Here is a 140,605-nt window from a genome sequence, read left to right as displayed (position 1 = left end):
ATTTAGCTACAAAAACTTAATTTGAGGTGACTTGACATTGATTCATTTCTGTTTAACCAGGTCAACTTAAAGTCTCCGAACGTCCTCTTGACGTTACCCCTCTACATAGGAAATGTCTCTTTGGACAAGAAGTATCACCCATCCAAAAATGAAGCTCGTCTCCCTTCTACCGACGTTGAAGTGACATCATCTGCCTCACCTTCTGTTACTACATTGTTTGCACCGCTTCTTGCCCCAAAACCAACTCCTCGTCCTGCTCCTCGGTCCAGAATTTCGTATGCCAATACTCCAACTGCTGCCCCGACTGAATGTCACCAAGGCGCTGAAGGTGGTACACCTATGAGGGGCAGCTTCACAAACCAGCGACACTCCCAACTTGTGTCACCAAGTGGATTTAGTTATGCTCCTGGCCTCTCTTTCTCTGACAGTCATCAGAACCCGGCAAGCACAGACCCTGAAGGAATTCTAATCAGTGGTTCCACCAGGACCCCAGCTCGTCCGTTTAATGAGAACACTATTAGCCCAGCATTAACGGCTGTTCGCCTGCCCCCCGACTACAGGAGCTCAGCCTACCCACAAGGTTAGTTTTTTATTTTTTAGGCTGTGCACACAGGAGTAAGTGAAGTGGTTGGTTGAATTTAGATCCTTATTAGGTTTTACATTAAAATAACAATGCAGATACAAAACATGTCTTAATACGTTGTGACTGTGCAGTAGTTGTTAATTTTCCAGGACGTGATGAACGCAGCAGTGTACCCACGCCAGCGTAATGACACCATGCACTATGCAGCCCATCACAAACACTGAAATTACATTTCCAAGTCTGGAAGCAAGCCAAACAAATAGATTTTATGAATTAGATTATAGCATGTTTCCGTCGAGCGGAGGACCCCCCCATTGCCGTTGCTCACCTCCACCCAGCGGCAACATGCCAAAATCAAATTATGACCGAAGGTGTGCGGCTTCACCATCGCTACTATATCCCTGTATATACTGTACATTGTGTTGTAGAGCAATACTTAGCAGCAAAACTGCGAAAGCTTATGAACAAAATATGGCAAGCAGCATTCGGTACATTCAAATGCTGAATTTGATCCCAATTACTCTTTGTTCTCATCCATGTCATCTTGTCATTTTCACTTCCACCTACCGTATTTTTCGGACTAAAAGTCGCTCCGGAATATACGTCGCATTAGCCATAAAATGCACAATAAAGTGAAAAAAAAACATATATAAGCCGCTCCGGAGTATGAGTCGCATTTTGGGGGAAATTTATTCGACAAAATCCAACTCCAAGAACAGACATGAACGAACAACAACAGGCTAAACGATAGGTATGCTAACGTGACATAAACACAAACGAAGAGCTGAGAACGGGCCTGATGTAACATTCAGAGTTATTTAAAGAATTATTACATAAATAACATGTTTATAAAACCATCTGTGTCACTCCAATTCATTAAATCCATCGATCGTCCTTTATGTAAACGATGCCGCGTATGCGCCGCGCCGCTGACGTCGGACTCGTCGTGAGTTGCAGTTCTAAATATTCCACACACCCATATAACGATATATAAAGTATATATCAAATAACTATCATATAAACAACAATATTATCAAACCGTCTGTGTCACTCCAAATCATTAAATCCATCGATCAAATTCCTCGTCCTTTGTCAACAACGCGGCACGTGCGCCGCTAACGTCAGCCTCGTTATTCCACATATCTAGTATATAACTATATTGTAGCGTTAACAAAGTACCAGGAAAGACGTGGGTTTGGTAAACGGCTCTTTATTTAACAAAACATATACAAGTTGCTACACGAAATAAAATATATCAAATAACTATAACATAAATAGTTCACCGCCACATGGCCCCAAGCACCGGCGTTGACTTCCAGGCGTGTGGTGGCGTGGACTTCCATTCCCGGAGGTGGCACTTCCAGCCACGGAGGTGGCTGGGACCTCCGTAGAGTAGGACCAGGCGTGCGTAGGAGCAGTGACCGACCCCCATCCACCGTCCCCGGACAGCCAGCTGCCGAGCGCTGGCCCCTGACTTCCAGCCACGGAGGTGGAAGAGAGCTCCGTAGAATAAGACCGGGCGTGCGTAAAAGCCATGTCCGAGCCCCATCCACTGTCCCCGGACAGCCACCCAGCCGAGCGCCGGCCCCCTACTTCCATCCACGGAGGTGAAAGAGAGCTCTGTTGAGTAGGACCGGGCGTGCGTAAAAGCCATAATAGATTTTCAAACCTTCTGTGTCACTCCAAATCATTAAATCCTTCAAACGCTTCGTCCTCCGTGTCACGTACAAACAAAGCCGCTAATGATGCTGGTAGTACGTGGGGCCTGTCAGGTATTTTCTCTGACTGAATATCTGTATAAAAGAAAAGGATCAGCATACAAAACAAGTGAGGCAGAATATTGAGTTTTTTCTCGCGAGGAGTGCATCCAGATTTACAGCAATCTGACTACACTAAAAATCTGTTTGCACTCTTCGCTCTTTTTATTTGGAATGCCCTACCCACAATGTGAGACTAGCCCCTAATAGGTGGGGAGAAGGCGTGGGCTTTGTCTCATTAGAGAAGAAACGAGATTCTATGTGAACCAAGAAGTCGCAGACAAGATGTCATGAGAAACAAAAAGAGTGCAAGGACAAAATGCTATGTGAAACAAGAAGTCTCAGACAAGACGTCATGAGAAACAAAAAGAGTGCAAGGACAAATGCTATGTGACACAAGAAGTCACAGACAAGACGTCATGAGAAAAGAGGACAAAATGCCACGTGCAGACATCAACAAAATAGATTGAGCTATCAACAACAGGAAGCTCCAGACAGCATCGTTTGACTTGTTGTTGACTGGTGGACGTCTGCAAGGCGAAACAGCAAGCATTCTGTGCAATAATCTTATTAATAAGTACTCTTTAGGGAACGCATGATAACATATATATACAATTTATCTAACAGGGCCATTCGTCATCTTCGTCATCCCGTGATCCAATCCTTTGTCCTTTATGTAAACAACCGCCGCGCCGCTGACGTCACTTGCAGTTCAAATTACAGTGATCCCTTGCAACATCGCGGTTTGTTTATCACGGTTTCACTTTTTTTTTGGGGGGGGGGAATTTTGAAAATTTGTGAAAAAATTCACATGTAAGTCGCTCCTCAGTATAAGTCGCCCCCCACCCAAACTATGAACAAAATGCAACTTATAGTCCGAAAAATACGGTATATATTTGACAGAGAAATTGTGCCTGATCAATAAACAACTAATTCACCATCACCAGTTGGTGGAAGCATGCTAATGGCAGCAGGAGCAGAGAAGAGTCATTCTGAATGTGAGTGTGGGGGTGTCACCCCCCTGTGTGTGTGCGTGTTTATACAGTTCTGTGTGTTGTATTCGTGTTCTGATTGAACAGTTATGTTTATATAAAATAATGAGAAGATTTGCACACATATGAACATTAAAACTTTTGTCTAAACTAACAGAATATGTGCACATTGCTGTTGCTCTCTCTTTAATAGGAAAATTAAAATAATAATAAATTAAAGGTAGGTTGATATTGCAAATGAGACTCTATTGTCAATTGTATTACCAGGATATCTGAAGATTAAAATAATAATAAATTAAACACAAATGAACGTTTTATGCAAGTTGAATGATTTTTTTTATTACATGTATTGAGTTTGTTTTATAATTGTATTAACAAGAAGGTTAATATTGGTGTTTTGACTGCAGTAAACAAGCCAGATCATGCCAAATTAAATCATTCTCCATTTTATCTTTTTTATTTTAACTTCATACACAACAAAATACTTTATAATCACAAAATAATAATCCATAGTCTTCTTGTTGTTTGCAATGACTGTGAGTGGGCAGCGTGGATGCACAGTAGTGTTTGTAGAGTTAGTAGTATATGTAGACCGAGCTCTCACCAGTAGTCTGTGGGTTATTTTGCGTTTCCCTGTGTAGCATCACTGGCAGCGTCTCCGATCTTAGCGTCGCTTTAGTCTTTGGTGTGCAGATATTTGAATGAGAAAGTGTCTGTGTCACATGATATAGCAAACGGACACCTGTGTGTGCGTGAACTGGGAAGGGATAGAGAGGAACGCGCTCACACCGATCATGAACGCTCACTCATGTGCGCGTTCCCTTTCGTACGTGTTTCATTACTGTGGCTCGCTCTGGGGTGTGCGGGTCCCCGCGACAGTGCCAGCGGGCCACATTATTGATTTTATGACACGATGCTTCGGGCCCAGGGCCGGATTGGGAGATTTTTTCAGGCCAGGAGTCAGTTACCCCTTCTTCCAAATGCGCTCTGTGTGTTTGATACGGACTGTGGGGGCGGGTGTTAATTGATATATAAACCAATCGTCTTTCCCTCCTCACATGCTCCTGGCCTGAGTGGCCTGGCCTGTCTGTCACCACTCTGACAGGCTCGCCGCCGCATCGGCAGACTTGGAGAAAAACAAAAAAAGAAAAGAGAGACGTAGGCCAGCAGGCCAATCCTAGGCCGGCACTTCGGGAATACTCCCGGTTCTCCCGATGGTCAGTTCGGGCGTGTTCGGGCTGGTCTAATTTAAGACACGGGCCGAATTTAGCCCACGACCGGACTTTGGACATGTCTGGTTTAGTTGAATTTATGTCAAGTCAAGTTTGTTTATATAGTCCTAAATCACAGGCAAGTCTCAAAGGGCTGCTTGGCTAAATTTAGCTCAATGCTGCATTCTGGTGAACGATGTCTGCAAGAGTCTACCACATTGAGAAATAGTTCATATGATTTTTATTTTGAAGACTGATAATAGCACATTTAAACCAACTACAAAGCATGTGTGTATGGTAGATAGAGAGTAAATCAGGGTATCAAAATCCATATGATCAATTGTGATCCAGCTTTGGGGGAATACAAAGTAATACTGTAAAATTTCGACCCAGCTTTGGGGGGATACAAACTAATACAATGAGATGTTTAAAAGTAACTGTATTTCGATGACTGATAAGTAATTACTGAAACTCATTGTCAGGTCTAAATACCATCAGACATTATTTTACACACTAAAACAAAGAGAAGAAGACAACCAGTGTTCGTTTTACTCGCGAGGAGAATTACGTAGAAGGCCCAGTTACAGTCCTCCACCAATTCTGAGCTCCTCTTCCGCTATCTCCTCTTTTTATTTTGTGTTGCCCTGGTTACAAAAGTGGGGGAAGATGCCGGTCCGACCTGGCAGACCCAAACGCTCTGTGAGGGTCTGCTGGGAACGTCTGGCAGAATCTCCTGTCAGGAAGAGCTTCAACTCCCACCTCCGGCAGAGCTTTTCCCACGTCCCGGGGGAGGCGGGGGACATTGAGTCTGAGTGGACCATGTTCCGCGCCTCCATTGTTGAGGCGGCCGACCGGAGCTGTGGCCGTAAGGTCGTTGGTGCCTGTCGTGGCGGCAACCCCCGAACCCGCTGGTGGACACCGGCGGTAAGGGATGCCGTCAAGCTGAAGAAGGAGTCCTATCGGGCCGTTTTGGCCTGCGGGACTCCGGAGGCAGCTGACAGGTACCGGATGGCCAAGCGGAACGCGGCTTCGGCGGTTGCTGAGGCAAAAACCCGGGCGTGGGAGGAGTTCGGTGAGGCCATGGAGAATGACTTTTGGACGGCTTCGAGGAAATTCTGGTCCACCATCCGGCGTCTCAGGAGGGGGAAGCAGTGCAACGTCAACACTGTTTACAGTGGGGATGGCGTGCTGCTGACCTCGACTCGGGACGTCGTGAGTCGGTGGGGAGAATACTTCGAAGACCTCCTCAATTCCACCTACACGCCTTCCATTGAGGAAGCAGGGCCTGGAGACTCTGAGGCGGATTCTCCAATCTCTGGGGTCGAAGTCACTGAGGTAGTTAAAAAACTCCTCGGTGGCAAGGCCCCGGGGGTGGATGAGATCCGCCCAGAGTTCTTAAAGGCTCTGGATGTTGTGGGGCTGTCATGGCTGACACGCCTCTACAACGTTGCGTGGACATCGGGGACAGTGCCTCTGGATTGGCAGACTGGGGTGGTGGTTCCCCTCTTTAAGAAGGGGGACCGGAGGGTGTGTTCCAATTACAGGGGAATCACACTCCTCAGCCTCCCTGGTAAGGTCTATTCAGGGGTGCTGGAGAGGAGGGTCCGTCGGGAGGTCGAACCTCGGATTCAGGAGGAGCAGTGTGGCTTTCGTCCTGGCCGTGGAACAGTGGACCAGCTCTACACCCTCGGCAGGATCCTCGAGGGTGCATGGGAGTTCGCCCAACCAGTCCACATGTGTTTTGTGGACTTGGAGAAGGCGTTCGACCGTGTCCCTCGGGAGGTTCTGTGGAGGGTGCTTCGGGAGTACGGGGTGCCGAGCCAACTGATAAGGGCGGTTCGGTCCCTGTATCACCGATGCCAGAGTCTGGTCCGCATTTCCGGCAGTAAGTCGGATTCGTTCCCAGTGAGGGTTGGACTCCGCCAAGGCTGCCCTTTGTCACCGATTCTGTTCATAATTTTTATGGACAGAATTTCTAGGCGCAGCCGAGGCGTTGAGGGGGTCCGGTTTGGGGACCTCAGCATCGCGTCTCTGCTTTTTGCAGATGACGTGGTGCTGTTGGCTTCTTCAGGCCGTGATCTCCAGCTCTCGCTGGAACGGTTCGCAGCCGAGTGTGAAGCGGTCGGGATGAGGGTCAGCACCTCCAAATCCGAGTCCATGGTCCTCGATCGGAAAAGGGTGGAATGCCCTCGGGGATGAGATCCTGCCCCAAGTGGAGGAGTTCAAGTATCTTGGAGTCTTGTTCACGAGTGAGGGGAGGATGGAGCGTGAGATCGACAGGCGGATCGGTGCAGCGTCGGCAGTAATGCGGACCCTGTACCGGTCCGTTGTGGTGAAGAGAGAGCTGAGCCAAAAGGCAAAGCTCTCAATTTACCGGTCGATTTACGCTCCTACCCTCACCTATGGTCACGAGCTATGGGTCGTGACCGAAAGAACGAGATCTCGGATACAAGCGGCCGAAATGAGTTTTCTCCGCAGGATGTCCGGGCTCTCCCTTAGAGATAGGGTGAGAAGCTCGGTCATCCGGGAGAGACTCGGAGTAGAGTCGCTACTCCTCCACGTTGAGAGGAGCCAGATGAGGTGGCTCGGGCATCTTATCAGGATGCCTCCTGGACGCCTCCCTGGGGAGGTGTTCCGGGCATGTCCCACCGGTAGGAGACCCCGGGGACGACCCAGGACGCGCTGGAGAGACTATGTCTCTCAGCTGGCCTGGGAACGCCTTGGGATCCCCCGGGATGAGCTGGATGAAGTGGCTGGGGAGAGGGAAGTCTGGGAGTCCCTCCTAAAGCTGCTGCCCCCGCGACCCGACCCCGGATAAGCGGAAGAAGATGGATGGATGGATGGATGGTTACAAAAGGCGGTGCTACACTAAAGGGAGGGGAGTTATCGCTGTAGCAACGCAGCCTAACTAGTAAAGTGGCCTGATGGAACCTTGGCCTTTCCGCGACCCCAGCAGTGCAGAGTTTCTTCTTAGTTGATTGGCAGCCTCGTCCTAGACTGCAATTAGATACCTCCAAACGTGCTGAGTGCCGTGTCCCTGTAAAACAATGCACTAGACTTTCTTGCTAGGTTTCACACAATAATAATAATAACTAGAAAATGCAATTTCTGGAGAAATTGCGTGTAAAGGCAAAGACTTTGAATAACTTCTTGGGGAATGATGCCGAATGATGTTGAAATGAGTTGAATTACATGAGAAATGTGGAAAATAGAAGTGTAAAACGAAATTTTGGAGAATTTGTTTGAATTTCAAATTCGGAATTTTTGGTAAATGGGAAGTTGGGGAATAGGTAGGCAAAAGATGAAAAGTTGAAAGTTGAAATGGGTTGAATCGGTTGAAAAATGTAGAAATAAGAGTAGAAAAATGAAATGTTGGAGAATTTGGTTGAATTTCAAATTTGGAAGTTGAAAGAAAAAAAATATGAACAGTTGAAAGTTGGAATGGTTGAATCGGTTGAAAAATTTAGAAATTAGAGTAGAAAAACGAAATTTTGGAGAATTTGGTTGAATTTCAAATTTGAAAATTTGGAATTTTATATAAGTGGGAAGTTGTGGAATAGGTAGAAAAAAGATGAAAGATGAACAGTTGAAAGTTGGAATGGTTCAATCGGTTGAAAAATGTAGAAATTAGAGTAGAAAAACGAAATTTTGGAGAATTTGGTTGAATTTCAAATTTGAAAGTTTGGAATTTTTGGTAAGTGGAAAGTTGTGGAATAGGTAGGCAAAAGATGAATAGTTGAAAGTTGGAATGGCTTGAATCGGTAGAGAATTGTAGAAATGAGAGCAGAAAAACGACATTTTGGAAAATTTGGTTGAATTTCAAATTTAGAATTTTTGGTAAGTGGGAAGTTGTAGAATAGGTAGGCAAGAGATGAACAATTGAAAGTTGGAATGGGTTAAATCGGTTGAAAAATGTAGAAGTTACAGCAGAAAAATGAAATTTTGGAGACTTTGGTTGAATTTCAAATTTGAAATTTCTGAATTTTTGGTAAGTGGGAAGTTGTGGAATAGGTAGGCAAAAGATGAACAGTTGAAAGTTAAAATGGGTTGAATCAGTTGAAAAATGTAGAAATTAGAGTAGAAAAACGAAATTTTGGAGAATTTGGTTGAATTTCAAATTTTGAATTTTTGGTAAGTGGGAAGTTGTGTAATAGGCAGGCAAAAGATGAACAGTTGAAAGTTAGAAAGGGTTTAATCGACTGAACAATAAAGAAACTAGAGTAGAAAAACAAAATGTTGGAGAATCTGGTTGAATTTCAAATTTGGAATTTTTGGTAAGTGGGAAGTTGTGGAATAGATAGGCAAAAGATGAAGAGTTGAAAGTTGGAATGGGTTGAATCGGTTGAACAATGTAGAAATTAGAGTAGAAAAATGAAATTTTGGAGAATTTGGTTGAATTTCAAATTTGAAAGTTTGGAATTTTTGGTAAGTGGAAAGTTGTGTAATAGGTAGAAAAAAGATGAACAGTTGAGGGTTGGAATGGGTTGAATCGGTTGAAAAATGTAGAAATTAGAGTAGAAAAACGAAATTTTGGAGAATTTGGTTGAATTTAAAATTTTGAATTTTTGGTAAGTGGGAAGTTGTGGAATAGGTACGAAAAAGATGAACAGTTGAAAGTTGAAATGGGTTGAATCAGTTGAAAAATGTAGAAATTGGAGTAGAAAAACGGAATTTTGGAGAATTTGGTTGAATTTCAAATTTGAAAGTTTAGAATTTTTGGTAAGTGGGAAGTTGTGGAATAGCTAGGCAAAAGATGAAGAGTGGAAAGTTGGAATGGGTTAAATCGGTTGAAAAATGTAGAAATTAGAGTAGAAAAACGCAATTTAGTACAAAAACGACATTTTGGAGAATTTGGTTGAATTTCAAATTTGGAATTTTTGATAAGTGGGAAGTTGTGGAATAGGTAGGCAAAAGATGAACAGTTGAAAGTTGGAATGGGTTAAATCGGTTGAAAAATGTAGAAATTAGAGTAGAAAAACGCAATTTAGGAGAATTTGGTTGATTTTCAAATTTGAAAAAGTGGAATTTTTGCTAAGTGGGAAGGTGTGGAATAGCTAGGCAAAAGATGAACAGTTGAAAGTTGGAACCAGTTGAATCGGTGGAAAAATGTAGGAATTAGAAGTAAAAAACTAAATTTAGTGAAATTTTGCGCACATTTTAAAACTAAAAACGTGAAAGTTTTGAATTTGGCAAGTTTGGGAATGTCCTCAATGTGATTTGAATGTGTTAAAATAAGTGAAGTGTTAAAATAGGTCTTCACCTTCTCACAATAATAATAACTAGAATTGCAATTTCTGGAGAAATTCGCCTTCACACAATAAAGTAGAATAACAATGTGTGAAGGCCTTCGCCTTCAGACAATAACAAAGTAGAATAACAATGTGTGATGGCTTTCGCCTTCACACAATATTAATAATAATAATAAAATAGAATAACAATGTGTGAAGGCCTTCGCCTTCACACAATAACAATAATAATAAAGTAGAATAACAATGTGTGAAGGCCTTCGCCTTCACACAATAATAGTAATAATAAAGGACAGTAATAACAATAGTGTGAAGGTGTTCACCTTCACACTAATAATAATAAAGGACAGCAATAACAATAGTGTGAAGGTCTTCACCTTCACACTAATAATAATAAAGTACAGCAATAACAATAGTGTGAAGGTCTTCACCTTCACACTAATAATAATAATAATTAAGGACAGCAATAACAATAGTGTGAAGGTCTTCACCTTCACACTAATAATAAAAGACAGCAATAACAATAGTGTGAAGGTCTTCACCTTCACACTAATAATAATAAAGGACACCAATAACAATAGTGTGAAGGTCTTCACCTTCACACTAATAATAATAAAGGACAGCAATAACAATAGTGTGAAGGTCTTCACCTTCACACTAATAATAAAGTGAATGGAGTAGAATAACATATGTGTGAAGGCCATCGCCTTCACACAATAATAATAATAATAATAGAGAATGGTGTAGAATAACATTTGTGTGAAGGCCATCGCCTTCACACAATGAGTAAATAATCGGATACCTCTCGTGCAAACACTCTAACAAACATTAAGTACATTTGAGATACGTAACTTGAATGAAGTCTACTTGAACAAACATTGAGTAAATATGGGATCACCAAATGATCCCCGAGCGCGGTACCTCTGCTCACTGTTCCCGTTGGGGATGGGTTAAATGCAGAGGACAAATCTCCCACACCCAGATGTGTGTGTGACAATCATTGGGTCTTTACCTTTATAACTTATGTGCAGCTACTTCAACATGCATGTATTTTCTCTTACACTTTATATCAAAGAAAAACAGTCCCGGTCAACAACAGTTGACTACAAGATTTATTAAAAGAGAAAGAACTTCTTTCGAACTAAAACAAAGAACAAAGCTGTTCTATTCATAACTGGTGAGGGCCTCTCACAGGCACATACAAAAAGATAAGAAAGGAAAGGAGTCTAAGAACTCTCTGGAATTAGACAGAGATCTTTGTTTAAGCCAAGATATGCGGCCTCCGGTCAGGCCGACCAGTGCTTCTCCATACAATTATTCTAACACTCATAACAATTGGGCAACATGGTGGAGCCCTGGTTATCATGTCTACCAACATGTGTATCTACAGTTCAGAGGTGGAGGGTTCAATTCTGGCTCCAACCTTCCTGTGCGGAGTTTGCATGTTTTCCACATGCCTGCGTGTTTTTTCTCCGGGTATTCCGGTTTCAATTGACCACTCCAAATTGCCCGTAGATGCGAGTGTGAGTGCAAATGGTTGTTTGTGTATGTGTACGTTTAGAGAAGAAAGGGCACAGATTTTAATGTGAAGAGCCTGTGCCCAACTGTTAAGCATGGGGTTGGATCGATCATGTTTTGGGATTGTATGGGCAGCCAGTGGCACAAGAAACATTTTATAAGGAGAAAAGAAAATTGATTGAATTGATTCCCTCAATAGTAGCCATCATTTTATCTAATCCATCTAATATTGGGCTGCACAAGAATGTTTTTCATAAATTAACGGCCTATGTCATGTTTTGTTTTTCAGACGCTCCTCCTTCCTATGACGAAAGTTGTAACACCTAAACTGAGTGGAGGAACAGGAACCGCGCTACCGTGACTACATCAACTGATAGATGTATTGGGAATACTTTTTTTTTCTTCAAAGGCAAAGTCTGCTTTATTGTCAATTTCTTCACGTCAAGACACACAGAGATCGAAATTGCGTTTCCTACTATCCCACGGTGACAAGACATATATTATATTATATTATATATATATTATATTATATTATATTGACAAACAAACATTCAAGTAAACAATACAAAAAGTAAAAACAAGAAGGCACATACGATGAATAAATAAGAGCAATGAATAAATAATAAATAAATAAGAGCAACATGGTCGAAATGGAGCAATTGTGCATACAACAGACAGTCAGAATATAGCGGAAATGTACGGGAGGAGTAGTGCAAGGCAGCCAACGTGGCCCAAGGCCAGGACGTTATGCAGCCGAGGGTGGAGGGGGGAGAGAGTTCAGGATACTAACAGCCTGGACTATGAAGTTGTTGAAGAGCCTGGTGGTGTGGGAGCGCAGGCTTCTGTACCTCTTCCCAGAGGGCAGTGGATCAAACAAAGTGTTAGCGGGGTGACTCACATCACTCACAATCATGGTCGCCTAGCGTGCTAGATGGGACGTGTAAATGTCCTTCAGGGAGGGGAATGAAGCACCAATAATCCTAATACATGCTTACAGTTGGATCAGGTTTGTTTTCTGATAAAAGAAATTGGTATTTTTAATGTCAAAGTCAAAGTCTCCTTCTTTGTCAATTCCTCCGCATGTCAAGACACACAAAGAGATCGAAATTACGTTTCTCACTATCCCAGGGTGACAAGACAGAGTTCACAACGCACATACAAGTAAACAACACAGGAAAAATAACATAAGAAGTCAACATCAATGAACAATAAGCGTGATAGCACGCTAGCCGCTCCCGATGCACAGCAGAGTCCGGTAAGATGACAGTCAACCAGGCCACTGTGAACACGAGCACACAGCAGGCACGCACTGTCCGGTTCGTGGATCCTATCAGGCGAACGCAACCCATCTTGTCGTCCCGCGAATGAACGTACGCCAGGAGAATGGAAGGCACGGATGGGCGAGCTGGGTTGGCCGCAAGCCTGGCCCGACGTCTCCGCGCTGGCCCCTCTTCCGCTGCCTCGCAGACCCGCTGCCGACGCATCCCAACAATGCTCCAGGACGGAGCAGTCCAAGCTCAGGACGCAGTCCAACCGGGGGAGGAAGAGCAGGCCAGTCCGGCGTCGCTCCATGACGAAGCAGTCCGCGCGCCCTTAATCTCTCCGCGCCAAAGTCCAGAACGCCATAAAACCCACTTCCGCCGATGTTGAGCAGAACATGCCCGCCGCACTAGTAGCATGACGTATCACACGAGACGAATACACACAAAACTGCCAGACAAACACTCAGTAAACACTCACAAAACACCGAATGGGACAGAGAGTGGCCGCTGCGTGTGCACGCGCCGCCATCTTGAATGTACTTATGTGCTTTTTTCCCCCCTTCTAATACATACATACATTTTAAACTAGAACAGGTCAGCACACATTTAATTTATTTTTAAATTGGAATAAAAGTCTATAAGGTCAGATGATTGTTTGTATGTGGTGCCCTTGTTCAATGTCTTGGAAAATTCATCTTAGCCAATTTTAATTGTTGTGAACTAATAAATACTCAATATAGGAAAGTTGATTCATAGGAGAGCATAATCTTTAACAGTTAAATCATGAAGTGAAATAAAATTGTTTTCACTTAGAATTGAAAAACTCAATAAAATATTCTTCCACAAACACTGTCACCTATTTTACTCATGATTCATGATTAACATCTCTTCAATGTATTTCACCACAGAAACAGATTATGTTTCCATGAACAAAGGATTGGCTTGATCTGTGACACGAATCAACTCAGTGTGGATGTTTTGCACTGTTGACAAAACCAAATGTATTTGTTTTTTTCTCGGGGACTCTATCTAAAAATAACTATTCTTAGCAGCTTGTTAGCAAATTAAGGCACATAGGGTAACTTTGTGAAAAATGTAAATTTGGAAGAACAATAAAATGACTTAAATACACACTATGCAAACAGTGCAGAAATGGTAACTGAAGTATATATTTAATTATTGCAGCATTTTTCATTTGCACTGTTCTTTAAAATATTATATTTGACGACTTGCTTTAAAATTTCCAAGTAAAGCTATGAAGGCTCAAAAGAAGACTACACGCCATGGCAGAAACGTTCATTTAGTAATTTGCCAAATTGGTAGTAATATAAAAGTTATGGACTTAAAAATGATGTCCGCATTAAAAAATTAACTATGATGGGAGAAAACAATACGAGCCATGAGGTAAAGCCACAGACAGAAAGAAAAACAGAAGCTGTGGCAGGTGTGGCGCTCAGTGCCAGAAAAGGGGTAAATGTCCTGCTTACAAAAGTACATGTAAAAAGTGTAACAAAAGAGGACATTAGGCACGAGTGTGTCATACTAAAGCAGTGAATGAAGTCACTGAGAACGAGGGACAGTTTCTGGGCGAAGTCAATAAGCAGGCCAATTCGTATAATTGGACTGTTACACTTGAAATAGAGAAGGTGCCACTCACATTTAAAATTGATACAGGGGCTTATGTGGCTGTTATAAATGAAATAACTTTCAAGAGGCTCTCTACATCCCATAAATTAAGTAAAGTAAAATGTCCCTTTGTCGGTTCAGGGGGGTAGCTCAGATGTATACAGAGTAAAGAATACAATATTCCTGTGTATGTAATGGAGGGTGTTAGATAAATTGTATATATATGTTATCATGCGTTCCCTATTGAGTACTTATTAATAAAGTTATTGCGCAGAATGCTTGCTGTTTCTTCTTGCAGACATCCCCCAGTCCACAGCAAGTCAAACGATGCTGTCTGGAGCTTCCTGACTTTCTACACATCTGGGAATCCAAGAAAGTTGTTGATGTCTGCACATGTCATTTTGTCTATGCACTCTTTTCTCATGACTACTTTGTTTCCCATAACATTCACTTTTCGGTTCTCATGGGATCCTGTCCGCGACTTCTAGTTTCACATAGAATCTCGTTTCTTCACTCTTGAGACTAGCCCACGCTTTCCCCCCCACCTATCAGGGGCTAGTCTCACATTGTAGGTAGGGCATTCCTTAATAAAAAGAGAGGAGTGTAACCAAGACCTTTAGTGTATTTTGGATTGCTGTAAGTCTGGATGCACTCCTCGCGAGAAAAGATCAACATTCTGTCTCACTGGTTTTGTCTGCTGATCCTTTTGCTGAATCTGAACCTAACAGAGGGTAACTGCAGTTGTCTGCTCAGCTGACCAAAAACTGTGAAAATGGGTCTTGTCCAGAGATTAGACCAAGTAAAGGCAGTTTTTGGAACAAGTGGTCTTTTAAAGATAGAACCTGTCAAAATCATTCTAAACGAGAATACCCAGCCATATGCGGTCCCCTGTGCTAGAAGAGTACCACTGCCACTAGTACTAGTGAAGAAGGAGCTGATGCAACTCGAAATAGAAGGCATCATAGAGAAGGTAACACAGCCAACAGAGTGGTGTGCTGCCATGGTTGAAGTCCTAAAGCCAAACAATAAAGAGGTTCGATGTTACACAGACTTAAGAAGATTGAATAGAGCTGTAAAACGTGAAAAGTGCGTATTGCCAATAGTCGAGGAAATTATGCCAAGGTTCTCGGGTTCAAAAGTATTCTCATCATTGGATGCAGCAAGTGGATTTTATCAGATCCCATTTAACGAAGAAAGCTGCAAACTGACCACCTTCATTACCCCTTTTTGGAGGTATGCATTTGGGATAACAACTGCTCCCGAAATTTTCTAAAGGAAAATGGCAGAGACCCTTGACTTGAGGGCTAGAGCAGGGGTGTCAAACTCATTTTTGTCACGGGCCACATCATAGTTTCCTTCAGAGGGCCATTATGACCGTCAACAAACTGATAAATAACTAAGCTTGAAACCGGAGACTAATAAAAACTGTTCACATATTTTTAAAAGATCAATGGTAACAAAAAATTGCAAGCAATATCTGTATTTTTTAAAAGTGAAGACAATTTGTAACTTTAGTATTGACGAAGTTGATGCACAATTTGTCTTCAGGGACACATAAAATGATGTGTATCTGCCCCCAGGCCTTGACTTTGACACCTATGGACTAGAGGGAACCGAAGTCTACATGGATGACATCCTTGTTCATGGCAAAACTGAAGAGACATGCCTGGAGAAGGTTCTGAAAGTGATTCAAGCATCAGGTCTAAAATTAAACAAAACCAAATGTAAATTTAAACAACGGCAAATTTGTTTCCTGGGACATGTTCTTGAATAAGAATGGCGTCAGACCTGATGAAAAGAGGGTAGCTGGCATAAATGACTTTCCACAACCTCAAAATGTATCTGAATTCAGGAGGTTCTTTGGAATGGTGAACTATGCACATGACCAAGTTTCTCTCAGACTTATCCACCAAAGGCCAGCCTATGAGCTCCTAAAAGGGACAGTGGAATGGCAATGGGGACCTGCACAAGTCAGCATTACAGAGATTGAAGATGGCTTTTGTTAGAGTTGTGCTCACTCCAACTTATTTTGCAAGAACCACATGGGAGACAAGCAAGTCCTTTTAGACACCTGCAGGTGGAGAGTCCATTCGTTGCTGTGCATACAGCGATGATTGAATGAAGTCTGACTCTCCCTCCCGCATGAGCATAATTATTAAGAAAAACAGAGTGGGGGTAAGAGTGGACTGGATAGGGTTGAAGCCCTTGACCTCTCGTCAAAGCATATCAGGGGGTGTTTTACGACGTTGTGTAGGATGGGACAAGCTAGGTTATTTATTACCGGTTACATTCCACTATAAGCATAAAACTAATCTAACCATGTTATTTATTGCAGGTTGCATTCCAACATAATCATATGATAAGGATAATCTGGAAAACCCTGACAGCTTTAATGTCATCACCTGTACTTACCTTGTACAATGCAACCAGACTGGCAGTGGTGTCTGTCAATACCAGCAGTTATAGGGAGGATTAGATAGCTGTTGCATATTGTTCCAGGACGCTCAAAGGTGCTGAAAAACGATCCACGCAAATAGAAAAAGAATGCCTTGCCAGTGTTTGGGCATGCGAAAACTTTGAAAAATTCTAGCTTGGATTGGAACATTTCAAGCTTCTCACAGACCACAAGCCCTCAGTACCACTGATGAACAACAAGGACTTGGATAATGTTCCCATAAGATGCCAGAGACTTCTCATGATTTTCATGCGATTTAACACGGAGGCTGTATATTCTCCCGGAAAGACACTAGCTGTGGCAGATGCTCTTTCCAGAGGTCCTACTCAAGGGGTGTGGGATGACATGTACAGTAATAATGTCGCTGCACACATCAACTCCATCTTGAGGCATTTCCCAGCTACCCCGCAAAGAATCGAAAAGATAAAGGAACACACTGCAGAGGACCCCAAGCTTCAGTTAGTGAGGGAGTTTATTCAGTCAGGATAGCCTGAGTATGAAAAACAGATACTGTTAGGGTTTTCAGGTTAATTTGATCCTATGATTATGTTGGAATGTAGACTGTGATAATTGAATCAACCACGTCTGGCCCTCACAATGTGATAATTGAATCAACCACGTCTGGCCCTCACAATGCAGAGTCTGTTTCCCACTATAGTGTAAAACACCCCCTGCTCTGATCTTATCAGAGGCCGGGGGTTCACCAAACCTGTCCACTCCCACCCCCACTCTGTTCCTCCTAATAAATATGCCCTTGCAGGGAGGAGACTTTTAGACTTCATTCCTTCAACGAGTGAACTCTCCACCTGCAGGTGTCTAAAAGAACTTGCCTTGTCTTCCGTGTGGTTCTTGCAAAATAAGTTGGAGTGAGCAAATCTCTAACATTTTGGTGCCGAAACCCGGGATCCTCATACCCATCATCTGGCTGACGGAGGACGACGCGCTGTACACCGTCGACGGGCCAGCGTCCACTAGCCGGACCTGGTAAAGAAAGACCTGGGAAGGAAATTCTTCGCTGGGCCAGCATCTTAGGTCTGCCTTCGTCTGACAGAGGTGGATTGACGGGACCCGGCAGTGCAACGAACCAGGGGACAAGTAAGTTCTTGAAATTGTGTTGTGTTGTTAAACGCGTAACACATAGAGGTGCACGGGAGATAGCTTGGGTTCAAGTCCCAGTGGAAGAAACAGGCTAAGAAAGGCAGAGCTTCTTTTTCGTTCATCGAAGAAGTGTGTAGACTCTTCTTTGTCTGTTTTTCCGAGCTGAGGGATCTGGCTTGGGTTAAAGTCCCAGTGGAAGGAACGTGCTAAGAAACACGGAGCTTCTTTTTTGTTAATCAAAGAAGGGCGTAGATTTTTCTTTGTATGTTTTTCCAAGCCAAAGAATAGCTTGGGTTCAAGTCCCAGTGGAAGAAACGGGCTAAGAAAAACAGAGCTTCTTTTTCTTAATTGAAGAAGGGCGTAGATTTTTTCTTTTGTCCGTTTTTCCAAAGCTGTTTGGGAGGGTTTTACACCCATCCCTGGATAGGCCTAAAAAAGCGCTGGAGTTTGTGTGATTGAGTGTGTGACTGGTAGGATAAGTTGACTAAGAAGCAGTTCTAGCATTGATCCACGGCAATAATACAGGCTAGTGATTTGTTGAAAGGTCAATTTAAACCTGCATTGAGGATCCTCAAAGAAAAAAAAATTGAAAAAAAATTGTAAAACCTTAAGCTACTAAAATTAAGATGGGAAATAAAAACGGTAAATCTCTGCCTCTTGACGGAGATGAGAAGTACATGGCGAGTAGATTTCTTAATTGTATGCAATACATGCCAAAGTGGAAGAAAAAGTATGGTGTAGAAGGGAAGTTGAAAGTTGAAGTGTGGAAGATAGTGGTTGAAGTTTTGGAGGACAGTGTGGCTAGGAAGATAGGACTGAAAAAGAAAAGAAAAGAGAGTGAATTGGATTGTGCTAAAATGTGGTTGAAAGCTTCACAAGAAAGAAGAGAACAAATCCAAAAGACAAAAGATAGAAAGTTGAAAAGTGATGAGGCCGCCATTCAATTGAGATTTGAAATGCAATGGGCCAGACATGCTGAAAAGGTGATCAAAAAAGGCAAAAGTTCTGATGTATTTCATCTAGATAATGATGATGATGAACTAGATGAAGATACAACAGTCTTCTTCCAAGGGTCCCAGCTAGGCAGAGGGAGAGGTAGAGGCCAACAAGGTCGCAGGCCGCCATATAATTCAAAACCCCCGCGAGATTCTGACAACTGTTGGAACTGTGGGAAACGAGGACACTTAGCAAGAGTGTGTCGTTTTGCAAAACAATATCAATCAAAGGGTGGAGGAAGGAAAAGAGGAAAAGCCTCATTTTTAGCATGACAAGCTTCCTCCTCTTTGACCGCTTATGCTCATACAGAGAAAGAAAGAATAGATGCCCATATGACAGCAAAACATGTCATTGTCAGATTATTAGAATTTTTTTTTTAGATTATTAGAAATCCTGTTCACACAAGAAGTATGACAATGCTGTTTGTAGGCCCAATTACAAATGAATAGGGATCAAATTGTGTTACAATGAAGTTAAAATATGCAAATCAAGTGGTAAAGAAATGCAACTTGCTTCTAGAAGATAAATAAATAAAATTAGAATGTGCTGTCCTCGTGTGCATGGGAGGGACCAGCTCATGATCGACCACAGGAAATGGCCAGCCTGTGACGAATCATTGTTGCTGGGAACTACCTTTTGCATGCGAGAGCTGTGCATGTGTGTGCGTATATGTTAAAATGATGAACATTGGCTAAAGTTTTAGTATAAAAAAAATTTGCTAGACTGTGGTCTATCCAATTTGCACCGCAGAACAGAAATGATTTTGAAAGATAAAAATGAGAGGAAAAAGAGAGAAATCTGTTTGCGAGCAGAAACTAATCCACACTAGTGCATGTTAGTGTCAAGCCCTCATGAGAAATTCGGAGTTAACAAAACAACAGAACATGCTTTCAGGAATTGGAAGAAGCTAAGTTGTGAATTTAAGATTTTGCAATGCTAAGATTATGCAAAATTCTAAATGCAAGCTAAATCTGAGAGATTGAGTTCTTCAAATTTAAAAACAAAGAAAAAAATTCAGATTAATTTGCCAGTTTGTTTTAGTTAAGTTTTTTTGAATTGGTGGATTGTTCTACCAGGAAACCTGAGTTGGAAATGATATATGAATGTTGTGTGGTGAGCTTGGATGAATTGGGACCAATGTGATAGAAAGACTCCTTTTTGGAGACTGCGTGTGAGATGCAAATGAACATTGATGAATGATAGCCTGAATGAAAAGAAATTACAGGTTGAATGGTTGAAGTTGTTGGCGACTACTATGGAAAATTAGTAGAGCGACTTTGATGAAAGAACGATTTTGAGCAGGTTGAATGTTAGAAAGAAACACGTAGCTTTTGGATTGATAATTAACTAAAAAAAAAAAAAAAAAAAAAAACCAAAAAAAACTGGAGAACCAGTAACGCATGTAGAAGATGTGTGAACTGAGAAATTGAGAAGCGTTTCGGAAAGAAAGTCAAATTAAATGATGATGGAATCGTATGTAGTAAAGAACGCATTCTCCCAAAAGGTTTGTCAAGGTGTGAGGCATGGGCGTTGCCAAGCCTCAAAAGGGGGGGAGTGAGTAGGACAGATAGTGGAAGATAGTAATAATACAACACTTTATGACAATGAATTTTCGAATACATTTGGTGTTATATTGTGGTAAATTTTTTGTTCTGGTGTAGATAGTTTAGCAACACGAGAGATTTAGAGGTTCAAAAGAAAGACAGTTAAAAGAAAACATTTTTGATTTGGACAATTGCAGGCTAACAGGAACATGAGAAAGATAAGAACTACGAGGGGAGATCCAATTTCATTGGGGAGATTGAGAATTCACAGCACCATACTCCAAGTCACATTTTTGAGCAAGCATGACAATAACATGTGATAGGTCAAGACATACAGATCAGGGCTTGATGTGGAAAGCAGACCTCGATGAGTTGGTTTTCAATAATGATACTGAAGACAACATACTGTCCGATTAAATTGGAACTATAGATAAAATGTAGCTCAAAAATAGGATGAGTTGCAGGATTTACGATATAAAAACGAGACCGCTGTTATTAGAAGAATTTGAAGTTTGGTAAACAAACATTACCAGCAAATTGATGGAAGCAGCTACATTTGGAGATAGTCTTACAAGTGTTCAAACCAGCCTGTCATTCTCAGTGTCAGGGCCCCTGAAACCCAATCCGAGTCTTCGCCTGCAGCCGTGAACAACCACAAAATGGTGCCTGGCTCTGAAGCACCTTTGACCTTTGGCGAAGGACAAGAAAAGACTGCTGTTGTGCTTGGAGGAGGACAAGTACACTCCAGAGGAAATACAACATCCTCGGGGACGAGAAAAGACAGTGGAAAGCGGAGGAACTCACAATGATGAAAATTGACTCATTTGAACAATGGACTCATTCAAGAGTGATGGATGGGGTCGCTCTGAAGCAACAACAAAAGAACACCAACTTGATAGGGTGAAGTGCGGCAAAAAGATATGGACTTGGAGTGTCTGACAACCAAATCGCACTCCTTGCTACGGCGTTCCCAAATTTGGTGGAGCTTGGTTCAAAGTGGAAGGGAGGTTCATTGTGCACTGAGTTTGACAGAACTGAGGAGATTTGATAAATAAATAAATAAAAATTTGAAAAATACGTAGGGCTACAGATTATAATCAGAGATTGAACGGATTTGGATAAAACAAATAGGCTAAAACGGTAGGAAACAAGAGCAAGATCTTATATTTTGGCTCATCAAGCTTAAGACGTAGAGGTCGAGTTATATAAATTTTAGAACAGGACATTTGGCAGTCAGGAGGAAGCTAGGTTGCTCGATGTACCTACTCAATACAATAGTAAGTTTTTTTTATACCACAGTGGAGGTTGGATGGTCAGAAAGTTAGGTACGTTCAATTTTTGACATTCACACAGTCATGCATAGGAGTCACAAGGCGACAGTTAACAAGACAATGACTGCAATAGGGGCCACCTACGACTGCACCGACATGAAAAAGTAGAAGTGAGAGAGCAGAGTATGGGATTATATGCTAAAACGTCTGCTATACATTTACCAATAGGAGATTCTATCAAGAGAAGCTACATGAGAGATGGATTAGAATCTCTTTGTCTGCGTGGGTGCGTGTGTGTGTGTGTGTGTGTGTGTGTGTGTGTGTGTGTGTGTGTGTGTGTGTGTGTGTGTGTGTGTGTGTGTGTGTGTGTGTGTGTGTGTGTGTGTGTTCACACCCTGTGTGGGTGCGAGCGTGTGAGGACAAAGAAGGCATGGATAAGACAATCTCTTTTAAACCAGGAGGCAATAAATGGGAACGCCCCTGTCATAAATAGTTTTTGGTTAAAGGGAATCATTAGGAAGTGTTCAAACTCTTCCCGCAAACATTCCTATTTGCCAGTTAAATGGGCACTACAATTGACTACGAGAGTTGCAAACAACAGATGAAGAGCAGTCCTTGGCAGATTATATGAACAGGACGCTCAAACTGTGTCAAAGACAAATTTACTGCCGCTTGATCTTTCCTCCTCACAGGTCGACAACCCCATAAATCCAGTAGACTGGGTCTACATCGAGGTCATCAAAGGAAAGAACTGGGCCAGCCACGACGGGAGGGACCATTCCAAGTCTTGCTGACTACACATGTTGCACCCAAGGTTGCAGGACCCACAAATGCATTAACGACGACTGCTCTCCAGGAGGAAACTGGATGGGAGCTTTGGACATCACCGCTGTGTGCCAGGATGAGAGAGCCGTTTTCAAGGTGTAAGGGCTCTACTACCAACATGGCTGCACCATCGGACGGGACCTACTTCAGCCAGAAGTTCAGAGGCACTGCCCCACCTGCATCCTATGAGTGCACGTGCCTGTTCAGTACGGATCATGGTTTTGTGGTCACAGGAGTTGTCCGATGCTGCCTGCCAACTGGACACGAGTGTGTGCGCCAGTGTGTGTGACAGACCTCACCTACAGACTAGAACATCATCAGCTGACGAAAACACGAGCACATATACAACTTCTTAGACGTGACAGTTGTGATAATGATAATGAGACGTGGATTGCGTAGATGCTGTTCTGTTGAGCATGTATTACGGAAACTTGATGATTTGACCATCGAAAATGCTTCGCAAGTGATGGATACAATGATGTACTGTTTCTATGTTTTTCTTTTTATTTTTTGTTATTCATAGCATTCTGGCCGCCTGTGGCAACGGGGCCGTGTAAGAATTTTCCTGCTAATAACATCTGGCCAGCAGGTTTTTCGCTTACACAATAAGTTTGATCTGGGGTGTTGAGGTAATGCCTCAGCTTCACTGGAAAGTGTTGCTATCATTGTTTGTTGTTTTTATTTTTACCATTCTACTTTCTTCATTATACATATATATGTTTTTTTCTTGCTTATCGTTGTTGTTTGGGGTGGCATAATCATATGATAAAACAGGAGGGAGATGTTAGGGTTTTCAGGTTAATTTGATCCTATGATTATGTTGGAATGTAGACTGTGATAATTGAATCAACCACGTCTGGCCCTCACAATGTGATAATTGAATCAACCACGTCTGGCCCTCACAATGCAGAGTCTGTTTCCCACTATAGTGTAAAACACCCCCTGCTCTGATCTTATCAGAGGCCGGGGGTTCACCAAACCTGTCCACTCCCACCCCCACTCTGTTCCTCCTAATAAATATGCCCTTGCAGGGAGGAGACTTTTAGACTTCATTCCTTCAACGAGTGAACTCTCCACCTGCAGGTGTCTAAAAGAACTTGCCTTGTCTTCCGTGTGGTTCTTGCAAAATAAGTTGGAGTGAGCAAATCTCTAACAGATACCTATGTCAATTAAATACTTTTACCAAGTGAAAGGAGAGCTGCCATTGGTAAAGGGGTTGATTACCAGAGGTAATCATATTGCTATTCCTAGTTGAACGAAAAAAGAGATCATAGACAAGATTCATGATGGGCACCAAGGGTTGGTCAAATATAGAGAGGAAGAGGGCAGCCCGAGATTGTCTGAGTTAATCACTTTCTGCATCGCTGTTCTGTTCACGACAGTGTGCCCATCGTACCACACCATGATGTGGTACGCTAGGATGCTCTTGATGGTTGTTCGGTAAAAGGTTGCGAGCAGCTGCTTCTCAAGATGTTTTTTACTGACCATTCTCAGGAACTGGAGTTGCTGTTGTGGTTTCTTGACGACCGTCGTCGTGTTGACAGTCCAGGAGATTTGCACGCCCAGGAGGTTGAATGAGTGGACCCTTTTAACACAGGTGCCGTTGATAATGAGTGGGGCCATGTCTGTGCTGTGTTGGGGAAGCCCAGGATGAGTTATTTTGTGTTTGTGGTGTTCAGAGTAAGTCAAAGTCAAAGTCAAAGTCAGCTTTATTGTCAATTTCTCCACATGCCAAAGACACACAAAGAAACCGAAATTTCGTTCCCCCCTATCCCACGGTGACAAGACATGGCTCACAACAGACAACAAGTAAACAAGTATAACAAAAGCGTGCTGAATAAATAATGAATAAATAACACAACAACAACAATAATAAACAACAATAAATAAATAGGAGGAGCAGAAAAAAAAAGGAGCAAGTGCGCGTACAGCAGACATTCCCGAAAGTAGCGCACGCTACGCAGAAGGGGGTAGCGAGTTCAGGGCCCTAACAGCCTGGAGAAAGAAGCTGTTTGCGAGTCTGGTGGTGCGGGAGCGCAGGCTCCTGTACCTCTTCCCAGAGGGCAGAAGGTCAAACAAAGAGTGAGCCGGGTGACTCACATCTCTGGCAATCGAGGTTGCCTTGCGGGCGACATGGGAGGTGTAAATGTCCTTCAGGGAGGGTAGCGAAGCACCAATAATCTTACCAGCCGTATTCACAATGCGCTGCAGGGCCTTCAAGTTCTGTTCAGTGCAGTTACCACCCCAGACAGCGATGCAACTGGTGAGGACGCTCTCAATGGTGCCACGGTAAAATGTAGACAGGACTGCCTGAGGAGCACATGCACGCCTGAGCTTCCGCAGGAAGTACAAGCGGCGCTGAGCTTTCTTTGCCAGTGACGAGGTGTTTTCGGACCAGGAGAGGTCCTCACTGATGTGCACCCCCAGGAACTTGGTGCAGCTCACCCTCTCCACCACAGCACCGTCGATGATCAGCGGCAGGTGTGTTGTGTGACCCTTCCGGAAGCGGTATGAAGGAGATCAGTAACCTGTACATCATTACTTAGAACCTCATGTTGTGATACTTTTATATCATGGAAGGTAAATAACCTGGTGAACTTATCAACCTATCATGAACAGTACTGACAAATGCCTTTCCTTTCCAACTGGTCTGTTTAACAAACAAGCACTAATAGCTGAAAATGAAGAACTTGATTTGAAAACATTTGATTACACTGATCATAAGGGATTTGATATAAAGAACAATATTGATCCTGTGAATAACTTCTTTATCAACTACAATCAAACGAACTGTAAATACTATACTGTAGAGCAATTTAGCGAGAATGTAGCAACAAATAGGGCAATGTCAATTATACATTTTAATAGTAGGAGCTTGAAAGCAAACATCTCTAAGATCAAACAATGTTTAAAAGATATGAATAATCCGTTTACTGTTATTGCAATATCTGAAACCTGGTTAAAGGAAGATCAGGCTGAAAAGATTGACATAGAGGGGTATGAGAGTTATACATTAAATAGGATGGGAAAAAGATGCGGAGGGGTTGCTCTATTCATAGACAAAAACTGTAAGTGTAAGATAGTAAGAAATATGTCTCAAGCAATAGATAATCTCATGGAATGTATTACTGTTGAAATAGAAATGGAATCATCAAAAAACATTTTGGTAAGCTGTGTATACAGATGTCCAGGTTCAAGTATTGAGGCATTTAGTGAACTATTATCAAGAATGTATGAAAGAAAAATCAATACGAAAATGGTCTATGTCTGTGGTGATTATAATATAGATCTACTGAACCCACTTCAGCTGACTCCAATAACAGAATTCATTAACTTAATGTACAGTATGAGTCTTTACCCTGCAATAACTCGTCCGACTAGAATCACATCTCACAGTGCCACTATAATTGATAATATATTTACAAATGTGATTGAAAAGAAAGTAAAAACTGGACTGATAATAAATGATTCAAGTGACCATCTGCCAGTGTTTGCGGTGATCCAGAACTGTACAAGGGAAAAAAAGGATGCTATAGCTTTTAAAATGTGTAGAATGAACTCTGGTAATTCAATTAACTCATTCAAAAATGATCTTCTAAAACAAGACTGGAAAAAGGTATATGTGGGTGATGTAAATGAAGCCTACAACACATTCATGGCCATTATATCTGAACTTTATGATAAAAACTGTCCTCTTGTAAGGAAAGCGGTCAAACACAACTCAGTGGAAAAACCATGGCTGACAAAGGGAATCTTAAACGCCTGCAAGAAAAAAAACCTGTTATACAAAGATTTCCTAAAGATAAGAACAAAAGAAGCTGAATTGAAATATAAGACCTATAAAAACAAATTGATCAAAATAATGAGAAACAGTAAAAGGAACTACTATAGCAAGAAACTGGAGGAAAACAAGAGTAACACAATAACAACATGGAAAGTGTTAAATGAAATTATTAAAAACAGAACTGGAAAGCCAGGATATCCTTCTTACTTTGTAAACAGTAACAATATAACTATAAATGAACTTGCAATGATTGCAGAGGAGTTTAATGATTACTATGTTGGTATTGGGCCTACTTTGGCGGAAGAAGTACCAAAAAAAGGGAGTACAAGTGACCTAATTAAGGATGTACCCATAGCCAAAAGTATGGTTCTAAGGGGAACGGATGAGACGGAAATAATAGAAATCGTTAGAGGATTTAAAGGTAAAAAGTCAACTGATTGTAATGGAATAGATATGTTGCTTGTTAAAAATATTATTGAAAGTGTGGTGAAACCCCTAACACATATTTGCAACCAATCACTGACAAATGGTGTTTTTCCGAGTTAAATGAAAACAGCTAAAATTATTCCGATATATAAAGCTGGGGACAAACACATATTCTCAAATTACAGGCCAATATCTTTACTCCCACAATTCTCCAAAATACTAGAAAAAATATTTTATAAAAGGCTTGATGATTTCATCACAAAACAAAATATTCTGTGTGACCAACAGTATGGATTTCGGAAAAATAGAACCACCACAATGGCTTTGTTAGATTTCGTAGCTGAAATAACAACAGCTATTGAAAATAAACGATATGCTGTAGGTGTCTTCTTAGATCTTAAGAAAGCTTTTGATACTGTAAATCATAAAATACTGTTAACAAAACTTGAGAGATATGGCATACAAGGTATGCCACTCACTTGGTTAAACAGTTATTTATCAAACAGGAATCAATATGTGCAATTAATGGACTTCAAATCAAAGTTAAAGCAGGTAAAGTGTGGGGTTCCTCAGGGCTCAATATTAGGCCCCTTGTTATTTATTTTGTATGTTAATGATATGTGCAAGGTCTCCAGATTACTCAAGGCCGTAGTTTTTGCAGATGACACGAATCTGCTCTGTAGTGGGGACGACCTGGACCAACTACTGGATATTGTGGGTATTGAAATGGAAAAATTACAGAGTTGGTTTGACACAAATAAACTTACATTGAATTTAAGTAAAACAAGGTATATTATATTTGGAAACCGTCCGACAAACACAGACAAAATTCTTACAATAAATAATATAGAAATAGAAAGAGTGAATGAAGTAAAATTTCTTGGAGTGCTAATAGATAAAAAATTAAGTTGGAAACCACATATAACGTATATCAAATCAAAGATCTCAAAATCACTGGCAGTATTGTATAAAGTAAAAGATCTTATAAACCAAACATCATTATATTCCTTGTACTGCTCCTTCATACTCCCATACATTATGTACTGTGTGGAGGTGTGGGGCAACACATACAAAACAAACACAGATCCAATCTACATTCTACAAAAAAAAGCTATACGACTTGTAAATAATGTTGATTACAGAGAACCATCTAACCCTCTTTTTGTAAAACTGAATGCACTGAAATACAATGATCTAGTCGATTTTAAAACCATCCAACTCATGTACAAAATAAAAAATAATCAATTACCAAACAGTATCCAGAGGTTGTTTGAGTGGAGGGAAAGTACCTATGATTTAAGAGGAACACTTATGTTTAAAAGAGATTTGGTGAGAACAACTTTAAAGTTGCATTGTATAACAGTTAAAGGTGTGGAATTATGGAACGCCAGCAGTGACGAACTAAAGAATTGTAGTTCATTACCTCAGTTTAAAAAAATGTATAAAGGCAAAATACTGATGGGATACCGTAGCATGCTGTGAGGTGTTTAAACTGCTTTTGTATTTATTTAAAGGAGGTGTATGTATGTATAGGTGTGTGTATGTATAATATCTATATGTATGTATGTATGTGTATATGTATACATATATATGTATATCTTTAACAAATCTGAAAATGGACAAATCTTGACGGAATCAAGCAAACGTGGTTACAAGGGGTAGAGCTAGATAAGCCTAGGCTTCCTTCTACTCCCTTTTGAACAAATAAGATTTTTTTATGATAAAGTGAAAATTTATAACGCAATGTTTTTTTTTTTTCTTTTCTTTCTTCTCTATTGTACTATGGAGTTATTATTTTCAGTATTGTTACTTTCTTTCTTGTATTTCTTTAAATGTTCGAAATAAATAAACAAACAAACAAAAAAAAAAAACTCCTACCATGGTGGCAATCCCCGAACCCGCTGGTGGACACCGGCGGTAAGGGATGCCGTCAAGCTGAAGAGGGAGTCCTATTGGGCCGTTTTGGCTTGCGGGATTCCAGAGCCAGCCGACAGGTACCGGATGGCCAAGCGGAACGCGGCTTCGGCGGTTGCTGAGGCAAAAATCCGGGCATGGGAGGAGTTTGGCGAGGCCATGGAGAACGACTTCCGGACGGCTTCGAGGAAATTCTGGTCCACCATCTGGCGTCTCAGGAAGGGGAAGTCATCACTGTTTACAGTGGAGATGGCGTGCTGCTGACCTCGACTCGGGACGTCGTGCGTCGGTGGGGAGAATATTTCGAAGATCTCAATTCCACCGACATGCCCTCCATTGTGGAAGAAGGGCCCGGAGACTCTGAGGCGGACTCTCCAATCTCTGTGGCCGAAGTCACTGAGGTAGTTAAAAAACTCCTCTGAGGCAAGGCCCCAGGGGTGGATGAGACCCACCTGGAGTTTTTAAAGGCTCTGGATGTTATGGGGCTACATGGCTGACACACCTCTACAACATTGCGTGGACATCGAGGACGGTGCCTCTGGAGTGGTGGTTCCCCTCTTTAAGAAGAGGGACCGGAGGGTGTGTTCCAATTACAGGGTAATCACACTCCTCAGCCTCCCTGGTAAGGTCTATTCAGGGGTGCTGGAGAGGAGGGTCCGTCGGGACGTCGAACCTCAGATTCAGGAGGAGCAGCGTAGCTTTTGTCCTGGCCATGGAACAGTGGACCAGCTCTACACCCTCGGCAGGATCCTCAAGGGGGCATGGAAATTCGCTCAACCAGTCCACTTGTATTTTGTGGACTTGGAGAAGGTATTCGACCGTGTCCCCTCGGGAAGTTCTGTGGACGGTGCTTCGGGAGTACGGGGTGCCGAGCCAACTGATAAGGGCGGTTCGGTCCCTGTATCACCGATGCCAGAGTTTGGTCCACATTTCCGGCAGTAAGTCGGATTCGTTGCCAGTGATGGTTGGACTCCGCCAAGGCTGCCCTTTGTCACCGATTCTGTTCATAATTTTTATGGACAGAATTTCCAGGCGCAGCCGAGGCGTTGAAGGTGTCTGGTTTGGGGACCTCAGCATTGCGTCTCTGCTTTTTGCAGACAACATGGTGCTGTTGGCTTCTTCAAGCTGGGATCTCCCGTTCTCACTGGAGTGGGATGAGGGCCAGCACCTCCGAATCTGAGTCCATGGTCCTCTGTCGGAAAAGGGTAGAATGCCCTCCCTGGATCAAGGATGAGATCCTGCTCCAAGTGCAGTTCAAGTATCTTGGGGTCTTGTTCACGAGTGAGGGCAGGATGTGATCGACAGGGGGATCGGTGCAGCGTCGGCAGTAATGCGGACTCTGTACCGGTCTGTCGTGGTGAAGTGAGAACTGAGCCAAAAGGCAAAGCTCTCAATTTACTGGTTGATCTACGCTCCTACCCTAATGAGGATGACAATTTCATTTTTTGTCTTTTTTATTTTTTACTGGAACCGAGGCGGTCCATCGTGGCTGTTTTTTTTTTTTTTCAAATTTTTCGGTTACGGGCTATGGGTCGTGACCGAAAGAACGAGATCCCGGATACAAGCGGCCGAAATGAGTTTCCTCCGCAGGGTGTCCGGGCTCTCCCTTAGAGATATGGTGAGAAGAGACTCGGAGTAGAGCCGCTGCTCCTCCACGTTGAGAGGAGTCAGATGAGGTGGGGAGGTGTTCCGGGCATGTCCCACCGGTAGGAGACCCCGTGGACGACCCAGGACGCGCTGAAGAGACTATGTCTCTCAGCTGGCCTGGGAACGCCTTGGGATCCCCCGGGATGAGCTGGATGACGTGGCTGGGGAGAAGGTCTGGGTGTCCCTCCTAAAGCTGCTGCCCCGCGACCCGACCCTGGATCAGTGGAAGAAGATGGATGGATGGATGGGTCATTAGCCAAATAGTATTTTTTATTTATTCATTTTACTTTATTCATTTGTATTTGTGACATAGGATTTGTGTAAATTACATTGGTGTTTACACACTGTATTTCATTTATTTATTTTGTTTTCTCTCTGTTTTTCTGTTGTTGTTTGTTGTTCATCCATCCATCCATCCATCTTCTTCCGCTTATCCGGGGTCGGGTCGCGGGGGCAGCAGCTTTAGGAGGGACTCCCAGACTTCCCTCTCCCCAGCCACTTCATCCAGCTCATCCCGGGGGATCCCAAGGCGTTCCCAGGCCAGCTGAGAGACATGGTCTCTCCAGCGCGTCCTGGGTCGTCCCCGGGGTCTCCTACCGGTAGGACATGCCTGGAAAACCTCCCCAGGGAGGCGTCTAGGAGGCATCCTGATAAGATGCCCGAGCCACCTCATCTGGCTCCTCTCAACGTGGAGGAGTAGCGACTCTACTCCGAGTCTCTCTCGGATGACCGAGCTTCTCACCCTATCTCTAAGGGAGAGCCCGGACATCCTGCGGAGAAAACTTATTTCAGCTGATTGTATCTGGGATCTCGTTCTTTCGGTCACGACCCATAGCTCGTGACCATGGGTGAGGGTAGGAGCATAAATTGACCAGTAAATTGAGAGCTTTGCCTTTTGGCTCAGCTCTCTCTTCACCACAACGGACCGGTACAGGGTCCACATTACTGCCGACACTGCACCGATCCGCCTGTCGATCTCGCGCTCCATTCTCCCCTCACTCGTGAACAAGACTCCAAGATACTTGAACTCCTCCACTTGGGGCAGGATCTCATCCCCGATCCGGAGAGGGCATTCCACCCTTTTCCGATCGAGGACCATGGACTCGGATTTGGAGGTGCAGACCCTCATCCCGACCGCTTCACACTCGGCTGCGAACCGTTCCAGCGAGAGCTGGAGATCACGGCCTGAAGAAGCCAACAGCACCACGTCATCTGCAAAAAGCAAAGACGCGATGCTGAGGTCCCCAAACCGGACCCCCTCAATGCCTTGGCTGCGCCTAGAAATTCTGTCCATAAAAATTATGAACAGAATCGGTGACAAAGGGCAGCCTTGGCGGAGTCCAACCCTCACTGGGAACGAATCCGACTTACTGCCGGAAATGCGGACCAGACTCTGGCATCGGTGATACAGGGACCGAACCGCCCTTATCAGTTGGCTAGGCACCCTGTACTCCCGAAGCACCCTCCACAGAACCTCCCGAGGGACACAGTCGAACGCCTTCTCCAAGTCCACAAAACACATGTGGACTGGTTGGGCGAACTCCAATGCACCCTCGAGGATCCTGCCGAGAGCTGGTCCACTGTTCCACGGCCAGGACGAAAGCCACACTGCTCCTCCTGAATCCGAGGTTCAACCTCCCGACGCACCCTCCTCTCCAGTACCCCTGAATAGACCTTACCGGGAAGGCTGAGGAGTGTGATTCCCCTGTAATTGGAACACACAATCCGGTCCCCATTCTTAAAGAGGGGGACCGCCACCCCAGTCTGCCAATTCAGAGGCACTGTCCCCGATGTCCACGCAATGTTGTAGATGCGTGTCAGCCATGAAAGCCCCACAACATCCAGACCCTTTAACAACTCCGGGCGGATCTCATCCACCCCTGGGGCCTTGCCACCGAGGAATTTTTTTAACTACTTCAGTGACTTCGACCCCAGAGATTTGAGAATCCACCTCACGGTCTCCAGTCCCTGCTTCCTCAATAGAAGGCGTGTAGGTGGAATTGAGGAGGTCTTCGAAGTATTCTCCCCACCGACTCACGACGTCCCGAGTCGAGGTCAGCAGCACGCCATCCCCACTGTAAACAGTGTTGACGGTGCACTGCTTCCCCTTCCTGAGACGCCGGATGGTGGACCAGAATTTCCTCGAAGCCGTCCGGAAGTCATTCTCCATGGCCTCAACAAACTCCTCCCACGCCCGGGTTTTGCCTCAGCAACCGCCGAAGCTGCTTTCCGCTTGGCCATCCGATACCTGTCAGCTGCCTCCGGAGTCCCGCAGGCCAAAACGGCCCGATAGGACTCCTTCTTCAGCTTGACGGCATCCCTTACCGCCGGTGTCCACCAGCGGGTTCGGGGATTGCCACCACGACAGGCACCAACGACCTTAGGGCCATAGCTCAAGTCGGCCGCCTTAACAATGGAGGCGCGGAACATGGTCCACTCGGACTCAATGTCCCCCGTCGAGTTGAAGCTCTTCCTGACAGGAGATTCTGCCAGACGTTCCCAGCAGACCCTCACAGAGCGTTTGGGTCTGCCAGGTCGGACCGGCATCTTCCCCCACCATCGGAGCCAACCCACCACCAGGTGGTGATCAGTTGACAGCTCCGCCCCTCTCTTCACCCGAGTGTCCAAAACATGCGGCCTAGGGTGTCCTGGTGCCAAGTGCACACATGGACACCCTTACGTATGTTTGAACATGGGTTCAGATCGGGGGGGGGGGGGGGGGGCGTTCCTCCCAATCACGCCCTTCCAGGTCTCACTGTCATTGCCCACATGAGCATTGAAGTCACCCAGTAGAACGATGGAGTCCCCAGAAGGAGCGCTCTTAAGCACCTCCTCCAGGGACCTCAAGAAGGGTGGGCACTCTGAGCTGCCGTTTGGTGCATAGACACAAACAACAGTCAGGACCCGTCCCCCCACCTGAAGGCGGAGGGAGGCTACCCTCTCGTTCACCGGGGTGAACCCCAATGTGCAGGCCCCCAGCTGGGGGCCAATAAGTATACCCACACCTGCTCGACGCCTCTCACCGTGGGAAACTCCAGAGTGGAAGAGAGTCCAGCCCCTCTCGAGAGGGTTTGTACCGGAACCCAAACTGTGCGTGGAGGCTAGTCCGACTATATCTAGTCGGAATTTTTCTGCCTCGCACACCAGCTTGGGCTCCTTTCCATCCAGAGAGGTGACATTCCATGTCCCAAGAGCCAGCTTCTGCAGCCGGGGATCAGACCGCCAAGGTCCCTGCCTTTGGTCGCTGCCCCGCTCACACTGCACCCGACCCCTTTGGCCCCTCCCACAGGTGGTGAGCCCATGGGAAGGGGGACCCACCTTTCCTTTTCGGGCTGTGCTCGGCCGGGCCCCATGGGTGAAGGCCCGGCCACCAGACGCTCGCCTTCGAGCCCCGCCTCCAGGCCTGGCTCCAGAGGGGGGCCCCGGTGACCCGCCTCCGGGCGAGGGAAAACGAAGTCCATTTATTTTTCTCATCATAAGGGGCTTCTGTGAGTCGTGCTTTGTCTGGCCCCTCACCTAGGACCGGTTTGCCATGGGTGACCCTACCAGGAGCATTAAGCCCCCGACAACATGGCTCCTAGGATCATAGGGGCACACAAACCCCTCCACCACGATAAGGTGACGACTCACGGAGGGGTTGTTTGTTGTTGTTGTGTTCAATATACACTTTTGTGTATTGATGGGATTTGGTGGTGGTGTTGGTCGTAGGGGGGTTAAGTGTGTGTGTGTGTGTGTGTGGGGGGGGGGGGGGGCGGCCGCGATGGATGGTTTGCCCAGGGAGCATAAGTTGCCAGGACTGCCTCTGCACAGCTGTGGACCATTCCTTTACTGTGGATGATACAGTCTATCTTCGTAAAACGGGTGGAGGAGGTTGTGGATTCCTGGACAGGTGGTAAGACAAACTGACCCAGTGTCTCATGAAGTCACAATTTGTGCGCTGGTCTCTGTTCGATATACGGCACAATAAAGTTGGTCTGAAATACAAGTCCTAAACCTACTCATTTATAAAGACACTACAAACTCGTTCATAACTTGCACGAACGTGAACTGAACGTAGCGCATTTTTGCTTCATGAATGTTTTTGTGAGCGCGCTCATTCTGGGGCCAAAGAACTTTTTTTGAACACTTTTGTTTGAGAATGCCAGGTTTTCTCTTGGCTTTCAAGAGAAAACCCCACTAAACACACGTAAACAAGGCTTAATTTGATGGGAGAAAAAGGATTTGGCAACCATGGCCACAAACAGTCGCATGGCTCGAGCATCATCAAAATGCGACATGTTTAGGTGTATTGCAGTGGGGATGCATCTATAACAGGCTGGGTAGGGGGCCCTTGAGGACCGGAGTTAGTGACCCCTGAAACATTACACCATTGGAAGGGTGTGAATTGAAAATAATCTTTTGTCACTTCTCTTTGGAGCAGGCAAACTACAGGACTGTCTCAGAAAATTAGAATATTGTAATAAAGTTCTTTATTTTCTGTAATGCAATTAAAAAAACAAAAATTGTCATAAATTCTGGATTCATTACAAATCAACTGAAATATTGCAAGCCTTTTGTTCTTTTAATATTGCTGATTATACAGTTACAGTTTTCTTACAGTTTAAGAAAACTCAAAAATCCTATCTAAAAAATGTTGAATATTTCCTCAGACCAAGTTAAAAAAAACAAGATTTATAACAGCAAAACAAAATCAAACATTTGAAAATGTCCATTAATGCACTTTATTGGGAATCCTTTTGCACGGATTACTGCATCAATGTGGCGTGGCATGGAGGCAATCAGCCTGTAGCATTGCTGAGGTGTTATGGATGCCCAGGATGCTTCAATAGCGGCCTTTAGCTCATTTGCATTGTTGGGTCTGGTGTCTTTCAGCTTCTTCTTCACAATACCCCAATAATTCTCTATGGGGTTCAGGTCAGGGGAATTGGCAGGCCAATCGAGGACAGTAATGCCATGGTCAGTACACCATTTACTGGTGGCTTTGGCACTGTGGGCAGGTGCCAGATCATGCTGGAAAATGAAATCTCCTTAGAGCTTTTCAGCAGACGCAAGCATGTAGTGCTCTAAAGTCTCTTGGTACACAGCTGCATTTACTCTGGACTGGAAACACAGTGGACCAACACCAGCAGCTGACATGGCTCCCCAAACCATCAACTGTGGGAACTTCACACTGGATTTCAAGCAACTTGGATTTTGCTCCTCTCCAGCCTTTCTCCAGATTCTGGCGCCTTGACTTCCAAATGAAATACAAAACTTGCTTTGGTCTGAAAAGAGGACTTTGGCCTGCAGCTGTCCAGTGCTTCTTTTCCATAGACCAAGTCAGACGCTTCTTCCATTGTCTTGAGTTCAGAAGTGGCTTGACCATGGGAATACGGCTATTGTAGCCCATTTCCCGGACACGTCTGTGAACAGTGGCTTTTGATACCTGGACTCCAGCTTCAGTCTACTGTCTTTGAAGCTCCCCCAAATTCTGAAAGCGACTCTTCTTCACAATGCTGTTAAGGCTGCGGTCATCTCTCTTGGTTGTGCAGCGTTTCCTGCCACATTTCCCCCTTCCAACAGACTTTTTGTGGATGTGCTTTGAAACTGCACTCTGCGAACAGCTTGCTCTTTGAGAAATTTATTTTTGTGTCTTACCCTCCCGATGGAGGGTGTCAATGATGGTCCTCGGGACAGCAGTGGGATGAGCAGTCTTCCCCATACTTGTGATTTAGTTTACTGAACCAAGCTGAGTGGTTTTCAAGGCTCAGGAAACCCTTGCAGGTGTTTTGAGTTAATTAGACGATTCAAGTGATTAGTTGAATACCCTACTAGTATACTTTTTCACGATATTCTAATATTTTGAGATAGGATATTTGAGTTTTCTTAAGCTGTATGCCATAATCAGCAATATTCAAATAATAAAAGGCTTGCAATATTTCAGTTGATTTTTAATGAATCCAGAATGTATGACATTTTTGTTTTTTTAATTGCATTACGGAAAATAAAGAACTTTATCACAATATTAAAAGTTCTGTACATTGAACTGCACATTTTATAAAATAGAAAACACCCTTATGGCAGTTGGGATGTGCTGATGGAATGCAGAGCTTATGATAAAAAAGAGACAAGTCCATTGACATCGTACTACATTAACCATTTAACATAGGTGCAAAAGGAAAATAAACTTGCTTTTCTTGGGAATGAAACAATAAGCAAAATTCTCAGTGAATTAGCTATTAAGCATGTTTATACTTTATATTCTTTGTTTCGTAGTATTGTCTTTGTTCCCTTGTTCACGAAACCTTCACTCACTTGTTGGCAGTCAGCGAGAGATTAAAGTTATGTTTCTGACTTCTGCCGCAATATACATTTGGGGAACAGGTTTAGGTAAAAAAATATTTTCTTGGGACAATGACCAAAATTCAGAAACAGTGAATGTGTTATTTATCAAGGAAACAGGGTGAACGAGAACGATATAAGTATTTTCATGTTAATTTGCTCCCCGACTTTACAGTTTCACCCTCCAGTCCGATCGATGGCAGTAATGGGCCTAAACGGTGGTTTGACAACTACAAAATAAACTACACAAGAAGAAGAAGAAAAATATCACAGAACTGCGCATGTATGAAAAAGTTAATTACAAACGCTGTTGAACAAGATCTGTTTATAATTTTGGAAGACATCGGGGAATACCGCAACCAAATCGTACCCGTTACCCGCCATACCACAACCTCCACAGACCGGTGAGAATACTTCAGGGTTACGCCTGTTAGCTAGCTAGGGAGACGCGCTGTCCAACTTTCCATACAGTTCAGTTCAGAGTCCGCCCATTTGCTGAACACCCTGCTGCAAATGTTTGTGTAGTTATAGTCACATAGTAGATTAATATTTATTTGAACAGCAGTTGAGTTTCTTCAGAACACTCATGGACCGTAATGGAGCGGCGGAGGGTCCTCGGCCAGACGGGGGACCCTTCAATGATTTAGGGACAGGCATGGGAACCAGTGTCAAGCATGATGACAGGTCAAGTCTAAAAGCAACTCCGTTCCACAGAGTCAGCATACGGCCTGCTGGCTCCCCTCTAAGAAGGTTTGGATATTCCGGCATCCTGTTACTTAGCACAACTGGACAAGTCACGACTCAACTTCCGACGGATGTGCATCTTGCAGCATCCGTCGGAACTTCAGACGCTCACACATCCAATACAAAACATCCGTCATTTGAAAATACGCATACAAGAACACGTGGAGATGAGGTAAGAACCTACTAATGTGCTTTTGAAGAAAGTTTAGCAGAATTCAAATTTTCACAAATATCTGATGAATTGATCAGACCTTGCCTTTTGTGCCCCATGAGCATTTCAACCGACTGAGTCCTAAGGACATGGTTGTGCAATGTTCGATAAATAAACACTTGCGTGAGTGAATTTAATATTATTGACATGCAAAGTGAAAAGACATACCGGTACTATCATACTGATAAAATGCTTCGCAATAGACTTAGCTAAACTGTGCTCTCGAGACCGTATGGATATTTTTCAGGCCGATGCAGATTCCAATATTTGGCAGAAAAAAGTTCCGATAACCAATAAGCGACTTTCAGACCTCTGTCCTTGCGGGAAGGCTGGGAAATATAGCAAAAATGTTCATCATGATTTAGTTTTTCCATATCTTTCGACCTCGATTATTATCACAATATTTTTTAATTATTTATATACGTATATTATTTACATTTTTTGAAAAATGAATAAACTAGGCGGCTCGGTGGGGCACTGGGTAGCACGTCCGCCTCACAGTTTCGAGGGTGCGGGTTCGATTCCACCTCCGGCCCTCCCTGTGTGGAGTTTGCGTGTTCTCCCCGGGCCCGCGTGGGTTTTCTCCGGGCACTCCAGTTTCCTCCCACATTCCAAAAACATGCTTGGTAGGCCGATTGAAGACTCCAAATTGTCCCTAGGTGTGAGTGTGTGTGCGATTGGTTGTCTGTCTCTGTGTGCCCTGCGATTGGCTGGCAACCAGTTCAGGGTGTCCCCCGCCTACTGCCCGATGACGGCTGGGATAGGCTCCAGCACACCCGCGACCTCCGTGGGGACTAAGTGGTTCAGAAAATGGATGGATGGATGAATAAACTAGAAATTACTTTGACATTTTATTAACATACGAAATTAATAAAGCAAAATAAATAAGATGCAAATATAAATATACATACATAAATACTTGGCAGTAAAGCAAAGGTAGACAAATGTTAAATAACATGAGAAGTAATTCATATTCCATAATATAAAGCGCTTTTGCAGGGATGCAGGACCCAAAATACACAAATGGCTTCCTTAAGGAAAAAAAAAATATATTTTTTTAAAATAATGTAAACTTTATTTCAGATGTGCTTAAGCGTATTGTGGAGACTATGGCAGACAGTAAAATTTGTCATGGTCTGCGTCACCGGTGTGTATCTGCGGACGGAGGGGGGGGGTGCTACCGGTTAAGAACCACTGGTTTAGCGCCATGCTCCAAGAAGAAGCTAGTTACGAGTGGCAATAAAGCCGGACTGTTCATCCTCATGTTCGGTGAATGTCTCAATATGTGCTCAAAGAAAAAACAGATGTACATACACATTCGGGTTTTAGATTATGACTGTATGACTTCAAGATATTATGATTCAGAATTCCTGGGATATGCGAGAGCAGATGATCTGTCACAAAGCCTATTTTCACGTGCAAGAAAGTGAACTGAGAATAAATAATAAATATAATAGAATACAATACATGCTTGAAACACATTGTTTTTCTAACTTATCTCACTGTCAAACGCTGGCCCCATGTTATACTGAAGGAAAATGTAATGCCATATTTTTAGGCTAAGGTTGTCTGTGCTTCTGTGTGACAGTGAGAACCACCAGTAAACAGTGTTGGGCAAATTACTTACAAAATGTAATTAGTTACAGTTACTAGTTATCGTTCAAAAAAGTAATTCAATTACTCCTTCACAAATGTAACTAGTTAATAGGGAAAGTAATTATTGCATTAGGTTTTATTATGTAAAATAATTCAGATTTTTTAGCATGTCAATACAGTTGCATAGAGTATAACAACATAGACCTTCATTTAACTTAATATTTATTGAACAATGTAAAATAAGCATAAAATAAATAATCAATTGTTACACAACTTTCAGATAATTGTTCACATCAGCCGAATGCGCACACCGCACACTTTTAAATATTTTTTAGGGCGAAACTCCTCTGATGATAGAAAAAAAACGTTACAGCATGTAGTGGCCAACAATTCACTATTATAATGTAAACAATGTTGCGTCTTCGTACAGTCAGACGGCTGTAAAACGAACAGAGAAAAACATACTCTTCATTCAAAGTCCACCAAGCCTGCTCCCGTTTATTTTTTTCCAGGTATAAGTACAAAGAAGAGTACAGCGGATGAGCACGGACGGCGACAATGATCATTGTTTTGTTTATGTTTTTGGCCCACCGTGGCGCAGAATACATTCCCGAAGCTGATTGGCTGACGCGAGGCGTCGTAAGTCAAAAGTTAGTCCGTGGAAAGCCAGAAGGGTTTTAGTGTTGCGTGTCGACGCGTCCCAAGCATCATAATAATGTGCCACATTCCACTGTTAGTAACGATAACAGCGTTACCACAATTAACAAAGTAATTGAGCAGTAATTGTCACACGGGCTTTGACACGTCAAGACAACTGAAAATCGGCCACGACAAGCTTTGTTTGTCTGCGTCATGTCTGTCGGCTCATTATCGTGCTACATCTGAGCAGTCTGACGTCGGCATTAGGGGCACTCGACTTGTTTTTCACTTTTTTCATCTTGCTGCTTCTTCCTTGATCTTTTGAGTTTGATCTTTTAACTGGGTGAAATTTGACCTAGTTTTTTTTTTCTTTTTTTTGGGGGGGGGAAATTGTTACCGTAATTTTCGGACTATAAGTCGCTCAGAGTATAAGTCGCACCAGCCCTAAAATGCCCCAAAAAGTGACAAAAAAAACATATAAAAGTCGCTCCGGAGTATAAGTCGCATTTTGGGGGGCAATTTATTCGACAAAATCCCACACCAAGAACAGTCATGAACGAGCAACAACAGGCTAAACGATAGCAACAACAGGCTAAACGATAGGTATGCTAACGTGAAAAACACAAACAAAGAGCTGAGAACGGGCCTGACGTAACATATAGAGTTATTAAAGACAACTATTACATAAATAACATGTTTATAAAACCATCTGTGTCACTCCAATTCATTAAATCCACCGATCGTTCGATACGATAGCAACAACAGGCTAAACGATAGGTATGCTAACGTGACAAACACAAACGAAAAGCTGAGAATGGGCCTGACGTAACATATAGAGTTTTTAAAGAGAACTATTACATAAATAACACGTTTATAAAACCATCGGTGTCACTCCAATTCATTAAATCCATTGATCGTTCTTTGTCAACAATGGGTGCGCGCGGCTGACGGCGCTGCCATTCAAAATATTCCACAGGCCCTTATAACGATATATAAATTATATTTCAAATAACTATTATGTAAGTAATATTATCAAACCATCTGTGCACTTTAAATCATTAAATCCATCGATCAAATTCCTCGTCCTTTGTCAACAAGGCCGCGCGTGCGTCCTGACGTCAGCCTTGTCGTTATTCCACAGATCTACTATATAACTATATTGTAGTGTTAACAAAGTACAAGGAAAGACGTGGGTTTGGTAAACGGCTCTTTATTTAACAAAACAAACTTCCAAGCGTGTGGCGGCGTGGACTTCCAGCCACCGATGTGGAAGAGAGCTCCATACAATAGGACCGGGCGTGCGTAAAAGCCATGTCCGAGCCCCATGCACCGTCCGCGGACAGCCACCCGGCCGAGCCGGCCCCCGACTTCGATCCATGGAGGTGAACGAGAGCTCAGGAGAGTAGGACCGGGCATCCGTAAAAGCCATAATAGTTTTTCAAACCTTCTATGTCACTCCAAATCCTTAATTCCTTCAATTTCTGCGTTCTCCGTGTCACTTAGAAACAAAGCTGATGCCGGTAGTACGTACGTGGGTAAGTTTGTCCTTCATGTAAACAACCGCCGCGCCGTGCCACTGACGTCACTTGAAATTCAAATTACAGTAATGCTTTGGTACATCATGGTTCTCCAAACTTTCTTTCTGCTGCTCGATTACTGTTTTCGGCTGCATATTTTACAACTTGAAGTTTGTTACCTGCAAAATATGAGTTTCTTTTTGGTGCCATTTTTCTTAAACCTTTCCCATTTAGAGCGCCCTCATACAGTTTCGTCTGAAAATATATATTTTTTCAGATGTAGCTTTCTTGTTTTGTTTATTTGGTTGTTTCATCAAAGTCAAAGTCTGAGTTATTGTCGATTTCTTCATATGCCAAGACACAGAAAGAGATCGAAATTACGTTTCCACTATCCCACGGTGACAAGACATAGTACACAATATGCATACAAGTAAACAACACAAAAAAAACAAGAAGGCACAAACAATGAATAAATAAGAGTGATGAATAAATAATAAATAAACAAATAACATAATAAATATAAGAGGAGCAAAAATGGAGCAAGTGTGCATACAGCAGACAGTGGACTTGGATATGGCGCTTTAAAGTGTTAATTGCTTTATTTGATTTTTTTCTCTATTTTTTATGTTTTGAATATGTTCAAGATAAAGATATAAAAGCATGTCAAGTGATCAACTATACTAAAAATGACATGTGAAGTGGTCAACTATACTTGTAAGTAAGTGATGTGTTAATGATCAAGTAAAAATTTGTGAAAAAAAAAACATATAAGTGGCTCCTGAGTATAAGTCGCCCCCCCACCCAAACTATGAAAAAAAAAAACGCGACTTATAGTCCGAAAATTACGGTATATGTATTAATGTATGTTCATTGCTGTGTTCTGTCAGAAGTCTGCTGGGAAGAGAACCAATTTGGTCTTGACAGACATGGACACTTCAGTGTCACCTGAGGTCACAGAGATTTGTGTTAAAGATGAAATGAGAGCCGTCGTCATCTCCGCTAAACCTCACTCAGGTTTTGTTTCATCCAATGTTCTCTGGTTAATCAGTAGTACTTAATATTGTTCATATATCATGTCATAACGTCATCATATATATCATATCATGTATTGTATTATATCATATATACATCATATTACATATGTCATATAATGTCTTATTGTGTGAAGGCGATGGCCTTCACACATATGTTATTCTACACCATTCTCTATTATTATTATTGTGTGAAGGTGATGGCCTTCACACATATGTTATTCTACACCATTCTCTATCATTATTATTGTGTGAAGGCGATGGCCTTCACACGTTATTCTACACCATTCTCTATTGTTGTGTGAAGGCGATGGCCTTCACACATATGTTATTCTACACCATTCTCTATCATTGTGTGAAGGCGATGGCCTTCACACATGTTATTCTACACCATTCTCTATTATTGTGTGAAGGCGATGGCCTTCACACATATGTTATTCTACACCATTCTCTATTATTATTATTATTGCGTGAAGGCGATGGCCTTCACACATATGTTATTCTACACCATTCTCTATTATTATTATTATTATTATTATGGTGTGAAGGCGATGGCCTTCACACACATGTTATTCTACACCATTCTCTATTATTATTATTATTATTATTATTATTAGTGTGAAGGTGAAGACCTTCACACTATTGTTATTGCTGTCCTTTATTAGTGTGAAGGTGAAGACCTTCACACTATTGTTATTGCTGTCCTTTATTATTATTATTGTGTGAAGGCGATGGCCTTCACACATATGTTATTCTACACCATTCTCTATTATTGTGTGAAGGCGATGGCCTTCACACATATGTTATTCTACACCATTCTCTATTATTATTATTGTGTGAAGGCGATGGCCGTCACACATATGTTATTCTACACCATTCTCTATTATTAGTGTGAAGGTGAAGACCTTCACACTATTGTTATTGCTGTCCTTTATTATTATTATTATTAGTGTGAAGGTAAAGACCTTCACACTATTGTTATTGCTGTCCTTTATTATTATTAGTGTGAAGGTGAAGACCTTCACACTATTGTTATTGCTGTCCTTTATTGTGTGAAGGCGAAGGCCTTCACACATTGTTATTCTACTTTATTATTATTATTATTATTATTATTATTATTATTATTATTATTGTTTGAAGGCGATGGCCTTCACACATATGTTATTCTACACCATTCTCTATTATTATTGTGTGAAGGCGATGGCCTTCACACATATGTTATTCTACACCATTCTCTATTATTGTGTGAAGGCGATGGCCTTCACACATATGTTATTCTACACCATTTTCTATTATTATTGTGTGAAGGCGATGGCCTTCACACATATGTTATTCTACACCATTCTCTATTATTATTGTGTGAAGGCGATGGCCTTCACACATATGTTATTCTACACCATTCTCTATTATTATTATTATTATTATTATCTTGTGAAGGCGATGGCCTTCACACATATGTTATTCTACACCATTCTCTATTATTGTGTGAAGGCGACGGCCTTCACACATATGTTATTCTACACCATTCTCTATTATTATTATTGTGTGAAGGCGATGGCCTTCCCACATATGTTATTCTACACCATTCTCTATTATTATTATTATTGTGTGAAGGCGATGGCCTTCACACATATGTTATTCTACACCATTCTCTATTATTGTGTGAAGGCGATGGCCTTCACACATATGTTATTCTACACCATTCTCTATTATTATTATTATTATTATTATTATTGTGTGAAGGCGATGGCCTTCACACATATGTTATTCTACACCATTCTCTATTATTATTATTGTGTGAAGGCGATGGCCTTCACACATATGTTATTCTACACCATTCTCTATTATTATTATTGTGTGAAGGCGATGGCCTTCACACATGTTATTCTACACCATTCTGTATTATTATTATTGTGTGAAGGCGATGGCCTTCACACATATGTTATTCTACACCATTCTCTATTATTATTATTATTATTATTATTATTATTATTATTATTGTGTGAAGGCGATGGCCTTCACACATATGTTATTCTACACCATTCTCTATTATTGTGTGAAGGCGATGGCCTTCACACATATGTTATTCTACACCATTCTCTATTATTATTGTGTGAAGGCGATGGCCTTCACACATATGTTATTCTACACCATTCTCTATTATTATTGTGTGAAGGCGATGGCCTTCACACATATGTTATTCTACACCATTCTCTATTATTATTATTATTATTATTATTATTATTATTGTGTGAAGGCGATGGCCTTCACACATATGTTATTCTACACCATTCTCTATTATTGTGTGAAGGCGATGGCCTTCACACATATGTTATTCTACACCATTCTCTATTATTGTGTGAAGGCGATGGCCTTCACACATATGTTATTCTACACCATTCTCTATTATTATTATTGTGTGAAGGCGATGGCCGTCACACACATGTTATTCTACACCATTCTCTATTATTAGTGTGAAGGTGAAGACCTTCACACTATTGTTATTGCTGTCCTTTATTATTATTATTATTAGTGTGAAGGTAAAGACCTTCACACTATTGTTATTGCTGTCCTTTATTATTATTAGTGTGAAGGTGAAGACCTTCACACTATTGTTATTGCTGTCCTTTATTGTGTGAAGGCGAAGGCCTTCACACATTGTTATTCTACTTTATTATTATTATTATTATTATTATTATTATTATTATTATTATTATTATTATTGTGTGAAGGCGATGGCCTTCACACATATGTTGTTCTACACCATTCTCTATTATTATTGTGTGAAGGCGATGGCCTTCACACATATGTTATTCTACACCATTCTCTATTATTATTGTGTGAAGGCGATGGCCTTCACACATATGTTATTCTACACCATTCTCTATTATTGTGTGAAGGCGATGGCCTTCACACATATGTTATTCTACACCATTCTCTATTATTATTATTGTGTGAAGGCGATGGCCTTCCCACATATGTTATTCTACACCATTCTCTATTATTATTATTATTGTGTGAAGGCGATGGCCTTCACACATATGCTATTCTACACCATTCTCTATTATTATTATTGTGTGAAGGCGATGGCCTTCACACATGTTATTCTACACCATTCTGTATTATTATTATTATTATTGTGTGAAGGCGATGGCCTTCACACATATGTTATTCTACACCATTCTCTATTATTATTATTGTGTGAAGGCGATGGCCTTCACACATATGTTATTCTACACCATTCTCTATTATTATTATTATTATTATTATTATTATTATTATTGTGTGAAGGCGATGGCCTTCACACATATGTTATTCTACACCATTCTCTATTATTGTGTGAAGGCGATGGCCTTCACACATATGTTATTCTACACCAGGGGTCACCAAACTTTCTTAAACCGAGAGCTACTTCCTGGGTACTGATTAAGGCAAAGGGCTACCAGTTTGACACACACTTCTGAGATAGCCAATTTGCTCAATTTGGCTTTCACTATGTGTTATTATTGTCATTTCCAGTTCACATGTAAGTGTGATTTGAACAGTAATAGCAAAAATACATTCAAATCCGTTCCAGAAGGCGGTTCGAGAAGCGTATAGGTTGAATTCCGAATCTATTTTTCCCATTACAAATAATGGAAAAATGTGTAATCCGTTTCGAGACAAAAAAACCCTGCCTTTTTTAAGCATTTTTTCATTTGCGCATATTTGTCCGATCGCGCAACTGCAGCGCACCGCCGACCGCGCAACTGCACCGCGCTGGTCGCATTATTGTGACGGAGCCGTCGCTAAAATTTAGAAAATATTTTTAAAGTCCTGATGTACTTTCCCAAATTTATGTGGACCTAAGTGCGCAGGGAGCTTAATTTGGTCCGATCACGCAACCGCAGCGCGCCGGGCGCTCAGTCACATTGCTTTAAGAGCGTCTTTGTGTTTTAGGATGGCTTTTCTGCTCCCACTTGCTTTCTTTGGAGGCATGATTAGGGGTTAATACAATCCTCAAAGTAACGAAAATACAATAACAATGGAGTCAGTCGGCATCCGGGCCGCGCGGTTGGGTTTTCTCGGGTCCTCCGGGCTCATCTCCCGAGGTTCGACCCCCAAATTTGATTCGACAACCGAAGCAAAAAAATCCATCCATCCATCCATTTTCTGAACCGCTTAGTCCCCACGGGGGTCGTGGGCGTGCTGGAGCCTATCCCAGCCGTCATCGGGCAGTAGGCGGGGGACACCCTGAACTGGTTGCCAGCCAATCGCAGGGCACACAGAGACAGACAACCAATCGCACTCACACTCACACCTAGGGACAATTTGGAGTCTTCAATCGGCCTACCAAGCATGTTTTTGGAATGTGGGAGGAAACCGGAGTGCCCGGAGAAAACCCACGCGGGCCCGGGGAGAACATGCAAACTCCACACAGGGAGGGCCGGAGGTGGAATCGAACCCGCACCCTCCTAACTGTGAGGCGGACGTGCTACCCAGTGCGCCACCGAGCCGAATCTTGAATCTTTTGTTTGAATTCCGATTTGTTCAAAATCCGAGGTTTGACCGTAAAATAAATAGATGCAGCACACTGACAAGTGGCGCTATTTGAGCCAATTTGAGAACAGTCAGGCGGGCGACTCATGCGGTCCTCACGGGCGACCTGGTGCCCGCGGGCACCGTGTTGGTGACCCCTGTTCTACACCATTCTCTATTATTATTGTGTGAAGGCGATGGCCTTCACACATATGTTATTCTACACCATTCTCTATTATTATTGTGTGAAGGCGATGGCCTTCACACATATGTTATTCTACACCATTCTCTATTATTATTATTATTATTATTATTATTATTGTGTGAAGGCGATGGCCTTCACACATATGTTATTCTACACCATTCTCTATTATTGTGTGAAGGCGATGGCCTTCACACATATGTTATTCTACACCATTCTCTATTATTGTGTGAAGGCGATGGCCTTCACACATATGTTATTCTACACCATTCTCTACTATTATTATTATTATTGTGTGAAGGCGATGGCCTTCACACATATGTTATTCTACACCATTCTCTATTATTATTGTGTGAAGGCGATGGCCTTCACACATATGTTATTCTACACCATTCTCTATTATTATTGTGTGAAGGCGATGGCCTTCACACATATGTTATTCTACACCATTCTCTATTATTATTATTGTGTGAAGGCGATGGCCTTCACACATATGTTATTCTACACCATTCTCTATTATTGTGCGAAGGCGATGGCCTTCACACATATGTTATTCTACACCATTCTCTATTATTATTATTATTGTGTGAAGGCGATGACCTTCACACATATGTTATTCTACACCATTCTCTATTATTATTATTCTTCTATTTTATTCCCGCCACTTTTTTGTCCCGCTTCTTCTTCCACATAATTCATCCGATTCACTCCGTTCCACTTTTGACGTATTCCAAATATTCACGAGATGAGTGCTTCCATTTTTCTCGTTCCGAAATTTTTCCGATTTCGCAAAATTCGCGAATTTACGACAAATTTTTCCCCATTCATTCTTAATGGCAGATTCGACATTTCACATTTATGTCTTTCCACTTTTAAATTCACGTCATTCAGCACATTCAAACCACATTCGGAATGATTCTCGACATTCCCAAAATTGCCAAATTCAAAAATTTCACATTTTCACGTTAACAATTTTGACAAAATTTCACGAAATTTCGTTTTTCACCTCTAATTTCTACATTTTTCGACCGATTCAACCCGTTCCAACTTCCAACTGTTCATCTTTTGCCTACCTATTCCACAACTTCCCACTTACAAAAAAATTCCAAATTTTCAAATTTGAAATTCAACCAAATTCTTCGTAATTTCGTTTTTCTACTCTAACTTCTACATTTTTCAACCGATTCAACCCATTCCAACTTTCAACTGTTCATCTTTTGCCTGCCTATTCCACAACTTCTCACCTACCAAAAATTCCAAAATTTCAAATTTGAAATTCAACCAAATTCTCCAAAATTTCGTTTTTCTACTCTAACTTCTACGTTTTTCAACCGATTCAACCCATTCCAACTTTCAACTGTTCATCTTTTGCCTACCTATTCCACACCTTCCCACTTACCAAAATTTCCAAATTTTCAATTTTGCAATTCAACCAAATTCTACAAAATTTGGTTTTTCTACTCTAATTTCTACATTTTTCAACCGATTCAACCCATTCCAACTTTATTCACTTTGGTCACCTCATCCTTACCATATTCACCACCTTCACCCCCACTTCCACTATGCTTACAAAATTCAACCCTTGACCCCCACTTCCAGTGTGGCGGCCATCTTGGATTGACCCTGAAGTGCTCCCAATGACCCTAGAATGAACCGGAAGTGCCCCAAATCGAACCGGAAGTGACCTTAGGTAAACAGGAAGTGACCTTAGGTAAACCGGAAGTGACCCCAAATCAAACCGGAAGTGACCTTTTTAAACCGGAAGTGACCTTATTAAACCGGAAGTGACCCCAAATAAACAGGAAGTGACCTCAGCTAGACCGGAAGTGCCTCTATTCAAACCGGAAGTGACCCAAATAGACCGGAAGTGACCCAAATCAACCCGGAAGTGAACTTATTTCAACATTAACTGCCCTAAATAGCTACATTAGGCGCTAACATTTGCTTTTTTTGTCCGATTGAACCCGTTTCAACATTTTAACCCCAAAAGTGAACCTCCTGAAGCTGTTTTTTTACGTTTTGTTCCAAATTTCAAAATATTTTGGCGCAATTGCTTTTTCTTTTAATTCCCATTCATTCTCTATGGGGATTCAACATTTGCTCTCACTTCTACATTTTTTAACCGATTCAACCCGTTCCAACATTCAACTGTTCATCCTTTGCCTGCCTATTCCACAACTTTCCACTTACCAAAATTCTCTACAATTTCGTTTTTCTACTCTTTTTTCCACATTTTTCAACCGATTCAACCCATTCCAACTTTATTCACTTTGTTTACCTTATGCTTACCATATTCACCTCCTTCACCCACACTTCCAGTGTGGCGGCCATCTTGGATTGACCCTGAAGTGCCCCCAATGAACCCAGAATGTACCGGAAGTGCCCCATATCAAGCCGCAAGTGACCTTAGGTAAACAGGAAGTGACCTTAGGTAAACCGGAAGTGACCCCAAATCAAACCGGAAGTGACCTTTTTAAACCGGAAGTGACCTTTTAAAACCGGAAGTGACCCCAAATAAACCGGAAGTGACCTCAGCTGGACCGGAAGTGCCTCTAATCAAACCGGAAGTGACCCAAATCAAACCGGAAGTGACCTTATTTCAACATTAACTGCCCTAAATAGCTACATTAGTCGCTAACTTTTGCATTTTTTGTCCGATTGAACCCGTTTCAACATTTTAACCCCAAAGGTGGACCTCCTGAAGCTGTTTTTTTTTTTTCGTTTTGTTCCAAATTTTACAATATTTTGGCGCAATTATCTTTTCTTTTAATTCCCATTCATTCTCTATGGGGATTCAATATTTGCTCTAACTTCTACATTTTTTAACCAATTCAACCCGTTCCAACATTTGACTGTTCATCTTTTGCCTACCTATTCCACAACCTCCCACTTACCAAAAATTCCAAACTTCAAATTTGAAATTCAACCAAATTCTCCAAAATTTAGTATTACACTTCTATTTTCCACATTTCTCAAGAAATTCAACTCATTTCAACATCATTCGGCATCATTCCCAAAGAAGTGATTCAAAGTCTTCGCCTTCACACGCAATTTCTCCAGAAATTGCATTTTCTAGTTATTATTATTATTCTTCTATTTTATTCCCGCCACTTTTTTGTCCCGCTTCTTCTTCCACATAATTCATCCGATTCACTCCGTTCCACTTTTGACGTATTCCAAATATTCACGAGATGAGGGCTTCCATTTTTCTTGTTCCGAAAATTTTCCGATTTCGCAAAATTCGCGAATTTACGACAAATTTTTCCCCATTCATTCTCAATGGCAGATTCGACATTTCACATTTACGTCATTCCCCTTTTAAATTCACCTCATTCAGCACATTCAAACCACATTCGGAATGATTCTCGACATTCCCAAAATTCCCAAATTCAAAAATTTCACGTTTTCACGTTAAAAATTCCGACAAAATTTCACGAAATTTCGTTTTTCACCTCTAATTTCTACATTTTTCGACCGATTGAACCCGTTCCAACTTCCAACTGTTCATCTTTTGCCTACCTATTCCACAACTTCCCACTTACAAAAAAATTCCAAATTTTCAAATTTGAAATTCAACCAAATTCTTCGTAATTTCGTTTTTCTACTCTAATTTCTACATTTTTCAACCGATTCAACCCATTCCAACTTTCAACTGTTCATCTTTTGCCTGCCTATTCCACAACTTCTCACCTATCAAAAATTCCAAAATTTCAAATTTGAAATTCAACCAAATTCTCCAAAATTTCGTTTTTCTACTCTAACTTCTACGTTTTTCAACCGATTCAACCCATTCCAACTTTCAACTGTTCATCTTTTGCCTACCTATTCCACACCTTCCCACTTACCAAAATTTCCAAATTTTCAATTTTGAAATTCAACCAAATTCTACAAAATTTGGTTTTTCTACTCTAATTTCTACATTTTTCAACCGATTCAACCCATTCCAACTTTATTCACTTTGGTCACCTCATCCTTACCATATTCACCCCCTTCACCCCCACTTCCACTATGCTTACAAAATTCAACCCTTGACCCCCACTTCCAGTGTGGCGGCCATCTTGGATCGACCCTGAAGTGCTCCCAATGAACCTAGAATGAACCGGAAGTGGCCCAAATCAAACCGGAAGTGACCTTAGGTAAACAGGAAGTGACCTCAGGTAAACCGGAAGTGACCCCAAATCAAACCGGAAGTGACCTTTTTAAACCGGAAGTGACCTTTTTAAACCGGAAGTGACCCCAAATAAACCGGAAGTGACCTCAGCTGGACCGGAAGTGCCTCTAATCAGACCGGAAGTGACCCAAATAGACCGGAAGTGACCCAAATCAACCCGGAAGTGAACTTATTTCAACATTAACTGCCATAAATAGCTACATTAGGCGCTAACTTTTGCATTTTTTGTCCGATTGAACCCGTTTCAACATTTTAACCCCAAAAGTGAACCTCCTGAAGCTGTTTTTTTACGTTTTGTTCCAAATTTCAAAATATTTTGGCGCAATTGCTTTTTCTTTTAATTCCCATTCATTCTCTATGGGGATTCAACATTTGCTCTCACTTCTACATTTTTTAACCGATTCAACCCGTTCCAACATTCAACTGTTCATCCTTTGCCTGCCTATTCCACAACTTTCCACTTACCAAAAATTCCAAAAATCAAATTTGAAATTCAACCATATTCTCAAAAATTTAGTATTACACTTCTATTTTCCACATTTCTCAAGAAATTCAACTCATTTCAACATCATTCGGCATCATTCCCCAAGAAGTGATTCAAAGTCTTCGCCTTCACACGCAATTTCTCCAGAAATTGCATTTTCTAGTTATTATTATTATTATATTTTATTCTCCACACTTTTTTGTCCCGCTTCTTCTTCCACATAGTTCATCCGATTCACTCCGTTCCACTTTTCACGCGTTCCAAATATTCACGAGATGAGCGCTTCCATTTTTCTCGTTCCGAAAATTTTCCGATTTCGCAAAATTCGCGAACTTACGACAAATTTTTCCCCATTCATTCTTAATGGCAGATTCGACATTTCACATTTACATCATTCCACTTTTTTCTACATTGTTCAACCGATTCAACTCATTCCAACTTTCAACTGTTCATCTTTTGCCTACCTATTCCACAACTTCCCACTTACCAAAAATTCCAAATTTGAAATTCAACCAAATTCTCCAAAATTTCGTTTTTCCACTGTAACTTTTACGTTTTTCAACCGATTCAACCCATTCCAACTTTCAACTGTTCATCTTTTTCTAACTATTCCACAACTTCCAACTTATGAAAAATTCCAAATTTTCAAATTTGGAATTCAACCAAATTCTCAAAAATTTTGTTTTTCTACTCTAATTTCTACATTTTTCAACCGATTCAACTCATTCCAACTTTCAACTGTTCATGTTTTGCCTACCTATTCCACAACTTCCCGTTTACCAAAAATTCCAAATTTGAAATTCAACCAAATCTTTCTAAATTTCGTTTTTCTACTCTAATTTCTACATTGTTCAACCGATTCAACTCATTCCAACTTTCAACTGTTCATCTTTTGCCTATCTATTCCACAACTTCCCACTTACCAAAAATTCCATATTTGAAATTCAACCAAATTCTCCAACATTTTGTTTTTCTACTCTAATTTCTACATTGTTCAACCGATTCAACCCATTCCAACTTTCAACTCTTCATCTTTTGCCTACCTATTCCACAACTTCCGACTTACCAAAAATTCCAAATTTGAAATTCAACCAAAATCTCCAAAATTTCGTTTTTCTACTCTAATTTCTACATTGTTCAACCGATTCAACCCGTTCCAACTTTCAACTCTTCATCTTTTGCCTACCTATTCCACAACTTCCCACTTACCAAAAATTCCAAATTTGAAATTCAACCAAATTCTCAAACATTTGGTTTTTCTTCTCTAATCTTTACATTGTGAAACCGATTCAATCCATTCCAACTTTCAACTTTACATCTTTTGCTTACCTATTTCACAACTTCCCACTTACCAAAATTTCCAAATTTGGAATTCAACCAAATTCTCAAAAATTTTGTTTTTCTACTCTAATTTCTACATTTTTTAACCGATTCAACTCATTCCAACTTTCAACTGTTCATGTTTTGCCTACCTATTCCACAACTTCCCGTTTACCAAAAATTCCAAATTTGAAATTCAACCAAATTCTCCAAAATTTCGTTTTTCTAATCTAATTTCTACATTGTTCAACCGATTCAACCCATTCCAACTTTCAACTCTTCATCTTTTGCCTACCTATTCCACAACTTCCCACTTACCAAAAATTCCATATTTGAAATTCAACCAAATTCTCCAACATTTTGTTTTTCTACTCTAATTTCTACATTGTTCAACCGATTCAACCCATTCCAACTTTCAACTCTTCATCTTTTGCCTACCTATTCCACAACTTCCCACTTACCAAAAATTCCATATTTGAAATTCAACCAAATTCTCCAACATTTTGTTTTTCTACTCTAATTTCTACATTGTTCAACCGATTCAACCCATTCCAACTTTCAACTCTTCATCTTTTGCCTACCTATTCCACAACTTCCCACTTACCAAAAATTAAAAATTAAAAATTTGAAATTCAACCAAATTCTCAAACATTTTGTTTTTCTACTCTAATCTTTACATTGTGCAACCGATTCAATCCATTCCAACTTTCAACTTTTCATCTTTTGCTTACCTATTTCACAACTTCCCACTTACCAAAAATTCCAAATTTGAAATTCAACCAAATTCGGAAAAATTTCGTTTTTCGACTCTAATTTGTACATTTTTCAACCGATTCAACCCATTCCAACTTTCAACTCTTCATCTTTTTCCTACCTATTCCCCAAATTTCCACTTGCCATAAATTCCACATTTTAAGATTTTAAACTCAACCAAATTCTCCAAAATTCTGAAATTCCACCAAATTCTCCAAAATTCCGTTTTTCACCTCTATTTTCTACATTTCTCAAGTAATTCAACTCGTTTCAGCATAATTCGCCAGCATTCCCCAAGAAGTGATTCAAAGTCTTCGCCTTCACACGCAATTTCTCCAGAAATTGCATTTTCTAGTTATTATTATTCTTCTATTTTATTCCCGCCACTTTTTTGTCCCGCTTCTTCTTCCACATAATTCATCCGATTCACTCCGTTCCACTTTTGACGTATTCCAAATATTCACGAGATGAGCGCTTCCATTTTTCTCGTTCCGAAAATTTTCCGATTTCGCAAAATTCGCGAATTTACGACAAATTTTTCCCCATTCATTCTCAATGGCAGATTCGACATTTCACATTTACGTCATTCCCCTTTTACATTCACCTCATTCAGCACATTCAAACCACATTCGGAATGATTCTCGACATTCCCAAAATTCCCAAATTCAAAAATTTCACGTTTTCTCGTTAAAAATTCCGACAAAATTTCACGAAATTTCGTTTTTCACCTCTAATTTCTACATTTTTCGACCGATTCAACCCGTTCCAACTTCCAACTGTTCATCTTTTGCCTACCTATTCCACAACTTCCCACTTACAAAAAAATTCCAAATTTTCAAATTTGAAATTCAACCAAATTCTTCGTAATTTCGTTTTTCTACTCTAACTTCTACATTTTTCAACCGATTCAACCCATTCCAACTTTCAACTGTTCATCTTTTGCCTGCCTATTCCACAACTTCTCACCTACCAAAAATTCCAAAATTTCAAATTTGAAATTCAACCAAATTCTCCAAAATTTCGTTTTTCTACTCTAACTTCTACGTTTTTCAACCGATTCAACCCATTCCAACTTTCAACTGTTCATCTTTTGCCTACCTATTCCACACCTTCCCACTTACCAAAATTTCCAAATTTTCAATTTTGAAATTCAACCAAATTCTACAAAATTTGGTTTTTCTACTCTAATTTCTACATTTTTCAACCGATTCAACCCATTCCAACTTTATTCACTTTGGTCACCTCATCCTTACCATATTCACCCCCTTCACCCCCACTTCCACTATGCTTACACAATTCAACCCTTGACCCCCACTTCCAGTGTGGCGGCCATCTTGGATTGACCCTGAAGTGCTCCCAATGACCCTAGAATGAACCGGAAGTGCCCCAAATCGAACCGGAAGTGACCTTAGGTAAACAGGAAGTGACCTTAGGTAAACCGGAAGTGACCCCAAATCAAACCGGAAGTGACCTTTTTAAACCGGAAGTGACCTTATTAAACCGGAAGTGACCCCAAATAAACAGGAAGTGACCTCAGCTAGACCGGAAGTGCCTCTATTCAAACCGGAAGTGACCCAAATAGACCGGAAGTGACCCAAATCAACCCGGAAGTGAACTTATTTCAACATTAACTGCCCTAAATAGCTACATTAGGCGCTAACATTTGCTTTTTTTGTCCGATTGAACCCGTTTCAACATTTTAACCCCAAAAGTGAACCTCCTGAACCTGTTTTTTTACGTTTTGTTTCAAATTTCAAAATATTTTGGCGCAATTGCTTTTTCTTTTAATTCCCATTCATTCTCTATGGGGATTCAACATTTGCTCTCACTTCTACATTTTTTAACCGATTCAACCCGTTCCAACATTCAACTGTTCATCCTTTGCCTGCCTATTCCACAACTTTCCACTTACCAAAAATTCTCTACAATTTCGTTTTTCTACTCTTTTTTCCACATTTTTCAACCGATTCAACCCATTCCAACTTTATTCACTTTGTTTACCTTATGCTTACCATATTCACCTCCTTCACCCACACTTCCAGTGTGGCGGCCATCTTGGATTGACCCGGAAGTGCCCCCAATGAACCCAGAATGTACCGGAAGTGCCCCATATCAAACCGCAAGTGACCTTAGGTAAACAGGAAGTGACCTTAGGTAAACCGGAAGTGACCCCAAATCAAACCGGAAGTGCCTCTACTCAAACCGGAAGTGACCCAAATAGACCGGAAGTGACCCAAATCACCCCGGAAGTGACCTTATTTCAACATTAACTGCCCTAAATAGCTACATTAGTCGCTAACTTTTGCATTTTTTGTCCGATTGAACCCATTTCAACATTTTAACTCCAAAAGTGAACCTCCTGAAGCTATTTATTTTCGTTTTGTTCCAAATTTCAAAATATTTTGGCGCAATTGCTTTTTCTTTTAATTCCCATTCATTCTCTATGGAGATTCAACATTTGCTTTCACGTCTACATTTTTTAACCGATTCAACCCGTTCCAACATTCAACTGTTCATCTTTTCCCTACCTATTCCACAACCTCCCACTTACCACAAATTCCAAACTTCAAATTTGAAATTCAACCAAATTCTCCAAAATTTAGTATTACACTTCTATTTTCCACATTTCTCAAGAAATTCAACTCATTTCAACATCATTCGCCATCATTCCCCAAGAAGTGATTCAAAGTCTTCGCCTTCACACGCAATTTCTCCAGAAATTGCATTTTCTAGTTGTGTGAAGGCGATGGCCTTCACACATATGTTATTCTACACCATTCTCTATTATTATTATTATTATTCTTCTATTTTATTCCCGCCACTTTTTTGTCCCGCTTCTTCTTCCACATAATTCATCCGATTCACTCCGTTCCACTTTTGACGTATTCCAAATATTCACGAGATGAGCGCTTCCATTTTTCTCGTTCCGAAAATTTTCCGATTTCGCAAAATTCGCGAATTTACGACAAATTTTTCCCCATTCATTCTCAATGGCAGATTCGACATTTCACATTTACGTCATTCCCCTTTTAAATTCACCTCATTCAGCACATTCAAACCACATTCGGAATGATTCTCGACATTCCCAAAATTCCCAAATTCAAAAATTTCACGTTTTCACGTTAAAAATTCCGACAAAATTTCACGAAATTTCGTTTTTCACCTCTAATTTCTACATTTTTCGACCGATTCAACCCATTCCAACTTCCAACTGTTCGTCTTTTGCCTACCTATTCCACAACTTCCCACTTACAAAAAAATTCCAAATTTTCAAATTTGAAATTCAACCAAATTCTTCGTAATTTCATTTTTCTACTCTAATTTCTACATTTTTCAACCGATTCAACCCATTCCAACTTTCAACTGTTCATCTTTTGCCTGCCTATTCCACAACTTCTCACATACCAAATATTCAAAATTTTCAAATTTGAAATTCAACCAAATTCTACAAAATTTTGTTTTTTTACTCTGACTTCTACGTTTTTCAACCGATTCAACCCATTCCAACTTTCAACTGTTCATCTTTTGCCTGCCTATTCCACAACTTCTCACCTACCAAAAACTCCAAATTTTTAAATTTGAAATTCAACCAAATTCTCCAAAATTTCGTTCTTCTACTCTAACTTCTACATTTTTCAACCGATTCAACTCATTCCAACTTTCAACTGTTCATCTTTTGCCAACCTATTCCACAACTTCCCATTTGCCAAAAATTCCAAATTTGAAATTCAACCAAATTTTTCTAAATTTCGTTTTTCTACTCTAATTTCTACATTTTTCAACCGATTCTACCCATTCCAACTTTCAACTGTTCATCTTTTGCCTACCTATTGCACAACGTCCCACCTACCAAAAATTCCAAATTTGAAATTCAACCAAATTACCCAGAATTTCATTTTTCTACTCTAATTTCTACATTGTTCAACCGATTTAACCCATTCCAACTTTCAACTGTTCATCTTTTGCCTACCTATTCCACAACTTCCCGTTTACCAAAAATTCCAAATTTGAAATTTAACCAAGTTTTTCAAAATTTCGTTTTTCTACTCTAATTTCTACATTTTTCAACCAATTCTACCCATTCCAACTTTCAACTGTTCATCTTTTGCCTACCTATTCCACAACTTCCCACTGATCAAAAATTCCAAATTTGAAATTCAACCAAATTCTCCAAATTTTCGTTTTTCGACTCTAATTTCTACATTTTTCAACTTATTCAACTCATTCCAACTTTCAACTGTTCATCTTTTGCCAACCTATTCCACAACTTCCCATTTGCCAAAAATTCCAAATTTGAAATTCAACCAAATTTTTCTAAATTTCGTCTTTCTACTCTAATTTCTACATTTTTCAACCGATTCTACCCATTCCAACTTTCAACTGTTCATCATTTTTCTACCTATTCCACAACTTTCTACTTACCAAAAATTCCAAACTTTCAAATTTGAAATTCAACCAAATTCTCCAAAATTTAGGATTACACTTCTATTTTCTCAAGAAATTCAACTCATTTCAACATCATTCGGCATCATTCCCCAAGAAGTGATTCAAAGTCTTCGCCTTCACACGCAATTTCTCCAGAAATTGCATTTTCTAGTTATTATTATTATTATATTTTATTCTCCACACTTTTTTGTCCCGCTTCTTCTTCCACATAATTCATCCGATTCACTCCGTTCCACTTTTGACGTATTCCAAATATTCACGAGATGAGCGCTTCCATTTTTCTCGTTCCGAAAATTTTCCGATTTCGCAAAATTCGCGAATTTACGACAAATTTTTCCCCATTCATTCTCAATGGCAGATTCTACATTTCACATTTACGTCATTCCCCTTTTAAATTCACCTCATTCAGCACATTCAAACCACATTCGGAATGATTCTCGACATTCTCAAAATTCCCAAATTCAAAAATTTCACGTTTTCACGTTAAAAATTCCGACAAAATTTCACGAAATTTCGTTTTTCACCTCTAGTTTCTACATTTTTCAACCGATTCAACCCATTCCAATTTTCAACTGTTCATCTTTTGCCTGCCTATTCCACAACTTCTCACCTACCAAAAATTCCAAAATTTCAAATTTGAAATTCAACCAAATTCTCCAAAATTTCGTTTTTCTACTCTAACTTCTACGTTTTTCAACCGATTCAACCCATTCCAACTTTCAACTGTTCATCTTTTGCCTACCTATTCCACACCTTCCCACTTACCAAAATTTCCAAATTTTCAATTTTGAAATTCAACCAAATTCTACAAAATTTGGTTTTTCTACTCTAATTTCTACATTTTTCAACCGATTCAACCCATTCCAACTTTATTCACTTTGGTCACCTCATCCTTACCATATTCACCCCCTTCACCCCCACTTCCACTATGCTTACACAATTCAACCCTTGACCCCCACTTCCAGTGTGGCGGCCATCTTGGATTGACCCTGAAGTGCTCCCAATGACCCTAGAATGAACCGGAAGTGCCCCGAATCGAACCGGAAGTGACCTTAGGTAAACAGGAAGTGACCTTAGGTAAACCGGAAGTGACCCCAAATCAAACCGGAAGTGACCTTTTTAAACCGGAAGTGACCTTTTTAAACCGGAAGTGACCCCAAATAAACCGGAAGTGACCTCAGCTAGACCGGAAGTGCCTCTAATCAGACCGGAAGTGACCCAAATAGACCGGAAGTGACCCAAATCAACCCGGAAGTGAACTTATTTCAACATTAACTGCCATAAATAGCTACATTAGGCGCTAACTTTTGCATTTTTTGTCCGATTGAACCCGTTTCAACATTTTAACCCCAAAAGTGAACCTCCTGAAGCTGTTTTTTTACGTTTTGTTCCAAATTTCAAAATATTTTGGCGCAATTGCTTTTTCTTTTAATTCCCATTCATTCTCTATGGAGATTCAACATTTGCTCTCACGTCTACATTTTTTAACCGATTCAACCCGTTCCAACATTCAACTGTTCATCTTTTGCCTACCTATTCCACAACCTCCCACTTACCACAAATTCCAAACTTCAAATTTGAAATTCAACCAAATTCTCCAAAATTTAGTATTACACTTCTATTTTCCACATTTCTCAAGAAATTCAACTCATTTCAACATCATTCGCCATCATTCCCCAAGAAGTGATTCAAAGTCTTCGCCTTCACACGCAATTTCTCCAGAAATTGCATTTTCTAGTTGTGTGAAGGCGATGGCCTTCACACATATGTTATTCTACACCATTCTCTATTATTGTGTGAAGGCGATGGCCTTCACACATATGTTATTCTACACCATTCTCTATTATTATTATTGTGTGAAGGCGATGGCCTTCACACATATGTTATTCTACACCATTCTCTATTATTATTATTATTATTGTGTGAAGGCGATGGCCTTCACACATATGTTATTCTACACCATTCTCTATTATTATTATTATTATTATATTTTATTCTCCACACTTTTTTGTCCCGCTTCTTCTTCCACATAATTCATCCGATTCACTCCGTTCCACTTTTGACGTATTCCAAATATTCACGAGATGAGCGCTTCCATTTTTCTCGTTCCGAAAATTTTCCGATTTCGCAAAATTCGCGAATTTACGACAAATTTTTCCCCATTCATTCTCAATGGCAGATTCGACATTTCACATTTACGTCATTCCCCTTTTAAATTCACCTCATTCAGCACATTCAAACCACATTCGGAATGATTCTCGACATTCCCAAAATTCCCAAATTCAAAAATTTCACGTTTTCACGTTAAAAATTTCGACAAAATTTCACAAAATTCCGTTTTTCACCTCTAATTTCTACAATTTTTGACCGATTCAACCCATTCCAACTTTCAACTGTTCATCTTTTTCCTACCTATTCCACACCTTCCCACTTACCAAAATTTCCAAATTTTCAATTTTGAAATTCACACCAAATTCTACAAAATTTCGTTTTTCCACTCTAATTTCTACATTTTTCAACCGATTCAACCCATTCCAACTTTATTCACTTTGGTCACCTCATCCTTACCATATTCACCCCTTCACCCCCACTTCCACTATGCTTACACAATTCAACCCTTGACCCCCACTTCCAGTATGGCGGCCATCTTGGATTGACCCTGAAGTGCTCCCAATGAACCTAGAATGAACCGGAAGTGCCCCAAATAAAACCGGAAGTGACCTTAGGTAAACAGGAAGTGACCTCAGGTAAACCGGAAGTGACCCCAAATCAAACCGGAAGTGACCTTTTTAAACCGGAAGTGACCTTTTTAAACCGGAAGTGACCCCAAATAAACCGGAAGTGACCTCAGCTAGACCGGAAGTGCCTCTAATCAGACCGGAAGTGACCCAAATAGACCGTAATGACCCAAATCAACCCGGAAGTGAACTTATTTCAACATTAACTGCCATAAATAGCTACATTAGGCGCTAACTTTTGCATTTTTTGTCCGATTGAACCCGTTTCAACATTTTAACCCCAAAAGCGAACCTCCTGAAGCTGTTTTTTTACGTTTTGTTCCAAATTTCAAAATATTTTGGCGCAATTGCTTTTTCTTTTAATTCCCATTCATTCTCTATGGGGATTCAACATTTGCTCTCACTTCTACATTTTTTAACCGATTCAACCCGTTCCAACATTCAACTGTTCATCCTTTGCCTGCCTATTCCACAACTTTCCACTTACCAAAAATTCTCTACAATTTCGTTTTTCTACTCTTTTTTCCACATTTTTCAACCGATTCAACCCATTCCAACTTTATTCACTTTGTTTACCTTATGCTTACCATATTCACCTCCTTCACCCACACTTCCAGTGTGGCGGCCATCTTGGATTGACCCGGAAGTGCCCCCAATGAACCCAGAATGTACCGGAAGTGCCCCATATCAAACCGCAAGTGACCTTAGGTAAACAGGAAGTGACCTTAGGTAAACCGGAAGTGACCCCAAATCAAACCGGAAGTGACCTTTTTAAACCGGAAGTGACTTTTTTAAACCGGAAGTGACCCCAAATAAACCGGAAGTGACCTCGGCTAGACCGGAAGTGCCTCTACTCAAACCGGAAGTGACCCAAATAGACCGGAAGTGACCCAAATCACCCCGGAAGTGACCTTATTTCAACATTAACTGCCCTAAATAGCTACATTAGTCGCTAACTTTTGCATTTTTTGTCCGATTGAACCCATTTCAACATTTTAACTCCAAAAGTGAACCTCCTGAAGCTATTTATTTTCGTTTTGTTCCAAATTTCAAAATATTTTGGCGCAATTGCTTTTTCTTTTGATTCCCATTCATTCTCTATGGAGATTCAACATTTGCTCTCACGTCTACATTTTTTAACCGATTCAACCCGTTCCAACATTCAACTGTTCATCTTTTGCCTACCTATTCCACAACCTCCCACTTACCACAAATTCCAAACTTCAAATTTGAAATTCAACCAAATTCTCCAAAATTTAGTATTACACTTCTATTTTCCACATTTCTCAAGAAATTCAACTCATTTCAACATCATTCGCCATCATTCCCCAAGAAGTGATTCAAAGTCTTCGCCTTCACACGCAATTTCTCCAGAAATTGCATTTTCTAGTTATTATTATTCTTCTATTTTATTCTCCACACTTTTTTGTCCCGCTTCTTCTTCCACATAGTTCATCCGATTCACTCCGTTCCACTTTTGATGTATTCCAAATATTCACGAGATGAGCGCTTCCATTTTTCTCGTTCCGAAAATTTTCCGATTTCGCAAAATTCGCGAATTTACGACAAATTTTTCCCCATTCATTCTCAATGGCAGATTCGACATTTCACATTTACGTCATTCCCCTTTTAAATTCACCTCATTCAGCACATTCAAACCACATTCGGAATGATTCTCGACATTCCCAAAATTCCCAAATTCAAAAATTTCACGTTTTCACGTTAAAAATTCCGACAAAATTTCACGAAATTTCGTTTTTCACCTCTAATTTCTACATTTTTCGACCGATTCAACCCGTTCCAACTTCCAACTGTTCATCTTTTGCCTACCTATTCCACAACTTCCCACTTACAAAAAAATTCCAAATTTTCAAATTTGAAATTCAACCAAATTCTTCGTAATTTCGTTTTTCTACTCTAATTTCTACATTTTTCAACCGATTCAACCCATTCCAACTTTCAACTGTTCATCTTTTGCCTGCCTATTCCACAACTTCTCACCTATCAAAAATTCCAAAATTTCAAATTTGAAATTCAACCGAATTCTCCAAAATTTCGTTTTTCTACTCTAACTTCTACGTTTTTCAACCGATTCAACCCATTCCAACTTTCAACTGTTCATCTTTTGCCTACCTATTCCACACCTTCCCACTTACCAACATTTCCAAATTTTCAATTTTGAAATTCAACCAAATTCTACAAAATTTGGTTTTTCTACTCTAATTTCTACATTTTTCAACCGATTCAACCCATTCCAACTTTATTCACTTTGGTCACCTCATCCTTACCATATTCACCCCCTTCACCCCCACTTCCACTATGCTTACAAAATTCAACCCTTGACCCCCACTTCCAGTGTGGCGGCCATCTTGGATTGACCCTGAAGTGCTCCCAATGAACCTAGAATGAACCGGAAGTGGCCCAAATCAAACCGGAAGTGACCTTAGGTAAACAGGAAGTGACCTCAGGTAAACCGGAAGTGACCCCAAATCAAACCGGAAGTGACCTTTTTAAACCGGAAGTGACCTTTTTAAACCGGAAGTGACCCCAAATAAACCGGAAGTGACCTCAGCTGGACCGGAAGTGCCTCTAATCAGACCGGAAGTGACCCAAATGGACCGGAAGTGACCCAAATCAACCCGGAAGTGAACTTATTTCAACATTAACTGCCATAAATAGCTACATTAGGCGCTAACTTTTGCATTTTTTGTCCGATTGAACCCGTTTCAACATTTTAACCCCAAAAGTGAACCTCCTGAAGCTGTTTTTTTTACGTTTTGTTCCAAATTTCAAAATATTTTGGCGCAATTGCTTTTTCTTTTAATTCCCATTCATTCTCTATGGGGATTCAACATTTGCTCTCACTTCTACATTTTTTAACCGATTCAACCCGTTCCAACATTCAACTGTTCATCCTTTGCCTGCCTATTCCACAACTTTCCACTTACCAAAAATTCCAAAAATCAAATTTGAAATTCAACCATATTCTCAAAAATTTAGTATTACACTTCTATTTTCCACATTTCTCAAGAAATTCAACTCATTTCAACATCATTCGGCATCATTCCCCAAGAAGTGATTCAAAGTCTTCGCCTTCACACGCAATTTCTCCAGAAATTGCATTTTCTAGTTATTATTATTGTGTGAAGGCGATGGCCTTCACACATATGTTATTCTACACCATTCTCTATTATTATTATTATTATTATTCTTCTATTTTATTCTCCACACTTTTTTGTCCCGCTTCTTCTTCCACATAGTTCATCCGATTCACTCCGTTCCACTTTTGATGTATTCCAAATATTCACGAGATGAGCGCTTCCATTTTTCTCGTTCCGAAAATTTTCCGATTTCGCAAAATTCGCGAATTTACGACAAATTTTTCCCCATTCATTCTCAATGGCAGATTCGACATTTCACATTTACGTCATTCCCCTTTTAAATTCACCTCATTCAGCACATTCAAACCACATTCGGAATGATTCTCGACATTCCCAAAATTCCCAAATTCAAAAATTTCACGTTTTCACGTTAAAAATTCCGACAAAATTTCACGAAATTTCGTTTTTCACCTCTAATTTCTACATTTTTCGACCGATTCAACCCGTTCCAACTTCCAACTGTTCATCTTTTGCCTACCTATTCCACAACTTCCCACTTACAAAAAAATTCCAAATTTTCAAATTTGAAATTCAACCAAATTTTTCGTAATTTCGTTTTTCTACTCTAATTTCTACATTTTTCAACCGATTCAACCCATTCCAACTTTCAACTGTTCATCTTTTGCCTGCCTATTCCACAACTTCTCACCTATCAAAAATTCCAAAATTTCAAATTTGAAATTCAACCAAATTCTTTAAAATTTCGTTTTTCTACTCTAACTTCTACGTTTTTCAACCGATTCAACCCATTCCAACTTTCAACTGTTCATCTTTTGCCTACCTATTCCACACCTTCCCACTTACCAAAATTTCCAAATTTTCAATTTTGAAATTCAACCAAATTCTACAAAATTTGGTTTTTCTACTCTAATTTCTACATTTTTCAACCGATTCAACCCATTCCAACTTTATTCACTTTGGTCACCTCATCCTTACCATATTCACCCCCTTCACCCCCACTTCCACTATGCTTACAAAATTCAACCCTTGACCCCCACTTCCAGTGTGGCGGCCATCTTGGATTGACCCTGAAGTGCTCCCAATGAACCTAGAATGAACCGGAAGTGGCCCAAATCAAACCGGAAGTGACCTTAGGTAAACAGGAAGTGACCTCAGGTAAACCGGAAGTGACCCCAAATCAAACCGGAAGTGACCTTTTTAAACCGGAAGTGACCTTTTTAAACCGGAAGTGACCCCAAATAAACCGGAAGTGACCTCAGCTGGACCGGAAGTGCCTCTAATCAGACCGGAAGTGACCCAAATGGACCGGAAGTGACCCAAATCAACCCGGAAGTGAACTTATTTCAACATTAACTGCCATAAATAGCTACATTAGGCGCTAACTTTTGCATTTTTTGTCCGATTGAACCCGTTTCAACATTTTAACCCCAAAAGTGAACCTCCTGAAGCTGTTTTTTTACGTTTTGTTCCAAATTTCAAAATATTTTGGCGCAATTGCTTTTTCTTTTAATTCCCATTCATTCTCTATGGGGATTCAACATTTGCTCTCACTTCTACATTTTTTAACCGATTCAACCCGTTCCAACATTCAACTGTTCATCCTTTGCCTGCCTATTCCACAACTTTCCACTTACCAAAAATTCCAAAAATCAAATTTGAAATTCAACCATATTCTCAAAAATTTAGTATTACACTTCTATTTTCCACATTTCTCAAGAAATTCAACTCATTTCAACATCATTCGGCATCATTCCCCAAGAAGTGATTCAAAGTCTTCGCCTTCACACGCAATTTCTCCAGAAATTGCATTTTCTAGTTATTATTATTATTCTTCTATTTTATTCTCCACACTTTTTTGTCCCGCTTCTTCTTCCACATAGTTCATCCGATTCACTCCGTTCCACTTTTGACGCGTTCCAAATATTCACGAGATGAGCGCTTCCATTTTTCTCGTTCCGAAAATTTTCCGATTTCGCAAAATTCGCGAACTTACGACAAATTTTTCCCCATTCATTCTTAATGGCAGATTCGACATTTCACATTTACATCATTCCACTTTTTTCTACATTGTTCAACCGATTCAACTCATTCCAACTTTCAACTGTTCATCTTTTGCCTACCTATTCCACAACTTCCCACTTACCAAAAATTCCAAATTTGAAATTCAACCAAATTCTCCAAAATTTCGTTTTTCCACTCTAACTTTTACGTTTTTCAACCGATTCAACCCATTCCAACTTTCAACTGTTCATCTTTTTCTAACTATTCCACAACTTCCAACTTATGAAAAATTCCAAATTTTCAAATTTGGAATTCAACCAAATTCTCAAAAATTTTGTTTTTCTACTCTAATTTCTACATTTTTCAACCGATTCAACTCATTCCAACTTTCAACTGTTCATGTTTTGCCTACCTATTCCACAACTTCCCGTTTACCAAAAATTCCAAATTTGAAATTCAACCAAATCTTTCTAAATTGCGTTTTTCTACTCTAATTTCTACATTGTTCAACCGATTCAACTCATTCCAACTTTCAACTGTTCATCTTTTGCCTATCTATTCCACAACTTCCCACTTACCAAAAATTCCATATTTGAAATTCAACCAAATTCTCCAACATTTTGTTTTTCTACTCTAATTTCTACATTGTTCAACCGATTCAACCCATTCCAACTTTCAACTCTTCATCTTTTGCCTACCTATTCCACAACTTCCGACTTACCAAAAATTCCAAATTTGAAATTCAACCAAAATTTCCAAAATTTCGTTTTTCTACTGTAATTTCTACATTGTTCAACCGATTCAACCCATTCCAACTTTCAACTCTTCATCTTTTGCCTACCTATTCCACAACTTCCCACTTACCAAAAATTCAAAATTTGAAATTCAACCAAATTCTTAAACATTTTGTTTTTCTACTCTAATCTTTACATTGTGCAACCGATTCAATCCATTCCAACTTTCAACTTTTCATCTTTTGCTTACCTATTTCACAACTTCCCACTTACCAAAAATTCCAAATTTGAAATTCAACCAAGTTCTGCAAAATTTCGTTTTTCGACTCTAATTTGTACATTTTTCAACCGATTCAACCCATTCCAACTTTCAACTCTTCATCTTTTGCCTACGTATTACACAACTTCCCACTTACCAAAAATCCCAAATTTGAAATTCAACCAAATTCTCCAAAATTTCGTTTTTCTACTCTCATTTCTACATTTCTCTACCGATTCAACCCATTCCAACTTTCAACTCTTCATCTTTTGCTTACCTATTCCACAACTTCCCCTTACAAAAAAATTCCAAATTTTGAAATTTTAAATTCAACCAAATTCTCCAAAAATGTGTTTTTCTACTCTAATTTTCACATTGTTCAACCGATTCAACCCATTCCAACTTTCAACTCTTCATCTTTTTCCTACCTATTCCCCAAATTTCCACTTGCCATAAATTCCACATTTTAGGATTTTAAACTCAACCAAATTCTCCAAAATTCTGAAATTCCACCAAATTCTCCAAAATTCCGTTTTTCACCTCTATTTTCTACATTTCTCAAGTAATTCAACTCGTTTCAGCATAATTCGCCAGCATTCCCCAAGAAGTGATTCAAAGTCTTCGCCTTCACACGCAATTTCTCCAGAAATTGCATTTTCTAGTTATTATTATTATTATTATATTTTATTCTCCACACTTTTTTGTCCCGCTTCTTCTTCCACATAATTCATCCGATTCACTCCGTTCCACTTTTGACGTATTCCAAATATTCACGAGATGAGCGCTTCCATTTTTCTCGTTCCGAAAATTTTCCGATTTCGCAAAATTCGCGAATTTACGACAAATTTTTCCCCATTCATTCTCAATGGCAGATTCTACATTTCACATTTACGTCATTCCCCTTTTAAATTCACCTCATTCAGCACATTCAAACCACATTCGGAATGATTCTCGACATTCCCAAAATTCCCAAATTCAAAAATTTCACGTTTTCACGTTAAAAATTCCGACAAAATTTCACGAAATTTCGTTTTTCACCTCTAGTTTCTACATTTTTCAACCGATTCAACCCATTCCAATTTTCAACTGTTCATCTTTTGCCTGCCTATTCCACAACTTCTCACCTACCAAAAATTCCAAAATTTCAAATTTGAAATTCAACCAAATTCTCCAAAATTTCGTTTTTCTACTCTAACTTCTACGTTTTTCAACCGATTCAACCCATTCCAACTTTCAACTGTTCATCTTTTGCCTACCTATTCCACACCTTCCCACTTACCAAAATTTCCAAATTTTCAAATTTGAAATTCAACCAAATTCTACAAAATTTTGTTTTTCTACTCTAATTTCTACATTTTTCAACCGATTCAACCCATTCCAACTTTATTCACTTTGGTCACCTCATCCTTACCATATTCACCCCCTTCACCCCCACTTCCACTATGCTTACACAATTCAACCCTTGACCCCCACTTCCAGTGTGGCGGCCATCTTGGATTGACCCTGAAGTGCTCCCAATGAACCTAGAATGAACCGGAAGTGCCCCAAATCGAACCGGAAGTGACCTTAGGTAAACAGGAAGTGACCTCAGGTAAACCGGAAGTGACCCCAAATCAAACCGGAAGTGACCTTTTTAAACCGGAAGTGACCTTTTTAAACCGGAAGTAACCCCAAATAAACCGGAAGTGACCTCAGCTGGACCGGAAGTGCCTCTAATCAAACCGGAAGTGACCCAAATCAAACCGGAAGTGATCTTTTTTCAACATTAAGTGCCCTAAATAGCTAAATTTTAGCTAACTTTTGCCATTTTTGTCCGATTAAACCCGTTTAAACATTTTAACCCCAAAATGGAACCTCCTGAAGCCGTTTTTTGTCCTTTTGTTCCAAATTTCAAAATATTTTGGCGCAATTGCTTTTTCTTTTAATTCCCAGTCATTCTCTATGGGGATTCAAGATTTGCTCTAACTTCTACATTTTTTAACCGTTTCAACCCGTTCCAACTTTCAACTGTTCATCTTTTGCCTACCTATTCCACAACCTCCCACTTACCAAAAATTCCAAAATTCAAATTTGAAATTCAACCACATTCTCCAAAATTTAGTATTATTCTATTTTCCACATTTCTCAAGAAATTCAACTCATTTCAACATCATTCGGCATCATTCCCAAAGAAGTGATTCAAAGTCTTCGCCTTCACACGCAATTTCTCCAGAAATTGCATTTTCTAGTTATTCTATTTTATTCTCCACACTTTTTTGTCCCGCTTCTTCTTCCACATAGTTCATCCGATTCACTCCGTTCCACTTTTGACGTGTTCCAAATATTCACGAGATGAGCGCTTCCATTTTTCTCGTTCCGAAAATTTTCCGATTTCGCAAAATTCGCGAACTTACGACAAATTTTTCCCCATTCATTCTTAATGGCAGATTCGACATTTCACATTTACATCATTCCACTTTTTTCTACATTGTTCAACCGATTCAACTCATTCCAACTTTCAACTGTTCATCTTTTGCCTACCTATTCCACAACTTCCCACTTACCAAAAATTCCAAATTTGAAATTCAACCAAATTCTCCAAAATTTCGTTTTTCCACTCTAACTTTTACGTTTTTCAACCGATTCAACCCATTCCAACTTTCAACTGTTCATCTTTTTCTAACTATTCCACAACTTCCAACTTATGAAAAATTCCAAATTTTCAAATTTGGGATTCAACCAAATTCTCAAAAATTTTGTTTTTCTACTCTAATTTCTACATTTTTCAACCGATTCAACTCATTCCAACTTTCAACTGTTCATGTTTTGCCTACCTATTCCACAACTTCCCACTTACCAAAAATTCCATATTTGAAATTCAACCAAATTCTCCAACATTTTGTTTTTCTACTCTAATTTCTACATTTTTTAACCGATTCAACTCATTCCAACTTTCAACTGTTCATGTTTTGCCTACCTATTCCACAACTTCCCGTTTACCAAAAATTCCAAATTTGAAATTCAACCAAATTCTCCAAAATTTCGTTTTTCTAATCTAATTTCTACATTGTTCAACCGATTCAACCCATTCCAACTTTCAACTCTTCATCTTTTGCCTACCTATTCCACAACTTCCCACTTACCAAAAATTCCATATTTGAAATTCAACCAAATTCTCCAACATTTTGTTTTTCTACTCTAATTTCTACATTGTTCAACCGATTCAACCCATTCCAACTTTCAACTCTTCAACTTTTGCCTACCTATTCCACAACTTCCGACTTACCAAAAATTCCAAATTTGGAATTCAACCAAATTCTCAAAAATTTTGTTTTTCTACTCTAATTTCTACATTTTTTAACCGATTCAACTCATTCCAACTTTCAACTGTTCATGTTTTGCCTACCTATTCCACAACTTCCCGTTTACCAAAAATTCCAAATTTGAAATTCAACCAAATTCTCCAAAATTTCGTTTTTCTAATCTAATTTCTACATTGTTCAACCGATTCAACCCATTCCAACTTTCAACTCTTCATCTTTTGCCTACCTATTCCACAACTTCCCACTTACCAAAAATTCCAAATTTGAAATTCAACCAAATTCTCCAACATTTTGTTTTTCTACTCTAATTTCTACATTGTTCAACCGATTCAACCCATTCCAACTTTCAACTCTTCATCTTTGGCCTACCTATTCCACAACTTCCGACTTACCAAAAATTCCAAATTTGAAATTCAACCAAAATCTCCAAAATTTCGTTTTTCTACTGTAATTTCTACATTGTTCAACCGATTCAACCCATTCCAACTTTCAACTCTTCATCTTTTGCCTACCTATTCCAGAACTTCCCACTTACCAAAAATTCAAAATTCAAAATTTGAAATTCAACCAAATTCTCAAACATTTTGTTTTTCTACTCTAATCTTTACATTGTGCAACCGATTCAATCCATTCCAACTTTCAACTTTTCATCTTTTGCTTACCTATTTAACAACTTCCCACTTACCAAAAATTCCAAATTTGAAATTCAACAAAATTCTGCAAAATTTCATTTTTCGACTCTAATTTGTACATTTTTCAACCGATTCAGCCCATTCCAACTTTCAACTCTTCATCTTTTGCCTACGTATTACACAACTTCCCACTTACCAAAAATCCCAAATTTGAAATTCAACCAAATTCTCCAAAATTTCGTTTTTCTACTCTCATTTCTACATTTCTCTACCGATTCAACCCATTCCAACTTTCAACTCTTCATCTTTTGCTTACCTATTCCACAACTTCCCCTTAAAAAAAATTCCAAATTTTGAAATTTGAAATTCAACCAAATTCTCCAAAAATTTGTTTTTCTACTCTAATTTTCACATTGTTCAACCGATTCAACCCATTCCAACTTTCAACTCTTTATCTTTTTCCTACCTATTCCTCAAATTTCCACTTGCCATAAATTCCACATTTTAAGATTTTAAACTCAACCAAATTCTCCAAAATTCTGAAATTCCACCAAATTCTCCAAAATTCCGTTTTTCACCTCTATTTTCTACATTTCTCAAGTAATTCAACTCGTTTCAGCATAATTTGCCAGCATTCCCCAAGAAGTGATTCAAAGTCTTCACCTTCACACGCAATTTCTCCAGAAATTGCATTTTCTAGTTATTATATTTTATTCTCCACACTTTTTTGTCACGCTTCTTCTTCCACATACATCATCCGATTCACTCCGTTCCACTTTTGACGTATTCCAAATATTCACGGGATGAGCGCTTCCATTTTTCTCGTTCTGAAAATTTTCCGATTTCGCAAAATTCGCGAATTTATGACAAATTTTTCCCCATTCATTCTTAATGGCAGATTCGACATTTCACATTTACGTCATTCCACTTTTAAATTCACCTCATTCACTACATTCAAACCACATTTGGAATGATTCTGGACATTCCCAAAATTGCCAATTTCAAAAATTTCACGTTTTCACGTTAAAAATTTCGACAAAATTTCACAAAATTCCGTTTTTCACCTCTAATTTCTACATTTTTTGACCGATTCAACCCATTACAACTTTCAACTGTTCATATTTTGCCTACCTATTCCATAACTTCCCACTTACCAAAAATTCCATTTTTGAAATTTAACCAAATTCTCCAAAATTTCGTTTTTCTACTCTAATTTCTACATTTTTCAACCGATTCAACCCATTCCAACTTTCCACTGTTCATCTTTTGCTTACCTATTCCACAACCTCCCACTTACCAAAAAATCCATTTTTGAAATTCAACCATCCATCCATCCATCCATCCATCCATCCATCCATCCATCCATCCATTCATCCATCCATTTTCTGAACCGCTTAGTCCCCACGGGGGTCGCGGGCGTGCTGGAGCCTATCCCAGCCGTCATCGGGCAGTAGGCGGGGGACACCCTGAACTGGTTGCCAGCCAATCGCAGGGCACACAGAGACAGACAACCAATCGCACTCACACTCACACCTAGGGACAATTTGGAGTCTTCAATCGGCCTACCAAGCATGTTTTTGGAATGTGGGAGGAAACCGGAGTGCCCGGAGAAAACCCACGTGGGCCCGGGGAGAACATGCAAACACACAGGGAGGGCTGGAGGTGGAATCGAACCCGCACCCTCCTAACTGTGAGGCGGACGTGCTACCCAGTGCTCCACCGAGCCGCCGAAATTCAACCAAATTCTCCAAAATTTCGTTTTTCTACTCTAATTTCTACATTTTTCAACCGATTCAACCCATTCCAACTTTTAACTGTTCATCTCTTGCCTACCTATTCTACAACTTCCCACTTACCAAAAATTCCAAATTTGAAATTCAACCAAATTCTCCAAAATTTCTTTTTTCTACATTTCTCTACCAATTCAACCCATTCCAACTTTCAAGTGTTCTTCTTTTGCCTACCTATTCAACAACTTCCGTTTACAAAAATTCCAAATTTTCAAATTTGAAATTCAACCAAATTCTCCAAAAATTTGTTTTTCTACTCTAATTTCTACATTTTTCAACCCATTCCAACTTTCAACTCTTCATCTTTTTCCTACCTATTCCCCAAAGTCCCACTTACCATAAATTCCACATTTTCAGATTTGAAATTCAACCAAATCCTCCAAAATTCCACCAATTTCTCCAAAATTCCGTTTTTCACCTCTGTTTTCTACATTTCTCAAGTAATTCAACTCATTTCAACATCATTCGGCATCATTCCCCAAGAAGTGATTCAAAGTCTTCGCCTTCACACTCAATTTCTCCAGAAATTGCATTTTCTAGTTAGCCAATGTTTTTAACTTTTAACAATTTTACACACTACCGAGCTGTGCACCTGAGTCCATCACAGCGTTTCTGCAGTCATAGTAGCTGACTGAACATTTCGGGTAATAAATCACCATTGTTTTTTTCCAATGGCTGCCTACATTTATGATTTTTTTCTTCATAGCTATGAAGAAGAAGAAAAGGAAGATGGGACTCTACAACTTTGTCTCTAAAAAGAAAGCAAAGCCTTTGAAACACCTGAAAAATGTAAGTTTGTGTACACTGAAAAATAGTTTGAAGGCTTTTTGTGTCCTATAAAAATTCTTCTCAAATTTTTTTTACAAAATCAAAGCTACACAACATTGTGTTGCCAAGAATGTTTTGCATAGTGATCGGTCAAACGCCACAATTTCTCCACAGGCTTTCTGGATTTATAAAAATTATACGCATCCCTGTGTTGTTTCAACACTTTTATAATTATATTCTTATTTCTGAATTCTGATGAACTAGATAGAAAGTAACTTGACATAACCAGGTTTAGCTGTTTTTTTTTCACAAATTGAAAGACTTAACCGCTAGGCACATGAGGTCCCAGTTGACATCGGGACTCCTCGGCAGTCAGTCACAGGGCACATACAGCATAGAGACAAACAGCCATTTACACCTCAGTTTCATACAGTCACTGAGTGGGAACTGAAGTAACACTGCTCGTATGGATGTAAGGCAAGTCAAACTTTACATCATCAGAGACCTGGACAGTCGTTATGAATACATTAAACATGAATACTTCATGTTTAATGTTTAAAAACCCCGGTATATGGGTTCACTTGCTGGACTTCAGTGTAGGCAGCGTCTGTTTGGTTCCCTTCAATAATTGTGTAAATGTGACCATGAATAGTTAGTTGTCTTTGTGCCCTGTGATCGGTATGCCGGTGGCCAGTAAAGGATGTTATCTTGCCTTTTGCCCAATGTCAGATGAGATTGGCTCCAGTTACCTGTGATGCTGAATAGAATAAGCGTTGCTTATTGAATATTGGTGGATGGAAATTAAATCTAGCCCCCATATGCTTATCAACACACATTTTTGTTTTTGCATTATTAGTACGACGCTGTGCAGATGAGCCATTTTGGAGAAGATGGGATTACAAAATCAGGAGACACCTCAAGTATGAGATGTGAATCTGAAACCCAATCTGGGGAAGCAATCAATTTTGAATACACAGAGCTGAATTTAGACTGTCTTGGTCTGAAAAGTCAGGAAGAGCTGCTTTTACCATACTCAACAGGTACTGTAACTGCCAGAGCTCATTATTTTACTGCATTCGTGTTCCATCAATACTAAAAACAATTTTGTATAGATGAATATATATTCATACTATATCTTTGCATTTTGACCAGACCTTGCTGAGGTGACAGACTTAGACCTGGCTGAGGAGTTACCATTGTGCTGCTGTCGTATTGAGACTCCTCCCTGTGGAGGCAGATTGTCCGAACAGGATCAGACCTGTATGGCAGTGGAGAGCATGGACGGAATGGTAAAAACACAACATGAGCAAAACACTTGGAGTGACATTTCCACACTGCCTACAACAAATTTTCTAATTATTTTATTTATGAATCCTTAAAGAGACACAAAAGCGAAGATGGTTCATTTTTCACTAACAAGTCCGGTGTATGTATTATTTTTTTGTCAGCGAAATGCTAAAAGTTAGCATTTTTTATTTTACCCATTCATTTTGGAGAAATAATGAAACAACAAATACCTTTTAAAATGCCCACTTTTAATGAGGAATAGGGCCATACACCCCTCCACTCCATTTCTTGCTTGATGACGTCATGGAAGGAAGCAATCACAATTTCCCCATTAGAAATCATTGTACAGACTAGAGCTTAAAACATGGGTAGGCAACTCCGGTCCTCGAAGGCCGGCTTCCTGCATGTTTTCCATGTCTCCCTGTTGCAACACACCTGATTCAAATGGTCAGATAATTAGCAAGGTCTGCTACACACACACGCACGCACGCACGCACGCACGCACACACGCACACCCACACACGACTCTCAGAGGGAGTCCACAGTAGACAAGAAGACTGGTTGAGCAAACTTTCATGTACCCTTGAGAAAGACGACCCAGCCAGGACAAAAAACACACTGCTCCTCCTAAATCCAAATTCAAAATACTGCTTGTTGGCGTTCCTCACCACATGTATCCAGTGGTGAAGGTCTCCTTGTGCCAAATGAATGCATGCAAGCCTTGATGTTTGCAGTTTTTTTCATTATTCTCAACAGTACAGCACAATCGTCAAATAACAGAACACGACATGAGGGTGCGTGGGTGGCTGTGAATGTAATCTTTATTTTTCAAAATCAATTTTTATGCTAATATTCAAGTATATTATAACTTTTAACAATTTTGATCATGAACAGCATCTTGTTTTCTCTCCTCAGCTGAATCGTTGTCAGAGACATGTGATGAAGCGTGAAAAGATGAGGCCTTCCAATTTAGTCCATTTTCTGGTTTTGTGTGAGAATCACAGGGCCAGCATGGTTAAACACCAATGCTGCCCCGGCTGTGGACTCTTCTGTAGTGTGGTGAGGAGAATCCCAAAGCTTTACAAATATACTATAGTTTTCTCCCATCTTAGTGCAAGAAAAGTGAATACAGTGGTACCTCTGCTTACAAACTTAACTGGTTCTGCGATCGGGTTTGTAAGTAGAAACATTTTTAGATAGAAGCAACGTTTCCCTAAGGCAGGGGTGTCCAAACGTTTTGCAAGGAGGGCCAGATTTGATAAAATGAAGGGGCCCGGGGGCCAATAATTTTTTTCGGACTTTTTTTAACTACAAACATTTTCATGCAAATACACTGTTATAAAACACATTTCATTGTCACAATTGTCTTTCTTTTTCAAATGACAAAATAACCAAATATAAGCCACTCAGGCAGATGTGAACAACTCTTAAAAACACACATTCTGCCTTGCATTCATATCTGATAAGTCAGATAACATTGGACAAACTGCATGAAATACCTTAAATTTACACGAGTTTAAAATTATTTTTGCCTCATGAACATTTTAAACAGGAGTTATAAGCAATGCAAAGTTGTCTGTTATTATTAAAACTTAAAATAAGTGAATTTTGCTCGTCATTTACAATATCTTTCAGAAAGTAATAGTTTGTGTCACGTCTACAGGTTCATAACATCAACAGTATTAACATGGCCACTTTGTAGCTTGCTTTAGTAATATTTACTTTTGACTCACAGCCCCGCATGAAGAATCACTGTTGTGATGCCAGTTCAGCTTGGAGCTGCTTCACTTTATCAGCGCGGTCACTCCCTATTAGCTTGTCGTATGTGTTAGCATGTTTAGTCTGATAGCGTCTCTCTAGGTTGAAATCCTTAAACAAGACAACCGTCTCTTTTCAAATTAGACAAACACAATTGCCTTGATTTTCAGTGAAGAAGTATTGTAATTCCCATTTCTCTTGAAAGCGACGGCCCTCAATGTCAACTTTCCTCGTTTTCTTTGCAGTCGCCATGGCAGAAATGAGCGGAGAGGGGTGGTGCTTCCACCTTTTGTAATAGGAGGAATTACAGTTTCAAGTTTCATGATTTTTTTTTTTTATTCGGTTTGACAGTACAGGTGGGCCATAAATAATACATTATTTAAGCTGTGGGCTGTATGAAATCTGACCGCGGGCTGGATTTGGCCCGCGGGCCGGACTTTGGACATGCCTGCCCTAAGGAATCAATGTAAAAGCAAATAATGCGTGCTGGACTATCCCAAAAGTCACACTTTTGGCCCTATTACTCTGTGTAAAACACACAGAAAACCAAAACAACAGTTTTATTTTTGCTTTTTCAAACCTTTATAACAAAAAATAAATGTCACTTTATTCTTGACCTCCGAGGTTTGCTTGAGGAGGGGGGAACCAGTTCTAATGTTCTACACTTGCTAAAAATACCCCTGACAAGACACAGAACAGGTCAGGCTAATAAATTATTGTATGCTTCCACGACCCGCTTGCATTGTGCTCACATACTCGTCGTTACTTTTTGGCGCAATTAGTGAGTTTTCTGTCTGTGTGACTGGTCATTGAACGCACTTGACACAGAATGCAAGTGAAAACTTAAATAAATAAAATAAAAGTAAAGGAACCTAGCTTCTAAAGATAGAAATTGACAAATACAAAAGTGTGTTCATGTTTTTATTGAAAACAAGCTGGTACTGTTCGCTGCACGGGAACAACCTCCGCCTTTGACTCAATGCGCGCGTGTTCCTGCAGCAGAGAGTATCTACTCTGGCACAACACCGGTCATACTCCTTCGCAAGCTCAATAATATGCATGTATTCGCCATACTCCTTTATGATTTAGAGTTTCATATCAGTAGTCTTAAGAGACATATTCTGTTCGTTTTTTTACATTGCTAACACGCTGAGACAAACAGGGAATAGAAGAGCAAAGGAGACCGGGGATGGGGTGGGTGGCTGCGGCGTCGGTTCGGAAGTCTAAAATTGGTACGTAAGTAGATGCAAAAAAATTGTGAGGCTCCATTTCGGAAGGTTCCACTTTATACAGAAATTAAAATGAATATTTTGTTGGTGGTACTGTAGATTCCTATTCATTTGCTGTGCTGATTTTCCCATAGGGTACCTTCATGGAGTGCCAGCCTCATGGTAGCATTTCACACCGCTTTCACAGAGATTGTGCCTCCGTTTTAAAGAATCGCAGGTTTTGTCCTCACTGTGGAGAGGATGCCAGTCGGGCGAAAGAGGTCACAATGCCCTCATTCTCCCTTCAAAGCTCAAACAAGGAACCACCACTTACATCTCTTCTGCCAAGACCTGCTACACAGATGCTCAGGGCTAAAAAGACTTGCGAGCCACAAAAGAGCAGAGAGCTGAACTTCAGCAGGTAAAATTTGATTTGTTTTCTTTTTAATGATCTAATCAAAAACCTATCAAGAAGGCAATACGATCTAATTTTCTTTGGATTTGTTCAATTGCTACAGTGTTTCCGCAGGCAGAAGTTCTAACATATCACTAGAGCGTATACTGATGGGACTAGATGATGAAAAGTAAGGTTACATTTGATATACAGCATTTCATTACAGTAATCCCTCACTACTTCGTTCTTCACCTATCGCGGCCTCGCGCTATCGTGGATTTTTTTTCGAAACTTTTTTTTATTCATTTTTTTTATGTCTCACACCCACATTCACATCGTCATATGCCGGAATAAAGCACACAAGACAGGCAAGTGCAACCCTCCACCATCAGCGGCATCGGGCCTCACTTGGAGCTTGGAGAGTGCGGCTTAGTCTGACCATATGACACTAATGGCCAATGGGAACATGTTGAGCTGTGTCCTTGCAGCTGATTGGCTTAGCAGTTCTAACTACAATTTAGCTCAGCCTCCTGCACTGTCTGTCTCAACATATCAGACCTGAGCTTCATCACGGAAGCTTTTTTTACTTTGAGATTTTCGTGAAAATGTTTACAAAAGTGTTTAAGTAGTTAGTAAATAAGAATGTCTCTGAAAGTCAGTTTGTCTTTAAAATGTTCACAAAAGTGTTTACTAAATAGTTAGTAAACAAGAATGTTTCTTGACTTTAAAACCTTTGCAAGTGTTTAAAAATGCAAAAACAGTGTTTGATAAACAATAAAATGGTTAAAACTACAATAAAGGTTAATCAAAGTTTTGTGTGGATATATTGTAACAATATATTTACTCTTTTATTTTCTTTATTTTCTTATTTATTTGAATAAATAAGAATATTTCTAAAAGTCAATTTGACTTTAAATGTTTACAAAAGTGTTTTAAAATACATAAAAGTACATAAAAGTGTTTAAAAATTAAATAAAAGTTCATAAAATCCTTGTGTGGATATTCTAATAATGTATGTTCTCTACTTTGCGGATTTTCAACTATCGCGGGTGGGCGTGGAACCAATTAACCGCGGTAAACGAGGGATTACTGTATTTTGGAAACATGCACTGCCTTGGAAACTAATTTGCACTTGACAGTTCATAGACAATTTATTGAGCTTCATGTTTTTGTAGCCTGAAATCAACAAAAGTAAATTACCCTACTGGACAGCTCTACATTTCTGCAGAAGAAGGACAGCTCCAGAGGGTCATTCATCTATTAGGTAACTTCAATATTGTTTTCTTTTTTTTCATCTTATGAGCGATACAAGCTGTCTGACTTCACGGAATGTTTGTGCCATTATGCATAGTGTCAACTACCAAATTTGTCTATTGCAGTTGATGGAAAGGATCCCAACTGTCTGATGGATAACCAAAACAAACGAACACCTTTACATGCTGCTGCAACTGAAGGGCATGAAGAAATTTGCCATATGCTAATTCAGGTGAGGAGGAGTCTCACTGCTTTCCTCGGTTTGTTAAAGGCCTAGAGACGTCCCTTTTTTTTTTTTAATTAGAACGGAATTTGATAGAATGTATAAAGAGAAGACATTTGCCGCATTGGAAATTTAAAATGGACACCGATTACTAAGAATAAAGCTAAAATTAAATGCCAGTTTATCGATCGGGTTCCGCACGCAGCCACACTGGTGCCATTACTGTGACGTCACAAGTTGTACATCCGGATCTCAACAAACCCAAACAACATGGCAGATGATAGCGACAGCTCCGTTTCTAGCGGCAATATTAGCATCATTTTATCCGATTCAGAAACCTCCTTTGACGCAGAATATGATGAATCTAGCAGTTCACTTGGGCTGAGCTGAGCACATTTTCTGAATTGTGCCCCTCCCGTCACTCTGGTTAGGTTGGCATAGTAAAAAGTGCTCTTGGGGGCTTTAGAGTGCCGAGTTGATCTCGGCACATGAAGAAATGACCACCTGCAACGTTTGGTTTAGGTTTTATAAGCATTTTTAATTTTATTGCTTAAATCGCATTTTCTCGACGAGCTGAGCACGTTTTCTGAATTGTGCCTCTCCTGTCACTGTGGTTAGGTTGGCATAGTAAAAAGTTCTCAGGGGGCTTTAGAGTGCCGAGTTGACCACTGCGCATGGTGACATCTGCAGCGTTTGGTTTAGGTTTTAGGCGCATTTTTAATTTTATTGCTTAAATCACATTTATTCGACGAGCTGAGCACGTTTTCTGAATTGTGCCCCTCCCGTCACGCTTCGACATACTTTTCAAAGTCAAAGTCTCAAAGTCAAAGTCTCCTTTATTGTCAATTCCTCCGCATGTCAAGACACACAAAGAGATCGAAATTACGTTTCTCACTATCCCAGGGTGACAAGACAGAGTTCACAACGCACATACAAGTAAACAACACATATAAAACAAGAAGATGAACAATAAGAGCACGCTAGCCGCTCCCGATGCACAGCAGAGTCCGGAAAGATGACAGTCAACCAGGCCACTGTGAACACGAGCACACAGCAGGCACGCACTGTCCGGTTCGTGGATCCTATCAGGCGAACGCAACCCATCTTGTCGTCCCGCGAACGAACGTACGCCAGGAGAATGGAAGGCACGGCTGGGCGAGACGCGGGCCGCAAGCCTGGCCCGACGTCTCCGCGCTGGCCCCTCTTCTCTTTTTGTTTACATTCACTGAAGCTAAACGCGTACAACTTGAGACGTCATGAGACGTCACTTCCGGCTGGCGGCTCGGTGCAGTCAAACTCGTCTGCGCGTTGTCAGAGCAACAGCTTCCTTTTCGTTGTTTCGATCGTCAATTTATATTTATAAGCCAATAGTGAGGACCTCTCCTGGTCCGCAAACACCTCGTCACTGGCAAAGAAAGCTCATCGCCGCCTGTACTTCCTGCGGAAGCTCAGGCGTGCATGTGCTCCTCAGGCAGTCCTGTCTACATTCTACCGTGGCACCATTGAGAGCGTCCTCACCAGTTGCATCGCTGTCTGGGGTGGTAACTGCACTGAACAGAACTTGAAGGCCCTGCAGCGCATAGTGAATACGGCTGGTAAGATTATTGGTGCTTCGCTCCCCTCCCTGAAAGACATTTACACCTCCCATCTCGCCCGCAAGGCAACCTCGATTGCCAGAGATGTGAGTCACTCGGCTCACTCTTTGTTTGACCTTCTGCCCTCTGGGAAGAGGTACAGGAGCCTGCGCTCCCGCACCACCAGACTCGCCAACAGCTTCTTTCTCCAGGCTGTTAGGGCCCTGAACTCGCTACCCCCTTCTGCGTAGCGTGCGGCACTGTTGCGCTATTTTCGGGAATGTCTGCTGTACGCGCACTTGCTCCTTTTTTTTCTGCTCCTCTTATTTATTTATTTATTGTTGTGTTATTTATTCATTATTTATTCAGCACACTTTTGTTATACTTGTTTACTTGTTTGTCTGTTGTGAGCCATGTCTTGTCACCGTGGGATAGGGGGGAACGAAATTTCGGTTTCTTTGTGTGTCTTTGGCATGTGGAGAAATTGACAATAAAGCTGACTTTGACTTTGACTTTTTGACTTTGACTTTGACTTTGATAAGCTAACTAAAACCGATTTATACATATACCGGTGTCTCTGGGCCTTTAAAGGTCAGGCAACAAACATTGAAAAGTTCTTGAGACCTCTTGAATCCCTATTCAATGAGTAACTCTTGTTAAAAATGATAAGATCATAGGTATACAGCACTTTAATCACTAAATACTTTGTACAATTCTGAATGTGCCATCTGCTGTTTGAATCTAGCACCCGCTCATTTTCGGGCATTTCTGGTGATGTGATATCACAGAAGCCAAAGCATTTATAAATGGCTACTGTCGCATTGTTTTTGCTGTGCATATGACACACATCTAAAAGTTTCATGCATGAAAGATGCAGCTCAAGTTTGTCGCAGAGTTTTAACATTTCATGTGTGTCCATGCATCCGCCCGCCTGCCCGCCTGTCCGTCAGTCCGCCTATCCATCAGCCCACCCGTCCGTCAGTCCACCCGTCCGTCAGTCCGTACACGTGTATGTATGTACATACGTACAGTGGGGCTAAAAAATATTTAGTCAGCCACCAATTGTGCAAGATCTCCCACTAGAAAGATGAGAGAATCCTGTACTTTTCATCATAGGTACACTTCAACTATGAGAGATAAAATAAAAAAAATCCCAAAAATCTTATTGTCTGATTTAAAGTCCCAAAGTTAAAGTCCCAATGATCATCGTCACACACACATCTGGGTGTGGTGAAATTTGTCCTCTGCATTTAACCCATCCCCATGTGATTTTGATCCATCCCCTGGGGGAGAGGGGAGCAGTGAGCAGCAGCGGTGCTGCGCTCGGGAATCATTTGGTGATCTAACCCCCCAATTCCAACCCTTAATGCTGAGTGTCAAGCAGGGAGGCAATGGGTCCCATTTTTATAGTCTTTGGTATGACCCGGCCGGGGTTTGAACCCACAACCTTCCAGTCTCAGGGCGGACACTCTACTACTAGGCCACTGAGCTGGTGTTTTTAAAGAATTTATTTGCAAATTATGATGGAAAATAAGTACCATATTTTTCAGATTATAAGTCGTGTTTTTTTTCATAGTTTGGGTGGGGGGGGGCGACTTATACTCAGGAGCAACTTATGTGAAATTTTTCACAAATTTTTACTTGATTATTAACACATTACTCACTAGTAATTTGATGATCACTTCACATGTTATTGTCACTTTAAACTGCATGAGGGCGCACTATGGCTGTGGAATAATTGGAGCCTCACTGACAATGAGTTCCATTCACTGACTTCCGGAGTCAGGAGATTTAATGATTTGGAGTGACACAAATGGTTCTTTTTGTTGTTATTTTTGTTATAGTTATTTGACATATAGTTTATTTAGAGTAGCAACGTGTATGTTGTTAGACTTCAGTAGTTTCCGATTGTCTAGCGAGGCCGTGAAGGCAGCAGGGGGGAGGGAGACGGGAAGAGCGATCCAAGGCGCTTGCGTGTGTTGGCTCATATGTTGAGCTCTTGTTTTGTGAAATTAAAAGCCGCTTACCAAACCCACTTTGATAACGCTACATTATATTTATATACGTAGATCTATGGAATAATGGGAGCCGCAACTGACAACGAGGCTGACATCAGCGGCGCACGTAGGTCCGGAATCAACAGGTTTTTTTTGTTTTGTTTTTTGACAAATATTTTTAGAGCAGGGCTGTCAAACTCATTTTTTGTCGCGGGCCGCATTGTAGCCATAGTTTCCTGCGGAGGGCCATTATGACTGTCAACCCAAATAAATATATGAACACCTCATTATATACAATGTAAGCTACAAAACAAACTGACAAATAATTCATTTTCAAATCAGACTAGTGAAAACTTATAGTTTAAAAAGAAGATTTTTTAAAAGTGAAGACAATTTGCAATTTTAGTAATGATATGAATTTGATGCAAATATGTCTTCACGGGCCACATAAAATGATGTGGTGGGCCGTAGCTGGCCCCCGGGCCTTGAGTTCGACACCTGTGATTTAGTGTCATGGATGGTTTGTTAAAATTGTTCCTTAAATTACATTTATTTGATATATCTAGTCTGATGTCAGTGTAGTTCCTTCCAGCAGTGTCAACAGCTGTGTGATTTTTTTTTTTCTTCTTTTTTTTTTTTAAGTGACACAAGACGAAAAGTCCGATAGATTTAAAGATTTGGAGTGACACGGATGGTTCGATAAAATTGTTGTTTATATTATTGTTATTTGATATAGTGTATATATTGTTATACGGGCCTGTGGAATAATTTGAACTGCAACTGACGACAAGTCAGACGTCAGTGACGCGCCGCACACGCAGCGTTGTTTACAGAAAGGACGACGAATTTGATCGATGGATTTAATGATTTGGAGCGACACAGATGGTTTGATAAACGTGTTGTTATAGTTATTTGAATAACTGTTAATGTTACATCAGGCCCATTCTCAGCTCCTCGTTTGTGTTTATGTCACCTTAGCCTGTTGTTGCTGGTTCATGTCTGTTCTTGGTGTTGGATTTAAACTTAAACTCCGGTGCGACTTATATATGTTTTTTTCCTCTATATTGTGCATTTTATGGCTGATGCGACTTGTACTCCGGAGCAACTTTTAGTCCGAAAAATATAGTATTTGTTCAATAATGGCCTTGATCTGGGGCTCCATGCAAGATCTCACCCTTTGGGGTCGAAATGATCACAAGAACGGTGAACAAAAATCCCAGAACCACACGGGGGGACCGAATGAATGACCTGCAGAGAGCTGGGACCAAAGTTTGACATTCGATATGACATTCTCCCAATCCTCTTCTGGATCATTCAAATGCTCTCTAGCAAACTTCAGACGGGCCTGGACATGTACTGGCTTAAGCAGGGGGACACTTCAGGCACTCCAGAATTTGAGTCCCTGGCAACGTAGTGTGTGACTGATGGTACTCTTTGTTACCATGGTCCCAGCTCTCTGCAGGTCATTCACTAGGTCCCCCCCATCCCATCCATCCAACCCATCCAACCCTGCGGAGGTAACTCACTTCGGCCACTTGTATCCGGGATCTTGTTCTTTCAGTCATGACCCATAGCTCGTGACCATAGGTGAGGGTAGGAGCATAGATCGACTGGTAAATCGAGAGGCAATTCGAGAGGTAATTTGCCTTTCGGCTCAGCTCTCTCTTCACCACGACGGACTGGTATAGAGTCCACATCACAGCAGATGCTGCACCAATCCGCCTGTCGATCTCGCGCTCCATCCTGAACAAGACCCAAGATTCTTGAACTCCTTCACTTGGGGCAGAATTTAGACTTAGACTTAGACTTAGACTCAACTTTATTAATCCCTTGGGATTACTCCTTCAGGGAAATTCTGTGTCCAGTAGCAGTAAAATACAAAATACACAAGAAAAACACAAGAGATCAAGATATACAGAAGATGCAGAAATACACACAGTGCAAGAGATAGCAATGAAATGTAAAAGAGGCCAAAAGATAAACTAGGCAAGAAAATTGAGGGAGGTAAAAACACTACACAGTAGTTGCCATAATATTGCACATTGTATATTGACGTGAAGAATGTGTACAGTTATTACAAGCAACTCCATGTCCCTGTTCATGTCCATGTCACCTCCTCCCCAGTGAGGAGTTGAATAGCTTGATGGCTTGGGGGACAAAGGAGTTCTTCAGTCTGCTTGTCCTACAATTGGGGAGGAGCAGTCTCCCACTGATCCGGCTCCTCTGATTAGTGATGACAGAGTGCAGAGGGTGACTGACATTGCCTATAATGTCCAACAGTTTTTTCAGTGTCCTTGCCTCTGCCACCGTCTCCAATGAGTCCAGCTTCTTGCCGATCAGAGAGCCGGCTCGCCTGACCAGTTTGTCCAGTCTGGAGGTGTCCTTCTTGGATGTGCTGCTGCCCCAGCACACCACGGTGTAAAACAGGACACTGGCAACCACGGACTGGTAGAACATCTCCAAGAGTTTGTTGCAGATGTTAAAAGAACGTAGTCTCCTCAGGAAGTACATCCTGCTCTGTGTCTTCCTGTGAAGGTGGTTGGTGTGAGTTGACCAGTCCAGTTTTTTATCCAGCCACACCCCAAGGTACTTGTAGGAGTCCACAGCCTCCACCTCAGCCCCCTCCAACAGTACGGGCCTAGGCTTAGGCCTGTTCCTCCCAAAGTCTATGACCAGCTCCTTGGTCTTGGAGATGTTGAGCTCCAGTTGGTTGGCACGGCACCAGGTGGCGAAATCCCCCACCAGGCTCCTATACTCCTCCTCTCTATTGTCCCTGATACACCCGACAATGGCTGTGTCATCCGCGTACTTCTGTATGTGACACAGCTCAGAGTTGTAACAGAAGTCTGAGGTGTACAAGGTGAAGAGTACAGGGGCCAGCACTGTGCCCTGTGGGGCTCCAGTGCTTACTGACCACAGTGTCAGAGATGGTGTCTTTTAGTCTGACGTACTGTGGCCTGTCTGTGAGGTAGCTGGAGATCCAGGTCACCATGTATGGGTCCACTCCCATCCTGCCCAGTTTGTCTCTGAGCAGGGGGGGCTGGATGGTGTTGAACGCACTGGAGAAGTCTAGGAACAGAATCCTCGCTGTGGCGCTTCCCTTATCCATGTGGGAGTGAACTGGGTGCAGTAGGTGGAGGATGGCGTCCTCCACTCCAACATCTGACTGGTATGCAAACTGCAGGCAGTCCTGAGCATGTCGCACTTGAGGTCTGAGGAGACCGAGGAAGAGCCGCTCCAATGTCTTCATCAGGTGTGAAGTGAGTGCCACCGGCCGAAAGTCATTCAGTTCACTGGGCCGGGTCTTTTTAGGAACCGGCGTGATGCAGGATGTCTTCCATAGTGTAGGCACTGTCCCCAGCTGCAGGCTGAGGTTGAAGATCCGTTGAAGTGGTTCCCCCAGTTCAGCAGCGCAGGTTTTCAGTAGTCTGGGACACACCTTGTCCGGGCCTGGTGCTTTCCTGGGTCGAAGCTTCCTCAGTTGTCCTCTGACCTGGTCTGCTGTGAAGTAAGGCAGAGCTTGTGTTGGCGTGGGGGGGCTGGAGGAGGAGAGTGGTGGTGCTGTGCTATCTGGGGTGGGGGGGCAGGAGGAGGAGGGTGGGGGTGCTGTGTCGTTTCCGGGGTGGTGTGTTGTGGAGGGAAGGAGAGATGGCTGCAGTAGAGGTGGGGGGGTCGAGGGCCGATCAAACCTATTGAAGAAGTTGTTCAGCTCGTTCGCCCTCTCCGTTGTCCCTTCAACGACCCTGGTCTTGATGTTGTGGCCCGTGATAGTCCTCACACCTTCCCAGACGGCCCTCATGTTGTTTTCCTTCAGCTTCTGCTCCACCTTTGTCCTGTAGGTGTCTTTGGCTACCCTCACACAGTGTTTTACCTCCTGCTGTGCTGCCTTCATGGCCTCCCTGTCTCTGCTCCTGAAGGCGGCTTTCTTCCTGTTCAGGACGGCTTTGACCTCCCGTGTTACCCAAGGCTTGTTATTCGGGTAGTAGCGGACTGTCTTAACAGGAGAGACCACATCCATGCAGAAGTTCAGGTAGTCCGTCAGGCAGTGTGTCAACCCCTCTATGTCCTCACGGTGCGGATCGATCAGCACATCCCAGTCTGTGGTGTTAAAACAGTCTCTCAGGACACTTTCCATCTCTGGGGTCCACTTCCTGATGGTGCGGGTCGCAACGGGCTGTTTTTTGACCAGGGGGGTGTACTCTGGTTGTAGGTGGATCAGGTTGTGGTCTGACTTCCCCAGTGGGGGGAGCGGTGTGGCCTTGTACGCATCCCTCACATTGACATACATGAGGTCTATTGTCCTGTTGTTTCTTGTGGGGCAGTCAACAGCCTGATGGAAAACGGGCAGAGTAGAGTCCAAGGTTGCATGATTAAAGTCTCCAGAGATTATTACAAAAGCATTGGGGTGCTGAGTCGTTAGCCTGGCTGTGACAGTGTGTATAGTCTCACAGGCAGTGGCTGCGTCCGCGCTCGGAGGGATGTAAACACAGATGGTAATCACGTGACTGAACTCCCTCGGCAGGTAGTATGGCCGCAAGCTAACCGCTAGCAGCTCAAGGTCCCGGCAGCACAACACAGTCTTTACAGAAACATGTCCCGGGTTACACCAGCGATGGTTCACATACACGACCAGACCCCCACCTTTCCGTTTTCCACTAGCTTTGGCGTCTCTGTCGGCTCTCACCATAGTGAATCCCTGCAGGTCCACGTTAGCATCCGGTACGAGGTGGTTTAGCCATGTCTCCGTAAAGATGAGCACGCTGCTTTCCCTGTAGGTCCGCTGGTTGTTCAGTGCCGTCAGCTCACCGATCTTGTTGGACAGGGAGTTCACATTCCCCATGATTACGGAAGGAATCGATGGTTTATATCTCCTCCGGTTCTCCGACCGCCTGGCTTTCATCTTAGCACCGGCTTTGCAGGCCCGGTACTTCCTCCTCAGCTCCACCGGGATGTCGTGTCGTAGTCCAGCTTGCCCCATTAATCTCAGCGATAACAGTTCCTCCTTCAAGTATGTGAGCAAACCGGCTCCGCGTCGCATGATGATAAAAAAGAAGTGTCCACTAACTCCGAAAAGCAGTGAATAAATAAAGAAAGCACGAGCTTAAACTTAAAAGTCAAGAGCTGACCAGTTAAAGAACAAAGAAAAATAGACAAAAAATATAAATAAATAATAAGATAAATAATCCGAAAGGTCGAAAAAAGTCAAAAAATAGTCAAAAACAAGAGAGCTACTGGAAAGGCTGCCGTCTCCTACAGCGCCGGAAGTGCAATCATCCCCGATCCGGAGAGGGCATTTCACCCTTTTCCGACTGAGGACCAATGTGGCGGTGCTGATTTCATCCGACCGCTTCCTACTCGAACCGCTCCAGTGAGAGGTGGAGATCACGGCTTGAAGAATCCAACAGCACCACCTCAGTCTACCTCGGAGTCAAGTTCGGAACCTTTCTGACCAGCTCAGGCTCTTTGACATACCATGTCCCAAGAGCCAGCTTCTGTAGCCGGGGATCAGACCGCCAAGGTCCCCACCTTTGGCCCCCGCCCAGCTCACTCTGCACCCGGCCCCTTTTGCCCCTCCCACAGGTGGTGACCCCATGGGAAGAGGGACCCATGTTGCCTTTTCGGGCTGTGCCCTGCTGGGCCCCATGGGTGAAGGCCCAGCCAACAGACGCTCACCTTCGAGCCCCAACTCCAGGCCTGGCTTCAGAGGGGGGCCCCGGTGACCCACCGAGGGAGAATGGAATCCCTTTTTATTAATCATCATCAGTGATCTGTGAGCCGTGCTTTGTCTGGCCTCTCACCTAGGACCCTTTTGCCATGGGTGACCCTGCTAGGATCATTAGGACACACAAACCCCACCACAATAAGGTGACGACTCACGGAGGGGTGTCTATGTCTTGTAAGAAAAATCCTTCCACCTTTGGTTGTTCTGTTTAAAATGACACAAAAATTTGTGTTACACAAAGCAGTCACCCCAAAAATTTTTGTTTTGTGTTCAGTCTGTCGCCAAACTACATGGTAATTACATGACGAGTAAAGAATTTGCATTGGTTCCATCATAGAAATATTTATACACCTCATCAAACCCTAGATGTTAATCTTTATTCTGTGGTTCTAAAATTTTAACACATGTTGTTTGGGTTTAAAACTTTGTGTGTGTTTGTAGGCTGGAGCCAACCTGGAGATGCTTGATGAAGCGCAGAGAACACCCCTGATGGCAGCTTGTGAAAATAACCATTTAGAGACAGTAAAGTACCTGATTAGGGCTGGAGCATCTATAAACCACAAGGTTGGTACTTAAAATGTACTGTACTTACACTGTACATTGCAGACATGCTTATATCCATCTATACCAGGGGTGGGCAATTAATTTTTACAAGGGGCCACATGAAAAACCTGAGTTGTGTCAGAAGGCCACACCCACGATAACTTAAACCTGCTCAATTTTCTTCCATTGTAAAATGCACAAAATTATTTATTTTAAATAGTTGGTACTGGTAATTAGAAGAATACAATTATTATGTTTATATTTATATTAAGCTATGTGAAATTGTGGTGTATAGGTCAAATAGAAAAACAATCATTAATCTGTACAATTTATTCTTAACTTTAACTTTTCCTCAAATGACAAAGCTGCTGCATCTCTGGGTGTGAAGTTTGATGAAAAGTCCTTGTTAGGCTTGCAGTTTTGCTAGCAATGCATCAGCCTCTGATGCGCCCTGTTTATCAGACAGATGTATTTTTTCTCATGCTTGGTCGTGTAGTGGCGACTCAAATTATATTCCTTAAACACAGCAACCTGTGTACCACAAATCAGGCACACGGCTTTACCTTTCATTTCTGTAAAGAAATACTTGGCAGTCCATGTCTTGTTGAAAACACGGCGCTCCTTGTCAACTTTTCTTTTCTGAGGGTCAGCACACATTTCTCGGGCAGCATCACTTCTCACTTTTCACCTTCACGCACAGCTCACATACACGTACGCTACACAGAAGTGAGACGCCTTTCAAAATAAAAGCAAAACAGTTGTATTGCACGCACGACACAATTTTTTTTATTTTTTTTTTAAAATTAAGTAGTAATCAAATATAATTTAGGATTGGCCTCATGCGGGCCGGACAGGGACGCACAAAGGGCCGGATGTGGCCCGCGGGCTGTAATTTGCCCAGGTCTGATCTATACAGTATGTGTGTATATATATTTATCTTATTATATATAATTGTCTGTGTACATGTGTGGGGAGAGCGAGCGAGCAAGTGAGAGATAGTGAGAGTGCGAGAGAGATTGAGCGAGAGAGGGGGCAGAGAAAGTGTGAGGGAGGGACGGAGGGAGGGAGGGAGGGAGGGAGGGAGGGAGAAGGAGGGTGAGAGTGAAAGTGAGTGATTTAGTATACTGTATTGTTACTATTTTCAACTTGTCTTTAATGTGATGAAATGTTCTTTCAGTTGGGGGCGGGAAGAGAGAGGGAGACAGAGAGGGAGAGAGCGCAAGAGGAGGAGGGAAAGAGAGAGCATGAAAGGGAGAGAGAGTGCGAGAGGGAGAAAGAGGGAGAGAAAGTGCGAGGTGAGAGAGTGAGGGGGGAGGGGGAAGGAGGGAGAGAGAGGAAGCGTGAGAGTGAGTGATTTATATTGTTGCCACCATTTTCAATTCATTTGTCTTTAATGTGAGAAAATATCCTTTCATTGTCCCATTTCGTTTATTCATATTCTTACATCAGGATGTAATGGGTTTGACCTGTCTGCATCTGGCTTCTAAACTGGGACATTATGGCATCGTGCAACATCTGCTCACCAGGTCATCCAAGTGCATCAACTGTCAGGTAGACAAATTGTACTACATTTACCGTAATTTCCGATGTATAAGCCGGGACTTTTTTCCAAAATTTTGAACCCTGCGGCTTATAGTCAGGTGCGGCTTATATAAGATGTTTTTCGTGATTTTTGTGATGACTTGATCACTTTTACTCTTAACAATATTATATACAGTAAAAGCTACAAAACAAACTGACAAATAACTCGTTTTCAAATCAGACGAGTAAAAACTGGTCAAATATTTTAAAAAATATATATTAAAAGTGAAGACAATTTGCAATTCTAGAAATGACACACGAATTTGATGCACAATTTGTCTTCGTGGGCCACATATGTGGCGGGCCGTATCTGGTCCCCGGGCCTTGAGTTTGACACCTGTGCTCTAAACCCTTTCTCTTACTCTGCCATGTGACTCAGAGATTACACAAAGCAGTGGCGCTGTTTGGACCATCTGCATTGTATTAAAACCCAATCAATCAGCATTTAAATTCAATTCTTCTGACATTTTGCTCACCAAAAACAAGTTGTAATGAATGTGAACTGTTAATGCATTTTATTCAGAAGGTTACTTGAACCCTGAGGCTTAAATGGCGGCGCGGCGTACTTATGGATTTTTATGGCCTCCGGCCTCCAGGGGGCGCTCTAGCAGGAAGCAAGAGCGAGACAGGCGAAGAAGAGATAATGCGCGGAAGAAGACGTGCTAGTTTGTGTTTACAACATTTCGCGCATCACGCAGAACGCGATCAAGACGGACATTACTGAAAGGAAGCTTTTATACACAAACTGTCATTATGGGCGACAAAAGAAATGCATATGATGCCGCTTTTAAGCCAAAGGCAGTCGATGTTGATGACATTGTGTTGCGGCACCCTTTTCTTTATTTTGTGGTCCCGTCTACTTCGTGCATGAATAAGATTAGCATGAACAGACCCTCATCATGGAAAATACTAGAAGAAAAGGATAAAAACGACGACGAAAGAGATACTGAGAAAGTGTGTGGCGAAGGATATCTAACGCTATTCCAATCAGAAATTGAGGAGGAAGACTTCAACGGTTTCAGTGCACAGGAGGAAGATGAAGACGATGAAGCTCTTCTTTTTACTTTTACATTAACCAGCCCTATTAGTGCTGTGTTACTTCCGTGTTGCTGCGGTATTACTGCCGCGTCACAGGCAGTGTTTGGAAAGAAATGTTAAGGTATGTTATTAAAACTTTAAAAAAGCTTTCTGTGTCCAGTCTTTCTTTGTTAATAACTCGCGTGCACACCTCCGTGTTGCTGCGGTACTACTGCTGCGTCACAGGCAATGTTTAGAAAGACATGTTAAAGCATGTTATTCAAACTTCAAAAAGGCTTTCTGTGTACTGTCTTTCTTTGTAAAAAACTCGTGTGCACGTGCCGCTTATAGTCCGGTGCGGCTTATGTAAGAAAAAAACTAAAATATCCCCGAATTTTAGCTGGTGCGGCTGATACACTGGTGCGGTTTATACACCGGAAATTACGGTAATAACTGCTCCCAGAAACCACTTAAAATACTCAGCTCTGCATGCTATCGTCTATCCATCCCAATGATAATTTTATGAAATCAAGTAATTGTATGAGTATGAATCTGTTCAGTTTTACATTCATAGTGTAACTTGTGCTTGAACAGGATGATGGAGGATGGACACCCATCACCTGGGCAATAGAGCACAAGCATAAGGAGGTATTCTACCTGTTGCTCGAAAACGGGGCAGACGTTAACATCAGAGATAAGGTAATTTTGGGCAGTGTTTATCTTTGCAGTTTTTCCACACTTCTCATATATCAAATAACCTACAGTGAATTATGACTTACTCCAAACAATACATGAACACAAACGGGATCCCTTTTATGTGAAATTGTGAGTCTCAATGAAACATTGCCTTCATTTAGCATTCAAGTTCAAGGCACAGTTGACCTTTCACGGAAGCCCCACCCCTCCTCAGTTGACTCTTCTTGGTCTGACTTTTTTCTGGACACTTACAATGGAAAGGAACATACCAGAGCATGTAATTGAGTGTTTTTGGCCCATTACAAGTGCTTCTAGATTGAGACAAAAGGTATAATACGCAATGGAAAGAAATATTCTTAACATTAAAATATACCGAAAAGCTAATTTTACAACTATTGAGGCAAAAACATACAGGTCTCAAGATTAGTCTGAGATAACCCCATGACAAGTATCTCAAATACAACCAGCAAAGCCTTCTGGCTCAATCATGCTCTTTTACTGCTGAGTTGGTAACTCTTTCTAACTGGATAGTGAAGCATTGCCTCATTAACTCTTCCCTTTAGAGTTTGGGAACAATGTGGCATCATTTTTGGGGTGTTGCTAAGCTGGAGGCAAAAATATCCAGTGCGCTTGCTTGAAAACGCAGGTTAGCATATCATGTTTTATGGCTGCTGACAGAAAATATCTGGATTAATGTTAGTGTAAATCTATGGACCGGATAGGAGCTTGATGGACCTCAACTGTTTGGGGACGTGGTTTTGTTAACTGTCACTTATATTCTCAACAGTACAGAATCTCATGGATGTGACAGCAAGTTAAGTGTGTCACTCGGGAGATATCCAGGGGGGCATCCTTAGAAGATCCCCCGACATTTCATCGGTTTACCCTCAATGCAGAGGCGCAGCGGCTCAACTGAGTGTCCCTCCTGGATGATTGAGCTTATCTGTAAGGGAGAGCCATGCACAGGAAAATCATCTCGGCTACTTGTATCCGGAATCTTGTCTTTTTGGCCACGACTCAGAGCCCATGACCATAGGTGAGGGTAATGCCTAATTCCCACTGGGTGCGGAACGGCTGTGGTCTTCTTCGGAATGCCGCAAGGAATAGAAAGCATTGGAGTCGAGGAGTCAATTCACACTTGCTGCAGTACGTCAGCGGAACGTGGCCACTGTTCGTTTGCCTTCCGCAAGCCTTCTATTTCTTTTGGATACAGCATGCATGAAGCATTTACACGTCTCAGACAGGAAATCGTGCGTCGGCGTACAAGGTAGATCTGATATATTAATTTCATGAAAACATATCTCATATCTACAACCTACAGAGCTTTCATTTCAGCTAACTACTTAGCTTGGCATGAGTCGGAAATTTAAAACGCAAAAAACAGCTTGAAATAAATTTAACATGAACTTAAAAATAAATTAAACAAAATAACGCTACATAAACACAAAACGTACTTACCCATGGTAGAAGAGCCAAAGCCACGCAAATAATGTTCCAAAAGCATATCAATATGAACAAAAGGATGGCTATTGTTCACAAATAGCTCACCCTTACATGGTTGTTATTGTGTAAACTCAACTCTTGATCGCGTGAACCCCCTTGATCTTATGGTCTCGAGCGGAGATTTCCGGAGACGCAACGCAGCTGTTTGCCGCGGGTGTAAATTGCAGTCGTGGCTCCATTGCAAAGAAACCGCAACGCAGCTTTTCGGCTCAGTTCTTTCTTCACCTCGACGGACCAGTACAGAGTCCTCATCACAGTAGACACTGCACCGATCCGCTTGTCGATTTCCCGCTCCATCTTGCCCTCACTTGTGAACAAGACACCAAGATCCCTCCACTTGGGGCAGGATCTAATACCTAACCCGGAGAAGGCATCTTGGAGGTGCTGATTTTCATCCCAACTGCTTCAATCTACTGCGAACCGCTCCACTGAAAGTTGCAGATCACAGATTGAAGAAGCCAATAATACCACATCATCTGCAAAAATACTGCAACGGCAAAACCGGATACCCTGAACGCCTTGGCCGTGCCCAGACATTCTGTCCACAAAGGTCATGAACTGAATCAGTGACAAAGGGCAGCCTTGGCAGAGTCAAATCCTCGCTGGAAACAAATTCGACTTACTGCGGACCAAACTCATATCGGTTTTATAGGGACCAAACTGCCCTTATCAACGGGTTGGAAACCCCCCTGTCAGGTCTAAGTACCATCAGACATTAAACCACACGCTGGAAGAAAGAGAAGACAACCAGGATAGGTTTACTCGCGAGGAGAACGATAGAGAAAGGAACTCAGTTACAATTTTCATCAATTCTGAGTCCTTACTCCACATGCCCCTCTTTTTAATGTTTTGGTTGCCCTGGCTACAGAGGCGTTGCTACACTAAAGGGAGAGGAGATTGTGGCTGTAGCAACGCTGATTAGCTAAGGAATGTAGTGTGGTGTGATTTAGCCTTTAATTGTCGGCCCGTGGCCCCAGCACTGGAATTGCAGAGTCTGTCCTGTTTCCTCAACCGGCTGTCTTCTCCCTGGTTGGCTGACTCATCCTGGACTGTGATCAGATAACTTGAAGCACGTTGAATGCCGTTTTGTGGAACAATGCAACTAAACCTTTGCTAAGTTTATCTTCTTGGTAAACTAACACAACACACAATAATAATGAGTAACTAGCCCTAAACACTTCAACACACATTGAGTAAATACAAGGTAACTGGTATGCAGTTCCTTAAACAAACATTGAGTAAATATGGGATATCTTACGTATATGCAACTACTTCAAACTGTATATGACAAGTAAAGAAAAACAGTTCAGATCAACAACAATCTATGAATCAAAGCTACAGTTAACTAAAAGGAAAGAAGTTCCTTTGAACTAAACAAAGAACATTTTGCCTGTGCAAAGGAGCTCTGCTCATCTCTAGTGAAGACCTCTTACAGCAGTTAACAAACAGATAAGAGAAGGACAGGAAGGATACATAAAACTGATTGGGGTTCAAAGGACATCCCTGGAACTAGATAAGAAGAACTTAGTTAAACGAAAAGAGTTCAACTCGTAAAATATAAGGCCCCAGTTCTGGCAGGCCAAGGGTTAAATTATTCCAACACTCCCTCTCCCGTTTACCCTCGAGGACCCTGCTGAGGGTGTTGAACTGGTGTACCGTTCCATGGCCAGCATGAAAAAATAACCTGCTCCCCGTGAATCTGAGATTCGATCAATCGATGTACCTCTCCAGCATCCTTGAATAGACCTTACCAGGGAGGCTGAGGCATGTGATTCCTCTAGTTGGTGTTAACGGTGCACTGCTTCCTCCACATTAGACAGTGGATCCGAATTTCCTTGAAGCCTTCCGGAAGTCATTTTTCATGTCTTCGCCAAACTTTTCTCGTGCCCGGGTTTTTGCCACAGCGACTGCCAAAGCTGCGTTCCACTTGGCCAGCTGGTACATGTCGGCTGCCTCCAGAGTCTCACAGGCCAAAAAGGTCCGATAAGACTTCTTATTTAACTTTACGGCATCCCTGACTGCTAATCATCAGCGGGTTCGGGGATTGCCATCACGACAGGCAACATCCACCTTATGGCGGCACCGTTGATCGGCTGTCTCAACAATGGAGTCCACTCAGACTCACTGTTCCCACCTTCCCCGGAAATGGTCAAAGTTCTACCAGAGGTGGTAGTTGAAACTACTACTGACAGTGGATTCTGCCATTCCCAGCAATCCCTTTTAGTATGTTTGGGTCTGCCAGGTCAGACCGGCATCTTCCCCCACCGTCAGAGCCAACACACCACCATCATCAGTTGAAAGCTCCGCCCCTCTCTTCACCCGAGTGTCCAAAACATGCGGCCACAAATTAGATGACACAACAACAAAGTAGATCATCGAACTGCGGCCTCAGGTGTCCTGGTGCCTAGTGCGCATATGGACTATGTTTGAGCATGGTGTTTGTTATGGACAGTCCAATCACACCCTTCCAGGTCTCACTGTCATTGCCCAGCAGAAGGCTGTGCTAGCTTCAACAAAAGGCAAAAAGCTTTATTTTATCCATGCTTGCTCCCATCACTGCGCCAAGTACTGCGCATGTGCGTATTGTGATTAAAATTCAGCAAATTTTGGACACGCTGGCTTTGTTGTTGTGTTCCCTGCTTGACCGCTGAGTGAAAATGGCTGATAAACTTCGTGATGAAGAAGGTTCTGTTCCGTTTTGTTCAAGATATCCGTCGTCGAGCAAGGAAAACAAAGATGTGGAGTAACAGTTGGTTCTTTATTTGCAAGATCTTGGGTTGTTTTACGGCAGTCAGTACACAATGCACTTCAGCAGATGAAACAACAATGTCATAGTTCCGGTCAGAAGTCTTTATAGTGTCCTCATAAGGCAGACATTTGTTCTGTTATCGCCTGAATGTCCTGTTATCTATTTTTTTAATTTTTTTTTCCTTTGGTATGGCGCCGACGTGAGTGCCAGCCTACCAGCAGTGTTCTCTCTTTTTCTCTTTATTTCCTTCTTTTCTCCTTTTTCTTTCTGTCTTTTTGTCCATTCGGCGATGCTGGTGCCTTCTACCGCACCTCGGTATCGCTTTGGATGTGATTTTCTTTTTTTTTTTCCCTGGGACCGGGATGGCTGCGGACATCGGTCGAGACCGGCGTACCTCTACGACGGCTTCCTGCTTATCCGGCTGATGCTGACCGGGTCCCTTGCCTTGCAGTCGCGACCCCTGTGCTCCCTCGGAACGTGAGCTGGGTTTAGACCGTCGTGAGACAGGTTAGTTTTACCCTACTGATAATGTGTCGTCGAGAACCAGCGACCTTCGCCGTGCTAGCCCCGTGGTGACCATCTGCACATGCCCCGACTGGGTGCCCAGGACGCTGCTCACACGATTGCCTGCTTTGTGATGTTTTCACCGATTCACGACCACGGTCCATTGGGTGCCGTTGAACTGGACTACCCTTACACCTGTCTGTGGACCCCGTGGAGGCTATTTTGTGTGTTTTGGGGTGTTTTCTGATATTGAGGGGTGCTGGTTGGGCACTGTTACTTTTTTCTTTTGTCTTTTTGCTTTGCTTTGCTTTGCTTTGCTTTGATGGCTTTTATCTTTCGCACTTTCTGGCTTTCTTTGTGGCGCCGTTGTATGGCAGCCTTATGAGGGCCTATTGAGTTGCGCTCATGCCATCTGTGTGTCTTTTGTATACCCGCTCTGTGGTATGGATACTGCTGGGGCCTGAATTTCCCTGAAGGAGTAATCCCAAGGGATTAATAAAGTTGAGTCTAAGTCTAAGAATGTTTTGGATCTGTGTCATGGAGTTACTGAGCTGTGCCTTATGTGTACTGGAAAGTTACCAGGTCTGTGTGCTGTGTCTGTGCTCTGATGGAGCAACTTATGTTTGTATAAATTAATAAGAGTATTTACACATTGATTGATATGATAAAGTATATAAGTTTGTAGAAACTAATAAGAGTATGTACACACATTGCTGTTGCTCCCACTTCAGTTCTCGTAAAAAAAGGTTTTTGACGTCTTTGAGAAGACAACTTCAAATATGGCGCTCGTGCATGTAAGTGTGGAGGCGTTTCCTAAAAACAACAAGGAAGGGTGGGGAGAAGGGACCTGTGCATGCGCGGTATTCAAAAACAAACAAATAGGCTCTGGTGTCTGAGCCGTCTGAAAGATCGTCTGTCATTAGGTAAATTGGGCAAGGTACACACCCAGATGCTGATATTTATTTATTTACTTTATACTGGAACAATTTAACATGATGCAGTTCACACACTGGCTTCCTCCTTGTATGTGCAGTTTTGCAGACAGACGCAGTGGGAACGCCATCCATCCATCCGTCCGTCCGTCCGTCCGTCCGTCCATCCATCCATCCATCCATCTTCTTCCGCTTATCCGGGGTCGGGTCGCGGGGGCAGCAGCTTCAGGAGGGACTCCCAGACTTCCCTCTCCCCAGCCACTTCATCCAGCTCATCCCGGGGGATCCCAAGGCGTTCCCAGGCCAGCTGAGAGACATAGTCTCTCCAGCGCGTCCTGGGTCGTCCCCGGGGTCTCCTACCGGTGGGACATGCCCGGAACACCTCCCCAGGGAGGCGTTCAGGAGGCATCCTGATAAGATGCCCGAGCCACCTCATCTGGCTCCTCTCAACGTGGAGGAGTAGCGATTCTGCTCCGAGTCTCTCCCGGATGACCGAGCTTCTCACCCTATCTCTAAGGGAGAGCCCGGACATCCTGCGGAGAAAACTCATTTCGGCCGCTTGTATCCGGGATCTCGTTCTTTCGGTCACGACCCATAGCTTGTGACCATAGGTGAGGGTAGGAGCGTAAATCGACCTTTGCCTTTTGGCTCAGTGGGAACACCTTTGCATTATTTTTTTCCTCCCCAAGTACTAGTCGTAGCATTAAAATATGCATTCACATGAGATCAACTGAATAACATTTTTACATGCACACACTGAAAAGTTGGCTGCATTTGCTAACACACTGCACATTCTTGAGCCCTGTTCTATACGTATTTATTAACTATAGAATCATTTATGTTCTTATCTTGGTTACTATGCATAGATTATGTAAATACTGTCTCTTTTATAGGAACAGAACGTCTGCTTGCATTGGGCAGCTTTGTCGGGGTGTGCTCATCTCACCCAGGCTTTGCTGGATGCACATTGTGACCAAAATGCTGCCAATGCTCATGGAGACCTGCCAATTCATGTTGCTGCCAGAGAAAACCATCTAGAATGTGTAATGTGAGTATACTATGAAAGCTTTATTTGGCTATGCATGACCATAACTGGAACAAGAGCTGTCAAAATGGATTAATTGACCACTATTTTAATAATTGAGTCATCGTTTAGAGCAGGGGTGCCTAAAGGACTTAGACTACTCAAGAGCCCCTATTAAGCTTGTTTTAAAGGGACGGTAAAGCGAGCCCAACATTGGCACTTATGTGATAGGATTGTATTGAAAAATTATGTCAGTACTCCAATAACCTCCTGAGAAAAAAAAAAGAGATTACCCCCTGAGAAAAAAAAAGAGATTTAACGGTATTTTGGAACAGATTGGCGGTGGACTTACTAACACCCACTTTTTGGGCAGCGTCTGCTTGATTTGACACATCATCCTGACGATGTCACGGAAGGAAGCGATCACAATTTCCCCATTGAAAATCATTGTACATAGAATCGCTTCAAATGTCCAAAAACAGCAATCAATTGGCGCCAAAATTTACATGGCCATCTCTACTTATGACTACTTCAACATATCACAGCCTCTCCGTGGCTGATTTAAGAGAAATGAGCAGCTAAAGTGCCCTGTCGCGTCAATTTCCTTTCACCAGTCACCAACATATGCAAACACGATGCGTTCTGAGGGGCTTTATATAAGCTGAATTGTTGGCATTATTTCGATGAGATTCATCATGTCTTCGTAATAATATAAACAAATTCTTTTGTTCAGACAATAAAAACTTAGGTTGTTACCTGCTGACAGTTTCGACTGATACTCCAGTCTTCTTCAGAGTACAAGAACGCCTCAAGGAAGACTGGACCCTCAAAAAACGCACAAACCTGACAGTGAGTGACATCAGCACATTGCTAAATTTCGTTTCCAAATCCATCTATTTACATTTCAAAAACACAATATACAAACAGACAGAAGGATTTGCAATGGGAGACTCACTATCTGCAATAATGAGCAGTTTTTTGTGGAGGACCTGGAAACCAAAGCCATCCACACTGCACCCACACTCTGGAAAAGATACGTCGATGACATCCTGGAAAAAATTAAAACTGGACACACTCAAGAGCTCACAAACCATCTGAACACCATGGACAACACCGGCAACATACAATTCACGCACGAAGAGGAAATAAACCGGACCATATTTTTCCTGGACATGAAGATCCACCACAAAGACGACGGCAGCATCAAGATCACAGTGTACAGAAAACCCACTCACACGGACCAGTACCTCCTCTGGACATCAGAACACCCTACAGCGCACAAACTATCAGTAGTCAGAACATTATACGAACGGACCACCATCATAACGGAAGAGAAAGACAGACAGGAGGAAGAAAGATGCATTGAACAAGCACTCACACTCTGCCAGTATTCAAGATGGACCATAAACAAAGGAAAACAACAAGTCAAAAATGTTAGAGATTTGCTCACTCCAACTTATTTTGCAAGAACCAAACAGGAGACAAGCAAGTTCTTTTGTACACCTGCAGGTGGAGAGTCCATTCGTCGCTGTCTGAACAGCGATTATCGAATGAAGTCTAAAAGTCTCCTCCCTGCAAGGGCATATTTATTAGGAGGAACAGAGTGGGGGTGGGAGTGGACAGGTTTGGTGAACCCCCGGCCTCTGATAAGATCAGAGCAGGGGGTGTTTTACACTATTGTGGGAAACAGACTCTGCATTGTGAGGGCCAGACGTGACTGATTTAATTATTACATTGTGAGGGCCAGACGTGATTGATTTAATCATTACATTGTGAGGGCAAGACAAGATTGATTTAATCATTACAGTCTACATTCCAACATAATCATAGGATCAAACTAACCTGAAAACCCTAACATCTCCCTCCTGATTTATCATATGATTATGCCACCCCAAACAACAACGATAAGCAAGAGAAAAAAAAACATATATACGTATAATGAAGAAAGTAGAATGGTAAAAATAAAAACAACAAACAATGATAGCAACACTTTCCAGTGAAGATGAGGCATTACCTCAACACCCCAGATCAAACTTATTGTGTAAGCGAAAAACCTGCTGGCCAGATGTTATTAGCAGGAAAATTCTTACACGGCCCCGTTGCCACAGGCGGCCAGAATGCTATCAATAAAAAAGAAAAAGAAAAACACAGAAACAGTACATCTGAGGGAAGAGCGCAAGGACAACTTTGTCTCCGACGGACCATACTTTATGGTCCTCTGGAACGTTCACAGCCCAGACAGGGTCATGAGGGTCAAAGGTTATATCTGCTCTGCGTCGAGTCCAGAAGAGTTGTGTGCTCCTGTCAGCTGATGATGTCATATCCTGTAGGTGTCGTCTGTCACCCACACTGGTGCACACACTCCTGTCCAGTTGGCGGGCAGCATCGGATAAACCTTGTGACCACAAAGCCACCAGCCATTCTGTATGAAGTATGTTCCGTTCGATGGTGTAGCCATGTTGGTTGGAGAGCCCTCCCCACCTGAAATGGCTCTCTTATCTTGACACTCATCGGTGATGTCCAGAGCTCCCATCCAGTTTCCTCCTGGAGAGCAGTCGTCGTTAATGCAGACGTGGGTCTTGTTACCTTGGATGTAACATGTGTAATTCACTCCAGCTGGTCTCTCTGTGTAGGCCACTTGTGGTATTGTTCGTCCTTTAACAGTCACATTGAGATTTGCCCAGAAGTGTTCATCATAGGCACCGTGTTTCGCTTCAGTGACATTCATTGCTCTGGCCTCCAAGCGAACTTGCGTGGAGGAAGGCGGGAGTTTCGAACACACATAGCACGCCTCCTGTGTGTGAGCTCTCACAGTGAACCTGAGGGTTGTCCACCTGTGAGGGGGAGAGATCAGGCGGCAGTAAATTTGCATTGGACACATCTTTCAGTTTGAGCGTCCTGATTAGATAATCTGCCCAGGACTGCTCTTCATCTGTTGCTTGCAACTCTCGTAGTCAATTGTAGTGCCCATTTAACTGGCAAATAGGAGGTTTTTTTTTTTTTTTTTTTTTTTTTTTTTTTTTTTTGAAACAAGCTCTACAAAAAAAAAAATGTTTGTTTTGGTTTGAAAATATTTTGAATATGAATCAAATCCATATGTTGTATAAAGCTGACTGACCTGCCCCACTATCCCTCCCCTTGAGCCATGTGTCGCGCACCATGGCTCAATATTGCAGCCCATTTGCATAGGTTCTTTGGTAGGGTAGGTCATTTATAGATGCCATTCTCTAATCATGCCCCTGTTTTGACAACTAGCTTAGCAAGTAAATGGATGGCCTCCCCGAATGGGGAGCGACTCAGCTAGCAAATGATTAGACATTTTCACTTTGTTGTAGTTTCTTTAGTTACTTTTCAATCGTTTTCTCATTGTTTATCACAAGAATCTTAGAAATTTGAATACAAATCAAAACGTATGTTTTATTTTACTCAATTGTATGATTTAGAGAATCCATATGTAGTAAAGTTTTGTAGTACTACATATGATTTCATCATCATTTAGTTTGACTTTCTTTCCAAAACGCTTCTTAATTTCTCAGTTCACACATCTTCTACATGTGTTACTGGTTCTCCATTTTTTTTCTAGTTAATTATCAATCCAAAAGCTACGTGTTTCTTTCTAACATTCAACCTGCTCAAAATCATTCTTTCATCAAAGTCGCTCTACTAATTTTCCATAGTAGTCGCCAACGACTTCAACCATTCAACCTTTCATTCAGGCAATCATTCATCAATGCTCATCATATGTATCTCACACAGTCTCCAAAAAGGAGTCTTTCTATCACATTGGTCCCAATTCATCCAAGCTCACCACACAACATTCATATATCATTTTCAACTCAGGTTTCCTGGTAGAACAATCCACCAATTCAAAAAAAACTTAACTAAAACAAACAATTGGCAAATTAATCTGAATTTTTTTCTTTGTTTTTAAATTTGAAGAACTCAATCGCTCAGATTTAGCTTGCAATTAGAATTTTGCATAATCTTATAACACAACCAATCAATTATTCCTATTAAATGTAGCATTGCAAAATCTTAAATTCACAATTTAGCTTCTTCCAATTCCTGAAAGCATGTTCTGTCTTTTTTTTTTTTTTTTTTTCCGAATTTCTCATGTGGGCTCGACACTTTACATGCACTAGTGTGGATTAGTTTCTGCTTGCAAACAGATTTCTCTCTTTTTCCTCTCATTTTTATCTTTCAAAATCATTTCTGTTCTGCGGTGCAAATTGGATAGACCACAGTCTAGCAATTTTTTTTATATACTAAAACTTTAGCCAATGTTCATCATTTTAACATATACGCACACACATGCACAGCTCTCGCACGCAAAAGGTAGTTCCCAGCACCAATGATTCGTCACAGGCTGGCCATTTCCTGTGGTCGATCATGAGCTGGTCCCTCCCATGCACACGAGGACAGCACATTCTAATTTTATTTATTTATCTTCTAGAAGCAAGTTGCATTTCTTTACCACTTGAACTCTCAACTTCCTTTCTACTCCATACTTTCTCTTCCACTTCGGCATATATTGCATACAATTAAGAAATCTACTTGCCATGAACTTCTCGTTTTAAAGAAGAGCAGAGCAAGAGATTTACCGTTCTTATTTCCCATCTTAATTTTAGTAGTTTAAGGTTTTACAATTTTTTTTTTTCATTTTTTTTTTTTTTTCTTTGAGGATCCTCAATGCAGGTTTAAATTGACCTTTCAACAAATTACTAGCCTGTTTTATTGCCATGGATCAACGCTAGAACTGCTTCTTAGTCAATTTATCAACTCAATCACACAAACTCCAGCGCTTTTTTAGGCCTATCCAGGGATGGGTGTAAAACCCTCCCAAACAGCTTTGGAAAAACGGACAAAAGAAAAAATCTACGCCCTTCTTCAATTAAGAAAAAGAAGCTCTGTTTTTCTTAGCCCGTTTCTTCCACTGGGACTTGAACCCAAGCTATTCTTTGGCTTGGAAAAACATGCAAAGAAAAATCTACGCCCTTCTTTGATTAACAAAAAAGAAGCTCCGTGTTTCTTAGCACGTTCCTTCCACTGGGACTTTAACCCAAGCCAGATCCCTCAGCTCGGAAAAACAGACAAAGAAGAGTCTACACACTTTTTCGATGAACGAAAAAGAAGCTCTGCCTTTCTTAGCCTGTTTCTTCCACTGGGACTTTAACCCAAGCTGGCTCCCGTGCACCTCTACGTGTTACGCGTTTAACAACACAACACAATTATGGCCTTTAACTTACTTGTCCCCTGGTTCGTTGCACTGCCGGGTCCCGTCAATCCACCTCTGTCAGACGAAGGCAGACCTAAGATGCTGGCCCAGCGAAGAATTTCCTTCCCAGGTCTTTCTTTACCAGGTCCGGCTAATGGACGCTGGCCCGTCGACGGTGTACAGCGCGTCGTCCTCCGTCAGCCAGATGATGGGTATGAGGGTCCCGGGTTTTGGCACCAAAATGTTAGAGATTTGCTCACTCCAACTTATTTTGCAAGAACCAAACAGGAGACAAGCAAGTTCTTTTGTACACCTGCAGGTGGAGAGTCCATTCGTCGCTGTCTGAACAGCGATTATCGAATGAAGTCTAAAAGTCTCCTCCCTGCAAGGGCATATTTATTAGGAGGAACAGAGTGGGGGTGGGAGTGGACAGGTTTGGTGAACCCCCGGCCTCTGATAAGATCAGAGCAGGGGGTGTTTTACACTATTGTGGGAAACAGACTCTGCATTGTGAGGGCCAGACGTGACTGATTTAATTATTACATTGTGAGGGCCAGACGTGATTGATTTAATCATTACATTGTGAGGGCAAGACAAGATTGATTTAATCATTACAGTCTACATTCCAACATAATCATAGGATCAAACTAACCTGAAAACCCTAACAAAAAACAAAGAGGACAAGACAAGGGAAAGGAAAACAAAATGCACACAACAGACTGAGAAAACACCAGACATTGTAATCTTGCCATAAATCCGAGGGATAACTGAACCAATACAACGGGCAAAGAAAAAGCATCACATCAATACAGCCATCAAACCATACACCAAACTCCAACAACTACTTGTACATCCCAAAGATAAAATGACACCAGAACAAAAATGCAACGTTATCTACGAAATGCCATGCAAGTCATGCAACAAAATATACATTGGGGAAACAGGCTGGTCATTCAACATAAGGAAAAAGGAACATCAGAAAGAATGCGAAAAGGAGACAGTGGGACGATTTACACGGACACAAAAAAAAAAGCAGACAAGGGAAATCTAAAATCAGCCATTACAGACCACTGCAGAAGAAACAACCACATCATGGACTGGGATGGGGGAAAAATCATAACAACAGAATCTAACAAACCATACAGGTGAATCAAGGAGGCCATAGAAATAAGGAAGCGAGCAAGCGGGACCATCAACAAAGATGAGGGGGCGTATATTCTATCACACACCTGAGATTCCCTTCTCTGAAGGCCACCAAAGGCGGAGGAGGGACCGGCTCGGCGGACTTTGACAATCCTGCCGAGCCAGCCAATGGATACCGTAATTTCCGGTGTATAAGCCGCACCGGTGTATAACCCGCACCAGCTAATATTCGGGGATATTTTAGTTTTTTTCTTACATAAGCCGCGCCGGACTATAAGCCGCACGTGCACACGAGTTTTTTTACAAAGAAAGACAGTACACAGAAAGCCTTTTTGAAGTTTGAATAAGATGCTTTAACATGTCTTTCTAAACATTGCCTGTGACGCAGCAGTAGTACCGCAGCAACACGAAAGTGTGCACGCGAGTTATTATCAAAGAAATACTGGACACAGAAAGCTTTTTTAGAGTTTTAATAACATACCTTAAACATTTCTTTCCAAACACTGCCTGTGGAAGTAACACAGCACTAATAGGGTTTGATTAAATAAAACATACCGGTAAAAGTCACTGAGACGCGGCGGTAACACAGCAGCAATACGGTAGCACGCACTAACAGGGCTGGTCAAAGTAAAAGTAAAAAAAAGAGATTCATCGTCTTCATCTTCCTCCTGTGCACTGAAACCGACGAAGTCTTCCTCCTCAATTTCCGATTGGAATAGCGTTAGATATCCTTCGCCACACACTTTCTCAGTATCTCTTTCGTTGTCGTTTTTATCCATTTCTTCTAGCATTTTCCATGATGAAGGTCTGTTCATGCTAATCTTATTTATGCACGAAGCGCTAAATTACATTAAACTAGCGAGTGACACGTATAGCTCCAGAGTAGACGGGACCACGAAATAAAGAAAAGGGTGCTGCAACACAATGTCATCATCAACTGCCTTTAGCTTAAAAGCGGCATCATATGCATTTCTTTTGTCCCCCATAATGACGGTTTGTGTATAAAAGCTTCATTTCAGTAATGTCCGTCTTGATCGCGTTCTGCGTGATGCGCAAAATGTTGTAAACACAAACTAGCACGTCTTCTTCCGCGCATTATCTCTTCTTCGCCTGTCTCGCTCTTGCTTCCTGCTAGAGCGCCCCCTAGAGGCCAGAGGCCGTAAAAATCCATAAGTACGCCATGCCGTCATTTAAGCCTCAGGGTTCAAAGTAACCTTCTGAATAAAATGCATTAAAAGTTCACATTCATTACAACTTGTTTTTGGTGAGCAAAATGTCAGAAGAATTGAATTTAAATGCTGATTGATTGGGTTTTAATACAATGCAGATGGTCCAAATAGCGCCACTGCTTTGTGTAATCTCTGAGTCACATGACAGAGTAAGAGAAAGGGTTTAGAGCACAGGTGTCAAACTCAAGGCCCGGGGGCCAGATACGGCCCGTCAGATCATTCAATGTGGCCCACGAAGACAAATTGTGCATCAAATTCGTGTGTCATTACTAGAATTGCAAATTGTCTTCACTTTTAATATCTTTTTTTAAAAATATTTGACCAGTTTTTACTCGTCTGATTTGAAAATTAGTTCAAGATTCAAGAGATTCAAGAGTTTTTTATTCGCCATGTTTGAGCGTGCCAAACAAGGAATTTGACTTCGGTAAATCACAGCCTCTGTTCAACATTTAGGTGACTAACAACAACACTCAGGACATGTGAAGAACGAAAGATATTCTCAAACACCCCCTGATCTTAAACTCCCAAGAGGGCAAGGAAAAACTCAAAACTCCATCTAGGGGAAATGAGAAACCTTGAGAAGAGACCACAGATGGGAGGGTCCCTCTTCTAGGATGACCAGGCTGCAATGGATGCAGAGAGGACACATAGTACAAACAGTGTAGACAAAAAAGGTGTGGCAAGCGGGATGTTATTGCACAGTAATGACTCTGAGACTCTAAGAATGGTGTGAGTTCATCAGAGCGACAGCCTGGGGGAAGAAGCTGTCTCTGTGTCTGCTGGTTTTAGTGTACAGAGCTCTATAACGGCGTCCGGAGGGGAGTAGTTCAAACAGGCTGCAACCTGGGTGCGAAGGGTCTGTTGAGATGTTACTTGCACGTTTCCTGGTCCTGGACAGGTACAAGTCTTGGATAGATGGGAGGTTGATTCCAATTATCTTTTCTGCAGTCCTTATTGTCCGTTGCAGTCTGTGCTTGTCTTGTTTGGAGGCCGATCCAAACCAGACAGTGATGGAGGTGCAGAGGACAGACTGGATGATGGCAGTGTAGAAGGTCTTCAGCAGCTCCCGCGGCAGGTTGAACTTCTTGAGCTGTCTCAGGAAGTACAGCCTCTGCTGGGCCTTCTTCCGGACAGAGTCTATGTGGCCGGTCCATTTCAGGTCCCGAGAGATTGTGGTTCCCAGGAACTTGAAGGTGTCTGATGAGAGAATAGTATTACTGCGGATAGTGAGGGGTGAAAGTGGTGAAGGGCCTCGCCTGAAGTCCACTGTCATCTCCACGGTCTTGAGCGGGTTCAGGTCCAGGTGGTTTTGGCTGCACCAGTGGACCAGCCGCTCCACCTCCTGTCTGTACGCAGTCTCATCACCGTTCTGGATCAGTCCGATGAGAGTGGTGTCGTCTGCATACTTCAGGAGCTTCACGGAAGAGTCACTTGCGGAGAAATCGTTGGTGTAGAGGGAGAAGAGCAGTGGGCAGAGGACGCATCCCTGAGGGGCTTCAGTGTTGGTGGTCAGGGTGTCAGATGTGATGCTCCCCAGGCTCACACGCTGTCTCCTGTTGGTCAGGAAGCTGGTGATCCACTGACAGGTGGAGGCAGGCACCGCAAGCTGGATGAGCTTCTGTTATTTGTCAATTTGTTTTGTAGCTTTTACTGTATATAATAGTGTTAAGAGTTCAAAATTTTGGAAAAAAGTCGCGGCTTATACACCGGAAATTACGGTAAATGACACGTCAGCAGCACATTGAATGACGGCTCTGAAGAAGACTGGAGTATCAGTCGAAACTGTCAGCAGGTAACAACTTAAATTTTTATTGTCTAAACGAAATCTGTTTATATGAATTGTTGACACGTCGTTATGCATTCAATTGAAATTGGTAAGGGTTCATTTGACTTACATTTCCCCTGAAGTCCATGTAGTAGAATGTAGAAGTGGCTGCTTTAATCTCTCTTCCATCCAATTCAGATATCAGAGTGACTTACTCAATCTGCTTGATGTTGTCATCTGCATATTGCTTCTCTTTTAATATAAATGTCAACAAACGTCGATGTAGGAGAAGCATTCACGGTGACGAATGGCGAACGGACCTGCCTGACGTAAATTAACGTGACAAAGGTTGCCTTCTGCTGCCTAAAAATATGCTTTCAAGACTTTCTAAATAACACGCTTTCGGGGTTAAAGCGACTCCCAAATTCTGGACGCCAAAGTCCGCGTAAAATCAAGGTTTTACTCACTTTCAGCCCATTTCAATATATTTTCACACTGGAATTTTGTGGCTTTCAGATTGAGAGCGTCAAAATCTGTGTAGCTCTTAGATTTCAGTTTAATTTGCAGGTTGTTTTTGTCTAATGGAATTGTCCTGAATCACAAGAACAAAGAAGGACAAACTGCTTTGGAGTGTTGCATCAATGGCTCAAATGTATGGGTGGCCATTAATGCAAGCAAAAATATGATTGATACCAGGATGAACCAGGACTGTCTTGGAGAGCAGATACTCTTAAGGTGAGTGTTTATGTGTACGCACAAATGAAATGCTGATTTTAGTAACAAGTAATGGAAGGAGAAGTAACCCTGAATTGTGTGACAAGCTTTATTTGACCTGAATTTGCCACCTCTGTTCTCAGTGGTGGAATGGTTCCTGAAATCCACAATTCGGTTTTTATCACGTTTTGTGGTCATGGAATTTGGTTCAGTATACATTGACTGTTAGTAAAATTGATTGTCTTGAAAAGTCAGGTCTGATATTTGACACATCTGTAGGTGAAATCCATCTGCTATGAGATCCTTCCGGAGGTTTTTAAGGCTCAGTATTGTGTGGGTGTTTCCTGGTCTACATGCCTCTGCAACATCACATGGACATTGGGGACAGTGCCTCCGGATTGGTAGTTTCCATTTTCTAGAAGCGGCAAGCTATGTATGTCCTATTTTCAAAGCACATGCATTGGCGACGGGAACATAACCGCCAGCTAGCATTAGCCAAACGAGCCTTAGCATTTAGCTTTGTTGCAGCTCAGAGAAGGAGAGAGAAGTTTTGCCGACTTGAATAGGCATGAGGGGAAAGATAACAGACAAGGAAGGATGAGCAAGTTCATGTCATTGGTGCTAAAACATTTTTATTTGCATTATACTCCTCACTGGGCGACACGTCCACAGTTTGAATGGGTACGGCTGACCCAAGAAGACAATTTTTTCCGCCACTTGTGTTTAACGCAGCCATTTCCAAAGTCCAGCCCGCAGCCCAAATGCGGCCCGCGTCTAAATTTAAACTGGCCCGAAGCATTGTGTCATAAAATCAATAACAAGTGGCCCGCTGGCACTGTCGCGGGGACATGCGCGCTCCAGAGCGAGGCACAGAAATTAAACTCGTCCTAACGGGAACGTGCACATGAGCCAGCGCTCATGATCGTTTGCGAGCGTGTCTCCTCCGTCCCTTCTCAGTTCACGCGCACACAAGTGTCCGTTTGCAAGGTAATCAGTGACACAGACACTTGCTCATTTAAATGTCCACACACCAAGGACTAAGGTGACGCTAAAATCAGAGACGCTGCAAGTGACGCTGCACAGGGAAAGGCAAAAAAAAAAAAAAAAAAAGCCTAAAAAAACAGACTACTGGTGAGAGCTGTCTACTTTGTACTAACTCTACACACTACAACGTGTCCGCACCGCCATCTCACAGTGATCGCAAACAACAAAAAGACGATGGATTATTATTTTGTGATTATGAAGTAATTTGTTGGGTATGAAGTTGAAATAAAAAAGATAAAATGGAGAATTATTTAATTTGGATTAAAAATATGTCATGATGCAACCTGGCCTGTTTTCTGCAGTCACAAACACCAATATCACCCTTCTTATTAATACAACAATAATAAAACAAACTTAATCCATCTAATAAAAAAAAAATCAAGTTTCATAAAATTGTTCATTTGTGTTTAATTTATTATTTTTTGAATCTTTAACTTTTCTGGTAGTGCAATTGACAACAGATTCTCATTTGCTATCAGAATCAGATTCAGCTTTATTAACCAAGTTTGTGCATGCCAAACAGGGAATTTGACTCAGGTTGATCTCAGCCTCTGTACAACATTTAAGTGACTGAGAACATTCAGTTAACTAACAACATTTAAGTGGTGAGAGCAGGATGTCAGTGATGTCTCTGAGTCTCTATGAGTGGTGTGAGTTCATCAGAGCGACAGCCTGGGGGAAGAAGCTGTGTCTGTGTCTGCTGGTTTTGGCGTACAGCGCTCTGTAACGCCGTTCGGAGGCAAGTAGTTTGAACAGACTGTGACCTGGGTGAAAAGGGTCTGCAGAGATGTTACTTGCACATTTCCTGGTCCTGGACAGGTACAAGTCTTGGATAGATGGGAGGTTGGTCCCGATTATCTTTTCCACAGACCTGATTGTCTGTTGCAGTCTTTGGTTGTCTTGTTTGGTGGCCGATCCAAACAGGACAGTGATGGAGGTGCAGAGGCTAGACTAGATCAGGGGTCACCAACCTTTCTTAAACCGAGAGCTACTTCCTGGGTACTGATTAAGGCAAAGGGCTACCAGTTTGACACACACTTCTGAAATAGCCAATTTGCTCAATTTGGCTTTCACTATGTGTTATCATTGTCATTTCCAGTTCACATGTAAGTGTGATTCTAACAAGAATAGCAAAAATACAGTCAAACCTTGGTTTTTGACCACAATCCGTTCCAGAAGGCGGTTCGAGAAGCGAATCGGTCGAATTCCGAATCTATTTTTCCCATTACAAATAATGGAAAAAATTGTAATCCATTTCAAGACAAAAAAAAAACCCCTCTTTTTTAAGCATTTTTTCATTTGCGCATATAAAAGTCCCAATGATCGTTGTCACACACGCATCTGGGTGTGGTGAAATTTGTCCTCTGCATTTAACCCATCCCCGTGTGATTTTAATCCATCCCCTGGGGGAGAGGGGAGCAGTGAGCAGCAGCGGTGCCGCGCTCGGGAATCATTTGGTGATCTAACCCCCCAATTCCAACCCCGTTTCTGCCCATAGTCTATATATAGATGCTCCAATTTCCGTAACATCTGTCGTCCTCAAATGAGGACCAGCATCCGTGCCAGTTGTATACAGTTATAACCAGTCTTTGACCAGTCGAAACCGGAATCGCCGCCATCTGCCCAGTGTATGAGTCAGTCGTGCTAGGTGAGTGAAGCCGGACGGTTGCGATTCACGATGGAACATGATCAAAGGTGAGCTCCGGGATATTATGATAGACCCGAGATAGGGGGGTGAAACATTTAGGGAACAATTATCATATAATGGTTATTGACTGATGTGATTGCAGTGATGATTCGCCCTGACGTATTTCCTCCATGTATTATTTTATGCAAAACATCTATGTATATATAGACTATGGGCGTCTATGGGTACAAAATCGGTGCTGGATGTCCTCGATGCAATCGAAGGTGAAGATGAAAACGCAGCTGTGGATGAAATCTTCATTGCTACCCCCGCGGTCAGTGTGGAGTCTGCGCCTGACAAAATTCCCGGACGTCAGGCCTCTCGCCGCCCCCACGATTGTCGTCGGAAAGAGCGCAAATCAGAAGCTGGTCTTCTTCCTTTCTGATGTATATCCTCACCTTGTTCGAGAGAGCATCAAGTATGTGACTGACTCCAACTTCCATCTCACCATCGGAGAATTGAAGCGCGTGTTGGGGATCTTGGTGCTCTCGGGTTACCACTCTCTCCCCAGTCGCCGACACGACTGGAGCACAGATGATCCCCAGTGCGCCCTCGTCGCTGGGGCCATATCACGCAACAGGTTCGAGGAGATCATCCGCTACACTCACTGCGCCGACAACGCGCACCTGAACCTCAGCGACCGGATGACAAAGCTGCGTCCCATGATGGACATCCTCAACGCTCGGTTCAGGGAGGCGTGTCCAATGGACTGCAATGTTGATCTGGACGAGGCAATGATTGAATATTTTGGAAGACACGGATGCAAGCAAGCAATCCAAAACAAGCCGGTGCGGTTCGGCTTCAAGGCCTGGTGCCTGAACAGTGGGACCAACGGCTTCCTGCTCCGCTTCGACATCCACCAGGGGGCGAGTGGAGATGCCTCTGAAGTGGAACGCAAGTTCGGCAAGGCCGGTGGCACGCTCCTTCGACTTCTGGACGACCTCCCCGATGCTGTGCGTGCACTTCCGCTACGCGTCCACATCGACAACTACTTCACCGGCCTCCCGCTAGTTGCAGAGGTGTGCAGGCGGGGCTACGCTTGCACGGGGACGATCCGAGAAAACCGCATCCCGCGCTCCTGCCCGATCACAGATCAGAAGGCTATGAAGAGCAAGCCGCGTGGTGCCGTGTCTGTCGTGTACGACACGTCAAACAAGATTGCGCTCACTCGGTGGAAGGATAACGCCGTGGTCACCATCGCCTCCACCCTCGCCGCCGAGCATCCTCCGCAAAAGGCGTCACGCTGGTCAGCAAAGGAGAAGAAGAAGGTGGCAGTGGACCAGCCATTTGTTGTCCAGCTGTACAACCGCAGCATGGGCGGCACGGACTGCGCCGACCAGAGCATCGGGCTCTACCGCATCAACATGCGGCGGAAGAAGTGGTTGATATTCACCTGGATGCTGGACGCGGCCGTCTTCACTGCATGGGTGCTGCACCGGCTGGATGAGCACGGCGGGATATCTCTGCTTGACTTCCGACGCGAGGTGGCCCGAACTCTGCTTGCAGCACCAGGCATCACTCGAGCTCGGAGAGTGGGCAGACCGCGCCTGTGCGCAGTTGCCGATGACTCCCGCTTCGACGGCATGGAGCACTGGCCGGAAGTGGCGGAGCAAGGCCGAAAATGCGCACTGCCGACTTGCAAGTCACGTCCGTCCAGTGCGTCCTCCATTTGCCGTGTGGCACTGTGCATGAAATGTTTCCGTGGTTACCACCAGCCGGAACAGAATGTGTGAGAAGCACTGGTCGCGTGATCCGTTTTCTGACCAGAAGTGGCAGCGCAAGGCTGAGCATGATCACTGCTGAGTTACTAATCACGGCCGTCCACTGCGTTTATGGTACCGCAATCTTCAGTTCACTGCGCTTATTGTACCGTGGTTTTGTACCGTTTTCCCTGAAGGTTTGTTGCAAACACATACGGCTATGAAAGCCAACTTGTGTTCGTAGAAACTTCGGCATTTTCTTACGACTGGTCCCCATACCCTGGGGATGACGGCCGCCGTTGACTGGAGGCGTTGCACATGAGTGCCAATTGAAAATTGCGGAAACAGCTGTTACGTGTAAAACACAACTAACTCTGAACATTCAAATAAATTACATCACGTTACACTTGTAAATCGTCAGAATGCTCAGATTTTTGTGCATGTATCAGCCCATAGTCTATATATAGATGCCGCATATCTCGTGTACGCGACGTCATAACCAAAAAAGCGCGGCATATTCGTACTTAGGGACACCTAAGGACCCAGAAAATATGCAACTTTTTAGAAGAAAAAATGTGGGCAGATCCGGGTGAATGATGAGTGCCAAGCAGGGAGGCAATGGGTCCCGTTTTTATAGTCTTTGGTATGACCCGGCCGGGGTTTGAACCCACAACCTTCCAGTCTCAGTGCGGACACTAGCTGGTATTTGTCCGATCGCGCAACTTCTGGACTGCTTCCATCTCACCCAGCACATCAACTTCCCCACCCACAGCAAAGGCCACACCCTGTATATAGTATGCTCCTTCTTTCCACTCACATCCAACCCCCGTCCTCTCACCTTTCCACTGTCAGATCATCTCTGCATCCTCTTCTCCGCCCCTCTACCCTCGCTTCATAATTCCACAAAACGCACCATTTCCTACCGCAACAACACTGTAAACCCAATCACGCTTTGCCAGCTCTTATCCTCTGCCCTTCCCTCCGACCCCACTTCTTCCCCTGATGACCTCGCCACCATGCTCAACAACATCCTTTCTGACTCCCTTGATTCCCTAGCCCCCTGGAAAACTTCCTCTGTTACATTCACTAACTCTGCCCCTTGGTATACCCCGGAACTCCACTCCATGAAACAAACTGGCCGTCAACTTGAACGCCTCCACAAAAGAACGCGTCTCACTGTCCATGCTGAAACCTTCAAACAACACCTCTCCTCCTACCGTGATGCTCTTCTTGCTACCAAATCTGCTTACTTCTCATCTCTTATTAATTACACTAACCGGAACCCCCGCATACTCCACCGTCAACAAGTTGCTCCAGCCACTGGGCACCAAGCCACCCTCCTCACCCGCCCTCTGTAACTCCTTCCTTGTCAACTTTAACAACAAAATCGCCCAAATCAACAGTTCTCTGACCGGCACCATCAATAAATCCTCCTCCCCCACCTCCCCTGCTCTGCTGCCCCCCCCCCCCCTTCTTGACCTCCCGCCCTTCTCCTATCTCACTGCCTTCTCCCTTGTCGACTCCTCCACCACCCTAGACATCATCACCGCATCCAAGACAACCACCTGCTCTCTCGACACCCTTCCAACAACCTTAACTAAGGCCTGCCTCCCTGTCCTCCTCCCTCACTTCACCACCCTTTTTAATCAGTCTCTATCCCTTGTCCACTTTCCCACTGTCTCTAAGCTTGCAGCCATCACCCCCGTCCTCACAAAGCCCACCTTGGACCCAGTCAACCTCTCCAAGTACCGTCCCATCTCCAACTTTTCATTCCTTTCCAAAGCCCTTGAACGCATTGTCTCCACCCAACTCCACGCCCATCTACAGTCCAACAACCTCTATGAACCCTTCCAGTCCAGATTCCGCCCATTTCACAGCACCGAAACAGCTCTTGTTAAAGTCACCAACAATCTCCTCATTTCTGCAGACTCTGGTGCCCTCAACATCCTATTACTACTCGACCTTCGTGCAGGCTTTGACACTGTGAACCATTCCATCCTCCTTCAAAGGCTACACCAACTACGTGTTGAGGGCACTGCACTGGCTCACCTATCTCGCCAACAGAAACCAGTTCATCTCTCTCTCCGGCCACACATCCATTCTCTCCCCAGTTACACAGGGGGTCCCCCAAGGCTCAGTTCTTGGCCCCCTCCTATTCATCTGTTACCTCTTTCCCCTTGGTAATGTCATCCGCAAACTCAATCTGGACTTCCACTGCTACGCTGACGACACCCAGATCTATATAGGGACCTCACCAACCCAAACCCTCCCCTCACCCACTTTGAAACCTGCATCTCTACAATAAAAACATGGCTGACCCACAACTTTCTCAAACTCAACAGTGACAAAATAGAGCTCCTCCTCACAGGCACTAAATCCTCCCTTAATAAAACTGGATCCATCACACTCACCATTGACTCCTCAAGCATCACTCCCTCCCCTCTGGCACGCAACCTTGGCGTTATTTTCGACCCTACACTGTCCTTCCACCCTCATGTTAGCTCAGTTGTTAAGACCTCCTACTTCCACCTCCGACGCATCGCCAAAATCCGGCACTGCCTCTCTCTCCCTGCCGCTGAATCCCTCATCCACGCCTTCATCTCATCCCGGCTTGACTACTGCAACTCCCTTCTCACTGGAATCACTGCTCACTCACTCCATAGACTTCAACTAGTCCAAAACTCTGCTGCCCGCCTCCTTACCCACACCCGGTCCCGTGAACACATCACTCCTGTTCTCCACTCTCTTCCCTGGCTCCCCGTTAAGGAGCGTATCATCTTCAAGATACTGCTCCTCACCTTCAAAGTCCTTCACCACCTGGCTCCCACTTACCTATCCGACCTCCTTGTCCCCTACTGCCCCAACCGTCCCCTCCGATCCTCCAATACTTCACGTCTGACAGTTCCAAAATCTAAACTCAAATCCTTCGGCGACAGAGCCGACTCTGGAACTCTCTCCCTCAGTCTATCTGTGACTCACCCACACTCCCCATATTTAAGTCCCGTCTAAAAACTTACCTCTTCTCTCAAGCCTATGACCTCCCCTACCCATAACTGGTTTCCTCTTCTTAATTTTATCCCATTGTCTCTTCCTCGTCCCCCTCCCCTCCTGTATGTCTTTGCCTTGTTCCCTGTAAGCGTCTTTAGGTTTTTGAAAAGCGCTATACAAATTTAATGAATTATTATTATTATTATTAACTGCAGCGCACCGCCAAACGCGCAACCGTAGCGCGTCGCCCACCGCGCAACTGCACCACGCTGGTCACATTATTGTGACAGAGCCGTCACTGAAATTTAGAAAATACTTTTAAAGTCCTGATGTACTTTCCAAAATTTAAGTAGACCTAAGTGCGCAGGGAGCTTAATTTTGTCCGATCGCGCAACTGCAGCGCACTGCCGAACGCGCACTGCCGAACGCGCACTGCCGAACGCGCAACTGTAGCGCGTCGCCGACCGCGCAACTGCACCGCGCTGGTCGCATTATTGTGACAGAGCCGTCGCTAAAATTTTGAAAATATTTTTAAAGTCCTGATGTACTTTCCAAAATTTAAGTGGACCTCAGTGCGCAGGGAGCTTAATTTAGTCCGATCGCACAACCGCAGCGCGCTGGGCGCTCACTGTCGCATTGCTTTAAGAGCGTCTTTGTGTTTTAGGATGGCTTTACTGCTCCCACTTGCTTTCTTTGGAGGCATGATTAGGGGTTAATACAATCCTCAAAGTAACGAAAATACAATAACAACGGAGTCAGTCGGCATCCGGGCCGCGCGGTCGGGTTTTCTCGGGTCCTCACGGCTTTTCTCGCGAGGTTCGACCTCCAAATTTTGTTCGACAACTGAAGCAAAAAAATCTAGATTTTTTTTGTTTGAATTCCGATTTGTTCGAGAACCAGGACGTTCGAAAACCGAGGTCTGACTATAAAATAAATAGATGCAGCTCACTGACAAGTGCCGCTACTTGAGGTAATTTTAGAACAGTCCTGCGGGCGACTCATGCGGTCCTCACGGGCGACCTGATGCCCGAGGGCACCGTACCGTGTTGGTGACCCCTGGACTAGATGATGGCAGTGTAGAAGGTCTTGACCAGCTCCGGTGGCAGGTTGAACTTCCTGAGCTGTCTCAGAAAGTACAACCTCTGCTGGGCCTTCTTCCGGACAGAGTCTATGTAGCCGGCCCATTTCAGGTCCCGGGAGATTGTGGATCCCAGGAACTTGAAGGTGTCAAAAAGTCAAAGTCAAAGTCAGCTTTATTGTCAATTTCTCCACATGCCAAAGACACACAAAGAAACTGAAATTTCGTTCCCCTCTATCCCACGGTGACAAGACATGGCCCACAACAGACAAACAAGTAAACAAGTATAACAGCGTGCTGAATAAATAATGAATAAATAACACAATAAATAAATAAATAAATAAATAAATAAATAAATAAATAAATAAATAAATAAGAGGAGCAAAAAAGGAGCAAGTGCGCGTACAGCAGACATTCCAGAAAATAGCGTAACAGTGCCGCACGCTACGCAGAAGGGGGTAGCGAGTTCAGGGTCCTAACAGCCTGGTGAAAGAAGCTGTTGGCGAGTCTGGTGGTGCGGGAGTGCAGGCTCCTGTACCTCTTCCCAGAGGGCAGAAGGTCAAACAAAGAGTGAGCCGGGTGACTCACATCTCTCGCAATCGAGGTTGCCTTGCGGGCGAGATGGGAAGTGTAAATGTCCTTCAGGGAGGGGAGCGAAGCACCAATAATCTTACCAGCCGTATTCACTATGCGCTGTAGGGCCTTCAAGTTCTTTTGTCTGTGGTAGGAATAGCATTACTGTGGATGGTGAGGGGTGGAAGTGGCGAAGGGTCTCTCCTAAAGTCCACTGTCATCTCCACGGTCTTGAGCGAGTTCGGCTCCAGGTGGTTTTGGCTGCACCAGTGGACCAGCCGCTCCACCTCCTGTCTGTATGCAGTCTCGTCACCATCCCAGATCAGTCCGATGAGAGTGGTGTCGTCCGCATACTTCAGGAGCTTCACGAAAGAGTTGCCTGAGGAGCAATCATTGGTGTAGAGAGAGAAGAGCAGTGGGGAGAGTACACACCGCTGGGGGGCGCCAGTGCTGGTGGTCCGGGTGTCAGATGTGATGGTCCCCAGCCTCACCTGCTGTCTCCTGTTGGTCAGGAAGCTGATGATCGACTGACAGGTGGAGGCATGCACCGCAAACTGGATGAGCTTCTGGTGGAGGATATCGGGAGCGATGGTGTTGAACACCGACCTGATGTCTGCAAACAGGATCCTGGTGTACGTCCCTGGGGTGTCGAGGAGGTGCAGGATGTAGTGCAGTCCCATGTTGACCGCATCATCCACCAACCTGTTTGCTCGGTAAGCAAATTGCAGGGGGTCGAGCAGGGGGCCCGTGATGTCCTTCAGGTGGCTCAACACCAGCCTCTCAAAGGATTTCATGACCACAGATGTCAGGGCGATGGGTCATTCAATCCTGTGATGGCGGGCTCTTGGCCGATGGCCGTACGATGGTGGAGATTTTGAAGTACGAAGGCACCTCACACAGCTCCAGGGAACGGTTGAAGATCCGTGCAAAGGTGGGTGCCAGCTGTTCAGCACAGACTTTCAGGGAAGAGGGGTACATGCCGTCTGGGCCTAGTGCCTTCCTGACCTTCTGTGTCCGGAACATTTGACACACCTCCTCGCAGATCTGAAGTGTGGTTGCAGCTTCTGAAAGAGAGTAGGTGATAATGGCGATGGAGGTGTGAACAAGGGGGTTGTGCGGGGAGGTGTGAATGTTGATTGTGATGCAGGCGGTTCCGTTGTGTGGTTGGACCGTTCAAACCTGCAGTAAAACCTGCTTAGCTGGTTTGCAAGCCTTGGGTTCTTCATAGGTCTCTTGACGCCCGTGATGCTCTGCAGGCCTTTCCACACTGATGAGGGATCAGGATTGGCAGAGAGGTGTCTCTCCAAGCTCTGCCCATAGCTCCTCTTAGCTTTCCGGATCTCTCGGGTCAGTGTGTTCCTGGCCTGCCTGAAAAGGTCTCGGCCCCCACTGCTGTAGGCCTCCTCCTTGGCTTTGTGCAGCATCCTGAGGTTTGTTGTAAACCACGGATTGCTATTGTACGTGCAGAAGGTCTTAGTCTGCATGCACAAGTCCTCACCAAAAGCTGATGTATGATGTCACAGTGTCGGTGAGTTCATGCAGGTCTGAAGTTGCAGCTTCAAAAACACCCCAATCCGTGCAGTCAAAGCAGGCTTGGAAGTCCTGCTTTGACTCCACTGTCCATTTCCTCACAGTTCTCACCGCAGGCTTAGAAGTTTTTAATTTCCGCTTGTAGGCTGGGATCAGATGAACTCAACCAGATATGGGCAAACTACGGCCCGCTGGCCACATCTGGCCCACGGGGCTTTTTAATCCAGCCTGCTAAACCTGAATAAATTGTATTATTAAACTTTTTTTTGGGTCATTTTCCCTGCAATTACCATCTATATTTGCCAAGTAGATGGGGAAGCAGCCGCCTATGCATTTACTACCAGAAGCCTTGTCAGAAAGCTCGGTGCACGCTCACAAGTGCGTGTACGTACTAAGTAGTTAGATCACCAAATGATTCCCGAGCGCGGCACCGCTGCTGCTCACTGCTCCCCTCTCCCCCAGGCTATGGATCAAAATCACATGGGGATGGGTTAAATGCAGAGGACAAATTTCACCACACCCAGATGTGTGTGTGACGATGATCATTGGGACTTTAAAAGTAGTACGGACCCGGCGCATTCCACACTCTATTTCCATCAGTGCCGAATTTCGAGTGTGGGCTGTGACGTCAGCATTCTCGTAATTCGCGCGCTGAGCTTTCAGGTAAAGTTTTACGCTAATGCCACCCACAAACCTTCCCCTGGAATCCTTCCATTAAAATGAGTGGCCCGAGGAAAAGAAAGGTGGACACTGAGTGACGAATGTTAAAAAAGAGTCGACAATTTGGCTTGACCTACGTGTGTGAGCAGACGTTCAGCCACATGAACGTCAACAAAGCCCGTCACAGATCTAAGTTAACGGACCGACACCTCGGCTCTATCCTAAGAATTACCACAACAAATTTTACTCCAGACCATGATGCACTAGCAAAAAAGGGAGACCAACAATACTATTGATTTCTTTATTACTTTATTTAGATGTATTCTTTCACTGATTCTTCAAGATGATGTATTTGGTCAGAATGTTTGCTGTTTGATGTGATTTCGCCTCATTAGATGAACATATTTCATAAATCTGACCTGCAGGCGCTGAAGTGATGGAAATTATTATTCATAATAACAGGGTCGTATTTAATGAGAATCACTGATAGTAGTTTTTTGGTGAAATATTTTTTTAATGCTGTGAATGAATGCATTGGTTTTCAAAAAGCTTTTTTTTGAATATCCATGCTTTACTACCTACTAAAAGTAAAAACATTTATGCAATAACCTTTACATGTCATTTCTAATACTTCACATAAACACTACATCCATCTGCTCCTGGTTCGGCCCCCCGGTCAAAATTTAGAACCCAATTCGGCCCGCAAGTCAAAAAGTTTGCCCACCCCTGAACTAGACAGTGGTCCCAGAGTCCTAAAGCTGCACGGGGCACAGAGCGGTATGCGTCCTTTATTACGGAGTACCTGTGGTCCAGTGTCTGTGTGCATCTGCTGGGATACTTTATGTGCTGTCTGTATTTGGGGAGTTTGTGTGTAAGGTTCACCCTGTTAAAATCACCCAAAACAACGATCAGTGAGTTTGGTAGTTTTTTCGTCATGTCTGTTACCTGGTCAGCCAGCAGCTGCGTGGCTTCGATCGCATGTGCGTGTGGTGGAATGTAAACAGCCGCCATTACGATCAAGGAGAACTGCCGTGGTGAATAAAACGGCCGACAGTTTATGAAAAGTGTCTCCAGGAGAGGGCTGCAAGACTCTTTCAACACTGTGACATCAGTACACCAACCTTCATTAATATAGAAACACAGACCACCTCCCTTTGTTTTTCCCGTGCACTCCGTGCTGTGATCCGCGCGTAGGAGCCGAAATCCAGACAGCTGTACGGCGTGGTCGGGGATGCGGTCGTTGAGCCTCGTTTCGGTGAAGCACAGGGCGGCGGATCTGCTAACGTCCGGGTTCCATGGTATGAGAAGCAGTAGTTCGTCCATCTTGTTCGCTAGGGAGCGGATGTTTGCCAGATGAATTGATGGTAGGGGAGCACGGAACCCTCTCTGCCTCAATTTCACGAGGGCTCCGGCGCGCTTGCTACGCCGTTGTCTCCGGCAGAACTTGTAGAACGCCGTCAAACTGCCTGGGTCAGTGAAAACCGAAGAAGCCAGGAGAAGATTGTGCGATTTTTAACAGTTCTTCTCGGCTAAAAGTGATCCGGGTTGGGCAGCAGAAGACGCAAAATAACACTAAGTAGCAGAGAGCGAGTCACCAAGGCGGCCATCCGTGGCGCCATCTTATGACGTCATTCAATATCAACCTATGCAGACAGCAAAGGATATAGTTTCATATTTACAAGTTCATTTACAATTGTAATGGTTCGAGGAATATCGGCGCGAATGGTCAGCCCCTATACATTTTCATCTAACCAAATCTGGCCCACTTTGCAAAATGTTTGGACACCCCTGGTTTAACGGTAAAATATGAAGGGAAAAATAACAAAAGATTCAGTGGCTGAGTAATTTTTCTAAGAATACATAAATAATATATGAACTTGTTTTTTTCATTGCAACAAATATATGAATTAAAGTTACAGTGGTACCTCTACTTAAAAAAGGCCTATACTTACAAACCTTTTGAGATACAAACACCTTCTCTATACTGACAAAAGATTTGTGAAACACTCGTCCTTGAGCAAGCAAATACAGTAACCCCTCGTTGCCCACGGATAATTAGTTCCAAAACCACCCCGCGATAAGTGAAATCCGAGAAGTAGGGTCAACTTCTCATCCATACATTTTTTGTGTCAATAAATGTACCGTATTTTTCGGACTATAAGTCGCATTTTTTTTTTATAGTTTGGGGGGGGGCGACTTATACTGAGGAGTGACTTATATGTGAATTATTTCACAAATTTTCAAAATTCAAAAAAAAAAAAAAAAGAAAAGTGAAACCACGATAAACGAACCGCGATGTAGCAAGGGATTACTGTAATTTGTCCGGGTAAGGTGGATGGGGCTCGAACATGGCTTCTATGCACGCCCGGTCCTACTCTACGGAGCTCTCTTTCACCTCCGTGGATGGAAGTCGGGGGCCGGCGCTCGGCCGGGTGGCTGTCCGGGGACGGTGGATGGGGCTCGGACATGGCTTTTATGCACGCCCGGTCCTACTCTACGGAGCTCTCTTTCACCTCCGTAGATGGAAGTCAGGGGCCGGCGCTCGGCCGGGTGGCTGTCTGGGGACGGTGGATGGGGCTCGGACATGGCTTTTACGCACGCCCGGTCCTATTCTATGGAGCTCTCTGCCACCTCCGTGGCTGGAAGTGCCATCTCCGGGGATGGAAGTCCACGCCGCCACACGCCTGGAAATCGACGCCGGTGCTTGGGGCCGTGTGGCGGTGAACTATTTATGTTATAATTATTTGATATATTTTATTTCGTGTAGCAACTTGTATATGTTTTCATCGTTACAGTTCAGTAGTTGTTGACTCGTTAAACTCTTGTTTTGTTAAATAAAGAGCGGTTTACCAAACCCACGTCTTGCGTTGTACTTTGTTAACTCTACAATATAGTTATATACTACTAGATCTGTGGAATAACGACGAGGCTGACGTCAGGGCGCACGCGCGGCGTTGTTGTCAAAAGACGAGGAATTTGATCGATGGATTTAATGATTTGGAGTGACACAGATGGTTTGATAGTATTATTGCTTAAATAATAGTTATTTGATATATAATTTACTATATATTGTTATATGGGCCTGTGGAATATTTTGAAGCGCACCCGGCCGGCATTGTTGACGTAAAGGACGATCGATGGATTTAATGATTTGTAGTGACACAGATGGTTTGATAATATTATTGCTTATATAATAGTTCAATCAGATCGACTACATCCTGATCCAGTGTCGCTTCCGTAATGCAATCCAATCAGCCAAATCCATGCCCGGCGCGGACTGCGGAAGTGACCATGTTCCTGTGGTAGCGAAAATGAAGGTGAAGCTCAAAACTATCAAAAAGGCAAAAACATATCCAAGCTACAACTTCAAATTATTGAAAACGGACAACAACCTCAGAACCAAATTTGCAGTTGATGTAGAAAACAAATATAATGCTCTTGAAGCAATCACAGAAGAGGAGAGAAAATGGGAAAATCTGAAAGAAAGCATAAAAGAGGCTGCTAAAGAAAATATCCCATCCAAGCCAAAGAAAGAGCACAAAAAATGGATGACAAACGAGATCTTGGACCGCATGGACTCCATACGCAAAGCGAAAAATGACCCTACAACATACAAATCCATTGACAAGGAAATAAAGAAAATGTGCAATGATGCTAAAGAGGCTTGGTTAAATGAACAGTGTAATGAAATAGAGAGAACATGCAAGGACAGCAAGTACATGCACAGCAAAATCAGGCAAAAAGACAACATCCCAAAGCGGTTGCATAAAATCCAAAAATGGAAACATCATGATGGAAAAAGCAGACATTCTCAACAGGTGGTCGGAGTATATTGAAGAATTGTTTGATGACGACAGAGAAGACCAACCAGAGAGTACCAAACCAATGGAAGGACCGCCAATCCTGGATACGGAAGTCGAAGAAGCAATTAAAACGATGAACAAAGGAAAAGGCTGTAGGGCCCGATCAAATTCCCATAGAGGTGTATGAAGCCCTTGGAGAATGGGGAACACAGAAACTTACTTCACTGCTGAATGACATCTATGATACCGGGAACATACCTGCTGACATGCTTCGCTCCACATTTATCACACTCCCCAAAAAACCAGGAACAACTGATTGTGAAAGTCACAGAACGATAAGCCTCATGAGCCATACATTGAAACTCCTCCTGAAAATACTCCTGGTGAGGCTGAGAAATAAAATAAGACCAGAGATCTCAGAAGCACAATTTGGTTTTGTTGCTGATAAAGGAACAATAAATGCCATATTCACAATGACCATGATAATAGAAAGGTGTATAGAAATGCAAAATGATATCTACCTTTGCTTCATTGACTACTCAAAGGCCTTTGACAAAGTGAGGCATGTAGAACTTTTCCAAATTCTGAACAAACTGGATATTGATGGCAAGGACCTTAGAATATTGAGCAACCTCTACTGGAAACAGACAGCCACAGTGAGAATAGATGGTGTGTATAGTGAAGAAACTCCAATCAGGCGGTGAGTGAGACAGGGATGTGTCCTATCCCCAGACCTCTTCAATTTATACAGTGAAATGATTCTAAGGAACATCGAAGACATGAGAGGAATATGGCTGGGCGGACACAATATCAACAATCTAAAATACGCTGACGATATTGTTCTAATGGCACAGTCAGAACAGACCCTCCAAGAGATACTGAATACTGTTGTGGAGGCAAGTGAAAGGAAAGGACTGGCACTAAATATATCAAAAACGGAAAGCATGACGATCTCAAAAAAGCCTATAGCACCAACATGCAAACTACAAAGTGATGGCGCACAGGTAAAACAAGTCAACAAGTTCAAATATCTGGGCTATTCCATTATATCAGACGGGAAATGCATATCAGAGGTACAAAAACGCATTGCCATAGCGAAAGTCACATTTAAACAGCTGTCCCCAGTCATGACCAACAGAAACATCAAAACTACAACCAAATTCAGAATACTAAAGGCATATGTATGGTCGGTTCTCTTGTATGGATGCGAATGCTGGACAATCGACAGCAGCATAAGGAAAAAACTAGAGGCAACAGAAATGTGGTTCCTCAGAAGAATTCTGAAGATATCATGGAAGGAAAAACGGACAAATCAGGAGGTCCTCGAAATGATGAATATGAAAAGATCACTCCTCAATACAGTACGAAAAAGACAGATGAAATTCTTTGGGCACATCTACAGAACAAAGGGAATAGAACATCTCAGCGCAACAGCAAAGATTGAGGGAAAGAGAAGCAGAGGACGCAAACGACAAATGTATGTGGACAGCCTCAATGAATGGGCAACTCATAAAGAGCTAACAAACAACCAGTTCATGAAAGCTTCGGATGACAGAGAAGAATGGAGGGCCATGGCCGTCAATGCCTGTTCCAGGCAAGATACTTGATGATGATGATATAATAGTTATTTGATATATTATTTATATATCGTTATATGGGCCTGTGGAATATTTTGAAATGCAACTGCCGTCAGCTGCGCGCACCTGTTGACATAAAGGATGATCGATGGGTTTAATGAATTGGAGTGACACAGATGGTTTTATAAACGTGTTATTTGTGTAATAGTTATTTGAATAACTGAATGTTACGTGAGGCCCGTTCTCATCTCTTCGTTTGTGTTCATGTCACGTTAGCATACCTATCGTTTAGCCTGTTGTTGTTCATTCATGTCTGTTCTTGGTGTTGGATTTTGTCGAATAAATTTCCCCCAAAATGCGACTTATACTCCGGAGCGACTTATATGTTTTTTTTTCACATTATTCTGCATTTCATGGCTAATGCGACCTAGTATATTCCGGAGTGACTTTTAGTCAAACAAAAAAAACACAAAGGTACATTTTTACTTTTACAAGCATGTGGTAACATGATGTTACATGTAAGCTAATGTTAGGCTATTGTCATGATATCGTTAAATAATAAATCTTCAATGATAGATAGATAGATAGATAGATAGATAGATAGATAGATAGATAGATAGATAGATAGATAGATAGATGCAAAAAATTAACAGTTTTCATCAAAAGGAAAAACTCCAGAATTGATTGTCAAAGTCTGCTTTATTGTCAATATCTTCACATGCCAAGACATACAAAGAGACCGAAATTACGTTTCCCACTATCCCACGGTGACAAGACATAGTACACAATATACATACAAGTAAACAACACAAAAAGTAAAAACAAGAAGGCACAAACAATGAATAAATAAGAGCAATGAATAAATAATAAACAAATAACGTAATAAATAAGAGGAGCAAAATTGGAGCAAGTGTGCATACAGCAGACAGTCAGAATATAGCGCAAAAGTACAGGACGTTACATCACACACAATCGTGGTCGCCTTGCGGGTGAGATGGGAGGTGTAAATGTCCTTCAGGGAGGGGAGTGAAGCACCAATAATCTTACCAGCTGTGGTCACTATGCGCTGCAGGTCCTTCATGTTGTATTCAGTGCAGCTACCACCCCACACAGCGATACAACTGGAGAGGACGCTCTCAATGGTGCCACGGTAGAATGAGGTCATGATGGCCGGAGGAGCACTTGCTTGCCTGAGTTTCCGCAGGAAGTACAGGCGCCGCTGAGCTTTCTTCGCCAGTGACGCAGTGTTGGTGGTTCAGGAGAGGTCCTTACTGATGTGCACCCCCAGGAATCTGGTGCTGCTCACTCTCTCCACCACAGCACCGTCGATGGTCAGTGGCAGGTGTTGGGTGCGACCCTTCCAGAAGTCAACAACAATCTCCTTGGTCTTGTTGATGTTCAGCAGGAGGTTGTTGTCCCTGCACCACGTTGCCAGAAGCTCTACCTCCGACCTGTATTGAGTCTCGTCGTCCTCGGTGATGAGACCCACCAGAGTCGTGTCGTCGGCATATTTCAGCACGCGGTTGCTGCCGTAAGTTGCAGTGCAGTGATGTGTCAGCAGGGTGAAGAGCAGTGGACTGAGCACGCAGCCTTGGGGGGGCTCAGCATGATGCTGGCAGAGATATTGTTGCCAACACGTACTACCTGAGGCCTCTGACAGAGGAAGTCCAGTAGCCAGTTGCAGATTGTGCCATTTTGATGTATTATATTCACCTTGGTAGCCCACCAAGCAGGACATTTTTTTAACAAAACTGTTGAAATTGAGTGATGAAATTAATGGATTTTGGGTTGCTATACTGCCAAAATCCAGGAGTTTCCAGGGAGTTTTGCCCCCTGAGCACTACATGCTTCCGTCTGCTGAAAAGGTCTACGGAGATGATGATTTCATTTTCCAGCATGATCTGGCACCTGCCCACAGTGCCAAAACCACCAGTAAATGGTGAACTGATGGCATTATTGTCCTCGATTGTCCTGCCAATTCCCCTGACCTAAACCCCATAGAGAATTTGTGGGGTATTGTAAAGAAGAACCTGAAAGACACCAGACCCAACAATGCAAATGAGCTAAAGGCTGCTATTGAAGCATCCTGGGCATCCATAACACCTCAGCAATGCCACAGGCTGATTGCCTCCATGCCACGCCGCATTGATGCAGTAATCCGTGCAAAAGGATTCCCAACCAAGTTCTGAGTGCATTAATGGACATTTTCAAATGTTTGATTTTTTTTGTTCTGTCATAAATCTTTTTTTTACTTGGTCTGAGGAAATATTCTAATATTTACCTGTAAGCCATAATTAGCAATATTAAAATACCGTATTTTTCGGACTACAAGTCGCTCTGGAGTATAAGTCACACCAGTCATAAAATGCACAATAAAGTGAAAAAAACCCCATATATAAGTCGCACCAGAGTATAAGTCGCACTTTTGGGGCAAATTCATTTGTCAAAATCCAACACCAAGAACAGACATGAACCAGCAACAACAGGCTAAAGGATACAGTATGCTAACGTGACATATAGACAAAAGAGGAGCTGAGAATGGGCCTGACTTAACATTCAAAGTTATTCAAATAACTATTACATAAATAACATGTTTATCAAACCATCGGTGTCACTCCAATTCATGAAGCTAAGCAAAGTTACAAGCTACAAAACAGCTATAAGCTACGCTACAAAGCTACGCTACAAGCTACGCTGCAAGCTACGCTACAAAATACGCCGAAAGCTGCAAGCGACAAGCCACAAAGCTACAGAACAGAAAACAACATCATGCCTGGAGATAGACACAAAGGTCGATCTTGGAAACGAGGAACCTCCTCACGACCAGCATTGACAATTCTGTGAACATCGAAGGGTTCTCCTCTGCAAAACTAATAATCTTAGCCACCCTGCACAGCACCGGACTTAGCAGAGTTTATTGAGAAGGGACAGAAATGTGTTCAGCTGTGGCTGAACCACATCTAGCCAAGCCTTGTAACTGCCTTGTAGCCACGATAAGAAGAAGAACTCCAATTCATTAAATCTATTGATCGTCCTTTATGTAAACAATGCCGGATATGCGCCGCATATGCGCCGCTGACATCGGACTCGTAAGTTGCATTTCTAATTATTCCACAGACCCATATAACGATATATAAAGTATATTTCAAATAACTATCATATTACAACAATATTATCAAACCATCTGTGTCACTCCAAATCATTAAATCCATTGATCAAATTCCTCGTCCTTTATGTCAACAATGCCGCACGCGCGCCGCAAAGATAGTATATAACTATATTGTAGCATTAACAAAGTACCAGGAAAGACGTGGGCTTGGTAAACGGCTCTTTATTTAACAAAACAAGAGTTCAATGAGCCAACAACTACTGAACTGTAACGATAAAAAGATATACAAGTTGCTACACGAAATAAAATATATCATAAACTATAACATAAATAAGTTTTTCAAACCAAATCATTAAATCCTTCAAACGTGAGGCTCTTCGTCATCTTCGTCATCCCGTGATTGAATCCTTTGTCCTTTATGTAAACAACCGCCGCGCTGCTGACGTCATTTTCAGTTCAAATGACAGTAATCCCTTGCTACATCGCTGTTCGTTTATCGCGATTTCACTACATCGCAGATTTTTGAATTTTGAAAATTTGTGAAAAAATTCACATATAAGTCGCTCCTGAGTATAAGTCGCCCCCCCCACCCAAACTATGAAAAACCCCGCGACTTATAGTCCGAATATTACGGTAATAAAAGGCTTGCAATATTTCAGTTGATTTGTAATGAGTCCAGAATGTATGACATTTTTGTTTTTTTAATTGCATTTGAGAAAATAAAGAACTTTAACACAATGTTCTAATTTTCTGAGACAGTCCTGAAAACTACATATCAAATAGCTACTAATAAACTGTCGCGACGGATCAGGAAGCGTGAGGATGGGAGCGGTGCTGAAGCGGTTCTTTAGCTCCTGGAAGGCCGCCTCCGCCGACCAGCGGAAGGGGACCTTAGGAGACGTGAGCGCGTGCAAGGGAGCCGCCGTAGCACTGAAGCCCTTGATGAACCGCCGATAAAAATTGGCAAAGCCCAGGAATTGCTGCACCTTTCTGCGTGAGTCAGGGGTAGGCCATTCCGTAACCGTGCTAACTTTCGCCGGGTCCATCTCAACTTTGCCCGGGGCCACGATGAAGCCAAGAAAAGATACGGTGTTCTTGTGGAATTCACTTTTCTCGGCCTTTACGTATAGCTGGTGTGCAAGGAGACGTCGCAGCACCGTCTCGACGTGAATCCTATGGGTCTTCAGATCCGGGGAATAAATCAAAATATCATCCAAATATACGTATACAAAACGGTCCAAACAGTCTCTCAAAACATCATTTATCATGGCCTGAAACACAGCGGGAGCATTGGTGAGGCCAAATGGCATGACTAGGTATTCGAAGTGTCCTCGATGGGTGTTGAACCCTGTCTTCCATTCGTCCCCTTCCCGGATGCGCACTAGATGGTATGCGTTGCGCAAATCTAACTTTGTAAACACACGGGCTTGCTGTAGTTGGTCGAACACGGTCGACATCAGTGGGAGCGGATACCGGTTCTTGATTGTGATCTGATTGAGAGGACTATAATCAATACAGGGACGTAGGGTGCCGTCCTTCTTGCCCACGAAAAAGAACCCCGCCCCCGCAGGCGACGATGATGGTCGAATCAGTCCTGCTTGCAGGGAAGAGTCTATATATTCGTTCAAGGCTTGCTTTTCAGGTCCCGAAAGAGAATAAAGCCTCCCCTTGGGTATAGTTGAACCCGGCAGGAGTTCAATGGCGCAATCATACGGACGGTGGGGAGGTAGGGAGGTAGCCTTGGCCTTGCTGAATACCTCGGCCCATGGGTGGTAACACGCAGGGACCCCGGTTAAGTCTGGGGTTTGCGCGTCTAGAGTAGGAGGCACAGCGCGCGGGTTAGACCTGATACAGGAATCATGACAGTCGGGGCCCCATCCCGTTATTTTGATCCCCAGTCTATGGCGGGGTTGTGGCGTTGAAGCCATGGATACCCGAGAATGAGAGGGTTCATTGGAGAGGTCACGACATGTAGCCTTATATTCTCCTGGTGGGGACCTATCGACAGCGAGACTGGTTCTGTTATGTGAGTTATTTCAAAAAGTGCCTGTCCATTGAGTGCCTTAGCTTTCACGGGAGTGTTCAGCAGCTCAGTCTTTACCCCCCACCGGCGAGCAAATGCCCAGTCTATCAAGCTTTCATCCGCTCCTGAGTCTATTAGTACTTCAAGTTCTATTTCTTTTCCCAACTGTGTAATCCTGCCCTTGGGGAGCACTCGCCCCGGGGACAGAGCCGCAGAGAAGGCGCTTACCTTCAGGGTCCTCCTCACTGGACAAGAGAGAAGGAGGTGTCCGAGCTCACCGCAGTAGTAGCATCTTCCCTCTCGGCGTCGCCGTAACTTCTCCTCCTCTGTTAACTTAGCTCTGCCCAACTGCATCGGTTCTGGCTCCTGGCGCTGCCGATCCCCGTCCAGCCTGGCGTGGTGAACGTCTAGGACGGCAGGGCCGGCTACTGGGATGAAGGCGGGGGCGTTCCTGCTTCGGTGCTTCCTCCACTCTTGCAGCCGGTTGTCTGTGCGGATAGCCAGAGCGATGAGGGCGTCGAGGTCGGTGGGAAGGTCTAGGGGGATTAGCTGATCCTGTATGGATCCAGAGAGGCCCCGGAGGAAGATGTCATATAGTGCCGTCGCGTTCCAACCGCACTCCGCGGCCAGCGTGCGGAAACGGATGGCGTAGTCTCCGACGGTGTCTTGTCCCTGGACTATCTGACAGAGTTGGCGAGCCTTTTCTCGGTCAGCGGAGATTGGATCGAACACCGTTCGCAGAGCCTCGATGAAAGCGGGGAGAGAGTGACAGGAGATGGAATCCCTGGCCCATTCCGCGGTGGCCCACGTGCGGGCCCTTCCCGTCAGGTATGATACCATGTAGGCCACCTTGGAGCGCTCGGTGGGGAAATCTGCTGGGGACCTCTCAAAGTGCATCCCGCATTCTGTAATAAATGCCCGGCTAAGGCCGGGTTCACCGGAGTAGCGCTCTGGAGGAGCCAGTCTGGCACTGCCGGTCATGGGAGCTATGGCAAGGGGAGTAACTGGGGAAGCAGCGGGTGTACTGGAGGTCGCTGCTGGTCCCGCGTTTAAGAGCGAGAGCACGTCCTGCATTTGCTGACCCAGCTTTGCTACTTGGGTGGCGACCGCTCCTCTGAAGTCTTCTTGACACTTAGCGAGTCCTCGGATTTCTTCACCCAAGTCGCCCACTTGCTTCTGGTGCTGGGCGAGCTGTGAGGCATAGGAGCGCACTGCGGCGCACAGGTGCTCCGACTCTGCCGAGTCCATGTCTGGCCAGTGTGTACTGTCAGGCAGGGACAAGGCGGAGGACTCGGATGCAGAGTCGTTTCTTTCTTGGATTTATTCCAGCAAGCACACTGATCAAAAGTACAAATCAAAGCGCCTCTTGCGAGGGAAAACACGTGGCAAAAAGTACAAACAAAAGGCGTCGCACTGAGGCGAGACAAAAGGCTATGGGGATCACAGTACTAACAAAAGGCGTCGCTCGGGGGCGAGACAAAAAGGCAATGGGGATCAAGGCACTAACAAAGGCGTCGCTCTGTGGCGAGACAAAAAGGAGGGGTCTTACTGAGAGCTCGGACGTCAAGGAATCGCTGGTGGTCGGGACGAGGCAAGACACACTGGCACAAGACAAGGGGAAGACACGGACTAAATACACACAAAAGGGCGGGGACACAGGTGCTGACAATTAGTGTCAATTACGCAGGTGCACACAATCGGGATCAGGGAAGACAAGACAACCAAACACCGAGGAAGGAAACACGAACTGAAACGGAAGGGATGACAAAATAAAACCGGAAGTAAAGTTACGACATCGACGAGACAAAAAAACGGAAAAATAAACGCGACCGCATGACAGTTATACCTTGTTATAGAAAAATCGTTATAATAAAACCGTTCTAAAAACATATTTACAGTATGTACACTTGTACCTTATTAAACTTATTAAATGTTATTTATGTTATTCAGCCGTGCTTTGATTTGAGGTAGGGTGCTTTATTTTGAAGGCCGTTTTCAGCCAATACCATTTCAAATCACTAAATCTCCTGACTCCGGAAGTCAGTGAATGGACCTCATTATCAGTGAGGCTCCTATTATTCCACAGCCATAGTGCGCCCTCATGGGGTTTGAAGTCAAAATAACATGTGAAGTGATCAACAATACTAGTAAGTAATGTGTTAATGATCAAGTAAAAATTTGGGAATAATTTCACATATAAGTTGCTCCTGAGTATAAGTCACCCCCCACCCAACCTATGAAATAAACCGCGACTTATACTCCGAAAAATACGGCAAGTGCACATGTTATTATTAGAACATTAAATAATAGTTTCAAAAATGTAAATAATACAATAATAGTATATATTACATACAGGAAATATTGTATAAATATTGAAAATATAAATATTATATGCGTGTGTGTGTGTGGGTGCATGTGTGTAATATGTAGATGTAACGTTCTTGGTTAAACAGGGACCTCTAGTGGTCACAAGTTACCATAGCAGCGCTATGCGCATTTTGTAGATGTATATGGAGATGTTGCTAAAGTATACATAAGTATAAATTATACATAATTTTATTATTATAACAACTTTTTATAACAAGGTACAATACTGTAAATATGTTTTCAGAAGTCTTATAGAAACCTATTTTATAACAAAGTACAGCACTGCAAATGTGTGTTTAGAACTCTTATTATAACAACTTTTTTTTGGCAGAAAAAAAATCCGCGATACAGCGAAACTGTGATAAACGAACTGCGAAGTAGCGAGGGATCACTGTATATAAATTAAAGGTATAGTGGTACCTCTACTTAAAAACGGCCTATACTTACGAATTTTTCGAGATATGAACACCTTCTCTATACTGACAAAAGATTTCTGAAACACTCGTTCTTGAACAAGCAGGACTTTGCACACAAATGTTGGAACACTGCTTGAAAAATTAAATTTGACCAGGCACTTCTTTGAGATTCTTATGTTGGGGAACTGCAATGATTTGTGTGGATTGATGCCTTCAACGACGGAACATTTTGATCCCTCCACTTCGGCATCATTGAGTTGTTTGGACTACAAAAGTCTTTCCGAGTAATAAAGATGGCGGACTTTCAAAACCGTTTGGCAACACCTATTACCTTGTTTGGTTTGTCCCGCCCCAACGAATGTGATGCAATAGATACATAATCAAAATACATAATCAAAAATGGAGAAAACTGTACAGAATAAAATATAGCCTTCACACAGATCATAAAAGTATCTCTGCAGCACCTGGAGGGATATATTACACTTTTCTACACTCTTGGAGACTCCAAATACACAAGAAAATAAATTTTAAAGCAAAAAAAGTGAATTTTCCATGATATGTCTCCGTTAAGGCAGGGGTTCACTATATTCACCTTAAAGGGCTAAAGACACCGGTATATGTATAAATCGGTTTTAGTTAGCTTACGGGCTTATAAATATAAATTGACGCTCGAAACAACGAAAAGGAAGCTGTTGCTCTGAAAAATATCATTTAAATTTGCCGCACAGACGAGTTTGACTGCACTGAGCCGCCAGCCGGAAGTGACGTCTCATGACGTCTCAAGTTGTACGCGTTTAGCTTCAGTGAATGTAAACAAAAAGAGAAGAGGGGCCAGCGCGGAGACGTCGGGCCAGGTTTGCGGCCAACCCAGCTCGCCTAGCCGTGCCTTCCATTATCCTGGCGTACATTCGTTCGCGGGACGACAAGATGGGTTGAGTTCGCCTGATAGGATCCACGAACCGGACTGTGCGTGCCTGCTGTGTGCTCGTGTTCACAGTGGCCTGGTTGACATCTTTCCGGACCCTGCTGTGCATCGGGAGCGGCTAGCGTGCTATCACTCTTATTGTTCATCTTCTTGTTTTATTTGTCCTGTGTTGTTTACTTGTATGTGCGTTGTGAACTCTGTCTTATCTTTCCGGACTCTGCTGTGCATCGGGAGCGGCTAGCGTGCTATCACTCTTATTGTTCATCTTCTTGTTTTATTTTTCCTGTGTTGTTTACTTGTATGTGCGTTGTGAACGCTGTCTTGTCACCCTGGGATAGTGACAAACGTAATTTCAATCTCTTTGTGTGTCTTGACATGCGGAGGAATTGACAATAAAGGAGACTTTGAGACTTTGACTTTGAAAAGTATGTCGAAGCGTGACGGGAGGGGAATTCAGAAAACGTGCTCAGCTCGTCGAAAAAATGCGATTTAAGAAATACAATTAAAAATGCGCCTAAAACCTAAACCAAACGCTGCAGATGTTCATTTCTTCATTCGCAGTGGTCAACTCGGCACTCTACTCTTTTTACTATGCCAACCTAACCACAGTGACGGGAGAGGCACAATTCAGAAAACGTGCTCAGCTCGTCGAGAAAATGTGATTTAAGCAATAAAATTAAAAATGCTTATAAAACCTAAACCAAACGTTGCAGGTGGTCATGTCTTCATGTGCCGAGATCAACTCGGCACTCTAAAGCCCCCAAGAGCACTTTTTACTATGCCAACCTAACCAGAGTGACGGGAGGGGCACAATTCAGAAAATGTGCTCAGCTCAGCCCAAGTGAACTGCTAGATTCATCATATTCTGCGTCAAAAGAGGTTTCTGAATCAGATAAAATGATGCTAATATTGCCGCTAGAAACTGAGCTGTCGCTATCATCTGCCATGTTGTTTGGGTTTGTTGACATCCAGATGTACAACTTGTGACGTCACAGTAATGGCGCCGCCAGTTTGGCTTCGTGCGGGACCCGATCGATAAACTGGCATTTCATTTCAGCTTTATTCTTAGTAATCGGTGTCCATTTTTAATTTCCAGTGCGGCAAATGTGTTCACTTTATACATCCTATCAAATTCTGTTCTAATTGAAAAAAAAAAGGGATGTCTCTAGCCCGTTAAAGGGTACCTTTACACTGTTAATTTGTAAGTGGGCAAATTAACGAAATTAGCAGGTGAGCTAATAAATAATTATTTATTTTACAGTTAAAGTATGTTTGGCTGAAATTGTGGAATTTACATTTTGATAAAGATTTGAGATGACTACGGTCTGTTCTTAAAATGATACCTGTATAACTTTCCCTCTTTTAGGGACATTTCTCGGGGGTATGAGACAGTTCCCATAAACTGTGTTAATGGGATTGACAATGAACAATATCCTGGAAACTTCAAATACATACCAGACAACTGTGTCACTTCCCAAGTAAATGTCAGCAAGGACATAACTCACCTGCGGGTAAGATTTCAGCATTGAATAATGAAATGATGACAATAATATAAATGAAGAAACTTTGAACAGAACAAGAGCACTGCGCTAGCTAGCTAGTGTTAGCTGCTGATGCTAGCCCACATTTAAACTTATTTTTTACGATTAATGAACCAATTGACCAGTTCAGTGCCAGCCATTTACTGTACTCTTTTCTTTCAGAGGAACGCAATAGTAAGATATAGTTGTAGCAATGTAATCTATGTTATTACAACACGGGACACAGCACTGCACCATTATACCGTCATTTGATTTGGACACGGAATTGCCATTTTTGTACGAGATGACAGTCACTAGCCATCCCCATTTCAACAGTCTTCATCCTGGTAAAATGTTCCATGCATGTCGAACCAGGACGAGACTTAGTTGGGACACACTTAAGAAGCATGTCTCACATCTGGCCTTAAAACGCCTTGGTGTCCCCCTGGAATAGATGGCCAGAAAAAGTGAAGTCAGGCCATGCCTAATTAGATTTTTTCGCCCATGACTCGCTTCTGGATAAGTGGAGGAAAATAGATGTACAGTATGCAATCGCCAGTAAATTCTGACAACCAATCCAGATTGGAAATTCTACCAATCATAACATCCTCTTCAGTCAGAAAGTAATGTATGTATGCCCGTGACAATATTTAAAAAATTTTAATTTAGCTTTACCACTATAGTTTACAGTTTTAAATTCAATTTTTATATGACCCGACAGACCATAATTTTATGGACGTTAGTGCTGATTATTACTGCTTATGGTAATGCCACATCTTTGGTTAGTTTTATAATCTTGGGTGCAGCTAAAGTCACTTATTTTCAAATCCCTGATGAGACAAGAGTCAATTTACAATTTCATCATTTATGGAGGTTATGTAACAGCTCTTTAACTGTCTCATTTAGCATTGCAGTTGCACAGATGACTGCTCATCCAGTACCTGCACTTGTGGTCAGCTCAGTCTGCAATCTTGGTATGATAGTGTAAGTCTGACACAACAAAAGGTTTCCTCAGTTTTATTTTGTGCTCATGCCACATTCTACTTTGATTATGTCATTAGTAGCAATTTTACATGTCTGTATGTAGGATGGCCGCCTGTTACTGGATTTTGCTCAGCAAGATCCTCCAGTGCTCTTTGAGTGTAACCATGCTTGCTCATGTTGGAGGACCTGCAAGAACCGAGTTGTTCAAAATGGACTGAGGTGAGACAATCTAAAATGTTTTCAAGCAATTGGCTTATAGTGTACACTTGTGGGCGATATCTTTTTGTTCCTTTTTAGTTACTTTTTATTGGTCAAACTTCTTATTGTAATAATACTTCATTTGATCCTACATATTTAATTAAATCGTATGGTAATTTCCTGCCACCTCACGATTTGAATTGATCACATATCAGATGGCTCATATTTATAGATGCATATTTTTGTGTTCATTTTATTGTTTTCTTATTATGTTGATTGCTTGTATCTTGAAGAACATTTGAACTCTACTTTGTGAATAACTCACGGCTTGCTGCGCCCATATGTTTGTATGGTTTTAGAGTTTTGTATTTTCATTTTCATTCAGTTCGATATTTAACGACAACCACCCAAATTTTCCCCCCAACATTTTACTTTCTTTATGCTCTGTCACAATCTTACCACACACAAGTAAGGCACATTACTAACATCAACGACAAAAGGATTGTGCACTTGGTGACATGACTTCATTAAATATTTTAGGTGTGCGTCACATGCAGTACATATACTTGAACATGAACTTACTGTGCTAGAAGGCAGATTCAGGAGGAGGAACTCTGTAAATGCGTGGCTTTAGTTCCCAAAAGTTCGTAAAATATCCCCTCTCTGAGCCGTCACCTTATCATGCGCCCCATTGATCCTAGGAACTAAGTTGTGTGGGGCTTTATGACCTTGGCAGGGTAATCCATGGCAAAGAGATCCAAGGTGAGGGACCAGACAAAATAGAATAATTATATCTAGCAGCTGTAAAAGACCCTCACAACCAGGATACATAGGACAAGAGGTCTATCAAATCAAAAACGTTTTGCCAGTCCTTGATGTGTGTTTCAGGAGTATGCGCCCAGGTCCAGACCCTAAAAAAACAGCATTACTTTTCTTTGCAAACAGCAAATCACCAGCGGCAACAGCGTGCGATGAAACAATGAGCGTTTAATAATTTTTCATTTTATACATGTTTTAATGAAACAACCAAAGTATCTCGTAGCATGTGGAATAATATCAACCACAGAATTCCTTTCAGGTTTTTTTTGTAGGTGACCTTTTCTGAATGTTAAGTCATGAAATTATTAATTAAATAACTCCTTGTTCCTAGAGTCCGACTTCAGCTCTTCAAAACAGAGAAAATGGGCTGGGGAGTGAAACTCATGCAGGATGTTCCACGGGGGACATTTATTTGCGAGTGAGGAAAATGTTTCTTAATTCACATAATAAATTTGGTGACTTATTTTTTAACATGAACTGTATAAAACTGTCATTTTTGCAGATATGTTGGTGAGATCATAACTGACACAGAAGCTGACACAAGAGAGAATGATTCTTTTCTCTTTACACTAAACGATAAGGTGGGTTGATGCTTTTTGATTAGCTCAGACCATTTTATGCATGTTCATTAAGTGAGGCTTTACTGGAGTAGAGGAGACTTTTTTTCTGTTCTCCATCAGCAGGTTTTGCATGGTGCAATCTCAGATTTTTTTTCTGTACCATTATGAAATCTGTGCACCCCAATTGGTGCACCCTAAAGCCCTTGGCTTAATTTGGCAGTTTTTCTAATCAGCACATTGAGATCAAGTAAAGCTTGTTGTCCTTGTCATCCTGTGCAGGTAGATGACATACATTGCATTGATGCAAGACTTTTTGGTAACATTGGCCGCTTCATTAATCATTTATGTGAGCCCAACCTATTGGCCCTGAAGGTATTCACCATGCATCAAGATTTGCGGTTTCCAAGGATTGCTTTCTTTTCCAGCAGAACCATTAAAGCTGGTGACCAAATCGGGTGAGTGATGAAACAGTCTGTTGAGCCCTAATGACCTATTGTGTACATTGCTGAATCAGTACAGAAAAAACCCAATATATATTTATATTATATTATATTCATTTTTTTTTTTTTAAATTGTGCCAACTTTTTTTAGACTGTTAAAACTGAGAGCACATATTTCATTACCTCTCTTCATCAGGTTTGACTACGGTGAGCACTACTGGATGGTGAAGAGTAAATATTTCAACTGCGAGTGTGGTTCACCGAAGTGTCGGTACTATTCTGGAAGATGAAAGATTGACGACCACATTGTAATATAACAGGAGGTTTTTTTCTGTCCCTTGCTGTACATATGAAATGTACCATTTTCCATATTGCTGGCGTCAGGCCTAAGCCTCTTATGTCAAGTTAGCAAATTTCAAATTTTTGTCACAAATCTATACTATAGGTGTGTGTGTGTGTGCGTGCGTGCGTGCGTGCGTGCGTGCGTGCGTGCTTTTTTTGTTTGTTTATACAAATTAATAGAGCTGTGCACAAATGGGTAGTAGTTCGTTCACCTGTCGACAAATTGATAATGGAATTTATATGATGTCGTGACCAGAACCAGCATTTTGTTTTCAAGGTTTCTGTACTGCAAGTCCACTTATGACACAAACTTAAAGCACCAGTTGACAGATCTTAAGATGTGTAGAGACTGTACACATGAAATCATACCTGATGTATTTAATCTACTATAAATCTTTTTGTGGCACCCAGCAAGTCTTCTCTGGTGATTTAATGTAAAGCAAACAAATGCGCGTTGATCCTATCCCCCCCACCCTGGTTAGAATAAACGCCAACAACGCAACAAGGTGCCGATTTGCCCCAAACATTTTAAAAAGCTAACAGAAACAGGAAAAAGGAAACTTAACATGAATGATTCAGGCAGGCAGCTTGAATAGACATCAGTAGATTGAGCCTTTACTGTGGTGTTGAAGAGGGAGTCCTGCAATGGTGTCTTTGTTAAAGTCCAGGTTATAAAATGACACGTGGCCTGTATCATAGCAACGAGTCTGATGTTTCAAAAAACAACCCAATCCGTGTCAATATTGCTAAAGAATTCAATGAGTTATGATGAAGTA

The 140,605-nt window shown here is 42.3% G+C and overlaps 2 protein-coding genes and 1 long non-coding RNA gene across 14 annotated transcripts in view; 2 read left to right on the top strand and 1 right to left on the bottom strand.

The window, feature by feature from the left end:
- The window catches only part of LOC125965710 (arrestin domain-containing protein 1), a 52,385-nt gene extending 37,518 nt beyond the window's left edge, over positions 1-14,867 (top strand). For both annotated transcript variants that reach the window (XM_049716453.2, XM_049716454.2), the window contains exons 7-8: positions 61-580; positions 11,597-14,867. In XM_049716453.2, coding sequence (XP_049572410.1) covers positions 61-580; positions 11,597-11,634 — 558 coding nt within the window. In that variant the 3' untranslated portion in view covers positions 11,635-14,867. The remainder of the gene's footprint in view (positions 1-60; positions 581-11,596) is intronic.
- Positions 14,868-36,724: 21,857 nt separating this feature from the next.
- Positions 36,725-140,239, top strand: ehmt1a (euchromatic histone-lysine N-methyltransferase 1a). 11 transcript variants are annotated; one of them, XM_049764205.2, is made up of 23 exons: positions 37,093-37,226; positions 37,307-37,392; positions 42,071-42,197; positions 73,393-73,475; positions 74,311-74,494; positions 74,607-74,743; positions 75,657-75,800; positions 77,863-78,128; positions 78,226-78,291; positions 79,277-79,365; positions 79,481-79,587; positions 89,313-89,435; positions 90,864-90,965; positions 92,607-92,711; positions 99,290-99,444; positions 109,340-109,507; positions 136,333-136,477; positions 137,393-137,470; positions 137,574-137,689; positions 138,819-138,905; positions 138,990-139,068; positions 139,327-139,502; positions 139,684-140,239. In XM_049764205.2, the coding sequence occupies exons 3-23, from the start codon at positions 42,110-42,112 to the stop codon at positions 139,775-139,777; spliced, it is 2,592 nt and encodes an 863-aa protein (XP_049620162.1). In that variant the 5' UTR covers positions 37,093-37,226; positions 37,307-37,392; positions 42,071-42,109; the 3' UTR covers positions 139,778-140,239. The 11 variants fall into 11 exon arrangements, with proteins under 11 accessions (XP_049620164.1, XP_049620158.1, XP_049620159.1 ...); XM_049764207.1 differs by lacking the exons at positions 37,093-37,226; positions 37,307-37,392 and adding an exon at positions 36,725-36,880; XM_049764201.1 differs by having other exon boundaries at positions 36,725-37,392; positions 42,074-42,197.
- LOC137840137 (uncharacterized) lies at positions 50,660-57,708 on the bottom strand. The gene is made up of 2 exons (XR_011086604.1): positions 53,491-57,708; positions 50,660-52,346 (listed from the first exon to the last, which is right to left on the bottom strand). It is a non-coding gene; the product is annotated as an uncharacterized lncRNA (long non-coding RNA).
- Positions 140,240-140,605: the final 366 nt, after the last annotated feature.

This window comes from Syngnathus scovelli, chromosome 3 (genome assembly GCF_024217435.2).
Source record: "Syngnathus scovelli strain Florida chromosome 3, RoL_Ssco_1.2, whole genome shotgun sequence".
In the NCBI taxonomy this organism is placed as follows: Eukaryota; Metazoa; Chordata; class Actinopteri; order Syngnathiformes; family Syngnathidae; genus Syngnathus; species Syngnathus scovelli.
The sequence above is the reverse complement of the archived record's forward strand: the minus strand, read 5'-3'. Positions and strand labels throughout refer to the sequence as shown.

What these genes read in the sequence shown, in the direction of transcription:
- ehmt1a (XM_049764200.1), top strand. Translation starts at nt 37,063, where the DNA reads ATGGACCGTAATGGAGCGGCGGAGGGTCCTCGGCCAGACGGGGGACCC. An exon ending in CTTTGAAACACCTGAAAAAT is followed by an intron (nt 73,476 to 74,310) that starts GTAAGTTTGTGT and finishes TTGCATTATTAG; the next exon opens with TACGACGCTGTGCAGATGAG. An exon ending in GCTTTTACCATACTCAACAG is followed by an intron (nt 74,495 to 74,606) that starts GTACTGTAACTG and finishes CATTTTGACCAG; the next exon opens with ACCTTGCTGAGGTGACAGAC.